At 48.6% G+C, this 107,690-nt stretch overlaps 7 protein-coding genes and 2 long non-coding RNA genes across 23 annotated transcripts; 2 read left to right on the top strand and 7 right to left on the bottom strand.

Annotated features, from left to right (window-relative positions):
• Positions 1 to 19,881: 19,881 nt before the first annotated feature.
• LOC100721228 (free fatty acid receptor 3-like) lies at positions 19,882 to 21,197 on the bottom strand. Its single transcript, XM_013149062.3, has one exon. It carries the CDS (start codon positions 21,160 to 21,162, stop codon positions 20,236 to 20,238), a length of 927 nt encoding a protein of 308 aa, XP_013004516.1. The 5' UTR covers positions 21,163 to 21,197; the 3' UTR covers positions 19,882 to 20,235.
• A 3,492-nt stretch (positions 21,198 to 24,689) lies between these two features.
• Positions 24,690 to 29,179, bottom strand: Ffar1 (free fatty acid receptor 1). Its single transcript, XM_063253366.1, has 2 exons — positions 26,246 to 29,179; positions 24,690 to 25,881 (listed from the first exon to the last, which is right to left on the bottom strand). Exon 2 carries the CDS (start codon positions 25,624 to 25,626, stop codon positions 24,724 to 24,726), a length of 903 nt encoding a protein of 300 aa, XP_063109436.1. The 5' UTR covers positions 25,627 to 25,881; positions 26,246 to 29,179; the 3' UTR covers positions 24,690 to 24,723.
• A 187-nt stretch (positions 29,180 to 29,366) lies between these two features.
• Positions 29,367 to 42,329, bottom strand: Cd22 (CD22 molecule). Of its 8 annotated transcripts, XM_063253360.1 has the most exons (16): positions 42,229 to 42,245; positions 41,667 to 41,771; positions 40,142 to 40,264; positions 39,544 to 39,612; positions 38,918 to 39,316; positions 37,578 to 37,886; positions 36,131 to 36,394; positions 35,737 to 36,000; positions 33,933 to 34,187; positions 33,468 to 33,731; positions 33,122 to 33,385; positions 31,806 to 31,902; positions 31,618 to 31,693; positions 31,362 to 31,480; positions 30,919 to 31,003; positions 29,367 to 30,113 (listed from the first exon to the last, which is right to left on the bottom strand). In XM_063253360.1, exons 4-16 carry the CDS (start codon positions 39,584 to 39,586, stop codon positions 29,982 to 29,984), a joined length of 2,571 nt encoding a protein of 856 aa, XP_063109430.1. In that variant the 5' UTR covers positions 39,587 to 39,612; positions 40,142 to 40,264; positions 41,667 to 41,771; positions 42,229 to 42,245; the 3' UTR covers positions 29,367 to 29,981. The 8 variants fall into 8 exon arrangements, 7 of the variants coding, with proteins under 7 accessions (XP_063109430.1, XP_063109432.1, XP_063109429.1 ...); XM_063253362.1 differs by lacking the exon at positions 41,667 to 41,771 and having other exon boundaries at positions 39,540 to 39,612; positions 42,229 to 42,329; XM_063253359.1 differs by lacking the exon at positions 41,667 to 41,771 and having other exon boundaries at positions 42,229 to 42,329.
• Positions 42,330 to 52,329: 10,000 nt separating this feature from the next.
• Mag (myelin associated glycoprotein) lies at positions 52,330 to 66,724 on the bottom strand. 2 transcript variants are annotated; one of them, XM_063253358.1, is made up of 12 exons: positions 66,628 to 66,724; positions 64,663 to 64,722; positions 64,170 to 64,242; positions 63,664 to 64,032; positions 62,152 to 62,448; positions 61,744 to 62,001; positions 59,655 to 59,915; positions 54,670 to 54,957; positions 54,249 to 54,345; positions 53,776 to 53,875; positions 53,493 to 53,536; positions 52,330 to 52,841 (listed from the first exon to the last, which is right to left on the bottom strand). In XM_063253358.1, the coding sequence occupies exons 3-11, from the start codon at positions 64,213 to 64,215 to the stop codon at positions 53,504 to 53,506; spliced, it is 1,749 nt and encodes a 582-aa protein (XP_063109428.1). In that variant the 5' UTR covers positions 64,216 to 64,242; positions 64,663 to 64,722; positions 66,628 to 66,724; the 3' UTR covers positions 52,330 to 52,841; positions 53,493 to 53,503. The 2 variants fall into 2 exon arrangements, with proteins under 2 accessions (XP_063109428.1, XP_063109427.1); XM_063253357.1 differs by lacking the exon at positions 53,493 to 53,536.
• LOC134476929 (uncharacterized) lies at positions 54,954 to 59,416 on the top strand. Its single transcript, XR_010048766.1, has 3 exons — positions 54,954 to 56,055; positions 57,306 to 57,440; positions 57,973 to 59,416. It is a non-coding gene; the product is annotated as an uncharacterized LOC134476929 (long non-coding RNA).
• A 6,845-nt stretch (positions 66,725 to 73,569) lies between the features above and the next one.
• Hamp (hepcidin antimicrobial peptide) lies at positions 73,570 to 75,057 on the bottom strand. The gene is made up of 3 exons (XM_003466576.5): positions 74,754 to 75,057; positions 73,848 to 73,907; positions 73,570 to 73,770 (listed from the first exon to the last, which is right to left on the bottom strand). Exons 1-3 carry the CDS (start codon positions 74,841 to 74,843, stop codon positions 73,666 to 73,668), a joined length of 255 nt encoding a protein of 84 aa, XP_003466624.2. The 5' UTR covers positions 74,844 to 75,057; the 3' UTR covers positions 73,570 to 73,665.
• Positions 75,058 to 76,787: 1,730 nt separating this feature from the next.
• On the bottom strand, positions 76,788 to 86,466 carry Usf2 (upstream transcription factor 2, c-fos interacting). 2 transcript variants are annotated; one of them, XM_063253372.1, is made up of 10 exons: positions 85,797 to 86,463; positions 85,477 to 85,523; positions 85,258 to 85,376; positions 84,920 to 85,120; positions 84,200 to 84,350; positions 83,987 to 84,074; positions 83,655 to 83,713; positions 77,849 to 77,943; positions 77,562 to 77,690; positions 76,788 to 77,485 (listed from the first exon to the last, which is right to left on the bottom strand). In XM_063253372.1, the coding sequence occupies exons 1-10, from the start codon at positions 85,856 to 85,858 to the stop codon at positions 77,396 to 77,398; spliced, it is 1,041 nt and encodes a 346-aa protein (XP_063109442.1). In that variant the 5' UTR covers positions 85,859 to 86,463; the 3' UTR covers positions 76,788 to 77,395. The 2 variants fall into 2 exon arrangements, with proteins under 2 accessions (XP_063109442.1, XP_063109443.1); XM_063253373.1 differs by lacking the exon at positions 84,920 to 85,120 and having other exon boundaries at positions 85,797 to 86,466.
• A 520-nt stretch (positions 86,467 to 86,986) lies between these two features.
• Lsr (lipolysis stimulated lipoprotein receptor) lies at positions 86,987 to 101,067 on the bottom strand. Of its 6 annotated transcripts, none has more exons than XM_023563695.2 (10): positions 100,802 to 101,067; positions 99,286 to 99,630; positions 94,061 to 94,180; positions 91,374 to 91,430; positions 90,695 to 90,841; positions 88,534 to 88,710; positions 88,371 to 88,430; positions 88,142 to 88,273; positions 87,396 to 87,991; positions 86,987 to 87,310 (listed from the first exon to the last, which is right to left on the bottom strand). In XM_023563695.2, the coding sequence occupies exons 1-10, from the start codon at positions 100,893 to 100,895 to the stop codon at positions 87,275 to 87,277; spliced, it is 1,764 nt and encodes a 587-aa protein (XP_023419463.1). In that variant the 5' UTR covers positions 100,896 to 101,067; the 3' UTR covers positions 86,987 to 87,274. The 6 variants fall into 6 exon arrangements, with proteins under 6 accessions (XP_023419463.1, XP_063109438.1, XP_063109437.1 ...); XM_063253368.1 differs by having other exon boundaries at positions 88,142 to 88,270; XM_063253367.1 differs by having other exon boundaries at positions 88,371 to 88,427.
• On the top strand, positions 101,046 to 102,617 carry LOC134476930 (uncharacterized). The gene is made up of 2 exons (XR_010048768.1): positions 101,046 to 101,179; positions 101,289 to 102,617. It is a non-coding gene; the product is annotated as an uncharacterized LOC134476930 (long non-coding RNA).
• The last annotated feature ends 5,073 nt before the right edge of the window (positions 102,618 to 107,690 follow it).

Here is a 107,690-nt window from a genome sequence, read left to right as displayed (position 1 = left end):
AGCACCTGCCTTGCAAGCAGGCAGTCGTGAGTTCGATCCCTGGTACCAATAAAAAAGAAAAAGACAAAAAAAAAAAATGAAAAAATTTTTTTGAAAAGAAGGAAATGGCTGACCACCAACTGGGAAACTTCTCTGCCCTCAAGCAAAGGGGAACAAAGATCTCATTCCCCTTCCTCCATATATCATTTACTTTGTGATAAAAGTCTGTCAAAATTTTAACCCAGTCACACAGCTTTGCAAACTCCAACTGCACTGTGTTGCTGGTGCCAGCTTAAATAAAGCACTCCTTTTTCTTTTCAAAGACTTATTGCCCCTTTTTTTGGATGGCATCTCAGGGTCTTATTTTTGGGGTACAACATTTATGGGCTCATCTGGGCTTACTCGGGGCCTCCTCCCCAAATTATTTTTCACTGATCAATCAGTTTAAACACCTGTAAGTGTTTGGGTCTTTTTGCCCATTTGTAATTTGGGGCTTTTTGTCCATTTGTAATTTGGGAGTTTTTGCCCATTTGTCTTTATGTTCAGTGTTTTTGTACTTTGGAGCTGTCTGCCTGTTTGACTCTGTTACTAATTTTGGGGGTTTTTTGCCCATTTGAACTTGTTGAATTTGTTACTAACTTAGGGGCTCATTGCCCATTTCTGTTGCAGGATCCATGCGGCTTATTGCACTCAAGGGTCATAATGAAAACTACTTCCCTTTAGCTCACCAGACTGTGGACAGAAAAACCTTTGTTTGTGTCTTTAACATTGGTCTTCTCTTTCGTGGTGCCTTATTTAATGTTTTAGTTCTCAACTGATTACTTGCAACCTCAGCATGCCTTTAAAAATTATTTTTCTTTCTGATTAAAATGTGTATATATATATATATATATATATATATATATGGTTTTTAAAAACCATATTTACTTTACCAAGTGAAACCAGGTCATACTTTAATTGAACCAGTTAAGAAAGTTACAGTTTTTGAAGTGTAGCATTTTAAGGTGATGAAAAGACGTGAGATGATTCAATAGATAGTCAATAGACTACTGAAAGAAAGTCACTTCCAGGATTTTGTTGAAGGTTTTAATGTTGTCTGAAAAGTGAGAGAGAAGGTAATTGAGTGGTAATAAGTTAAAAAAAGAAAAAGAGGGACAAAGAAAGTAGTTCTGTCTTCAAGTAAAATGTCTGGCTGTGCCAGAATGTGAAAGAGAAAAAGCTCAATTTGAGGGTGTGTAGTAAGTAGTAGAAATCTTGAGGAGATATAAACTTTGTTTGCTTTGGTTTATAGTACCTATAAATAACAGGCTTTTTATTAAAAAGAAAGAGAGAGAGAGAGAGAGATAGAGAGAGAGAGAGAGAGAGAAATAAATGTGTTCAGAATTTGACAGAATTGGACCAGTAAACCTTTACTGCAAAATTTTCTGGATATGTATCAGTTGACGCCTTATGATATCAAATATTTGGCACAAATGTGCCTGTCTCCCGCTCAATTCCTGCATTTTGATGTAAAGCTAAAAACTCTTGTCTTGGAGTAGGCTCATAAAAATAGAACGGGTTCCAGTCCATGTCCAGCAATAAATGAGGAAATGCTCTCTGGGACAGGAATTTGGGGTCCCCCACCTGAAGGAATGCTCTTGTGCTGGCAAAAGCTGATCTAAATTTAAAAGGAATAACTATTGTGCTTACTGTGATTGATGGTGGTTGTAGAGATAGTTCTTGCGTGGGCTGTGGACATCTGGGTTTTTGAACAGGGAGACTATATGGTGCAATTGATTTTGTTACAGATGACCAACAAAAGGGTTTCTTTTTACCTTATGTGGTACCTATTCCAGTTAACCTGTGGGGAAAACATTTGTTACAAAACTGGAAATTAGTGCTGGCTAGTGACTATGATGATTAAAATGGGATATAAAAAAGGCAAAAGACTAGGAAAAAAAAAAACCTTTGCCACAACTCTATCGGCTCCCTGCTCCAGTGCCCTTGGCTTTGGAACTGGAGCTCTCCTCTTGTCCTATCCCTCTGCACCATTGTTTACCTTTGTTGTGTTCTCCACCTCTGACCTCTACAATTGGAAACAGCAGAACCCATACTTTTTCTAAGGATCCCCAAGGCCTCATTTCTCTTCTGGAATCTATCTTTTTCACTCACCATCTCACTTGGGACGACTGTCAGTAGCTGCTGCAGGTACTGTTTACTGCGGAGGAGCGACCACTTTTGCACCCTGGGATGAAAAAGCAGTGTGTGATCCAGATGGAAACCTATCCTCTGATCCTGAATGCTAGAACTGTTTTCCCTTTGTCTCGTCCCAACTGGACAACCAGAGGTAAGAAGGCTCTCGATCAGTATCACCAGTTGTTCTCAGAAGCCATTAAGGGTGCCACCAGAAAAACCCACCAATTTGCCCAAGGTAGCAGAGGTGAGACAATTGGCTAATAAGTCTCCCCTAAGGGAGACTTATTAGCCTCCCTTGGGGAGACTTATTCTGGAAAGACTGCAAAAGGCCTATCTCATTTATACACCCATAGATCTGATAGCACCTGAAAATGCAAAGACCATTAATATTGTCTTTGTACCCCAGTCGGCCCCTGATATTAAATGAAAATTGCAAAAGTTTGAAGGATTTGAGGAAATGCCCCTCAGTCAGTTATTAGAGATTGCTTAAAAGATATTTGCCAACCAGGAGGACCCTAAAGATCAGAAGCCAACAAAGTCACCCAGCCCGATGTGAAGTCTCATCCACCTCTAGATAAAAATCAATGTGCTTATTGCTAACAGAAGGGGCGTTGATGAAAGGACTGTCCCAAGATCTTCCGTGGGCTTTAGGGGAGCTGGGCTATAAGGTCTCTGCAAAAAAGGCCTGACTATGCCAAAAATAGGTGACCTACTTAGGTTACCAAATCCATGAAGGAAAATGGACTCTTTCCTCCCACCGGGTGCAAGGCATCCAACAGATTCTAGACCCTGTGACTAAAAAGCAAGTGCAAGAATTTTTAGAAGCCATAGGATATTGTCAGCTTTGGATTATTAATTTTGCTGAGATAGCTCAGCCTTTTTTATAACTCTTTAAGGGGAGCCACTCAGGACCCTCTAGAGTGGACAGATTCTCAAGACCAGGCTTTTAAACAGCTGAAACTGTCCGAGGCTCCTGCCCTTGTGTTGCCAGACCTGCAAAAACCCTTTACCTTCTACCTTGATGAGAGACAAGGGATAACAAAAGGAGTACTGACCCAGAGTTTGGGACCATGGCAGAGGCCTGTTGCCTATCTTTCTAAGAGGATTGATAACATGGCAGCCAGATGGCCACCTTGTCTGCGGGTGATTTCCTCAGTGGCCCTCCTGCTGAAGGAGGCTCAGGAATTGACTTCTGGATGCAAACTCTTAATTATCTCCTCCCATTCACACTGGAGACTTTCACCAAGGCTCCGCCGGACTGATGGCTGCCTAACTCCTGAGTCATGCACTATCAAGCATTACTTCTGGATCTGACTACCATCAGTTTCAAGGGGACAGCAGCGTTAAACCCTGCTGCTCTGCTGCCTGATGATAACCCCTCCTTGCCCCTCCACAACTGTATTGAGGTTACTGATCATCTCATGGGGCTTCAAGCAGGCTTGATGGATGAGTCACTATCTGGAGTTCCTTCATATTTCTCTGATGGAAGTAGTTACATCTATCAAGGTAAGTGGGTGGTGGGAACTGCTATTACCACAAACTCTCAGATTCTATGGGAACAAACCCTGGAGCTGTGAACATTGGCCCAATGGGCTGAGCTCATTGTCCTCACTGAGGTCCTCAAGTTTTCAGAAGGAAAAGAGATAAATATCTATACTGATAGCAGATGTGCATTTGCTACTGCCCACATTCAAGTGCCATTTACCAAGAATGGGGATTACTGACTTTAGGGGGCCAAAAGATCAAAAATGCTCCCCAAATTTTAGATTTGTTGCTGCCATTGGCATGCCAGGGAAGTTGTTATCATCCACTGTAAAACCCATCAAGTGGGAGATGATCCTGTTATACGCAGAAACAATCTGGTAGACGCCACCACCTGAAAGGTGGCCATAAAATCAATGGGGATTGAGACAGCCCCAACATTACTGCTGATCCCACCCACTCTGTCAGAGCCCATTTACATTCAAAAAGACATGCATCTGGCAGCTCAACTTTGAGCAAAGCCTAATATCCCTGGGGACTAATATTAAAGCTTACCAAGTCTATGAGCCTCAGATGCCCTCAGTGCCAATTGGTGAACCCAAAGTGACAGCAACAAACAGATACCACTTGCTACTGTGGGACCATGCCTAGAGAACTTTGGGAAATAGATTTCACAGAAATGGGGAAGCCTGGACCTCAAGGAAATAAGTACTTATTAGTAATGGTTGATACTTTCACTAGATGGGTCAAAGCCTTTCCTACTAAATCTGAGTCAGCTCTGATAGTAGTCAAAAAGCTTTTATATGAGGTTGTCCCATGATTTGGCCTCCCTTTATCCATGGGATGCAACAATGGCCCAACTTTTATAGCCCAGAGAACTCAAAAACTAACCCAAGCTTTGCAGATCGATTGGAAACTCCAAAGTTGAGGACAAATAGAAACGATGAACCAGACCTTTAAAATGGTAATAACTAAGATGGCCTTGGAAACTGGTGAGAACTGGGTGAGGATTAACAAAGGTCCTGTGGCTGCCATTATTAAAGCTGTTAACCAAAGGGAGAAAGAAAACCAACATTCAAATAGCTCTGTGCTGCCTACCTGGCTTGTTCTTGTTCTTGCAATCACTTTTTAAGATTTTCCATGTTCTGTCTAATGACCCCGGAATAGTTGGCGTATAGGCAGCAGTTTTTTCCTAAAGTCAAACAAAAACCTCCTTCTTTTAGGAACAGGAGATTTAATTCCTGCCAGTTTTGTAAAACCATCTCAGCTAGGGAACTCAAAGAATCTTCCAGCTTGGAGACAGAGTCACTGAGAGTCGCTAGATCTTGGTCTATAAGTGCACTTAGGTGCCTGTAATTTTGGTCTCTAATTACTAGGCTGGACACTCCTAAACCCACTGATTCTGACACCCCAACATTTACAAAAGTATTTTGTGTCTAAGGACTGTGAACATCTCTAGATATGATAATCTTTAGACACTCCAATGTGGGCAAGGTCAGTAACTGGTTGTTGCATCTGGGGGCAGAGTTACCAGTCAATGGATTATAATCTTTTTTTATTCTCTAGGTCTTTGCAAAGCCCAGTTTGTCTCCCTTCAATCTGCCAGATGTATTACATGGCATACTGTCCTATTTCCATCCCCTTTTGTCTAATTTTTACTGGGATCTTATTTAAGAGAGCAAATAAATCTAGTTTAATTATCTCATGGATGGTGGCATTGGTTGCCAACATCTCACCAGGATTGTAATCAGTTATCTTTCAACTTCCAAATTGAGGGTTATGAGATATGCCTCTGGGGTCTCCATTAAGGAGAACACACAGGAACAAGACTATTAAATACATTTGGCAATCTTAAGCTTTAGAGAATCCTTGGAAGGGACAACAGTCCACTCATCTGTAGTTTGTCGTCGGAGGCCAGGACCGGCTTGAAGTGAGAATGATGGATCCAGACAGGTTTCCCAGAGACTTTGATGGCAGTTGGAGTCCTGAGGACCATAGTGTAGGGGCTTTCCCACCGTGGCTCGAATGATTCATGGTGACATCTTCTGATGAGAACTAATGTTCCCAGTTCCACTGCAGGGTGTTCATCCTCAGAATGGGCTGCAGGTGGAGGATGTTGTCAAAATAACCAGTGGGTGGAAGTGAGAACTGGCTGAAGGGCGTGGAGGGACTTAAGATCTTGGTTAGCTAGACCAGCCAGTTATTTTTTTTTCAAAAATCTTAGGGATGAGGGGAGGGGGTCTCTCATACAAAGCCTTGAAAGGGGAAATATCAGCCAATGATTTGGATCACTAACAAAAATCAGTAGAGAATGTTACATTAAAAAGCACCACCATACTGTTCTGTATGCGCCATCACCCTGGTAACCTGTTTGCTGTGTCAACCTTTGTTCCTCTTGTGAAGGACAATTGTTCCTGGAATCAGTTGACCTTGAGTTACCTATGTTCCTCTTGACCTTTGTCCCCCTTTTGTGGAAAGATAGTTGATCCTGAAATTAGTAGACAAAGGGCTGTAAATTGTTGAAAAGAAGGAAATGGCTGACCACCAACTGGGAAACTTCTCTGCCCTCAAGCAAAGGGGAAGAAAAATCTTCCTCATTCCTCTTCCCCCACTTATTATTTACTTTGTGATAGAAGTCTGTCAAAATTTTAACCCAGTTACACAGCTTTGCAAACTCCAACTGCACTGTGTTGCTGGTGCCAGTTTAAATAAAGCACTACTTTTTCTTTTCAAAGACTTAATTGCCCCATTTTTTGGATGACATCTCAAGGTCTTATTTTTGGGGTACAACAAAGACAAGAGCCTAGATCCACACGGGCCTCATGTTTAACTAAACAGCTGAGGGTAGAGAAAACTAAGATGGTTGTTATGCAGAATGGCATGAAGACAATTTTACATATGTTGTGGGAGTCTTTAGGAAAAACTGTCCAGAGTCCTACAGCAAAATAATAATAATAATGGTAATTAATAGAATGTAAAGGATCAGGAACCAAATAGGGTAACAAAACATGACCTAGCCTAAAAATTGTGACTGTGGGCCTGCGTGAAATGGAGATAGGAGACAGGAGATGAGATGACCTCTCAGGATGTGTAGAGTGAAAGAATTCAGGGTTAGGAAGGCAGCACTTAGCTTGAGTGATGTGGAACCAGAATGGCAGTCCAGCCACCTTGACCACCGTTGAAGTTCCAAGGAAGCCCAGGTAGGGGCTACTCCACTTTGGTTATATCCTGTTGAGGGATCTGAGAAATAAAGGGTGGACCATTATCTGACTGGATACTCTGAGAAGACCAAACCTTGGATGATTTTTTTTGTAACAAAACTTTAGTAACTACATCAGCAGTCTCCCTGGTTGTGGGAAAGGCTTTTATCCATCCTAAAAAAGTACAAACAAAGGTGAGAAGATATTTGAGTGATTTATGGTGGGACATGTGTATAAAATCTACCTGTCAGTCCTGACCAGGAGTGTGTCTGCAAAATTGATGAGTAGGAAAGGAAAGGAGTTTTATGTGTCTCTGAGGAGAGGCTCTAATGCGATATGTCAGGTGTAAGTTGTTGAGATCTGAGGGTGTCTGGATCAGTATACATAAACACAAAGGAATCCTGACAATTAGGGTGTAGGGGGATGGTAAAAAAAAAGGCATCTTTAAGGTTAGGACTATGAAGTGAGTGGTGGAGGGAGGAATATGAGAGAACATACTGTAAGTGTTTGGCACCACTGGATGAATTGGGATAACAGTGTCATTGATTACCCTAAGGTCATATATGTAACCCAAACTTGAATGAGGGTAATGGGTGATGACTGATCTGACTTATTCAGGCTGAAGGGGGTTGAAATTGCTGAACGGCAGTCAGGGATACTCCACAGAGCTTTTAACTACTGGCCCTCAGTAGATAGTAGGCATTTTCCTCTCGGGTAGGTGTACAACTTTAAGTCTACAGGAAACAAAGGCAAAAAATCAACTTAGTATGCAGGGGCCAAATAATAAAATCAATAGTATACTTATGAGTATAATTTTAGTAATGGTTTCCCATAGGAGGATAAAGGTAAGGTCCAGGAAATTTTAGAAACTGACATGTCATGCATTTGTCATACATACATTTAGGTTTTACAATTGTATAAGTATGCTGTATAAGTATCCTGTGCTATTAGAATGTCTAATGTCATCTGATTTTGGAGGATGGCCTGTTTTACTAATTTTACCTTTTTTTAATTTAGGGAAGAGATCAGCTGTAGTGTCATTTAAGGCCAGGTGAGTATAGTTAATTACGGCCTCAATACACATCATATAACCTTTTTCTGGAAAAAGATCTGGTGGATCTCAGTAAAAGGAATCTAAAAGGAATTTATAATTATCTCTTACATTTAGTTGTTGAACATCCACAAGAAAATTTTGATAATAGTATAGTGTAAGCAGAGGCAGTAAGCTTAACATAGAACATTAAATGGTACTGCTATTTTTTATTAACCATGGATGTTTTAATATTTGAGCAGTGAAGAAATTTGTGACATTGTATGGACTGATCAATATTTAAGCATCCTAAGTAGAACATATACTTTACATAAATCTTTGTTTAATAATTATCATTTGACTGGTGACCTCATGTTGGTTTGACTTGGATCTCTTGGCTGGAGCACAAGAAAAAGGCAGATGTTTGGATCCGAAAGAAAATATTTATCATCATAAAAAATCCCAATTTTATATTTGAAGGCATGAATATCAGCAACCATGAATTGTCTTAGTCATAGGAACTTTAGTTGAGGTGTCTCCAATAAGGCTTTGGAGATGACTGGGGCTTCCGATTAATGAATAAGAGCTGGCTAAAGTTACCAGATGGCCACTTTCTTATTTATCAGTTGAAGTCTTGTTTAATCTCTCCTCAACCCAAGAGATTTTGTTTGACCAGTTTTAGCATCATTTTGATCAGCTGGCAACCTAGATGGAAGCATGTTTTTTAAATCTGTAACCCAAATAAACCTTGATTAAATGATGTGAAAATTCAAAACAAAAAGGAAAAAAGATAGCTAAACTCAAAGAAGAGCTGTTTACAAAGCAGACAAATAGACCAGCATGGACAAACAATCTGTACAGTATAAACAGATGGACAGACAACAGGTACATGGACTGAAAAACATCTTACAAAATCAGAGTGCACTCAAATATATTTGGCCAATTTGAGCTATAATAAATAGACTACTGTGAATCTTTTTGTTGATTAATTAATAGAGATCTCTTGAAATAAGAATAGCAGAAAAGGAACCTAATTTGTGGTTACTCTGTGATAGGCAGGTGAGGGGAAAAAAGAACATGAATATAAACTAGTCCCTCAGGACCAGCCTGTTGCTGAAGCAGAAATAGGAACTGAGGCTGAGAAGGCTGTGGAGTGGGAGGTGTAGATGGTCACTGAGTAGCCAACTGGGCCGCACGCATCTGTGAGTAATTACCAGGTGATTGACCACGATGCAGCAGGGAAGTACAAGATGGCAACTCGATTACGATGAGACCCACAACTAGATGGCTGCTGCTGATCACATGATGAAGGGCCACAAGGTGGTGGTCATTTACCCTGTGACCTGTCTCAAGATGGCAGTGCACTGTCACATGGTGGAGGGCCACAAGATGGTTACCATTCTCTATGTAAGCTGCAGGACCATGTGGTATGAAATCACAAGATGGCAGCTGAATACCATGTGGCCTGCTAGGTGGCTGAAATGCAGAAGACTGAGTATGGTGAATGATAAGATTATAGCACGTCCAAAAGATGAGAAGTATAAAACAAAAGAGGCCTTTATTCTGAGAACACAGAAAAAGAAAACAGCCCCTCCCCCCCGACCACTGGAGTCTGGCTTTCTCTCTGGCAGACACGTAGTGTGGGGGCATATGTGTAGCTTAGGTTGGGGGTGGTGCCTGAGGGGCATTAGGGATGCACAGGTAGCCCATTGGTATTCTTTTGGCACCATAGGTAAATTCCTAGGGGTGGGAGAGATGGAGCTATTTGGTTCTGCCTGAGGCTTTACCAGCTACAGTGTCCTGTCTGGGTCAAAACTCTTTCATATCCCATCTTATGATTATTATTATTAGCAAAAGGGTGAAGATTTCTTTCTTTACTGCTTCCTGCTGGAAGGGGGCACTGTATTGGGGTCTAGAGGAGTCAACGGGATGACAGTTGATGCCCAGGTAGAAGCTGGTGCCAGGTATTTTAGCCAGGACAACTTCACTGGTGGATGCATGTATGTTAGACTGGAAAAACAAAGACACAAGATATTATGAGGATGCATGGAACTATCACATTTAAGGACCCAGGTGAGGTAGAAGGAAAGGTGCCTTTGATTTAGATATGTCATTTTATCAGGACCATGTTGAGGTAAAAACATTTCTATGGTAAGGCAGAATTCTGAAAAATAAACTTGGGGTTAGGAGGAGTGAAGTAATGAGAGGTGATTACTTCCCCATCTGAATGGGTAAAAGTTAAGAGGGTAGGTGAGTAAAACTTGTCTCTGGTCCAGGAGTTGAACTAGAAAAAATAGGGGGAGCAGGGAAGGTAGTGGCTGTACCAGTATAGGGAAGGTAAGGGCCGAGGCTTTTAGGGATGTCACGTTTAACCAAACAGCTGAGGGTAGAAAGAGCTAAGACAGTTGTCACATAATACATTATGAAGATGATCTTATGCATGATGTGGGAGTCTTTAGGAAAGACTGTCAACAGTCCTGCTGTAAAAATGATCATTAATAGAACATAAGAAATTAGGAACCAAAGTGGATAATAAAACATGACTTAGCCTGTGAACTGTGGCTGTGAGGCCTTCGTAAAATGGAGACAGGTGGGCAACAGAAGATGAGTTGACCCCTCAGAATGATCAGATTTAGGGCTGGGAGGGCACCACTTAGCCTGAGTGATGTGAAACCAGGATGGGAGTCCAGCAACTTTGACCGCTGTAGGGGTTGTCAAGTAGACCAGATAGGGGCCACTCTACCTTGGTTGTAGTCCTGTAGATTTAGAACATTTGAGATAAATTAGACCTCCTGGGGATATGGAAGGATCTGGTTTGGCCTCTCCAGAGGGTTGTGGAAGGCAGAGATCAGCATGTTGTCACAACAGGTGTCTGAGGAAGGAGAGGACTGGGACATAGTCAGCAAGGGGATGGAGATTTGGGGGAGTAGGAAGATTGTGGAGTAAGAATGGCCTGCCGTACATAAGTTCAAAAGGACTTAAGAAGGTAGGAGCCTGGGGAAGTGCCCTGAGTTTGGCTAAGGCTAAGGGCAGAAGTTGAGGCCAAGGTTGGTGTAGTTCTAAAGTGAGTTTTTTTTTTTTTTTTTGTCTTTTTCGTTTTTATCAGTACCAGGGATCGAACTCATGACTGCCTGCTTGCAAGGCAGGTGCTTATGCCACTGAGCTAAATCTTCAGCCCCTAAAGTGAGTTTTGTAAGGTGTGTCTTTATGAGGCCATTTGCCTTTTCTACATTTTCTGAGGATTGCGAATGGTATGGGATGTGTAGGTGCCAGGTGATGTGTAAGCTTGAGGATACCTGTTGAGTGATCTGAGAAATAAAGGCAGGACCAGTATCTGACTGAATACTCTGAGGTGGACCAAACCTTGGAATGATTTCTTGTAATATGACTTTGGTAACTACATCATCAGTTTCCCTGCTTGTGGGAAAGGCTTCCATCCATCCTGAAAAGGCACAAACAAAGGTGAAAAGATATTTATAGTTTTGTGGCAGGCATGTGTGTAAAATCTATCTGCCACAGTCCTGATGAGGGGTGTATCCTTGAAACTGATGGGTAGGAAAGGAAGGAGGGGCCATACATCCCTGAGGAGAGGTCCTAGCACAGAGATAACAGGTGTGAGTAATCTTAAGAATGATAGCTTTTAGAGAAGGGTATGTGACTACTGGGGCTAAGAGTTTGTATAGGGCCTGTGATCCTATATGAAAACAGTTGTGTAAGTCAGTGATGATGTCTAAGGCCTGTTGATGTGGGAGAACAAGTTTAGATCCCTGAAAAATCCATCCCTAAGTGTTTTTTGTGTAACCTGGTTAACTGCTCTGGTGAATAATTAGGCTGGCATAGACTGTTTGGGACAGATGGGAGAAGATGAGAAGGGCAGGGCCCTTGTGCGGCTAACTTGGCTTGTGAATCTGCAAAGGCATTGCCTTGAGCAATAGGATCTGTAGAGTTTTGGTGTCCTCTACAATGAATAACTGCTGCCTGCTTTGGAAGTTGGGCTGCCTCTAGAAGTTTAAGGATAAGGGGAGCATTAATGATGGGGGTTCCCCGAGTGGTAAGAAAACCCTGTTCTTGCCAGATAGAGGCATGAGAGTGTAAAATGCTAAATGTATACTTTGAGTCTGTGTATATATTTATGATTTTGCTTTTGCTAGTGTAAGAGCCCTTGTAAGGGCAATAAGTTCTGCCCTCTGCAACGAGGTGCCAGGTGGCAGTGGATTTGCCTCTATAACTTTTGACTGGTTAACTGTTGCGTATCCTGCCTTCTTTTGGTTGTCTGTGTTTGTTGAACTGCCATCTATGAACCATGTGTCAAAAGCCAAGGAGAAAGGTGTGCTACTGATGTGAGGGAAAGGTGTGGGAGTCATCTGCAAAAACTCTATACAGTCATGGTGATGATGGCCCTCTGAGGTGGGAAGTAAAGTTGCCACATTAAGAGGACCACTAGTTGCAATAGAGATGTAAGGGTCTTGAGAGAGAGCTAAGTGTACCTGTTGAAGATGAGAAGGGGTCATTAGGGCAGGGAGCACCTTATGTGAGATAAGGTCACGTAGGTGATGAGGTGAGTGTACTGTAATAGATTGTCCTAATGTAAACTTTTTAGCTTCTTGTGTCAGGAGGGCTGCAGCTGCAAGGGCTTGGAAACAAGGAGCCCATCCTTTTACCTCTAACTGTTTTGACAAGTAAGCTACTGCTTGAAAAGAAGATCCCTTTTAGTGTCCTAGTACACCTATAGCATTGTGGCCCTGAGAAGTAGTATATAGGGTGAAAGGTTGGGTGGGATCAGGAAGGGTAAGAGCTGGAGCTTTTAGGAGAGCCTCTTTTAATTTATGAAAGGAGGCATGTATGGGCATAGTAGGGTCCAGGGTTCTGATAAGAGACCCTTAGCAGCCTTGTAGAGGGGTTGAGCTTGGGCTGCAAAGTTAGGAATCCAGAGATGAAAGAAATTAGCTAAACCTAGGAAAGATGTAACCTGTTGTTTAGTTGTGGGTACCTGGAGATCTCGAAGAATCGCTTTACAATCTGTGGTGATGTAACAAGTGGTGGGGGTGAGAGCGAGACCTAGGTATTTGACTTTTGGAGAGGCTGTCTGGGCTTTAGCAGGAGAGACATGTATCCACAACTAGCAAGGAAATGAAGAAGAATGGCTGAATGGTGTATGGCTAACATGTGGGATGGAGAACATAACAGAAGGTCATCTATGTATTGAAGAAGGACACTAGGCTTGAGATCAAGTTCTGTGAGGTCAATAGCAAGAGCTTGACTAAAGAAGTAGGGACTATCTCTGAACCCTTGGGGGAGCACTGTCCAAGTAAGTTATTGAGACCTGAGAGTGTCTGGGTCAGTCCATGTAAACGCAAAGAGGTTCTGGCAATCAGGGTGTAGGGGGATAGTAAAGAAGGCATCTTTAAGATCTATAACTGTAAAGTGAGTAGTGGAGGGAGGGATATGAGAGAGCATGTTAGATTTGGCACCACTGGGTGAGTTGGGGTAACAGCACTGTTGATTACCCTAAGGTCCTGTACCAGGCTTGAGTACTGGGAGAATGGGAGTATTGTAGGGTGAATGGGTAGGTTTAAGAAAACTGTTGTCCAAGAGACACTTACTTATGGGGTTAAGTCCCTGTAAATGTTGAGGAGTATGAGGTATTGGGGAATGTAGGGAAAAACTGAAGGATCCCTGAGACAGGTTAAAACAGGCGTGGCATGAGTAGCAAGAGTGGGATTGGAGGTGTCCCAAACTAAGGGGTTGACCAGAGAAGGAGGAAGGGGAGGGAATGGCTTTGTGATGCATTGTGAGGCTGTTTGGAGGATTAGGGCTGTGGGGAGGGAGAAAGTAAAGGAGAAGTTAAGCTTTTGAAGGAGGTCTCTACCTAAAAGGGGTGTGGGACATGTTGGGATTACTCAGAAGCTAGGGGTAAAGAAAAGAGTCTGAAATCTACATGGGACAGGCCCAGTTTGCAAAGGCTGGGTAGGCTGGCCGTCAACGCCCACAACAGAAATTTAGGACTTACTACAAGGTCCTGAAAACTCAGGAAGTACACTCTAAGTCGTCCCCGTGTCCACAAGTACAGATAGTGTGTTACCTGAGACCTCCAGTGAGACTCGGGGCTCTGACAAGGTTACCGGAGTGGGGGCTGTGAGCCCCAAGCCCCGTCAATCTTCCACAGCAAGTCTGAGCAGATCAGTCAGCAATGAATCTGGCATTGACGGAGTCTTCTGTGAGGGCAAGGAGTTAGAGGATGACTTACCTGCTTGCTGGCAGCTAGGACAGTCACTCTTCCAGTGGCCCTTAACGTTGCACTAGGGACACAGCACTAAAGGAATGCCAGGATTGGGGCAGTCTTTTGCCCAGTATCCTTGTTTGCTGCATTTAAAGCATGGTCCAGGTGGGGCTCGGGCAGCCACACCTTGTTTCGGATTTCTTGTCTTGGGAGCCCCAAGTGCCACTGCTAAGAGATCAGACTGATATTTAGCAAACTTTATTTTTTGAGCTTGTTTTTCCTCTTTTTGAATTTTACCTCTGTTGTTGAAGACATGGAAAGCTAATTTAAGAAGTTCTCCCTGTGGAGTTTGAGGGCCATGTTCAACCTTTTGTAATTTTGCACGAATATCAGGAGCAGACTGGGAAATAAAATAAGAGTTAACAACAATTATCCCTTTCATGAGAGTCTGGGTTTACATTAGTAAACTTAATTAAGGTTTCCCGAAGCTGATTTAGGAACACAGTTGGGTTTTCATTAGCCTTCTGGACCTGTTCTAAAAGTTTGTTATAGTCAGTATGTTTGTGAGCAATCTGATTAAGGCCCACAATGAGACATTTAATCACCTTATGTAATTTTGTTGAACCTTCTCCATTTTGATAGTTCCACTTAGGATCCTGTTCTGGCACTGTGGTAGGCCCAGGGTCATTATCAGTGGTGTTTGCCTTATGTCTGCGATCAGCTTCTTCTCGAGCTGCCTGCCACAGCTGAGTTCACTATTGTGAGCTGAGGGTGGTATTTAGAATCTCATAAACATCCTTAAAATGTCAATCATAACAATTAGTTATAAATTCAAATTCCCTGATATAATTCTATGGGTCAACAGAGAAGCTACCTAATTTATGGGTAATCTGGGATAGATCAGAAAGGGAGAACAGCACATGTATATTAACAAGTCCCTCGGGGCCAGCTTGCTCCCAAAGTGGTAGCAGAGATTGAGGAGAAGATTGTGGAGTAGATAGCCATTGTGCAGCCAACCATCTGGTAGGCGCATGTGAGCAATTATCTATAGATTGGCTATAAAGTGGCTGCTGGTTAACATGGGATGAGGAATCACAGGCTGTTGGCATCTCACTGTGTGCCTTGCAGTGATTTAGTTGCTGTTCGCAGCACAGTAAATTGTCATGTGGTCTGTAACAGGGTGGCTGTTGCTGATCACAAGAGGAGCCACAAGGGCACGGCCATTGACCGTGAGATCCATCCCAAGATGGCGCTGCCCTTTCACAGACGTGGCAAAGGGCCGCAACATGATGACCATCCCCTGTGCGAGCGGCCTGCCGGAAGGATATAGCAAGCGAGAGACATAGTATGGTGGGTGGGCAGTGAGAATGCCAAAGGGAACAAAGAATTCTCAGGAGAGTGAGAGGTCGGAGACTGAAGAAGTGCTTACAGAGGGATTAGAGCCACTGGGAGAATTAGGGGTCCTGGGAGAGGGAGGGGAAGATGATCGCACAGCGGGAGATAACTGTGAGGATTGATTTTGGAGATAGGGAGGAGGGGACGGACTGGGGGTACTTCCTCCAGTGGATCATGAAGGGCAAGAGGGGAGAGTTTGTGGTGCAGCAGAGTTATCTAAAAATATCTGAGCAGGCATACATGGTTTTATTAGAGAGGGGTGCATTCTCAGAGTGAGGAAAGCCTGTATATATGGAATTTCTGTTAACTTGTCACCAGTTTGACAAAAATCATATAAATTTTTGAGAATGCAGGGGTCAAATGTCCCCTCTTTGGGCCATGGGATGCCATTAAGTGGGTAGGTCAGCCAAGCCTCCTGGAAGTAAAATATTAATTGTTTAGTTTTTATGGTTCTTTTAACTTTAAGAGTACTCAGATTGGAAATCAAGCATTGCAAAGGGTCTTTTGGGAAGTACAGAAAATGTTTCCCATGGCTAAATCTCAGGCGAGAAATGGGCCGTGGTCCAAAGGTTGGGCCGTCACCTGTCCTTTGGGACAAATGGCGGTTAGGGTTCCAAATCTCGTATTTCTCAGTCATCACTGAGAGATCAACGAGTGGATTTCTTGTGGGTTTTAGTAACAGCTAGGCCATGAGAGCTTAAAGCTCTGAAGGACATGAGAGCCTTTCAGTGTGAACCCAGGGTGGTCCAGAAACACTCTGCCTTGGGCTGTCTAAGGACATGAGAGGGTCACACGAACACACAGAAAGGGGGAGAAAACCTGCCTGGGGCCTAGCCCAGCGCCAAAGAATTCTTCGGAGTCTGCTCACCTGTGATAAATTGGGCCAGTGTTGTTTGAGAGCAGTTGGTGACAAATTAAGCTGTTCCCGTGAGTCAAAAAGTGGAGAAATAATCCAGGATGTAATCTGGTTCGTGAATCGGCCTGGGACTCAAACTGGGGGGGCCCCAGGAGTCAATCGCCTGCCGATAGAGTCATGACACCAAATGGTAAGATTATAGTGCGTCCAAAAGTTCAGAAGTATAAAACAAAAGAGGCCTTTATTCTGAGAACACAGAGAAAACAAAAAACACCCCTGCCCCGACCACTGGAGTCTGGCTTTCTCTCTGGCAGACACGTGGCATGGGGGCATATATGTAGCTTAGGTTGGGGGTGGTACCTGAGGGGCATTAGGGATGCACAGGTAACCAATTAGTATTCTTTTGGCACCATAGGTAAATTCCTAGGGGTGGGGGAGATGGAGCTCCTTGGTTCTGCCTGAGGCTTTACCGGCTACAGTGTCCCGCCTGAGCCAAAACTCTTTCAGTGAGCCTGCGGGGAAAATGAAGATGCAGGAGGAGGGGACACAGAGTATTCTGACAAAATAGATGGCTCAGGTGGGAAGGATTAGAAATCTGAGACTGGGAAGAGAAACTAAGGGAAGGATTGGAGGCCACTGGGGGTGAGGAAGGGAAAGAGGATGACACAGAGGGCACAGAAACCTCTGGCTGAGAAAGCTGCAGGGTTTGGTCTGGGAGATATGGGGGAGGATCTGTAAAGGCAGGAGACGCATCACCTAAGGGGTTGGAGGGGAGGAAAGGAGAGTTCCTGGTGGAGCAGAGTGAGCTGGAAGTATTTGGGCCTAAAAATGAGAGGTTTCTGCCAACTTGTTGCCATTGTGACATAAGTATAAATAAAAGATCAGCTTTTTAGTTTTTATAGCCTTCTTGAAGCCAAGAGCACCAATGTTATGAACCAGGCACTTCAAAGGTATGTTTTTCAGGGAGCAGGAAATGATCCCCATGACCGAATTATAAGTGAGCTGAGAGAACAACTTTGCCTCTGGACATAAGAGCTTTAGCTCCGCCCCCCCCCCCCCCCCCCGAATGTGGAAGCTGTGCTGGATCACATCTATCAAAAGAAGCCATTACCTGTTTGGAAGTGTGACATGGAAGGTCCCAATGCATTCTCATTGGCCATCACTGAGAGTATGGGGTGGGGTCCCAGAGAACAAGAGAGTAAAGGTTTTGCCTCAGGCTCAAGGAACGTGAAAACAGCTATTTCTGTCTAGTGACTGCAAAGCATAGGTTTTCTGACACAAGCCTGCAAATTTTAGTAACAGAAACAGAAAACCTTGGATAACAGTTCACCTGTGATGAATGAGGAGGGTCAGTGTTGCCTGTGGATTAGTGGCAGCAAATAAACAGGGCCTGGAGGAAGGAAAGGTGGCTCATAGGCAGGGGAACTCAAAAAGGGAGTGACTTCCAGGAGCCAACACGCTCTGCCATCTGAGTCACGGCACCAAAATGTTAGCATTTCCTAGTGCAGTAAAGAAGCAGAATATAAGAAAAAGTAAAAATGGCCTTTTTATTTAAAATATGTGGGGAGGAGCCCACAACCAGCAAGGTTTTGGCCTTTTTTTTCTGACCAGATATGAGGGTGTGGGGTATATGTGACCTTTGAAGGGATGTGGTGCTTGAGGCAGGCATTGATGATGCGCAAGGAGCTAATTAAAAATTTTTTTGTACACACTGGGAAAGAAAAATAAGTTGTAATTGGGGGGGAAAAGGAAAAAGTAGCCATCAGGATAAACACCCCCAATTTTGCTTTACAACATGTTGAGCTACTGCCATGATGTCCTGTAATTTACTCTAGGGCAAAACTCTTTCAGTTAGCTTTGGGATCCATTCTGCAAACTCAGGGTCCCACAGCACCTGTCTCCTTTCAGAACTGTGTAAACCCATGTTCTCATCAACTTTGGAGCAGACGAGCAGTGAGAAAAATAGTTCATACCTCCATCTCTACACACAGATAGCATCTCTTTCCACCTGAAACTTGGTCCCCTACCCACAACCAGTCCTCCGTCTACACTTACTAAGTGCTCAATAAACACTTTTGACAGTAAAGCTGTCCAACAGCAAAGAGCAACACGCACTACTCTGGTTGCCTTGCTGGGAAGAAGTGACCCTGACCAGCTGTCTCCTCAGGGGAAAATGAAAACTTAATGACATTTCCGTGAAAATAATCCATAAGAACATCCATCTGTTTTGTAGTAATCTGAAGTCAACCATGCTAATGACCTTAATTGATCTGTTTTTTTTAGGAGAGTTTCTTTCCTGGGAAGAGGATGTACCAACACAGGTAGTCAATCTGCTTTGCCTCTGGTTGCTTCTCTTCCTGGCCTGTTTACATTTTGACTAAAACTGGTCACTGCTAAGGATGTGTAGCTGAAGTGGGGCCCAGGAGCAGTTTAGAGGCTTCTACATTTTGGAGTTAATATAAGTCTAACTGTAGTGCTTCTTCAAGCACCCACTGGTTCTGGGATCTGAGGTAGGAGATTTTCATCTCTAGATTATCCCTCACCCAGATATGCCCAATTGTGGTCTGAGTTGGCCATGCATATATAATGTTAGGATAAAATATATATGAAAAGTTTTTTAGTTATGTACGTTAAGAAGACTATGTACTCTCTTCCTCCCTTTTTTGCACGCTGTGTGTGTGCATGCATGTGTGTGTCTGTGCTTTGTATGTGTGTACATTGTGCATGTGCATGTGTGTGTACATGTGAGCATGTGGGTGTGAATGAGGATGTGATTGTGTGCATGTGTGCATGTGTGCATGTGCATGTACATGACTCTGTGTGCACATGTATGTGCTCGTATGCATGTATGTATGCATGTGAATATATATGTGTCCATGCATGCAAGTGTATGTGTGTTACTGGGGATTGAACCTTGGGCCTTTGCACTGAGCTACATCCCCAGCCTTTTTTTTTAAACTTGAGACAGGGTCTTGCTTACATTATTAACTCTTCTTGCCTAGGCCTCTCAGAGTACAGGAATTGCAAGTATGAGCCACCATGCCTGGCTTATATTTTTTTATGTTGCCCAAAGAAATTCCTCTCATTCAATGTAGCCCAGGCAAATGCAGCCTACTCGTGAGCTGTGGGTTAGACACAACCAAGTGGTGAAAGTGACAGTACATACCGTGTGGCTGTAAAGGCTGGAAGAAGGTAACATGTCTGCCTACTGCTCCTAAAGCAAGTTTGCTATTGTTTGCATTCCTCTACCCAGAGCCTCTGGCCAGCATCTAGGCATCTTGCTATTTAGCTCTTCTTCTTCAGAGTCCAGCTTTATGCTTCGATCTACCATATCCATCATAAGGAAAAACAGAGAACAACAAAGACCATTTTCTTTTATGTGCCACCAAATTTATTTGGGTCATTTTGGTTCTGTCATGGCTCTTAAGCATCCTTAAAGATCTGAATTGATTGAATAACAGAAACTTTCTGGAAAAACCTACTTAAGGGAAAACAGATTTTCCTCATCCCTGAGCCTCGTATCCTCCTACCTGGCCTTTCCTGTCCTAAGCCATGGGCAGCTGCTGTCCTGGGCATTTTCCTCCAGGGCAGCCTCTCAAGGGTGGGAGCAAAGGAAGGGGGAACCTCAAGAGTTCAGCACACCCCTAGGAAGTCCGGATGGCTGCTCTGTCCCAGAGCCAACCAGAATCCAGCCTGCTGCTGCAAGGTCCTGCCTGGCTTGACTTAGACTCTAAGCTGGGGACACACACTGGCTCTGCCTTTCTACTCCAGAGGAGCTCAATTTCAGCACACACCATAAGGCTACCTATTTTGAAGCCCTCCTTGAGTCCACCCTGATTTCTAGGTCACACAGTCCTGCGCCAACCACTCTCCTCCATCCTTGGGCTTCACTTTCAAGTTAACTTCCTGACTGCCAGGGCCAGAGCCTGCAGTAGCTGGTCAGCCTCCCAAGAAGCTCATGGAAGTCCACATGGAACCTAGATGATGAGAAGTAGTAGACGAAGGGGTCAACACAGGAGTTCAGAGTGCTGAGGAGCAGTACTAAACTTCTCCATCTCGGGCTCTTGCCCTGAATGTAGCCCACCACATGTGACACATAAAAGGGCCCAAAGCAGAAAAGGAAGTTGAGCAGAGTGGCCACCACCAGGCCAACAACCCTTCTGCGCCGGCGCCTGCTGGAGCTCCGGCCAAGAATCCACACCAGGCGGCTGTAGCAGTAGCTGGTGATGAGCAGAGGCACCACAAAAAGGACCACACTCATCTCCAAACGGACTGGCAGGAGAATGGCCAGCTGGTCCTGCCTGAATTCCAGGTAACAGGTCCCATTAGAGCCCTGGCTTTCGCTGGAGTTCCCCCAGAATTCAATGACATAGATTACACTGCAGTGAGAACTTGCCAGGAACCAGCAGATGCCACTGACTAGCCCAGCTTGAGCCAGTCTCGGCCGGGTCTTGTACCACAGAGGGTAGGCCACGCTCAGGAGACGCTCAACACTCACAGCTGCCAGGAAGAGGGAGGTGACGTTGATACTGGTGAAAAAGAGAAAGCCGGAGATGGGGCAGAGGATGAAGGACAGGGGCCAGGTCATCCCACTGGCCGCTTCCACCATGCGGAAGGGCAGGAAGAGCAGCAGCAGCAGGTCCGAGAGGGTCAGGTTGAGCAGCAACACATCCACAGCCACTGGGCGGCGCCGGAGTTTACTCACGAAGATCACCAGGGCCATCAGGTTGAGGGGCAGCCCCACCAGGAAAGTGAATAGGTACACGGAGAAGTAGAGCCAGTGGTTGCCCGGGAAGAATGACGGATCCAGGTTTGTCTCCACCATCTTGGCCACTGATACAAGACAGAGATGGAGGTGGCAGTCTGGCTGGGGGATCTGCCTGTCCCTCTCTACAGCATCTCACCCATCAGCCAGTAATCTTGTCACCAAGACCACACTGCATGTCCCCTATGTTTCCCCAGCAGGGTCAGCCTGCCTGTCTTCCTGGTCCTACTGTGTCTCCTGTCATTCCCCAAACACAGAAAGCACCAAAGCACTCGTCCACCCAGCCCCTCAGCCTCATGCTCACCTGCTTATTGGAGAACCCAAGCGCTTTGCCATGCAGCAACTTGCCGGCTCTGCAGACCAAGTGGGTGAGCTATTTATTTGCAGAAATGATAAAGACCTGGCAGTGCCCATGATGTCACTCACTGTAGAACAGCAGCACAAAAGATGCCTTGAGCTCTGTTACCAGGGCTGCGTCAGTATGCAAAAAGAAGAGCAAATTCCACAACCTTGAGCCTCACTCCTCCTCTCCCCTGGCCACTCAGCTGGGATGCCCCAAACAGGCCCAAGCCAAATGCTGTGACTTCTCCTCCCCTCTCCTCCACTTGAATTCTGTCTGCTTCTCTAGAATGGCACTTTTCCAGTTTGCTTCTTAAGGCCAGGAGGCATGATGTGATGACACCGGGCTGGGCTCTAGAGCTGATTCTCTTTCCTGCTACCTTAGTGATTCAGGGTAAGTGACTTCAGTTCTGTGTCCCCCTTTCCCATCTATAACAGGGAGATAATTGTGGTGACACTCTCATAGACTAAGATATTAATGCATGTCAAATGCTTAGAACAGGTCCATAGATCCTGGCACTGTCCCTGCTGTAGTCCCTGGTGCAGTGCTGGGTTGTCCCTGGGGTGAAGATGATGGTGGTGATGGCTGTGGTGACAACACTAGCAGCTACTCCAGTGACATTATGACCCTATTCTTAGGGCACACCAGTTTTGTGTCTCAAAGAACTTTTATGTCACAAAGGGGCAGTGACTTGCTCCAACTGAAATACTTTGTTTAATATCACCAACAAGTCCAAGCTTTGTTTAATATCACCAACAAGTCCAAGCTCTGGGTGGCTTTAATTGGAATGTCTTTGTTCACTCAAATACTTGCCAGTTACACTGCAATAGCATTTGCCACACATTAGAATGATTATCAGCAAAATTCAGACAGTACTGAGACAGTGAGAGGCTCCTGAGGCTCCTCTTCTGCCCCATGCTGGCCAGAGTGGATGTGGTCTCCTGGAATGTTGTCCCGCCCCTTTCTCCTTGCTACCTTTGCTTCCCCCTAAGGATGCACTTCCACAACTTACCTTGGTGTCCTCCTAGATCACTTTGCCACCACTCACCTGGCTGATGCAACAGGAGATGCAGCTTGGCTGTGGCTGAGGTGCCTCCCCGGCCAAGCACAGCTCCATATGCTGCTGCCTTCTCTTAAGAAGCAATGGGAAACCACTCCGAGGTAGAAAACATCAGGAAGGGATCCACATCTATTATTAACATCTTCAACTTCCCCAAACCCCAGTAAGCTGTGGCTAGCCCAGCTAGCTCTCCTGAAGATTCCCTAGATTTGGCCTTGTTATTTTTTGCTATAGGTGTGACAGCTGTCAGTCAATCAACCTTATCTCCTGTGTCCCATGTACAGTCTCCATGATAGTCGTGACTTTCCTGAATGCACCATACCTGCTGCTCTGGGAGACGTCTGGTTGATTCTTCCAGGCTTGAATTTGAATCAAATAGTAGAATTGAATTTGGGCCAATCAGTCAGTTCCAGCCAGAAAACTAGAGTGTAGACCAATTTGCAGGCTCAGATTTAGAGCAATCCAGTGGTAGAATTTAGACCAATCTGCTAGCTTGGGCTGTATATATAATATATTCAGTCACAGAATAACATATATAAAATATAAAGACAGGATCCCTCCAGTGCTCGGTAACAATACCAAGTGTTGGCAAGGACGGGGGAAACCTAAACTCCCATTCATTGCTGTGAGAATACACAACAGTACAACCTCTTTGGAAACAATTTGGCAGGCTCTTAAAAGTTAAACATCAATTTACCATGAGAGCCAACAACTTCATTACACATATTCACTTATAAGAAATGAAAACATATGTACATGCAAAGACTTTCTCATTAATGTGCATAACAGTATTCATCATAGTAGCTGAAAAGAACCATTTGCCAATGAATGAATAAACAAATGTGCACATCGTACAATGATATCCTATTGGACAATGAATACAACACACTACCGATGCATACTACAGCATGGATTAACATTATGCTAAGTGAAACAAGCCGGACATAGACCATATCTTATATGATTCATTTAGACAAGATGTTCAGAACAGGCAAATATAGAGATAGAAGTAGGTTAGTTGTTAGCCTAGGGACTGGGGGTAGAAATGGAGATGAACTGTAAATGAATATGAGGTATCTTAGTGGGGTAGTGAAAGTTCCAAGAGCTAGATGATGGCCATGGGCGCGCCTAACAGTAAGTTTACTACATTCCATTGACTCATAGACATTGGCGCGGTGAATTTTATTTTACATACATTATACCTCAATTGAAGATAGCTGGGAAGAAAACAACGCAGACTCGTTTCCCTGTCTTTATGGTTATACTGGAGATAGAGTGGAGTGACAGGGAGTAAAATAAAGCCATCAAAGCAAAGAAGAGAATCAGAAGACAATGCAGGGAGGAGAACCAAAGGTCTGCAGCTTGGCCTCCTAAGGCAAGAGGGGCGGGAGAGGGTAGGGGAACCACACAGGCCTCCCTTCTTGAAGAGAAGCAAGGCAGGCCAGTGGCTGGGTGAGCAAATGCAGGGTGGAATTTAGTCAGCATTTCCCTGATTGCCTGGTGTCTGCTCATCTGAAAAGCATCAGCCTGCTAAACGGAATAGTCCTGTGAGCCAAAGCACTGTCCTGTATGTTCAGATACTAAAGAGGCTCAGGCTGGAGGATTGCTTGACTCTAGGAGTTAGAAAATATCCTGGGTAACATGGTGAGACGTTGTCTCTTAAAAAGCAAGCGAAATGATGGGAAAGAATTATGTGAAGATGAAACGAGACAACAGTCATTGTAAAGCATTCAGCATGGTACCTGTCACTTGTTAGGGACAGTTTGCAACTGTCCCCAACAGCAGTTTGTAGCCCTCCCCAGGCCAGGTTTGTTTGCAGTTCAAATGCTGCCCCCTTGTGAGTTCACATGGTATGGCTGTATTATCATCTTGCCTCCTGCCTCCAGCAATTAAAATGCACTTTACAGTAAGTATATCATCAGGGTGGCCACCTTCAGATTAGAGGCAAACTTCTCTCCTCCATTCTGTGAGCAGGAGGCCGGTCTGTAGTCAGTCAACAGACAGGCAGTCAGGACTTGGGGTGCGAAACAGGCTGGAGACATAGCTGGCTTGAGCCCAGGTCCGGGCGGGCCTTCACTCTCTGTGTACCAAGATGCTGTCTCTCCAGGCTCAGCTCTTTCCATGGTGAGACAGCTCCAGGCAATGCTGCCATGCTGTTCTGGAAGAGGCCTGGAGAAGCCACCGGACTCTGCTCCGTGTCCCTTTCACCCCGCAGGGGCTGCTACTTCTGGGATGGTCCTCCTGGCTTTCGTGCAGCACATGTCATCCCCCGGCTAGGACCTCTCCCTAAGTAGCCTGTCACCAGTGGATTGAATACTACACTCCAGGCCCCTGTGATGAGCCCCAACTTGCGCCAGGGACCTCCCATGTTGGGGTGCAGGAAGCCAGCCACATTGGAGGCACTGTAGGGGCCCAGGCACAAAAGCAGCGTAAGCAGGGCCCCACCAGCTACCCAGGCTGCCCGTACCTTCCGCCTGTGGCTCAGGCCTGAGTGGACCAGTGCCCGGAGGCAGCCCACGTAGCAGAAGGCCGTGATGATCAAGGGCACAAAGAATAGCAGCAGAGAGAAGCTGAGGCGGGCGGGGCCAGCAGAACCAGGATCCCAGGCCTCCAGGCACACAGGGGAGCCATTAACAGCTTGGTTGATGCCCAGGGAAGTGGTGCTATTGTGCAGCCAACCTCCTGGAGCCTCTAATATGAGAACCAACCCCAGGTGACAGAGCACCAGGACCCAGATGGCCACACACACCCCCCAGGAATAGCGCAGCCTCCGGAGGGCTTGATAGCCCAGGGGAAAGGCAGCCCCCATGTAGCGCCCAGCGCTCAAGGCAGCCAGGAAGACACCGCCCGCATATATCGGGGTGAAGTGGGCCAGGGCAAAGATTGGGCAGAGTGCAGCTGGGAAGGGCCAGACCCCCCAGGCCAGGGCCTCCACTGCCTTCAGGGGCAGTGAGATGGCCAGCAGGAGGTCAGAGCAGCCCAAGTGGAGGGTGTAGACCAAATTGGGGGTGAGGCGGAGTCGGGCTTGCGCCACCACACCTCGGAGGACCAGCACATTGAGCGGGAAGCCCAGCGCAAAGGCGGCCACATAGAAGGCGAAGAAGAGCTGCGGGGGCAAATCCATAGGGCTGGAGACAGGGGCTATCAGTGCTGCTGTGCTCCCTGTCCTCAGATCGCCAGCCAGGGCAGGAGGAGCTCCTGGAATTCCCACTCTGGCTTCACCACAGCCTGGAGAAGCAGAGTCCAGGGTAGGTGCTGGATCAGAAATGAGGGTGTCAAGCCTTTGGTCCACACTGCCTGTACACCATGGGACCTCTCATGAGGAAAGAGTGCAGGTGTGCTGTCCCAGGAGAGGGCCCGCCCCTGGATTCCTGAGACCCTGGGGAGAGAGCAGAGGGAGAGTTCAGCACAGGGTTGGAGAGCATACGTGGGCATGGGAATTAGAGCCCTGATCCACTCCCTGCCCCTTCCCCTGGCAAGAGGAACTGCTCCCCACAGTGTAGGGCATAAGTGGGGACCCCTCTCTTGGAAGAAGAGAAGTCAGTGTTTGGATACAAAGAACACCAGGCCGAGGGGTAGACAAATGGAGTCCCAGAGGAGAGCCCAGCCACAAGCCAGGTCGCATCAGTGTCCTGGGTCACAACCTGAAATCTCAGGAGTTAACCTGGGTGGGAAGACCTGGGAGTCTGTGGAATAGTTGTTGGTGAAGAGTGAAGAGAGGAACGACAGAAAGCGCCACTTACCTCTTGATGCTGCCAGATGTTTCTGAGGCTCCAGATTCCCCTCTCCAGGCTCCCCAGAGGATGCCCAGAATGGGCAGTGAGCTGGAAGGGAGTGAAGGGCGGGGTGGCAGGGCCATTAGCTGAGGCACTAGCAGCTTGTGTGAGCAGCTAATGGGGCATCCCAGGCTAGGACTGAGGCTGAGCTGCAGGATGTGGGACTTCCAAGAAGATGCTGGGACACAGAAGGGGGTGTGCGTAGGAACGGGGTTCTGTCAGGTCAGATGAGGTCTATTTAGTCAGTGCCTTGAAGGTCAGGGTTTATGAGGCACAGTCAGACCTCAGCCCTGTGCCCTACCCACTTACCCACTGCCTGCTCAGTCCTGCCCCAGGGACCAAGTCTTCCCTGCTGCTGGATGAAGGCACAGGCAGACCCCAGTCCTTTTTCGCACCCTGAGTGACAACCTTCTCTCGTGACTCCAGCCCTCCCATCCATCATCATGGAGTAATGCAAAAGTGAGTGAGTGATGGAATCGTGCCCATGGACAGCTTGCACAGGCTGCAGGCACGCTTTCACCGAGACAGGGCTCTTCTCGTCCCCGTTTCCTTACCCTGCTGGTTCTGTGACAGTGTTTTATGACCTGTGCAGTGTTGGCCGAAGACAGGGGAAGGAACCAGTCAGATCCTTGTGGTTGGCTCTGGAGCAGCCAGTCTGTGGTCTCTGCTGTGGTCTCTCTGAGGGGCAGCACTGTCTGAGCTAACTGCTCCCTGGGTATGGGGTGAGGACACTGGGATGGGCTCCGTGGAGACGGGAGGGAGGGGGTCTCTGGTAGGTTGCTTTGTTCCTCTCAGTGCTGGGAATCCAGCTGGGCACTCAGCCCTCCTTGGTGTGTGTGATGGTGGGGGGGTCCTTTTGTCTTTCTAGGAAAACTTCCTAAGCAAAATTTAAAATGGTCCTGAACTCCCGCCCCCTACCTCTCTCCATCTTCCTCCCTTCTCTCAGATGTACATGAAAGCTCTCTGAGTCTGTCTCCGACTGTGCCCATGTGTCTCTGTGTATCTCTTTGCCCCCCAAAGTGACTTCATAGTTCTTTGCTTTTAGAATTCTTAGGGGCTTGTGTTGGTCTCCAGAGTGCTCTGCCTCTTCCAGATTTCAAGGCAGTGTAATCAGCTGCTCTCACCAGGCTGCGGGCTGTGGTTCTCCTATATCAACATCTCCCTCCAAAGACAGTATCCAACTTCCTCCTCTGATGATGGAGTCCAGATTGGTGTTTGTTTATTTGTTTGGGAATTTTTTTCAGGGGGAGGTAGTTCCAACTCCATGGTAGACACCTCACCCTGAACATAGAACGGCTTAATACCTGCTGAGTATTTTGTGTTTGGGAACACTGAAAAACTAACAGAACGGAGAAAAACATCAGAGTACCATGTCACCTCCCATGACAAGTGCTGGAAAAAGGGCAGAGCTCTTGGGAAGCAATGGGTCTTCCAGGTCTCTGCTTTGGCTCCACTCAGCCAGCTGTTCAGTCCCTTTCAAGTGTCACCAGCTCACAAGGGTTTCATGGTTCCTCTAGCTAATCTCTCGCCTGCCTGCCCTCTATTCATCCTTGTGTTTAGTGAAGATTTTGGTCTGATTTGCCCACTCATGGTGCACAGTAGATGCTGTGGGACCTGGAGGATTGTGAGACCTCCAGGGCTGAGGGGCTGGGTGGAGGCTGCTGTGTTCTGCAGTCCCGGGCCTCCCAGCTTCCTGGCCACCTGCTCTCCACGCCTCAGCAGTGTCTGTTGACAGCCACATCTCATGGTCAATGGCTCATAAAGTCAGTTTATGTCAGCCGCTGGACTCAGGAACAGGATGGCAAGGCACCCGATGGTTGCCAGGAGCACGAGCCAGGGCTTATCAAGATCAGGGCTTCCTTCACCTCCTTCCAGGGCCTCCTGTCCTACAAACCTTTGGACTACACTAGACACCTCCAAGAATGGCACTGGGTCCTAGCCCTTTTGTCCCTTAACGATAGACTCTGAACTGGATTAATTAGTGTTCAGTAAATGTCTGTCCTTACAAAATGAATGGATCACTGAATAGCACAGGGCTTCATCTTTAGGTCCAGAAACCCAAAACTTCCTTCTCTCATTCAAACACTTTTCAAAGTCCCACCTTCCTTCAGTGATCCTAATGGCTCACAGGAACTCAAACTAGAAACAAAGTGGATTGATGGTACAAACAGTGGATCCTTCTGCCATGATTCTAAGAACTGCCATTCTAGGATTGAGCAGAGATGGGAAGGGAGAACAGGAAAGGAAAGTGACACTTTGGGGGAACTTATATGTGGTGCACGTACCGTCCATTCATCACCTTGATGCTTCGTAAAGCATACATCTCTGCCTCTGAGGAAAAGGGGCCGTGGCCCTTTGGCTGGGCAGGTGAAAGAATGGATGGAGTGAGTTTAACCTGAGCAGGGGAGGGGACTAGAACACCTGCCTGGAACTTCTGAGCCAGTGAAACCAACAGAGACCTGGGAAGAGAGTGAGGGTGAAAGACAGGTCAACTGTGAGGTACCTCTGGGCCCGTGGCCTTTGAATATTTTGCAGCTGTGAATGTGAAAGAACTTGGTAGATCCCCTTTTGAGAATAAGTATGAATACTAACTTCGTTTTTTTTTTTTATATGCTTCAAGAAATATAAGCAAAACATGGGAATTTTATTTTTTAGGGACTTCAGGTTTCTGTACTTGAACTTGTGAACTGTGACTTTAACATGTAGAAGATCAGACCAAAATTCCTATACTGTCTCAAAATTAAAAACAAGCTGGGGTTTTAGCTCTGTTTGAAGGACCTGGGTTCAATCCCCATTAGCCTAACAATTAAAAAGAAATTGTCATGGCATCTCCACTTTATAGAGGCAGAAACTAAGGCTCTGGCATGTCAGCAAAATCTGAAAGGATCCCACAGCTGAAGATGAAGAAAAAGAACCAAGGCACCAACTTGTGCCACAGGTGCAAAACCAGGCAGCAAGCCAACAGACCCTTCAACCTGCTGACTTTGTCACAAAATAACCATGACTCCCTTTCCTTCTCTCCAGGCCCCACAGGGTCATCCTCATCTCCTTGCCCCCACTCTGACTCCACAAATGGGGAAGAATTAGCTCATTCTTAGAAGTGGCATCTGTGCCATTTTTATTTTGCAGCTCTTTGTCCATGGTGCATGTCCTGGTCAGTTCGTCTGCTCAGCCCCTGGGACCTGAGGGCAGGGCCACTGCAGTGTCATCCTCTCCGTGGAAGCCTTGCTTGCTGGGGACAGTGCCTATTTCTACTTCATTTCTGTCCATCCTTGGTATTCCCCAAGGGGCAGAAATTGAGCTTAAAAGTCAGTGAGTTGGGGTGGAGGGGTCAAAAGAAAAGGGAAGAAGAAAACATAGTGACATGTGGGGCCCAGAAGGAACACAGCAAGCTGGCGCAGGGATTGGGAGGGGTAGGTGGTGGCAGAGGCTGGGGCTGGGGCTGGGGCTGGGGCTGGGGGCTGTGCAGCAGAAGGTGAATTTCTAGATGAGAAAGAGAGGAAGAAAGACAGGCACAGGCTTTTTGGTGGAGAGGGGTTACCAGTACTAAGAAGGAAGTCTGGCTCTGGGACTTCCCTGGCTCAAGGTTCTCCCCAGTGACTGGGGCAAGGGTGGCACTGTGACTCAGCAGCAGCAGCTGGAGACCCTCTGGGACTCTGTGGTGCCTTTGGCCCAGGCATTTTCACCACTGTCAGTTCCGGCATCATTGTTTGAGGGTCACGTAGTCCACGTCTTCATGCACACGGGACCGCTCTCCAACCCCAAACTGCACCAGCTCTGAGTAATGGATCCCCTCGTCTTCTGACAGATCTGGTACCACATTCTCGTAGTCACCCTGAGAAAGCCACACTGTGGTGAGCCTGACCTCACCCACACGTCTCCTGCCCTTACCTTTCTAGCCCTGCTCTCCTTCACACCACCTGAGGGGCCAAAGCCCAAGCCCAGCCATGCTGTCCAGAAACTCAGCCCCTCTCACTCAGAGGCATCTGCTCTGGCATGCCCTTTGATCACAGCTCTGCCTGAGCAAATGTGTCCCCTAACTGTCATGAGTTGGAAAGTTAGTCCCCAAATTGGAAGTGGAAACTTTGGGAGGTGACTGGGTTAATGGGTTAACTGATTAATGGGCTAATGGATAGAAGAGAGTACACAGCTATAATCCCAGAACTCTGAGAGGCTGAGGCAGGAGGATCACAAGTTTGAGTTTTGCATGGGCAGTTTAGCAATTTAGCAAGAACTTATATGTAAAAAATAAAATTTTTTAAGGACTTCAGAAGTAACTCAGTGCAAAGACCCTGGGTTCAATCCCTGATACTATAAATAAATAAATAGATCTCCCCTACACGACTGTTTCATGCCTTGTGCCACCTCAAGACTCTGTAGAGAATCCCCACCAGGAAGAAGTTCAGCACCAGATGCAGCCCCTTAATCTTGGACTGTGAGACCCATGAGCCTCTTCACTTTATAAATGACTCAGGCTCAGGTATTTAGTTACAGCAACAGAAGACAGGCTAAAACAGCAACCCTCTCCAAATGACACCCAGCCTGAATCATCATGGACATCTTCTCAAGTCCTTCTACACAGGGCTCCCAACTGAGACCAGTTCCAGGTCTCCCAGCCTCCTGCAGCCCTGTCCTCTTACCACATGACGTTTCTGCACCACTGAGTATGTGACTGTGTCATTGTTATTCGCGAGAGGTCCTTGCATTTCAGAGGTCCCTGCGTCTCTGAGTGAGAGAGCAAATAAATGGCCATAAGTGGAACCCTTCCCCAGGACTTCCTTCTGCTGACTCCCTTAGGGTCTTGCTGGACTGGATGTCTGGGGTACCCAGTGCTCGCAGCAAGAGCTGATGAAGAGGCAGGCACCTGTGTGTATCAGTGTCTTGGTGTGTGAAACCAAAGCTAACTCCAGACACACATGCCCCTTACTGTAGGAAACAGGTACCCTTCTGGTGACTGTCCCCCTTGCCCAGGGTTATCACGGGAAGGAGTGTGCACGCATGCATGGCTGTGTCTGGCAGGTAGGAAAGGAATTTTCCCCTCTCACTTCCCTCCCAGGGCGCCACCCTCCCCGCTCCTCAGTACCCAGTTCTCGGTGCATCCATCTCGGGAAAGCGCAAGGCAGCATAGCTAATGCTATCTTCTATCACTGGATTATAGCATCCCAAGGAGTGGGGGCCTTCCGAGAGAGGTGCCCTTCTAACCTGGGAGAGAGACAGGGTTGGGCTCTGACTCTCCCTCCCCCACCTCCTCCCCTGACTTCTGACTCCCCAGATCTCCCCAGAGGACTTTTTATCACTCTTCTTCACTTGGATCCTCAAGGACTCCCCTGCATTTCTACCTTTTTATTCTGCACAAAGAAGCTTTGACTACTGGAATTTTCCTGAGCCCCCTGCCGGCTCCTGGCCCTCTTCCTGCTAAGAAACAAAGGCTCTGTGAGAGTCAAGGGCAAAGGAAGGGGGTGGTGCAGATTCTGCAGGTGGGAGCTGAGGGATGCACCCAGGGAGAGCAATGGAGGGGGGTGCTCACTGTTGTTGAAACTTCATTCCCCAAATGGCCAGGATGACGATGCCCAGGCAGGACCCGATCCCTATGGCCGCTCGTCTGCCAAGGCTCTCTGGGCTGTCTGGTGGAGAAAGGAGAGAACGTGTCCACTTGGCTCAGTGGCATTAGCCTGCCACACATGCTCCAGGTCTGCAGGCCTGGTCTCACATGTGGTCTCCTGCAAGCATGAGACAGGGATGCATTGAAAGAGTGAGAAGCGGCTCCAGTCCTTGGGACCTTCTGGTAGGAGCACAGGACTTCATCTTTCTTTGAAGCAGGAGCCCAAACAAAGCTGTTACTCCAGCCTTATAAATGGTACAGAACTCAGGGAAGTTTGACCAACCTATTAGAATTTAAAATGTTCCAGGCCTTGAACCCAGAAAATCCAGGTGGGGATGTATCCTGCACTTGTCCTTTCAGAGGTGTCCAAAGCAACAAACAGCACACTTTGAGGAGGCACAGGAGAGATGGGATGGGCAGTGCTCATTCAAGGCACACAGAGCAGTCGTGAGAAGGAGGCAGAGCTCTAATATCTGAGAATGGAGACCCAGGCACAGTGTTTTGTGTAGTGCCCAGTGCATTTCCCAGTACCAAGCTCAGGTTCCTTTCTTCTAGGCTCCTTTCCTCTGGCTTTGCAGGAAATGAATCTCTATCCTGGTAGCCATGGTTGCTGCCATTTATGTGAGAAAGTACCAGCATCTTTAGCCACAGATATGCACAGACACAGAACAGTCTCCAAGACTTCTTATTACATGTGAAAAAGAGAAGTCCAGGGCAGTGTGTGAACTTATGAGCTCTACTACCACTTGTAAAATTAGGAAGTAGGCATAAGCGTAGAACTGTGTATGTACATTGAGTGTGCGGGAAACCTGTCCCTGTGCAGAGAGCCCTAAGCTGCTCGCAAGGAGAGCACTAACATTCTCAGGGGCAAAGGTGAGAATGTCTCTCTATGTACCTTTTCAGGCTTAAAATTTGTTTTTACCATGTACTTGTAATATCTTGCTTTTGAAACTCTAAAAATAAAAAAGGATCTTTTTTTTAAAAGAGGAGCCTTTTAAAAATAAAAATAAAAAAGAGAGCACTTGGATGTCTGGACAGTGGGCGCAGCCTGAGTGGGAATCCTACATACAGGAAGGAGACATTCAAGCAAGGATACCAACAGAGAGGCAGGAAAGGGAGCGCCCTCCAGAGCTGCGGGCAAGACAGGGATGTGGGGGCCGTGGTCCAGCAGGCCCATCTTTGGGCATCACTGAAGGAACAGCCAGGACAAGAATGCATCTGAGAAGAAGACAGGGACTTACAGTAGACGGTGAGGGTGCTGGGGGGCGACTCGCCCGTTCCCAGCCTGTTGGAGACCTGGCACCTGTAGGAGCCCGAGTGTTCGATCTGCAGAGGCTCCAGCCTCAGTGTCCGGCCATTGTACTGGAGGTCTTGGTTATTCCAGTCAAACCAGGTGTAGTGTACCACAGGAGGGTTGGCATCACTCTCACAAGTCAAGGCTGCCTTCCTCCCCTCCATCACTCTGTCCCCTGGGGTGAAAGACACGCGCAGCCTCCGGGGTGCATCTGTAAGGGAAAATCAAGTCAAGGCCTGTGCAGCCGGGCACCCACTCCTCTCCACTCCCAGCCTCTGGTTCCTGCCACTCACACAGCACTTGGAGTCTCCGGATCTCTGACATGGTCTCTCCGATGGAGTTATTGATTGAACAGCTATAATTCCCGGCATCTTCTGGGGATATGGAGTTGAAAACCAATTCTCTTCCTTCTTGCAGAAGACTTCCATTTTTCTTCCAGAAGAACTGGACTTCTTTGGGGCGGCTCTGTGAGAAGTCACATTGGAGGACGACCCGGTTCCCAGCGCGAATCTCTGAACTGGGTGTGGTCTGCAGGACCTTCACATCTCTGGGGGCATCTGCAGGGCAGGGTCAAGGCTGATGTCTCCTGTCTCTTCCCTTCTTGCTGACCCCAGCATTTCCTGTTCCCATGTCCCTGAGTCTGGCTCTTATCCTCCAATTTTCTGTTGAAGATGGTAGGCCAGGCTCCTGCCTCTTTGTCTTTTCAATCCCCATATTCCCTTGGGGTCATACCCCAGATTCCCTGCCCTGTCACTCACACTGAACATCCAGATTGACGGAGGACGACTCTGAACACCACTCGTTACAGGCTTTGCAGGTGATAGGTGGAGTGTCCCAGGAAACCTTGTAAAACCACACTTGGGTGAAAATCTGATTCCAGGAGCTTCCAAGGCTCCAATAAAACCTGGTAACATTCGGGTTACTGGAGTGGTATTCACAGAACAGCTTCACATTGTCTCCTTCTCGGATGGGTGTGGAGTTTTGAATCACCACAGTCACCTTCTTGGGGGGATCTGGGAGTAGACCAAAAAAGCAAGTAAACACCACCAGCTGCCATAATACCTTTTCTTCCTGCTTTCTCTTCCCCCTCCTCCCTGTCTCCCTGCAGTTCCTAATTCGCCCAAGGAGGACTCATGTTTGTCTCTTGCATCTGTGACGACAGAATGCTGCCTTGGCCATCTGCCTGGCTATGGTCTGAGAGAAGGTGATACACTGGTTAAGAGCACAGCTATTGCCAGGCATGTTAGCACATGCATGTAATCCTAGCACTCAGGAGGCTGAGGCAAGAGGATTGCTGTGAGTTTGAGGCCAGCCTGGGCTACAAAGTGAGTTCAAGGCCAGTTTGAACTGCATAGTGAAACCCTGTCTTAAAGAAAGAAAGAAAGAAAGAAAGAAAGAAAGAAAGAAAGAAAGAAAGAAAGAAAAGAAAGAAAGACAGCCATCACCCAGTGCAGTGGTTCAGCTACTTGAGAGGCTGAGGCAGTAGGATTGCAAGTTCAAGGCTAACCACGGTAACGTACCAAGATCCTGTCTCAAAATAAAAAATAAAAAGGGCTGGAGATGCAGGTCAGTGGTAGATTACTTGTTTAGCATTCCTGAGGCTCTGGGTTCAATCCCCAATACTGGAGGATAAAAAAAAAAGCACAATTCTGGAGACAGACCTTACTTCTTAGAGCTGTGAGACTGTGGCCTTTGGGCCTTTACTTGTCTGTCAGGTGGGTTCCTGAGAAGGCTGAACCTCCTGGAATTCTCTAGAGGATGAGCTAAAATAGTGCCCTTCGAGCAGAGTGCGGTGCACAGAAAGCACTGAGGAAACACTGCTGCTGCTGCTGCTGTCATAAATGCTACTGTGTAGACGTAAAAGGCTTGGGCATCCCTGGCCACACGTGACATTTCAAGGTCCAAATATCAAACCTATAGATTCTCTTTGTTCTGGGCTCACATTGACAACCAAATTCAGATCAAGGGTATGACTCACACTTGTAACCCTAGCACTATGGGAAGCTGAGGCAGAGGATTGCAAGTTTGAGTCCAATCTGGGCAACTTAGTCACTTGATAAGCCCTTGTCTCAAAATAAATTTTAAAAGGCACCAGGAATAGCCCTGGATTCAATCCCCAGCACAAAAAAAAAAACAAAAACAAAAAAAAGATTCATAGTGTGAAAGAGATCTGACAATGAAGATATAATTTGAGCCAATTAAGAGGTAAATTGACAGTGAGGAGACACTTGACCCAGTTGTCCTTGAAGCCTCTTCAGAACCACTGCCTGGTGACCCTATTTCCATATTCCTCAGGGAGACTTGGCATCTACATTCATTCATTTATTCATTCTTTCATTCAACAAACATCTACTGACTGTCTTCTAGGGCCCAGGCCCTGGTCTAGTTACTAGGAATGCAACTATGAACACTAAAGCCCCAAGAAGTTTACATGCCGGGAGGCCCTGGCTTCTGCTTGCTTTTTATTCCAAGAACCCAAGAATCCCCTGAACTCTGTCTGCCCTCCTTCTTCCCCCATTTCCCTGTTCTCTCCCAGGAGCCAGAGTCCGTGCAACTGCTCACACTGGACATCCAGCTCAGCACCCTGGCCACTCTGTCCATGGCCATAAATGTTTTCTGCCAAGCAGGAATAACGGCCAGCATGCTCAAGGGAAACGCTGGAGATCTGAAATTTCTCCTCTGTCTCTTCCAGGATTTTGTCCCCATTGTGATGCCAAGTGTAATTTTTTGCAGGAGGATTGGCCAATGATACACAAATCAGCTCTACTGATTTTCCCTCCTTAGCAGGTGATGGGTGGATCTGAACCGTGGAAGGTTCTGGTGCATCTGGAAGAAGGGGCAGAGGCAAATGGGGAAGTGAGGACAGCAGTCCAACCTGGTTAGCAGCCATGACAGCCCTTGCTGTCACCTCTTGAGGCCCCCGCTGACCTCCCCTGCCAGGTCCAAGGAGGCTCACACAGCACTTGGAGATTCACTTCTGCCGACTTGCCCAGGCCCACGGCGTTGGAGGCCTGACAGAAGTAAATCCCTTGTTTCTCCTTGGTCACTTTGGGCAGAGTTAGCGTGGGCTGCTTCTCTTTCATAGGGATCCCATTCTTGAGCCAGGATATAGATCGGTGCTCTGGGTTGCTGCTGGTGACCTGGCACGTCATGTTCACAAAGTCCCCCTTCATTACAATGGCTTCTCTGGGATTGACCTCAATCTTCAACTTCGGACGGTCTGGAGGAACAGAGGGGCAGTCGGGGAGGAGACGGGGATTCTCACAGGGTGGGAGGTATTGAGAAGTACCAGTGCTCTGTCTCTCTATTGCCTTCTCCATGTCCCCTACCAGCAGCAGCAGGATTCCTAACACTGTCATCAGAGTGTGTCAGTCGCTGCTTGAAGTCACCCACTAGATTCCATCCAGGACTACAACCCAAAGCCCTTCCTGCAGCTCAGGAGACCTAGTGTCCTACCCACTCTATCTCCTCTCCTGCCCTGTGGCCCTCAAAGGCAGTGAACTTCAACCTTTCTGACCTTTGGGCTGTATGGCTGACAACCAAGCCCCCTCCTCAAGCTTTAGTACTTGTACTTTTTTTCAGTATCAGAATTGAAACCCAGTTTTTACCCTGAACTATATCCCCAGCCCTTTAAATTTTTTTTTTTTTAATTTTGAGACAAGATTTTGCTAAATCGCTAAGTTACCTAGTCTGGCTTGAATTTGCAATCCTCCTGCCTCAGCCTCCAAGACTGCTGGGATTACAGATGTGTACTTTATCTTTTCTCTCCCTGAAATGTTCTCCTGACCTAGTCTTTCCCATCATTCAGCCAGCGTAAGCATTTGCTTTCTTCAGAAAATTTCCATCCACCATCCCCATCCTCACCCTCATCCTCATGGTATTTTTTTCTCAATACCCATGCCACTGGCTATGATTATGCTATTTTTCCGTGAATCTTCCTGAAATTTTCCTGCCTCCCTGCAATACTAGCTCCATGGGGAACAAGCTGTACCCTTCTTCCAGCTGGCAGTCACAGTAAGGTCTGGTGCCTGGTAGATCTGCAGTAAATATTTACTGAATGAGAATGAATGAATGAATGAATGAATGGGATACAAAATAATGATGGGAAAAATCTCTCCTCAAGGAGGATCAAAGAAACCTGACTGGATGATCCCCAAAGCTTGCGGTGGCTGGGGAACAGATTGCTTCACTCTGCTGGGCCAATGCAGAGACAAAATGAATCTGTAACCTCAATGCCAGGGTTGGCAGGGGGACAGTGGGAAAGCCTGGGTGATTCCTGTTGGTGACCAACTGCAGGATGACTGTGTACCCCTCTCCTCTTACCCTTAGTGGGGCCCAATGGCTGGCTGGAGAGAAGGTGATAAGGACAGCAGCCTTCCCAGGGGAGCATCAGGGAGACTCACGTTTCACATCCAGTTGCACCGTTTTCTCAGAGAGCACTTTGGACGAATGCAGGACCCGGCAGCTCAGGGTCTTCCCATGGTGAGTCCACAGTGGCTTGAACTTAAGCATGCTCTTGGTGAAGATGTTGTCAGTCGAAAGGGAGGTGAAGTTTTCAATGGTAGGAGAGGCTAAGTCGAGCTCCTCCAAAGACCAATGCAATTGGATGTCATACTCAAAACAGGAAAAATGCAGCAAGCAGGTGGCAGTAACCAACTCAGACTCCTTTATTTCTGAAGGTAGGAGCTGGAGCTCAGGTGGAAAAGGGGTTTCTGGAAAAAAGCAGGGATGGGGGGCTGGGGATTTAGCTCAGCGGCATACGCGCCGGCCTTGCAAGCAGGCAGTCCTGAGTTCGATCCCAGGTACTGATAAAAACGAAAGAGACAAAAAAAAAAAAAAAAGGAGGGATGATGCTGGGGGCTAGGGAAGTTAGGGACCCATGGACACACTAGCTATTTATCCCTGGCTTTGGGCACCTGCTTCAAACAATGCCTGCAGGAATCCCTTGCCAGTCCATCTGTTTCCTTATCAGTCAAAAATATGCTCTGAGAGGCTCTGAGGATACTAAATGTCCCTGTAGAATTGTACTTTATTTTCACTTCTTGATTACTTTCTAAATGGTTTCAGGATCTTTCCTCCCATATGCCTGAATTTGGTCCATTTAGTTCAACATGCGTATCTTAGCTTTAATGACATGCTTGTGTTTGCATAATTACCTCAGTTTTGGAGACCCCAAACATGGCTTCCTTTTAGCAGGGTGGTCTCCCCTGGAGCTTTTCTCTCTGGGCTGGATCACTCTCCAGAAAGTGGGGGCTGAGGCAGAGTCTCCTACCCGACCACAGAACTGCTTAGCACCCTCCTCTGTAGAAACAGGCCATGAAGTGCACTGACTATGTTCAGTAGGGCAGAAGCCCCTGGCCCTAGCTGAAGGTTCATCTCCATGCTCTGGAGTCATTAGCCTCAAAGGGCTGATTAGAATCAATCAACAACACTGACACTTCAGGAGATTTCACTTAAACATCCGGGTCCCTATCCTCTCTTGAAAAATCAAAATATCCAGCAAACTGGAACCCAGACTCCAGAATGGACAGGAGATGAGGGGTAAAGGGCTACCTGAGGTGGGCCAAGGGCTCAGGCTACAGTTGACCATAGCCCCATACTGTGCTCCCCATGGCACTCACTGGTGTTCCTGCCTGACCTCTGTCACAACGCAGTTTGTGACTCTTGTCCTGCAGTTAGGTGTTTCCTTACCTCCCTGCTTGACCCTCTGCTGAGTCAGACCATCCCTTTGCCAAGGACTTACTGGAGACATTGAGGTATAGGTCCTCCATCCATTTGTCTGCTTTCTCTTGGTCTCCTTTCTCTTTTTTTCCTCCCCATGTCACCCTCATTCCGAGCTTGCCACTGTCTTCAATATTCACTGGGTTGATGCTCAGGGTACAATTTTCTTCTGCCTTTTTCACTCTGTTCTGATAAGAAAAGCTCTCACTGTTGTCTGTCTTCTTATATAAAACAGTCCCTTTGAATTCTTTAATGTCTTTGTCATATTCAGGATTGTGGTACAGCGTGAAATTATCCAGGAGCATTTGTTCCTCTTGATTTTTGTATGTACAGGGAATCCAGACGCAGGCTCCCTCCCAGGCGTAGATAGTTTGGGGGTGTTTAAATGTCCAGCCTGATGAGCCACAGAAAACTGGGTACTCTGAAATCCATGACAGTGATCAGAAAGTGTCATTGAGGGGGGTATGGAGAGCTTTCAAAAGAATCAGAGATCCTCTCTGAAGACCCATGAACAGATGAGATACACAGGAGGAACAAGACACAAGACACAGCACGAATCTCTCTCCGTGTGCACACTGCCTGCCCCCACGCACAAGACCTGCCCTCCTTGTCCAGTGCCCAGTGATACCCCCGAACCCAGGTACCTGCCTTGCCACAGGAGCAGCAGGAGCCCGAAGCCAAGCAGATGCATGTTGTCCTTTCTGGCGGGAGTCTCAGCTGGAAAGAGTTTGTTTTTCAGTCATCTGGTTACTTACTTCTTGGCTACTCACTGAGCTCTGGCCTCTTTCTCCTGACTCTGGAGTTTCATGGTGGGGATGTGGAATTTGGGGTCCCTTTCCCTGGTCGGTGGACTTGTTCTTCAGCGAATCAGCTTCCCTCCTCTTTTCTTCCTTCCTCCCTCCCTCTCTTCCTCCCATTCATTCACCCAAACATCTGTACTTGTCTGAACTTCCTGTCCAGCTCTCAGACTCAGAGTAGCATCAGATCACTGCAGCCCAAACTGAATGCACTGAGCAACAGGGATCTTTCCTAGAGGCCACTGGTGAAGGGTTTTACAAAGAGCAGAGTCAGGGTCACATCTTGATTTTAAAAACGAGATAAAAAGTCATTCTAAAATCAGTCATGGTATACGAAACCAGAAGAGTATTTAATGGAAACTGGAAACTGGAGAATGTGGCCCAAGGGATCTACACATATGCCTCAGGGACTGGGTAGAAACATCAATCAACCAGGACCAAAGTCCTACCTTGTCTCAAGGTGGTGGCTGTCTCAGTTTAGACAGCTATTGCTGAGTAGGAACGGGGGTTCTGCAGTCTGATCTTTCACTGCTCTCAGTGAAAAAAGAAGCCAGATTTTCATGTGAAATGTCCTGTTTTAAAAACAACACAAATGCCTGTAATCCCAGCACACGGGAGGCTGAGGCAGGAGGATTATTACAAGTTCGAGACCAGCCTGGTTTACAAAGCGAGTTCAAGGCCAACCTGAATTGCAGAGAGAGACCCTGTATCAAAGCCAAAAAAAAAAATGAAGAACACAACGCATCAGGTGTGATAGCGGGTGCACGCCTATAATTTTACCACTCTCAGAGGCTGAAGCAGAAAGACTGTATTTGAACCCAAGCTGGACAACTTAGCAATTTAGCTAGCCCCTCTCTCAAAATGAAAAAGTTAAAAATGACTGGGAATGTAAGTCAGTGTGAATGTGTTAGGTTTAGTCCCCAGGATCGCGTTAGGGGGTGGACAGTGTTCTGGTCAAACAGAACTTATCTGTGGGCTGAAGGCAGCCATGGAATCACCAATTTGTGAAAGATTCTGTCTGTCTCTGTCTCTGTCTGTCTGTCTGTCTGCCTCTGTGTGTGTGTGTGTCTCTGTGTGTCTCTCTCTGACTCTGTCTCTGTCTCTGTCTCTCTGACTCTCTCTCTCTCTGTGTCCATGTCTGTGTGTGCGTCTCTCTCTGTCCCTCTCTGTCGCTCTTTCTCTGCCTCTGATTGTCTCTCTCTCTCTCTTTCTCTCTCTCTCTCTGTGTCTCTCTCTGTCTGTCTCTCTCTCTCTGTCTCTGTGTCTCTGTCTCTCCAACAAACTCACCCTCCACCATCTTAATAGAGTTTGAATAGAGTCACACTTATATTTACATAGAGCTAAATTTAAGTCCCTATTTATGTGATTGTCACCTCTTTGCTGGCCCCCAGAGAGCCAGGGCAGGAAGTACTCACAGAGTGTGTCTCCGGTGTCAGCACAGACCCGTGTTCCTTCCACCCACCTCACTGACATTTCCCACACCAGCATTGCATCAGTGACCCCCTATGGCTGCAGGTTGCACACTGGGGGTGTTGGGTATCGGGTACCAGCTGTGGGGAAATCTAAGCTGCTTGCTGAAAGCAAGAGGGGGCTCTGTCCTCAGCATTAAGGACAGACCTGGCCTGGACATGAATAGATGAAGCCAGGTGAGATCCTCCCAGGCAGAACTGTCCTCAGATTGGCAGGTACTAAGAATGTTTCGCACAAAAAGAAACTCATCAAAGTCATAGTCACTTGGGGGAAGCTGGGCTAAAAATTTAAGCTAGGTTCTTTACAACAGGACTTTTCAAACTTTTAAAAAGCTCTATATCAGTGAGGGCGATCTATGGCACGCGTGTCACAGCATACATATTTGTATCACTGAAAGCCCTAAAAGGTTTGCCACAACCGCTTTGTATGCATCATAAATCTCAAACATGAGATTTGGAGTGTAGTACACTACCCACCCTTCTTTGGCCATGAGATTGGTATTACCTTATCCACCAAAAGCTCTGCAGGATTGGAGGATTAGATCTTTCCATGAGCTGGAGAGGGCCAATTCTAGAGCAGGACTGTGTGCCCACCCAGCATGGGCAGTCTCTGAAGCATAAGCAAAAGGGGACCATGTGCTCACATCGGCAACACACGTATTCAGAGAGGAGGACCGTGCCTGGGAAGGGGAAGGCTGAGGAGGCAGATGGGGTGGGAAGCCATAATCATTAGGCACAAAGCTCAAGGCAACGGCACACTGTCCAGATCTCTGCCCTGCCCAATGCAGGCCTTTCCAGGCCTTTGAGCCAGCTTCCCGGACCTCATTATCTCCTGCTAGGCACCCAGTGGCTCACCCCATTCTCAGAAGACTCTCCAAGCCTTGCCCAATGACAGGAGTCTGGCTACAGCCTGCTATAATGCAGCGAGAGGCGAGAGTGGTCCCTCTGTCCTCCCACCTCTGGGCACTGTGTCCGGCACCAAGCAGGTCACTCTGTGCTTTGTGTTGAATACAAGAGACACAGAGAGAGAGAGAGAGAGAGAGAGAGAGAGAGAGAAGAGCTTTTACCTGTTTTCTGGTGTCTTCCCTCTGCGGGGACCCTGGTGGCATCTAAGAGTGAAAGGAGAAGTACAGTGATGCCTTCTGTGACTGATTTTCACCCTTCTTGGCCACACCCCCTGCCTCTCTGTGGCTCTGAGAGTGACCACAGCGTTGTGATCTGGCCAGCCAGGGAAAGAGGCCTTCGCGGGGACAAGAGCTCAGAGTCAAGCTGGACGGAGCACTTGGACACGCGTGGTCAGGTCTTTAGTATCAGATCAGTTTCCAAACTGGCTTTTCCACAACACCCTCAACGACTGGTAGCATAACTAGGTGGAAAATTGGCAAGGATCTAAATGAGCTCAACCACTAATCTGTGTGATGTCATCAGCCAACGAGTTTAATCAAAATACAGAGAACCATCCCTTCAACAACATCATAATACATATTCTCTTCAAGAATATGGAGTACATAACAAGATGCATTGTATCTAGGACCATAAAAGCAATAAAAGAAATCTCAGAAATGTGAAATAATTTAAAGTATACACTATGTTCTGTAGCCACAACAGAATCAAATTGGATATCAATAATACAGAAATAAAAGCAAAAATTCCAAACACTTGGAAACTAAACAAACTATTCCCAAGTAATCCATGGACCAAAGGAGAATTCTCAAAGGAAATAAAAAAATATATTGAGCTGGAAGAAAAAAACAATGTATTAATTTTGAGGAGGACACAATTTAGGCACAAGAGGGAATTTTAAGTACTAAATACTTACTCCAGAAAAGAAAAAAAAGGCAAAGCTGGACAAATTATACTTCCTGACTTCAAAATATACAACAAAGATAAAATAATTAAAGCTGAGCTTTTTACATAAAATCATATGGTATTGGCAAGAAAACTGACACATAGACCAAGGAACAAAATTAAGAGTCCATAAGTAACTGCATATATCTACAGCTAACTAATTTTTGTCAAAGGTGCTAAGACTATTGGCTGTCCTTTAAATAAGTGGTGCTGGGGATATTAGGTTAAAAAATAGCTAAAAATGAATTACATGTAACAACTGAAACAAACCTCTGGGAGAAATGTGTCAAGACATTGGAAAGGACAAGGAATTTTTTGAACAAGATGACAAAAGCACAGGGAACAAAGCAAAGGATAGACATGTGAGATTTCACCAGACTAAGAAAGTTTCTGCCCAGCAAAAGAAATCATTATCAGAGTGAAGGGACAATTTGCAGAATGAAAGAAAATATTTACAAGCTATACATTTGAAGGGGTCAGTAATCAAAATATATAAGGTACTCAGCTCAATAGCAAAAGCAGGGCTGGGGATTTAGCTCAGAGGCATAAGCACCTGCCTTGCAAGCGCGTGATCATGAGTTCGATCCCTGGTACCAGTAAAAAAAAAAAAAAAATAGCAAAAGCAAAACAAAAAAACAAATAACTTGACTTAAAAATGGATAACAGAACTAAATAGATGCTTCTTAAAAAGAAGACATTCAAATGTCCAAGACGTGTATGGAAAAATGCTCAGTATCACTAATCATCAGAAAAAATGCAAATCCAAACCATAATGAGCCAGCATCTCACCTCACTCCAGTAAAAATGGATGTTACAAAAAAAGACAAAAGCTCACTGCTACTGGCAATGTGATGTAGGCACAAGAGAACATTCACACACAGCTGGCGGGAATGAAACTTAGCACAGGTTGGCGGCTCCTCCAAAAATCTTCAGAACCCAGTGCTTGGTAAAGCATTCTTGAACAGGACACCAAAAGCATGACCCTTAATAATTAATACATTTGACTTCATCAGAATTAAAATTTTGGGCTTTGTGAAAGAACCCATTAAGAAAATAGAGACTTGGAGAAGAATTTTACAAACTATATATCTGACAAAAGAGTCATTGTAGAATGAATATGTGAATATTTTTATGGGATAAAAATCCCACAATCTAATTAGAAGCTGGAAAAAAGACATAAAGAGACATTTTACTGAAGAGGATATAGAGACTGAAAATAATCACATGAAAATGTTCAGCTTCACTAGCCTTTTTAGGTAAATGCATACCAAGACCATGATGAGATACCACCATGACATACATATTAAAGCCTTATACTTTAAAACAAAGAAGTATAGCAACTCCTGTAGAGCATGTGCAGAAACTGAATCTTTTATGTATTGCTAATGGGAATGTAAAATTGCCCATCAGGCTCTTCAAAAGATTAAGCATAGAATTACTGCATGACTTACTCATGTATATATGAAATGAACCATGTCCACCCAGGAACTTGAACACAAATGTTCATAGCACCATTATTTAGGACAGCCCAAAAGAAGCCCAACCCAGATACCCCTCAAGCAATGAATGAATGTGTAAGTAAAATATGGTATATCCATACAATGGAATACCTGGCAATAAAAAATTAATAAAGTGCTTATAATAGTTGTCACAACATGGATGGACCTAAGAATATTAAGTGAAAGAAATTAATTACAAAATATCATATATTTATGATTCCATTATATCAAATGTCCAGAAAAGAAAAGTTGGTACAGGCAGGAAGTAGATTTGGGGTTTGCCAAGGGCTGCATGTTGGAGTGTTGAGAGGAAGTGAACAATGATTTCTAATGGGTGTGAATTATCAGAGGAGGGTAAATGCCCTAAAATCATAGTGATGATTTTGTAACTCAGTTAATATATTTAAAACCATTGAATTCTATACTTTAGATAGGTATGTTGTGCATTTATGCTAATTATATCCTAGCAAAAGTGTTAACATATAATAAAAACCAATTTGATTTAAAAGGGGCAAAAGGTAGCTCAGCGGTGAGCATTTGTCCAACATGCCTGAGGTTCTGGATCCAGTGCCCAATACTGAAAACAAAATGGACAAAGCCCATGGAGACACATTTCACTAAATAGGATATATTGATGGCAGTAAACACATGGAAAGATTTCAACCTCACTGGCCATTAGTAAAAAGCAAATTAAAACCAGTGTTTGCCTATTTCAAGTAGGAAAAAGAAGTAGCAATACCAAATGTTACTGAGGATGCTGTGAACCTGGGTTTTTCATGCGTTGCTCGTGGGAATGTACAATGGTACAAAACACTCTAGAAAACAACTTGCCAGTTTCTCTAAAAACTGAACTAAATGTACTTACCATATAACGTATCAGTTAAACTCCTAGGCATTTTATCCCCCAGCAAATAAAAAATGTGTCCACTCAAAAGCTTATATGAATAATTCACCATAGCAACAGACAGCCCTGCAGACATGTCCTTCAGTAAGTGAGCGGTTAAATAAACTGAGGTGTACATACACTGTGAAATATAGTCATCCTCCCATGTCTGTGGGTGATTTCACCTACATCCTGACAGATGCCAAGATCTGTGGAAGCTCAATTTCCTTATATAAAAGACATGATGTTTGTGTATAACCTAAGCACATCTTCCTGTACAGTTCATTTATTTTTCTGTCGTGCCGGATATCAAGCCCAGCGCCTTGCACATCGTAGGTAAGTGCTAAGCTTCATCCCAAGACTATCTTATCAACTTTAAATCATCTCTAGAATATTTCTAATACTTAACAAAATATAAATGCCAGGTGAATAGTTGTTACACTACTGCTTTTAGAAAATAATGACAAGAAAAAACTCTACTTTTTGGTACAAGTGCAATTTTATTTTTCAATGTTTTTGATCCACGGGTGATTGAATCTAGGAATGTGGAGTTTGCAGACATGAGGGTGATTAGAAGGAAGGAAGTGTGAATGTATGCAACAAAAACAATGTGGAGGGTTCTGGAGGTCATTATGCTGTGTGAAAAAAAAGCCAGCCTCAAAGGGTCACATGCTGTGTGACATTCTTTAGATGACAAAATTATAACGATAAAGAACTGATTGCTGGTTGCCAGGGCTTAAAGATTGCAGGACATGGTAGCACATCTGTGTAGGAGGTCACACAAGGGAGATCTTTGTGGTGATGAGCTGGTCCTATATCTTGGATGCAGTGGTAGCTACATATGTGACAAAACAATGTGGAACTGTGCACATGGCAGCTTTGATTTCAACTTCCTGGTCTTGTAGCATAATTATGTAAGAAGGAGCTGTGGAAAGAAGCTGCGTGAAAGTCACAGTAGATCTTTCTGTTCTATCTTTGTAACTTCCTGTGTCTATAATGATTTCCTTTTTAGTGTGTGTGTGTGTGTGTGTGTGTGTGTGTGTGTGTGTGTGTGCGTGTGTGTGTCCTTGAGACAGGGTCTTGCTTTGCAGTTCATACTGCAAAGCTCACTTTGTAGCCCAGACTGGTCTCAAACTCACAGTGATCTTCCTGCCTCAGCCCCCCAAGTGCTAGAATTACAGGCATGTGCTATAATCCTTCCAAAATTGAAGGGTCAATTTAAAAAGAGCCAGAAATCTCAGTATGGGACTTCAAGCTTGGAGATCAAGTCACAAATGTCTCATGCAAGGGACCCTTCAGGACTGCAATCTCTGATCCTCCCCTGGCAAGATGGCTGAGGCCTCTGCCGGCCCCCATGTCAGCCACTACTGAGAGTCCTATAACTGCAGGAAACTGGTTGATGGGCTGATGGCACGTATCTGGTTTCTGGAGGCAAAGGATGGCACTCCTGAGAAAGGCAGCATTGATGCCGTACTCTTCCTTCCATCTGTCCTTACAATGAAAGGAAGGGTCTCCATTTTGGGAGACTTGACTGTCTCCTGATCACTGGAAAAGCAGTGAAGTCAGACAAATAAGCGGGCACCTGGAGCTCTGGGCTGCCACTCCCAGCTTAGTTACATGGAGCACCATCCCCTGCCTGGCTCCATAAGATGGTAATGATCGTGGTGCCTTCCTCTAGGGTCAGTGAGATCACGCGTGCGACCCACTCCGCAGCATGGGATGCCTGGATTCAAATCCCCATTCTCCTTTTGTAACTTGTGACATCCACTCGGTTTCCCCTTTAAAAATGATCCTGACACTGGCATTAGTTTCTCTATGGGGGTGATGCAACATCACCCTTGGCATCATCATAAGTGTGTAAAGCACTTTTCACAGTCATGGAACATCTAGATGACACCTTGGTAAAAGGCAGCTGTCATTACAGACCTTGTCACTTGCTCTGCAGACCTACCTCTGCTGTGACGTTGATTCCCACACTTTTGGCTGCTTGGCCCCAGCCTGCAGCCTGCGTTTGACAGAAAACCTGAGACCCAACTAAAGTTGACATGAGGGATGGACAAAGAGGTCTGTTATGACCACTTGGCCTCCTGCCTCCTGCCTGTGGCTGCTCCTCTCGCTGCCTCTCAGGCCACAAGACCCACTCACCTCTATTCCAGGCCAGCCAGAGCTCATCTCACACATCTGCCCCTATCTTTTGACTTCCGTGCTGTGAGTCACTATTTCAGAATTGTGTCATGGGTATTTCTCTTGTTCGGCTTGGTATTTCTCAAGGGAAGGACACCGTTCCTGTCCCGGGGACCCCTTTTGGAACCTCAGTTTGCCAGAGCGTTGCCCATTGAACCTGCTCCTTCTGCTTTCTCCACCATTTAAGCAAGCAGCAGGAGCCATCTTTCCTCCTCTTTCTCTTCTCTGGGCATTAGTTCCTCTTGCATGGGTCCTACCAGGTCCCCTGCCTCTCCATCTCCATCTACTTCCTCTGTAGAGGCCATAGAGGCCTCCCTGTCCTTGCAGCTCCCTTTTGTTCACTGCCCACCTGGCTATCTCTGGGTCTACAAAGCCTTGAACCCCTCCAGGGCCCCTCTGAGTACCACTCTCCAGGGCCTCCCAGTTAACTCCGAGTCAATGCCCAAGTCCTGCCTGTGGCCTTCCAGGAGCTTCCAGGAGCTTCCAGGAGCTACTCTGACTCTGTCTCTCTGCTCAAAAATCACTGGTTTCCTTCAGGTTTGTTTGTGTGTTTATTTGTCTTCAGTACTAGGGAACAAACCCAGGGCCTTTGCACTGAACTATAGTCCAGTTTTTGTTTTTTGTTTTTTTTAGATAGGCTCTTGCTAAATTGCCCAAGCTGGGCTCAAACTTGCCTCCTAGAGTGCTGGGATTAGAGGTACGTGCCACCATACCAGGCTCACTGGTTTCCTTCTTGTTCCACACATGCAGCAAGGATGTTCTCACCACGGGCCTTTGCCTTGACTTTGGTTTCCTTTGGTCCCACCTTTCCCAGGATCCCGTGGAACTCCCGCCCTGCTTCTGGCCTCCACCTAACTGCCCACTCTTCTAACAGCGCGACCTGACCCAGCACATTCGGACTCCCCTCCACTTGGGCCTCTCGCATTTACTCATGCGTTCGCTCCTCATCTCTGCCTCACAGTGGCAGCTCCCGGAAGCCAATGAGGGGTTCTCCGTGGGCCACCCACAGGCCTGGCACACAGAGGTGCTCACATTCCGGCCCGGATTCTGGTGGGTCCCTGAAAGCACAAAGTGTCTTTGAGCCTAAGCGTTGCTTCCGGGGGAGTCGGTCTTTCCTGACGGATGCAACTCCGTCTCACTGCTTCACTGGCTTCCAATCTTTCGAGTTTTGGCTGACATTTTAGGTCTTTGATGCTTAAAATTTTTTTAAGTAACATATTTCTTTTTTCTCTGTTTTTATGTATTAATATTCTTATTAGTACATGTTTGCAGAACACACTGTTTATATTTATGGGGAGTTGGTACATGTACCTGACATATCCTAATTTTTTTGTCCCATACCCCTCCGAGCCTCCCTGTCCCTTTCCACTCTTGGTCCCCTTCCCATTTGCATAAGCTCTATTTCCATATTTTTCTCTAATTCTTTTTTGAATTCCCTTTCCTTTTCCTCCCCCATCTCTTGTTTACTTTCCCATTTGAAAAAGATCTCCCTACTTTCTATTAGCTATCTTTTATTTTGCTTGGTATTCTTATTTGAGGTTTCTCTTATAAGAGGACCCATGTGACATTTAAGCTCGTGTGTTTGATATATTTCACTTAATGTTACGGTCTCAAGGTGCATCCATTTACCCAGGAATGCCTCTAGTTTATCATTCTTTATGGCAGAGTGGTGCCCATGCTTATAGCAGCACAATTTATAATGGCTAAATCTTAGAAATGGCCCATTTGCCCATCAGCAGATGAATAGATAAAATAAAAGTGGTATTTATACACAGTGGAGTCCTATTCTGCCTACTCCTTAAAACACTTGATTGATTTTTAACTTTATTTTTCACGTAACTGCCTCCATTTATTTAAAAGCAAAACAAACCAACAAGAACAACAAAATCCATCACAAGTTTGGTGTGCTGGGCCCCTTTAATTCTGCCACATTGTAAATGAAGCATAGATAGGATGATAAGTGTCACTGGGTGCCAGCCCCACCCACTGCTGCCTTGGACCGGACAGCCGGAAGTTATATCCCCAGCTCATCCCTGGTTATTGACACTACCCTGCGAGGGGCGAAGTCCTCTGCACACATTACTGTCAGGCCAGACCTGCTGGAGCCAGGGTCTGTTGTCAGAGATGTCAGGGCTGGTGGAGCAAGTACACAGCTCTTGACCCTCAGCAGGAAACTCCCATCTCATGCCCATCCCAAGCCGTGGCCTTGCTTTAAATAAACAAGTTCCCACTGATGCCTTCACACCAGTGTGACTTCCTTCCATACAGAGCCTCTCCTGAGGCCCTGAGTCACTTCCATTCTGTTTGTGGAGACACTCACTGCTCTCCTTGGGAGCACTTGTCACAAGTCACCATTTGGTACTACAGTATGTGGGAGAGACTATATTTGATCTCTTTCCCTGCAAGACTGAAGAAAAGGCCAGCACCTGAGCTCAGTCTTGAGTTCTTTGTCTTCAACATCCAGGCTCCCAAATTCCTAACTCCCTTCAGCAGTTGCCTGAAGCCTCACAGCTTTATTCTAACTGCTCCCAAGCACCCCAGGGCCCTGTTCTCACCAAATGACAGGGAGGCACAGTGGGGAGAGATGACCTCCAAGTCAGGGGTTGGAGCTCAGGACTCAGGAAGGGCCCTGCTGGCACCAGTGAGGGACCTCGAGAGAACGATTTGACCTTGCTGCATCTTAGCCACTCAGGGTTCTCAAACATCAGAGAGCCAACAACCCTCCAGGACTTCTCAAAATGTAGACAGTCAGGGTCTTTGCAGAAGTGTTTGGTTCCCACATTTCTAGGGTAGAGCCTGGAATTTGCCTTTCTAACAAGTTTCCAGGAGATTCTGATGTTGTTAGTTAGTGATTGCACTTTGGGAATCATTATCATAGCTGTTAGGGAGAGTAAATGGAGATTAATTAAGGTAAATTATGTAGAATTGTATAACACATAGTCAGCACTCAACGAACGTAGGTCATACTACCATTTGTAGCAGAGAATCTAGTCCTTTAAATTCATTACAGATGTGCTAGAAAAAGTGCATCTTTAAGCCCAGAACTGAGTCCAAGGCCTGGCCACATCAATTCCTTGCTCTGATTCCTGAAACAGTTAGGGGACACCATGGTGGGATATTGATTGGACCAAAGGTTGAACTGACAAAATAAGCCTCCAGGTACTGTAAACTATTACCCTTTATAGTATGCATATTTCAACAGCGACCCTAATAAAACCACCAAAGCAGAATATTTGCATGAAATGAGAAAAAAACTAAATAAGTCTTTTAGCTTCACTTGCTCTTAGTCAATTTAAGATCTCTAATTTTAGAGGTTGCACAGCTGGGTGATATGTTACCAGCTTCACTGGCTTTGCCATGGGCGTATGCTATCGGTGCCTCCGTTACTACTACCCTGACAGCTGCTTTTGCTTCACTCGGGCCTACAGAAGTCTGACAGATGACTAAAATGGGACAAGGGGCTCAGCATCTCTGGTTTCACAGTGTGTCTGTCCCCTTTGCTATTTTAACATTGGTGTCAGATTCTACTCAGCTCTGCACAGCGACACGTTGATCATTTAAGGAGTGCTTCATCCAAGACTGTGATGCAGGGCCAGCTTGGCCTCCTGCCCATGGGAGCTGCTCTGTGTTTCTTCCAGCCCAGCCTCATGCTTTCTCAGCAGCACAAGCCCTGAAAGTCTTTCAGCCCTATCGTAAGGCCAGGACCCATGTACGGGATGTGCAGGCAGCTGGAAGAGGACCTCGGCAGTTCCTGAGCAAAGCAGACTGTGTGTGAGCCCACCAAGTACAAGGCCAGGAGGTCCTGCACAGGATGATGGTGCCAGATACAAAAAATTCAACAGCCTGTAGCTAAATGACCACCCAGTGTTCCAAAAGCATCACAAAATGAAATTTGTTGGAGCTACAATGGGAGTTACTGGACTTGAGCCCACCCCAGCAAATCAATAAAAACCTACTGCTCTCTGTTTTGTGGGCAGCAGCTTGGCCACTCTCTCAAGCAAATGCTCAAAGCTCCAGTTTGGCTGAACACTGTCCCCACAAAGTTTTGAGCTTATGTGTGTGCTTAGCATATTTGACCCACTCTTAACTTCTACTATCTCTGGGACTAAAGATTCCACTGCTTGGTATCAGGACCCTGGCAAAATCACCTAGCTTCTCTGAGCCCCAGTATTCTCATCGTCACAGATTTGTCCTGGAGTCCCTTCTTGGGACAGCTTGAGCTTCCTGAAGGGGCTCAGTATACGCTGGTCCCTAACATTTGTTTGGAAGGCTGGAGAGGAAGAGTGCAGCATGAATATGAGGGACAGCAGCCTACCCAAGAGAAGCTAGTGGACACCTGGACCTGTTGGTCCCACTTGTCCTGCACAGGGCAGAAGGTCATGTCAGGTTGCAGACCCAGGCAGGTGTGGACAACGGAGAGTGGTGAGAGCTACAGTGGGGAGTGTGTGTGCCCTTAAGGAAGGGGCAGCCTGCTTCCCTTCAGGGAGACTCCTGCAAGTGTGAGCCTGGTGTTGTCAGATGACCTGCAACTGATGCAAGAAGGAGGATGGTGTGAAATTACCTAGAACCCAGACCAGGCCAAGGCTGCACCAGACAAAGAAAGGACAAGTTTGACTCAGGCTCACGTTTAGAGTCCCTGGGCCTTCACCCTGACACAGGGCCAAGCAGAAAGGGAGGTAAATCCCTGGGATCATTGTGACAAAAGTAGGATGGTGGGCTCCCCAAAGACACATCAGAACCATCAGGATCTAGACTGGTATTTAGCATCAGGACATTTATTTCTGTCCCTTCTGTACATGTTCTGGGGCCAGTGTGGGGGCAGGAGATGGGGGGGGTAGCAATAAATAACACAGACAGACAGAGCTCCCTCCAGACAGATGAGGTTAAAGGATGGTGGAGGGGAGCCCAAATGTGAGGGTGGGGATGCTAGTGGGAAGAAGGCAACCAGAGAGGAGGGGAGGCAGGGCCCCAGGACCCCACTGTCCCCTGCCCCTCCCCTTCTGCTTCATGCCCCACCACTCTGAGGAGGAAGGGAGCCCACAGCCAGTGAGGGCCAGTGAGGGTCCTGAGGGGGGAGGCCACGTGGGCTGCCCCCGCTCCCTCACTTGACACGGATTTCAGCATACTCAGCCAGCTCCTCTGTCAGGGTGTAGCTGTCCTTGGTGGGTCGTTTTCCCATGTCTGAGTGGGAATAGCTCAGGTCCAGTTCCTGGGGTTCCCCACGAAGGCCCAGCAGCCTCCGCTCAGATCCCACACGCCTCTCACTCTATGAGGGGAGACAACTCATTAGCAGGATCCTCTCCCCAAATTTCCCCATGCGAAGATTAGAATGCTTCCAGTCCCCCATCACCCCAGAGCTAGCCCCAAAGTACCAGGCAAGCCTTTTCTTGAGGAGCTCCATCCCAGACGCCCCCAAGGTCATCACCACGTTCCACCCTGGGGGCTTTGTCAATGCTGATGCCCCAACACCACAACCTCCTCATTGCGGTGCCTGAAATCTCCCTACAAAGTCCCTTCCTCCAGGGTGCTTTCTTCAACATAGGAATGTTAAGGGGAAACAGGACACCTCAGAACAACTGCCCGTATTCAGTCTCCGTGGTCAGATCTTTTCAAAAGCTTTCAAATGGCTGCTTCACGAAGTCCTTCCCCTCCTCAATCCTGGAAACCCTGTAGGTGCGGCTTCAGCTTCCCCATCGTGCTACCCCCCCACCTCACAGGTGTGGACACATGTACACAGGACAACAGTCACAGACAGAAGCAGCAGCAATGGGACAGAATAGACAAAGCTGGGGCTTCCGGGCAGGACCAGACTTAACCAGAGATCATCTTGGGTGCTTGACGAGGACACACACATGGACACCAACCCCGAGGCCCAGCACAGGCCTGGAGGCAGGAACACTGAGGCCCCAGAACCTACCTCTGGGGCTCTCAGTGAGATTCCAGGGCAGAGACCTCTCTGGACTATTGGAGAAGGAAATGCAGTCACAGACACAGGCAGGAAGGGTGAAGGCCTCACCCCCAAGCTCCCCATAACCTCAGTCTGGCACCTCCCCACCAATCTCCAGGGACAAGCCAGCCCCCCACAGCTCCTTCCTGACCTCCCCCTGTGCCCCTTGGCCTCACAGTCCCTGCCCGGGACCTCAGCATCCCTGGCACCTGGGATCCTGACTAGCCTGGAGCCATGGGGCCCTAGTCCTCACCTCATACTTCTCTGGTGCCCCAGAGATGCGGAAGTCGCTGCTGTACAGGATGTGAGGGTTGTCCCCTGCCGAGAAGCTGGGGCTCTGTGTCACATTCTTTCTGCAGGGTAGGACACATCAGTCCAGTGGAACTCTCAGGTCTCTCTCTCCTTACCCTTTCTGCATGTTCCATCTACCTTGGACTTTGGCCCCAGAAACCCCAGAATGGCTTCCACCCCACTCTCTAACACAGAGCAAATGCACTCTTCAGAATGACTAGCCTCACTGTGTCCTTGGGTGTCCACCCCTCTCTGCTTCCAGGGTTCCTGACCTGGCTGACAGCAGCAGCCCAAACCCACTCTCCTGCTAGAAGGAACATTCTCAGGGCAGAATGCTCCTCCCTACACTGCTCTCCCTTGCCTGTCTCCCACCTCCACTTTCCCCCACACCTCTTGAGCCTCCCCATCCTTAGATCAGCCCTGACAGGCACTTACTTTCTCCGTGTCTGGGTGATGTAGCAGACAATGGCAATTAGGATGGCAAAGGCAACCACTGCTCCCACGGGCCCAATCTTGGCCCACATCAGTCGGTCTGAGGACAGAGAGGACCCAGATACTTCAGGGATGCTGCGCAGTGAGTAAGACACCTGGGTCCTCAGGAGTGATGGGGTGAGAGTCTAATATTTGTACCACTGTGACATCCTTGCCCTGACTGACCAGCATGAAAGCTCCTGGTTGCACGCTGGTATGGTCCCTTTAGCTGCTGGAAGGCCCAGGGTGGGCAAATTCAGGACAGCCCCCTTTGCCAACTACAGAGGATCTGTTGCTAGTTGATCAGTCTGCACAGCTGATCCAGCTTAGATCCAAGCAGACCTCCTACTTCCCTCAACCCCCACCCCAAGGCCACAGCACTCACGAGATCCCTGGAAGGGCAGCTCCAGGCTCTTGGTGCCATAGAGGTTCCTGGAGGTGCAGATGACACGGGGTGGGGCCTGGGCCTGTCCCCTCAGCGTGAGGATGCTGGTGAACAGGAGGCCACTTCGCTCTGAGTATACAAATTCTCGCTCTGTCTCATTCACTGTCACATTGCGCGATGGCAGCTCGAAGGCTACAGATGGCTCAGGGTTGGATTTCACCACACACAGACACTGCACCGTGTCACGAGCTGCAGCACAATGCGACTCCAGGAGGATCATGGGTGCAACTGCAAGGTCAAGGCCAAGACAGTGTAGGCTGAAGCCAGCTGGAGGCCAGGCTGCCAGGGACTCCTTGGCAGGGCACAGAGTCAGGATAGTCAAGATGGGGGTGGTGACTCTATGTAGGATTCCCAGTTCCCCTGACTTTTTGTCTGTCCTGATGCAGAAACGCAGAGAGCCTTGACCACTCTGTGACCTGGCCAGCTACATGTTTTCCTCGCAGCACTGAACCCCAGCCAGGGCCTTGAACATTCCCAGGAACTGATAAAGATATTTAGGCTACTCCCCAAAATACTGAGAAAACCACCAGCCCTGGCCCTGAGCTACACTGAGGGCACCACAGCTTCCTCCACACCATCTGTCTGTGGGTTCCCCTAATAAATGCTTTTTTTAAAATTTTGAGTATTGAACTCAGGGCTTTTACCGTGAACTACCTCCCCAGCCCTTTTTATATTTGCTATTCTAAAACAGCGTCTCACTGACTTTCTAAATTGCCCAGCCTGGGCCTCAACTTGCGACCCTTTGGCCTCAGCCTCCCTGAGTTATGGGATTACAGGTGTGCCACCACACTCAACCCTAATAAATGCTTTAGACTGGGTCGCTCTGGTCTCCAGAGGTCCTTTCTTTAGAATCCTATCTGGTCTCAGCTTGGGAAGGTTTCAGTTTCTCCCTTGTGCAAAACCCTCTTGCTGCTGCTTTTGGGGACAACTCCAGCCTCAAAATGAGCAGGAAAAGAACACTATGTCACAGAGGCGAGTTTCATTTTCCCTCTGAATCATCTCTAACTTTGTTTCCCTTGTTAAACATAAATCAGAGCACTCCCTGCTCAAAGTCCTCTGCCAGCTGCTCCTTAGCTCACTTGGAATAAAATCTAAGATCTACAACATTCTCTCCTCACCTTCCTTCCTCCCTTTCCAGCTGTACATGTGTCATGAGCCACAGGACAATGCCACTCTAGGAGAATCATGGGTGTAACTGCGAGGTCAAGGCCAAGACAGTGTAGGCTGTTTCTCAGGTTCACAGAGTTCCTGCTGTTTCTCAGGTTCATGGAGCTCCTTTCCACCCGGAGGCTAAGAACCCCTCCTTGCTCCGGCAACACTCCCCAGGTACCTGCCCAACTCCCATTTCCTCTCTCTCCCTTCCTCCACAGGAAGGATCTCTACGCAGGTGACATTTCCGAGCTCCTTGGAAACGGCTCAATGGCTCAGTCACTCACTGCCTGCTCTTTCACTCCCTGCCTGGCCCACTCTCTGCCTCATTTGGGTTTTCTCCCTACCCAGTACTCACCCCTCCCAGATTATATGCTTAAGTGGTTGGTGCCTTATTTCCACCAGAGTAGTCTTGTTCCATCTCTACTCCGTTCCCCACACTTAGAAGGGAAGCCCTATTAGATTCTCATGGCTGCAGGGTCTCACCACAGACCCAGCCTGCTGTCTCCTTCCAGTACCTGCTCTCCCCTTCATCCACTGAAGATGCCCCCTACATGCCTCTTCCCTAAAGCCCCTTGAATCCTGGCCCTCCCTGCCTTATGGGACTCCCCACTACCATCAGAACAAACACCACCTCCCACCTATGGGCAGACTGATAAGCTTTGCTTTGCTACTATTTAATTGCAAAAACAATATTGGGATATTTCTTCTTTAATTTTCCAAAAGATGACATTATATTAAAATATCAAATATTGCTTTTTAAATTATGTTCATTATTCCAGCACCCTTTTTTGCCTGCCTTTGACTGAGCATTGGATTTCCAATAGTTCTAACCTGAATCTACCTACAAAGTCCCTTGGCCCAGTCACTGCACCTATTTTTAATTTCTAGCAAAATGAATGTTCATGAACAGTGATGGGCCAGGAAGTTCTACAAGCAGATACATTCTTGCCATTGATGATTCTAGTTGGAGCCTCAGTGCATACATTTCTAAGTCTATAAAATAAAAACCTAATCCTAAATACTATTTAGACAAATGTGCATTATGCTTACTGTACTGTCAATTAATCAACACAACTCAGAACAAACAATTGCAACAAATCCAAACTAACAGATGTTAAACTTGGTCAAAAACCCTTCCACTCAAGATAGCTTAGTTGGCACTCTGGGGACAAGTGTCCACCCTGAATGATGGGGGGGGTGATGTCAACACCCTGCCATGTCTGTGCCTGGTATCTATGCAGCTTAATGGGCAACCTGGAGAGCTCTGAGGCTGATATGATGTTCAGTGAATCCCTAGAGGCACAAAGGATTCAAAGATTTGAGTGCCAGCGCTGCCATCTACTGGCTGGGTGAGGCAGCCTCTCGGTTTCCCTGTGCTTGAGAGCTGGCACTATTTGTACAGTCTGTGGTCTTTTACTCGGAAGGCGCAACAGGAAGACAGGCACAGAAGCATGTTGCGAGTACTTAGCATCCACCCGATGCTTATGGTTAGGGAGACAGAAACATCCTCGAAGAAGCAACACGTGAAGAAAGCCTTGGTCCTCACAGCCATCCTGCTGGTAAGATATTATTGTCTCCCTTCTGGAGAAGGAAACTGAGGCTTAGCCAAAGATAGGTTACTTGCTTCGGATTTTGCAGCAAGATGGGGGTGGAGCTGGGATTCTGACCCAGTCCAGCTCAGTTCTGTGGGGTAAAACTTCAGTTCTCTATGAAATGGGGTATCCCTCTCCCCTGTCATATGGTTGTTAGAACAAAATAAGTCCAGGCACCATGCTTCACTAGTTCCCCGCACATCACAAGCACCAGAAAGGGTGAGTGCCTCCTAATGCCTGACATCCCTCGGGGCCCTGTCAGCAGCAGGACAGGGGCCCTTCTCCAGGAAAGCCCTGGTGGTTGGGAACATTAACTACCCAGACAGAGGGGCCTGAGGGATGCACTCCCCGAGGGCGGGCTGTGAGGGGTGTGAAGCAGCCAAAGCTTCAAGAGCTGGGGCCCACAGGAGTCTGGAGATCCCTTCCTGTGACATTTGACTGGCATTCCTAGCTTCATGGCCTTGGGAAATTCTGACCTTTCTTTCTCTCCTTGGTCAAGGGAGCTGTTGATGACACAGTGGCCACAAGCACTTGGCAAGATAAAACCTGCAAATGATCGGATGTGATGGCCTGCCTAGGGCAAACCCAGAAGGAGTGCTACAGACCTGCTCTTTGACACATGAGCATGTGGGACTGTCTTGGAAACAGAGGTGGCGGTGGCATATGTACATTTGAGGGTTCCCCTCAAACTCTCAAGAGGTCCTCTGACTCTTAAACCTAAGCCAGATGAATAACACACTGGTAACACCAGCCTCCTAGGAGGCTGGGGCAGATGGATCACAAGTTCGAGCCCTGTCATAGCAATCTAGCAACTTAACAAAACTCTGTCTCAAAACTTAAAAGTTAAAATTTTAAAATTTAAAAGGACCTTAAAATGTAGCTCAGTGTAAAGACTGCAAACAAAACAATAAGCAAAGCTTGGGCTGTAACAGGTGGTAGGGTACAGCAGAGTGGGAGGCGTGTGGCCCAGGATGGCAGGTATGAAGAAAGCAGAGTACTGTACGCCGTGACCACTGGAAGCTGTGAAGGGCAGAGGATGGTGACCGCGTCATAGGTTGGCAGCAAAGTGCGTGGCCTATGTCTTGGCGTGCAAGATGGCGCTGTGTTGGCTGTGTCCTGATTACCGCCGCGTACAGCGTACTGAGCATGGACTATGTACTGCATGCTTACGCATCGATCTCACTGAACTTTTTGGTACAGCCCAGAGTGGGCTCTTGTAGGCAGAGTAACTGAAGCCCAAGAGGTCACTTGAGACTAATGCCAGAGCTGGGCAAAGGTAAGGGGGAAACAGGGGAAATGAAGGCATGGAGAGGCTATTTCAGAGGGAGCATCTTGGAAATGTGACTTGGCAGCTACAACCTGGAGTGCGGGTGGGATGGGGTGGAACGTGCTGCCCATTCAGAGGTCAGGAGAGGCGCCAGTCTGCAGAGAACGATGCATGGCAGGGCCAGGACAGAAGCTCCTTACCACCATCCGTCACATCTCTCTAGCTGCCCTGTATCTGTTACCGAGCGTGGTGCCATCTCCATCCCATCCTCACCTCCCATAGAAATGCACAGCCTTCTGTGCACAATGAATGACTACTCAGTCAGTGTTTTCTGATGGCATCGCACAAGATGAGGTCACCTCTGGGCAGCACAGAAGCGTGGAATCAGATGGTCTGCATCTGAATCTCAGAATCTGCCACTTCTTAGCTGTGTGATCTTAGGTGAATGGCAAAACCTCTCTGGACCTCAATTTCCACCTCTGAAGACTAGGGACCAGCAATAGGATCTCCCTCATGCAAATATCATGAAGATGAAATGAGGGTTAGATTTCAGAATTACCACTCTGGCCGGGGATTTAGCTCAGCAGCATACCCACCTGCCTGGCAAGCACAAGGTCATGAGTTCCATCCTCGGTACCAAAAAAAAAAAAAAAAAAAAAAAAAAACCACCCAAAAACTCATGAAACAGAATTACTGCTCTGGTTAGTGGAAGGGGCAGGATTCTACTGGATTCCAAAATCTCCTTGGCCAAAAGCTGACCCCACAATGTGGAAACAGTCTTCTCAGAGGGGATCTGTATTTTCTTTGTGCATTCCCTACCAATCCATCCTTATCGGCTGGTAAAGATGAGCAAAGCTGTAACCGAGGTGTCCCATATCGGCCCCTGTCACCAGTGAGGAGGGAACGATACTCACATTCCACTGACACGTTGAAGGCAGTGGCCCTCTGACCATACTGGTTCTCAGCCACACACCAGTACTCCCCGTCATCCTCGGGCGTGACTGCCAGCAGCTCCAGCTGCAGCTCGCTCTCGTAGATGACCGTGGCCAGGATCTGCTTCTCCTTGAAGATGGTGAGAATAGGGTCCGGTTTGCTCTGTGTGGAGCACAGGATGGACACTGTCTCCCCCTCCACGGCTACCATTGTTCCATTCACTGTCGGCTTCCAGGGGGCATCTGAGGGACAGCACAAGTGGCTGTTGGTCAGAAATCAGTTGGTGCTGCTGCCTCTGCAGGCCAACCCCCACCCCCAAAGGTGATCCCTGACACTCCAGACCTTGCACACACATTCAGGTTGGCTACCATGACCCCAGTCCTGGATGCCTTGTTTATATGAACACTGATTCTATAGCCAGAATTTTCAGATCTGGAGCTACGTACTTCTTCCCAGCTGTGTGGGACCCATGGCTTAGCCAGAGGGACTCTGTTTTCTCATCTGGAAAATGGGCTTAATGATAATTCTAAACTCATTCAGCATTCCCGCAAAATCTGCTCAACAACAGGCACTGTTCTAGCTTAGATAAAGGCCAAGTGAAAATATAATATACAAATAAATAAAATATATTTTCAAAGTGGAGCTAACCACTGTAGAGAAAAATGAAGGATTTGAAGGGGAAATCAGGAGACATATAGTTTTTTGTTTTGTTATCAGGATTGAACTCACAATTTTGTGCTTTCCAGGCAGGACTTGAGCCACTGAGTTAAATTCCTGGCTGGTCCATACAGTTTAAAACAAAATGGTAAGGGCAGGCTTCCAGGAGACTAGAAGGAGATGGGCTGAAAATATCTGGGGGAGGAGCACACATATAAAGCCCTCAAGAAGTGCTGTGGAAACGTTGGCTATGGCCCTCCTTACTATTGGGGCACTTTGCCTCAGTAAGTAATTACGAATGAATGAATGAATGAATGGCTACCTGGCTCCTGGGTAAGAGTCCAGTGCTGTCAGCACCCCATTCTGTGCCCCATAATGTCCATGTGCACAGAGCTGGGTGAGCCCTGGGGTCCCCTTAACTTTCCTGTCAGAATGACAGCCGAGTAGAGTGGACCAGCCTATAATCCCAGCAGCCTGAGAAGCTGAATCAGGAGGACCAGAAAATTTGAGTCCAACCTAGGCAACTTAGTAACTTCGTAACAGACCTTGTCTCAAAATAAAAAATTTAAATGGCACTGAGTCAGACATGATGGCGCACACCTGTGATCCCAGCACTCAGGAGCCTGAGGCAGGAGGTTCACTGTGAGTTTGACCGCCTCACCTACAGAGTGAGTTCAAGGCCAGCCTGAACTGCATAGTGAGACCTTGTCTCAAAGAAAGAGTGGGGAGACTGAGCATATAGTTCAGAGTGAAGACCCTAGGTTCAGTCCCCCAAACTGGGAAGAAAAACAGATCTTTATTTCTTTCTGGTATTAGGGATCAAATGTAGAAGCGTTCTACTACTAAGCTGCGTTTCCCACCCTTTTTAAAAATTTATTTATTTATTTACTATTTTGAGACAAGATCTTGCTACATTTCCTAGGCTGCCCTCAAACTTGCAATCCTGTTGCTGCGGCCTCTTAAATACATGAGTTACAGGAATGTCCCACCTTGCCTAGCACAACTGGGCTCAATTTAAAAATGCAGATTCCTGGGCTGAGATAACTCAGTGGTAAAGTGTGAGCTTCCCATCCCTAGCACCAAGGAAAAAAAGAAAACAGCAGAAGAAGGAGGGAAGGGAGAAGGAAGGAAGGAAGGAGAGGAAGGAGGAAGAGAGAGAGCCAAATTTCCGGGGCCAGAGCCAAATCTACTCAGATCAGCCAGGGACAGAACCTGAGTTTAACAGGCTTTCCTAAGTGGCAAGGACCAATTGTGTGTCTTTCAGTCGTGTCCCCTGGTTCAGAACATCGCATCAGACACCTGTGGCAGGAGTGAAGAGCCACCCTCCTCCCCCTCGCCCCCGCGGTGTTTGTGGCAGATGCCCTTTCCCGGTCCCTGCTGCTGAGATGCGTGGCACACAAGGCAGGGACTCACACATGACGCTGAGCTCCACGGTGCGGTTCTCCTGGCCGTAGGAGTTCTCTGCCAGGCAGGCGTAGACGCCATCCTCCGCAGGGGTCACCTCTTCCAGCTCCAGGTACAGACTCTCCGACACCGCCTCGCGGAGCACCATGCCGTCCCGCATCCAGGTCAGCAGCGGCAGCGGGTTGCTGTCAGCTCCACAGAGCAGGCTGACGTGGGAGCCCTCGATGGCCTCCACCGAAGTGTTCACCTCCACAATCAACGGTGGATCTGAAGCCAGCGACCTGGGTCAGTGGGCGGGCGATGGGGCAAACTGGCCCCTCCCCACTCTCCCACCCCAGCCCTTCTCCGACCCCACCCCCCTCATCTAGGCCCCCTCCCGCCCCACCCCCACCCCGCCCCGCCCGCACCCTGGCTCACACTTGACGTCCAGGCTGGCATAGCCCTCGAACTGCAGGGTAGTGTTGGGGAAGGTGGCCTGGCAGCCCAGCCGGTGGCCGTTGGCCTCCCTAGTGGGCACGAAGTGCAGCAGCGACACCTGCACCCAGGTGCCCTCGTCCTCACGAAGCCGACCTAGCACAGTGGGCTCCCCCAGCCCCTCATAGCCCATCCAGGTCAGCTCAGGCCGCAGCTCCGGGCAGTTGTCTGGCACCATGCAGCTGACCTCCACTTCCTTTCCTGCCACTACCTCCGGGGGTACCACGATGTTGGGGGTGTCTATGTGAGGGGCAAAGAAGAGCTGAGGAAGTAGCACTGGGCAGCCAGCACCCCACCTTGTCCAACTCCACCCCTGGTATCTTGTCCCGTTCCATGACTATTCTTCACCCGGAGGCCTTCTTCCATCTGATCAGCTGCAGTAATAATGTGAGCAATAACCCAGTCACCTGAGCAAGCATGTGGGCTCAACCTGCCTGTGCTTCCAATGGTCCTAAAGAGCAGTTGTGAAAATTATGTTTGTTTTGCAAATGAGGAAACTGAGGCTGTGGAGTTTGGAACTTGTCACTCTGGCTCCAGCCTCTGCACTGTGGACACTATGTTATGTTCATTAAGATAGCTCTTTCCAGTGCTTGCTTTGATTTACCCGTGTGGGGGTGGAGTGTACTTTATGTATATGTGCACCACTTGTGTATGTAGTCTGTGTATGTAATATGTGTATTGTGTGTGTGTTGTGCTTGTGTGGCTTCTTTCTACACCTGGACTATAATCCTGTTCCTGTTTGGGGAGCGTGAATCTGAGGGCTTCAATCTGCAGGGCCATTCAGAAATTATGCAGTAGGAAACCTGCAGGGAGGCAGTCAGCTCTATTTTGATTGACAAAATTACAGTGCACGGGCCTTGTACACGCTAGGCAGGTGCTCTACCACTGAGCCACAGCCCAGCCCAGAATTTTTTTTATCTAATTCAGAAGCTGATATTTAAAAATTAGAGGATTACAGTGAAAAAAAAAAACTCACTTTGGAGCTCCTTCCAAATTCTAAATGCCTGACACCAACAGTCCAGTGTCCTGCCAGCCACGCAGGGTTCTGTGTACCAGGCACTGCCCAGAGCAACCACTCACTCACTGGCTGTACGTGCTGTTCTTATCTTCATTTTACAGAGGACAAAATCAAGGTCCATGGAAGTCAAATAACTTGCCCAAAGTCAAGTAGGTAATGCAGGGATCCAGAGGCCTTGCTCCTGATCCCCGGGCTCTAGATGTTTCCAGAAGAATAAAAGCAATCATTTTCCTCCAAGGGCAGCCAGATTATTCAGGGCCCTTCTCTGCTCAATTCTCTTATGTACATGGTCCATGGAAGCACTGGAGTTTGCATCTCTAGCCACATCAATCTCCTGTGCTGCTATCCAGAACTCCTGGGACAGACTGCCAATCCCTGGCCCACCCCAGTGTAGCCACCATCCCCTCCCCTATTGGTGTGACCACTGGAGGACTCACTAATGATGTCCAGGACGCTGTGCTCCGAGAAGGTGTACTGGTTGTAGCCTCCTAGGTCCCCACGGAAGTAATACTTGCCACCCAGCTCCGGGCTGAGGGTACTAAGCAGGAGGGTGCAGTTGCGCAAGCCTAGGTCTCCCAGCAGGCGGCTGCGGCCCTGGAAACTCTCATGGACAACTTGAGTGCGGGACTTGAAGACAACCGGGGGGTAGTTCTTGGGGTAGGGGCTGTTGAAGTACCACACTCCGTGCACCACAGCTGGCCGGAGCTCATCAGGGAAGTCGAATCGGCACGGGATGGAGACACATGTGCCCTCAAAAGCCGAAATGGATGAGGGCATCCAGGCACCCCAGTGACCTCCTCTGGAGGCTGTGGGCAACCAGGACCACCAGGTTGAGAAGTATCCCCTGCCCAATTATTCCCTCCAACTCCCATCACCTGCCATTGGCCTGCAGATCCTGGGACCAAGGCTTTGGAGCCCCAGCACCCCTTGCCACGGCTCTTACCTGAAATCATAATCCAGAAGAGAGGCAGTGCCGTGAGGAATATCATTTTGTATAGCAAGTAAGCAAGCCGGAGCTGGACAGGAAGAGGAGCAGGTTAGAGGCCAGAGGAATGAAAGGCGGAGCTTCCTGAAAGGCTTAGGAAGACCCTTGCAGAATTTAGCTGCTGCTGTCATTTACGATCACAAACATGTTTGTGACACTAGCCGTACGCTGGGTTCAGCACCTCACTTTGCTACATTAACTCCTCTGATTCCTTTGAGGTAGGTGCAATCATTATCTTCATATTGTAGCTGAGGTCCAGAGAGACCAAGTAACTTGCTCAAGGACACATAGATGATCTGTAGTCTTAGCCACCAAGCTGATAATAATCATCAGCAACATTATGCTCCTGGGGATCTCCAGGAACCAAGGACAGAGCCAAGGGTGTCCGGCAGCAGGAAATGGGAAGCAAAGGAAACTAGGAAGAAAAGGAGGTTGGTACCCTGTCCCTTACCTTGGTCTTCCTGAGTTGGGAATATCTCCCAGGACCACTTGGGGCTGTGAGTCAGCCAACCTGGAGAAAGTCAGACAGGTGCCAGGGCATGGGGCCTGAGTCCTAAGTGTCCCTCTCTTTGGACAGCTACTGTGGGTTGTGGTTTGTGCTAAGGCTGCCCATGTGGTCTCTGTTGCCCATGATGACTGGGAGCCTCCCACACTGCGACAAAGCTTCTCTATGGCACCACCCCCAGCTGAGATGTGGGGGAGCTACCAGGAGGAGATGGGGAGCAGCGCATCAGGTGGAAGGGCGGGAGGCATGGTAAGTGGGGTGAAGGAGCAGATGTCCCACGGCTGGGGGTGGCAGGCAGGGACCCAATCTCATCAATGACTGGGTTTCACACATCAGCATTCCCAACATGCCGCGTGAATTCCTGCCGCCCTCTCCTACCCTGCAGCCGGCCCTTGGTGTCCCAGCCCTCACCAGAGGCCAGTGCCCAGCACAAAAGAACCCTGTTCCCTCAAGGCGAGGGTGCCTCATCCTGGGGGCTCCTGAGGTAGGTGGGTTGTGAGAGGAGTCGGGCTTCTGACCAGGCTCTGAGTGGGGCCAGGGAAATCTCAGGGTTATGAGTTCCTGGTCCCTAGCTGCTCCATGAGTCGTCTCAGGGTTGGAGCCAAGACTTGCAAGTGGCCGAGTTTCCCAGCCTTTGCTGTCCTCTTCCCAGGGGTGCAGATTCATACACAGACACATGCAAACACTGGTATGAAATGCGACAGCTAGGAGTAGCTCACACAATAGAGATACTGAGGACCCTACAAGCACCAAGCCTCTGTCCCTACAGAGCTGTGCTGCTACTTGGTCAGTCTCCCTCCTGTGTGCCACAAACTGGGAAGACCTGAATGGCATGGCATTCAGATGCGTACATGCTCACGAGACATAGGGACCTGCACATATACTCTGCAGTATAACTATGGACCCAGGAGACTCGTGGCAGATGTGGTCCTGCAACAGCAAAGCACAGGAGACAGATGTAGGTGAGGACCAGCCACACAGCCTGACCACACATGGAAAATAACCATGCAGACCATGCACTTGTTTGTTTGTTTGTTTGTTTGTTTGCTTTGTTTGTTTGTTTAAGACAGGGTCTCACTATTCAGTTTGTACTGGGCTTAAACCCACTACAGAATCCAGGCTGACCTCAAATTTGCAGCGATCCTCCTTCCTCAGCCTTCTGAGTGCTCGGATTACAAGCATATGCCACCACACACTGAACGGACCACATAGTTTTAATGGGCTTGGACAGAGGCTTAGGGTGGGGACCCAAACAATCTTGGCTGCGACTGTGGTCTTCAGCTCTCCAAAAGGCCACAACGCGTAAACATATAGATAGTCTGCCGCAGTGTTGAATTTGCAAGCAAGATGAATAGAAAAGCACATCTACAAAGTTCCTTTACCAGAGTATGATGAGAAAAGTGGAAGAACACTGATAAAGAGTAGTTTGCAAGGGAGGTGTACACACACACACACACACACACACCAGCTGTGGACGCAGGTACCAGAATTTGCCTGTTCACAAACCACTGCCCTTATCACCTCCCAGATGCAGAGGTCTGATCACCTGAGCATCCTGTTCTTTGCCAACTCTAGACCACTGCTTCTTCATCTGTCTCAAACTTAGGGGCTCCAGGGCAGCTGCTGCCACAGAGCCTCAACCACGAGGTGCTCCAGGGAGGGCCCTTTGCTCTCATTTGCTATAGTTTCTTCCCATAGCCTCATTCCTGTCCCCACCATGGTTCCTGCCCATTTTAGAGCAGTTCCAAGCAATTCTGGGCCCCCTCCTAAATTGGTGCTATTTGCAGAGACCCTTCTCAGCCCAGAGCCCCTCAACTTTGCACATGCTCTGAGCACCACTCAGCCTGTCCACTTGTCCCCCCAGGATGCTCTGCCCTCCCGGTGCTCAGTCCTCTCCACCCCCGTACTCACTCTGATGCTCTGGCTTCTGCCCTCTGCACCAGCAGCCCCGCTTGCAGTCCCTTGGCCTCCCAGGGTCTAGGCCCCCACTTGCCAGCCCCTCCCCTCCTTCTGGGTGCCAGGGGCCGCCTGCCTCCAGGGCCCAGCTCCTCCCTGCCCCTGGGGGAGGGGGGCACAAAGGGGCCCTTGTCACCACGGGGCTTGGACTGGGCGGCCTGATGCCTAGGTTCTATTAGCTCCTTCCTGAAGGGGATGGGGGCTACTTCACTCCTCCCCCTTCCTCCATCATTGTGTACCCCAATTCCGGGTCCCTGGAAGGGGGTTGGCTAGTCTGTCTGGAAGTCCTGAGCTGACCAACAGAAGATTTTGTCCTCAAGGAATTGGTGGCAACATTACATGTGACCATGATCCTGAGAGACAAGCAGAAGCTGGTTTGGGCAAGAGGAGGAGCCAGGTCCTTCCCGCCTTGGCCTCAGTGTCACCTCCATCCTCCATGCCGAGAGTCACCCCCACCCCCTCCCACTCCAACTCTCCTGCTCTCTTCTCCTCCTGGCTCTTCTTGCAATCCAGAATAACCTGGTGTGCTGTCTGCCTTCCCCCTTAGCACACAACCTCCATGGGCGCCAGGCTTTATCTGTGTTACCCTGTGTGTGTCCCTGCTTGTTAATAAATGTGGAGCGGGTGGCCAAATGTATTCCTTAAATACCCACCAATGGAACCTATTGCTCCTCCTTACTGGGAAGCTGTCCCCCACTCACCCCATGCTCCACTCTGCACCTGGCCACAGCCTCCTTGCACTTCTGCTTGAGTGTCTCATCATCAGCAGGCCTTCCTTACCTGCCTCTTGATTTGAATGATGTCCTTTCCTTCATTGGGGTTCAGCCTGTCTTCTGTTTCCCACCTCATCCAGAGTCCTTAGAAGGTAGGGCTTTTGTCAGCAAACATGTCTGCACCTGCACCCTTGGGTCTCTAGAGCAGTGCCTGCCCCACATGAGCCGTCTGCATATCTGAACAGGTTGGGGACTCTCTGGGTGTGAATATTGTGCCCTTTGCCTTGGCGTGACCTTTTCAAGATATGGGGGGTGCTGGAGGTGGTGTGACTAAGAGCACAGGGCTCAGACATGAGAAGTTCCACAGGCCAGAGCGAAGGGGAGGAGGGGAAGGAGGGTCATTTCTGCCAGGGAGGGAGTGAGGGGTTGGGGAAACCCCTCAGGCCAGGGAAAGAAAGGCTGAAGGGGGAGGGGGAGTCCTGCCCCCCCACCTTGGGCTTCATGATGTCAGACTCAGCCTGTGCCTTTCCCAGTCTGGGACAATGGCCCATTGAAAGTGGGGTACGGCTTGAACGCCTGGATCTTGGAAAAGAGAAAGTCCTGGTGCCTGGGCTTTGAGGGAGGACACGGACACACGGGATGGTCTCCATCAAGGACCTGTATCCAAACAAACCTGACTGGAGTGGTGTGCGCTGGCATGTCTTCTCTGGGTGTGACTTTAGGCCATTCCTGGGGGACAGATTCATAGGCCTGTGTCCCACACAGCAAGCCCAGGCACTAGGCTGCAGGACTGAGCTAGCTTGGGGTAAAAGCAAATGAGTGAGGCTCTGGGGCTGCAAAAGGAGACAGCAGGTGTCCTGTCCAAAGGAGACCATCCAGGTGCCAGTGATGCCCGGTCAGGCAAGGTTCAGGACAAGGCAGGTGTATTAGGTGCTAGTGCTGTTGTAACAAAGTACCACAAACTGTGTGGCTTAAAAATCAGAATGCAGCCAGGTGTGGCAGCACACACTTATAAATCCAGCACTTGGGAGACTGAGGCAAGAGGCTAGTCGTAGTTGAAGGCCAGCCTGATCTACAAAGTGAGACCCTGTCTCAAAAAACAATATGAAAAGAAACAAAAAACAAAACCAAAATGTATTGTCTCATAGCTTTGGAGGCTTGAATTCCAGATTCAAGGTGTTGGCAGTATTGTCTCCTTTTAAAGAGTAGGAGGGGATCTGTGCCAGGTTTGTAGATGTTCCCATGACATGTTCCCATGTTCCCATGTTCCCTTCATGTTCCCATGACATTCTGTCTTTGCACGTCTTCCAGATTTCCCCCTTCCTGAAGGACACCAGTCATACTGGAATAAGACCCAACATAATGGTTCTATTTTAGCTTGATTACCTAGGCAAAGACTCCATCTTCAAACAGGGTCACATTCTAAGGTAATGGGGGTTAGGACTTCAACACGGGACTACTCAGCCCATAACAACAAGAATTTGTGTGTGTGTGTGTGTGTGTGTGTGTGTGTGTGTGTGTGTGTGTGTGAAATGTTCTGATTTTTTGGTTTTATGTACTGGCAGATAGAATGAAGCTCCATTCTCAGTACTCAGAGACTCTTGAGTAGTGGCTGGGGCTTGGTTCAAGCTGATGCTGGACATGGGGATCTTGTGTCCCAGAAGTGGCAAAGATGAGACTGTGCTAAATATTACAACATACACACTCCTGACCAGGCAAAGCTTATTGAGAGGGAGCGGGGAGAAAAGGGCTTCAACTGCACTGGGCTTTGGCTGAAGGGAGCCAGCAGGCGGTCCACATAGTGACCAAGCTGCTGTTCCCTGAACAATGGCTGCCCCTTCTCTAAGGGCGCACACACTCCCCACTGTAGCCCTCACCACTCTCTGTTGTCCACACCTGCCTGGGTCTGCAACCTGACATGACCTTCTGCCCTGTGCAGGACAAGTGGGACCAACAGGTCCAGGTGTCCACTAGCTTCTCTTGGGTAGGCTGCTGTCCCTCATATTCATGCTGCACTCTTCCTCTCCAGCCTTCCAAACAAATGTTAGGGACCAACGTATACTGAGCCCCTTCAGGAAGCTCAAGCTGTCCCAAGAAGGGACTCCATGACAAATCTGTGTCGATGAGAATACTGGGGCTCAGAGAAGCTGGGTGATTTTGCCAGGGTCCTGATACCAAGCAGTGGAATCTTTAGTCCCAGAGATAGTAGAAGTTAAGAGTGGGTCAAATATGCTAAGCACACACATAAGCTCAAAACTTTGTGGGGACAGTGTTCAGCCAAACTGGAGCTTTGAGCATTTGCTTGAGAGAGTGGCCAAGCTGCTGCCCACAAAACAGAGAGCAGTAGGTTTTTATTGATTTGCTGGGGTGGGCTCAAGTCCAGTAACTCCCATTGTAGCTCCAACAAATTTCATTTTGTGATGCTTTTGGAACACTGGGTGGTCATTTAGCTACAGGCTGTTGAATTTTTTGTGTCTGGCACCATCACCCTGTGCAGGACCTCCTGGCCTTGTACTTGGTGGGCTCACACACAGTCTGCTTTGCTCAGGAACTGCCGAGGTCCTCTTCCAGCTGCCTGCACATCCCGTACATGGGTCCTGGCCTTACTATAGGGCTGAAAGACTTTCAGGGCTTGTGCTGCTGAGAAAGCATGAGGCTGGGCTGGAAGAAACACAGAGCAGCTCCCATGGGCAGGAGGCCAAGCTGGCCCTGCATCACAGTCTTGGATGAAGCACTCCTTAAATGATCAACGTGTCGCTGTGCAGAGCTGAGTAGAATCTGACACCGATGTTAAAATAGCAAAGGGGACAGACACACTGTGAAGCCAGAGATGCAGAGCCCCTTGTCCCATTTTAGTCACCCATCAGACTTCTGTAGGCCCGAGTGAAGCAAAAGCAGCTGTCAGGTCCCTGGGTAGTAGTAACCCAGGCACCGAAAGCATAACGCCCGAAGCTAGTAACATATCACCCAGCTGTGCAACCTCTAAAATTAGAGATCTTAAATTGACTAAGAGCAAGTGAAGCTAGAGATATTATTTTAGATTTTCTTGGTAAACATTTCTCATCTCATACCAACATCCTGTGCTTATGGTTTTTATAAAGGTCTCATGATGCTACACCCAGCGGCTTACTTCACTGCCTCAGCTCTTTGTCCTACTGTTACCCCACTGTGGTGGTCCTCACTGCCTCATAACCAGAGGCACTTACTCAGGCAGGCCTGGCAGGTCCCCAAAGATCCTGAAAGTGTGGCCTTCATCAGCAGCTGCAGCACTTGGGAGGGTGTTAGATGCAAGCTCTAGGCCCCAGTCCACACTGGTGAATGAGGTTCTCCAGCTTGCAAGGCCCCGAAGTCTGCACCCCCCTGGGCCCTCCAGGAGTCTGTCTGATGCACACTCAAGCTTGATTGCCTCTGCCTCACAACTTTCACTTCTTCACTCTCTGTCCAGGAAACCCATCCGTTGGCCTGCAGTCATCTGGATCCTTGTGCCTACACCTGTCAGTAGCAATTCCAGAGTCAGAGAAAGGACCTTTCACTGAGTTGAGCAATCCAGGAACCTGAGAAATATGGTGGCCAAAAATTCCCAAGTTCCCAAGGACAGACACTTAACTGGCTTATGTGGGGTCTTGGGCTACTCAAGAAGAGGAATGGTATTTGCCACTCCCACTCTTGTTTTGGGGTAATATATATCAGACCTTGATACTGTATATTCTGTGAAATCTTTATATATTGAAAATTTTAACCTTCTGGACTTTGGAGTAGAGGAGTAAGAGGGCAGAATTCATCATGATTTTCCACATGTTTTCTGGAAAACGTAGGGAAAGAGATCGATATTATAGCATTAAGGGTGAGCAGAACTGCTCTGGAGGGGCCTCCTCTCCAGTGTACCAAGTGTGCTTTGCATTCTGGGTCAGCTGGAGGGATGCAGTGGTCAGTGCCTTCCCTTTTAGTGCCCTGTTGGCCTGTGTTTGTTGGGGTGAGTGAACTAAACCTACTGTGAGAAGTCAGTGAAGCTGAAATTATAAGGCTACAAAAAATAGGTGTGATGACCTTCGGCTTTGGGGTACCCTCCATCCCTTTACCTGCTTCCAGACCACCAGCCTTCCTAAGTGGAAGGCAGAAGCTGGTGGTGTACGAAGTTGATCAGGCTCCCAGTTGGCTTTAGTTTGGCTTGCAGAAAATTAATTAAAAAAAAAAAAAGCTCTTACCTGAGTTTAGTGGTCCCAGCGGTCTGAGAGGGTAAGCCCAGTCTGGCAACTTGGCAAGATCCTGTTTCAAAATGAAAACTAGAACTGGAGCTTACTATAATGGCTGGGTTCAATTCCCAGGATGGCAAAAACAAACAAAACGTAAGTTCTTTTAGCCAACTGCCAATACAGTGTTTTAAAAATCAGCACATTTCAAGCAGGGCATGGTGGTGCATATCTGTAAATCCCCAGCTCTTGGGAGGCTGAGGCAAGAGGATCACCATGAGTTTGAAGCCATCCTAGGCTACATGGTGAGTTCAAGGCCAACCTGAATTATATAGTAAGACCCTTTCTCAAAACAAACAAACAAACCAGGACATTTCTTATAAAATAAGGCTTCTGTTTTCTTTGACGAAGTCAGAAGTTCTTCCTCCAGGGAATGGCCGCCATCTCTTGGAACTCCCTTTTCCTGGGATGTGAAGCTCCTCCCTCAGTATCATACATAATATGTTTTTGTTGTTAATATTTAATATCGAGACCAGATTGCCAATGCTGCATATCATCCCACAGGGACAGCTGTAATTTTATGAGCTAGGAAGGTAGTGTAAGACTTGTACCATATCCATCTCTGTCTCAAAGTAGGGCAATCAGAATGAGAATGATACAGCTTTCAAGGAGAATGGGAGAGAAATTAATTCCCATGGAGGCAGAGGGTACTCCCATGTTTCCTATGCAAACTGTGTTCCTATTGAGAGAATGCAACTCCCCCACCCGCCCTGTCCCAGGACTGGAGATTGAATCCAGGCCTTCACATTGAGCTACATCACTAGGCTGTTTTTCACTTTTTCATTTTGAGTCAGAGTGTCACTAAGTCAGGGTGTTGCCCCAGCCAGGCTTGCACATGTGAGGCTCCTGCCTCAGCTTCAGAGTGCTGGGATTAAAGGTGTGCACCATCACACTTGGCTGAGACTACAAGAGTCTCCTATGAGACAAACTAACACTCTTCACTCACTCTTTCTAATTCCTGATGGACAGTGATTGTCAAACTTTCAGGTCTCAGGACCTCTTTACTCTCTGAAAGATTATTAAGGATCTCAAAGAGGTTTTGTTTAAGATGTTGTAAGTTATATCTACAGTTACTTAATGTGTTAAAACTTGAAAAGCTAGAGCTGGGATGTAGCTCAGTGGCAGAGTGCTTAGTCTAGCACGAGCAAGGCTGTAGGTGTCCCACCTAATACCACAGAAAGAAGAGGGAAGGTAAAGCACAGGATACACAAGCACACAATCCATCAGCCACGGGAGCAATGATGTCATCATGTCTTGGGAAACTCCACTGTGGCTCATTCAAGTGCAAATGGCAAATAGAGTAGTTAGTAGTTTCCACCACCTGTGGAGCTCTGGAAGAAACCCTAGGATTTTGTTCAGAATCTTTGGCTCTGGTGTTTGTGACCCCTCTGTCAAGAAAACTCCAAAGAGCCTGATGTGGTAACTCACACTTGTAATCTCAGCACTTGGGAGGCTGAGGCAAGAGGATCACTGCAAGTTCAAGACCAGCCTGAGCTAGTTCAGGGCCAGCCTGAAACATACAGTAAAACTCTGTATCAAAAAAGACCAAGGAGGAGGAGAGGGAGAGGAGGAGGAGGAGGACTCCAAGGAAGCAGGGGGTGTAGCTCAATGATAGAGCACTTGGCTAGCATGCATGAAGCCCTGGATTCAATCCCCATTACTGCCAGCAAGCAAACAAAAAACAAACTTGCCATTAAGAAGACTCCAAGAAGAGTTAACTTTAACTTTCATTTTCTGCTGCTACAATATAGATTCCAGATCTTTTGAAGCAGGGGATAAAACAGACAACAAATTTGTTTCACTAGGCTTTTTGGTAAGGTGCAGTACACACCAATCCAGTGCATCTCAATGAGTTCTGGACCTTGCAAGGCAAGGGCAAGAATAATTCTCTGGCTTAGGTCCTTGGCAGGGAGAAAGAACAACAGACACTGCAATTTGAAAAATAAAAGAACCAGCCGTTTTATTCCAAGACCATTGTTGTGGGGGGGTAGGAATAAATAAGGGAGGGTGAGGGGTTGGGGCAGGAGGCTCTACGTCTTGCAGCATATCCCACACTTTTCTTTCTTACAGCAGCTGCAGCAGAAAACGCAGATGGGAAAGTGGGCGTCCCGCCTCCTCAGCCTCTGCAGTGAGGGCTGTGAAAAGGAAGGGAGGGTGAGGACTGGCAGGGCCAGGCTGTGAGGACCAGGGCAGGAGTCTCAATCCTTCTTACCGTGAAGCTGGCCTTGGCTTCAGCTGTGTTGTGGGGCTGGGACTCTACAAGCTGCCCTGTCTGGAAAAGAAGGGGCACTGAGGATGGCAGAGCTCTCAGGCTGCCCATGCCAACCTGTTCCTCTCCCAGTGGTTGAGAAGTCATGACCCGGCTGGACTCCTAGGGGAGGGACTTCCTTTTCTTGCTCTTCTCCTGCTCCATTGGGGATTCTCCTTCTGGAAAACCCTGAAGATCTGCCACTTTTTCTCCCCATCGCCACATCGTGTAACAGAACGACTTTTAATGTTACCCATCAGATCATGGCTTTCCCCACTTTAAAGCCAACAGGATGTGCCTGGCACTTAGAGGATAAATTGCGTCTGCACAGTCGCACCCTGCACACCTCCCATCTCATCTCCCGGCACCACCCTTGCTCAGCCAGCTCTCTGGTCTCTCAGCACTTGCGCTTGCCCCATCTCACTGCCTGTTTGCTAACCCACCTATTACTCTCTAAGGCACAGGCACGGTATCAATTTCTCACCAAACACTCTTGACTGCCAGCACCTTGTCCCCACTCTGGTCCCTCTACACCATCTGTTATGCTATTCATGAGTAGCATTTACTAAACACAGTTCATTTGTTTGATTCATTCATGAATTGATTCCCTGACCAAGATGTAAACTCTGTAAGAGCAAAAATCTCTCTCTTCTACCATGTGCTCCATCCCTACTGTCTGCAGGAATACTTGACTCAGAGTAGCACTCACTGGTACAATTAGGTCAGAGGTATCCCTGTATCCCTGCCACTCTTTCCCATCCGTATTCTCCAAGCAGGTACAGGTCCCCCAGGGCAGGCCTGAGCTCAGCAATGCATCCCCACCCCACCCTGGCCCGATCTGGCTCTCCAACCCATGCCCCCAGGACTCACCTGTGGCTGGACAATAGAGCCACTGGTCAGGCTAGTGAGGAGGAGGACCAGGAGGCAGGCAGCCCGGATCTGAGTGTACAGTGCCATCATGCTGTCTGTCTGGCCAACCTGTTGGGTCGAAGACTTGCTCTGGTGTCTAGGGCTCAGTTACCGTCTCTTTTATGAGGCCTGTTGGAGGAGGTGGTGGTCTGAGCCCCCACCCCTTTGCCCTAACTCATTTCCAAGAAGGTGGTGGCGCCGTGAAGGCGGGAGAGATAAGCCGGAACACTGACAGACACAGGGGACAGAGTTGTGTCATCCTTGGCCAGCAGAGGTGTGTCTAGGGGGTGGAGCAGCCAGGCCACAGATGCATTCCTCTGGCCAACTACCTGGGAACACTTTCACTCATTGTGATGTCACCTTGTTGACCCCAGAAAGAAAAAAATTCCAGTTTTACGCCAGAAGTTGGAGAGCAGCAGTGCAATACCTCTCACTCCCACCTTTCCTACATGCCCTCATTTACGCCAGCATAGCTGATAGGCCCAGCATAGCTGCCAGAAGGGGTATCTCATTATTCTGGGGTCTCTGCACCCACACAGCTTCTGGGAAGGACACTGGATAGCCGGGTGCTAGATACAGCTCACGTTCGCTGAACCCCCACCATGCAGTTTTCTGAATGGCAGACTTTGAGGCATGGCTCTAAATGACTGGAAAATGACCATAGAAGGTGGCACTGATACCGGCATCTGATGCGTGCACCTTATATGACAGCATATGTTTCCTTTTGCATCAGCCATTGCCGCCTGGCCTCCATGGAGCTCCTGGGCTCTGCTCAGTATTTTGGGATCTCAGCTGTCTTCTCCCCACTAACCCCAGATGTGACTTCCCTGATGCCAAGTCTTGTGGTCATCATCACCACGCTCTCTGCCTCGCCAAAACAGAGGGGCACAGCAGACTGTGTCTGACCCTCTCATCCAAGGTCCCATTCAGTGTCATCAATTGGGACCAGTAGAGGGGAGTATTTACATTGCAGAAACTGGCCAACACCAAGGGTTTTAGTGCCGATTCTCTGCTGGCTGGGGGATGAACCCAGGCTGACTGCAGTACCTTTATTCCTATCTACCGGGCCCATCTTGCAGTACCTGTCCTAAGACATCTACAAAGCCTCATTCGAGATGAGCCGTCTCGCCTGACTCAGCCAGGGCTATCCAGCATTACCCCTGCTGCCAGAGCCCAAAGAATTAACACTAGCAACAAATGTTTCTTCCTGGTCCCTCACTGGAAACCATGAAAACAGACTGGCCCTAGCAAGGAGGGCTGCCTCAGTCACTCCACTTGGCAGCTAATCATGCCACACTCAAGAGATAGCTTCAAAAGGGAAGCCCCAGGCAAAGCAGACAGAGACCAGTTACAGCACTTGGGTGGTGGCAGGGTGGAGAGCTCGGCAAGGGGAACAGCTGGCAGACCCAGATCTTCAGGGGGCTGAATGAAAAGGTGCTGCACATCGATCCCCGAAGGAAGCAGCAGCATCCTCCAGCTTCAGCAAGCATCGCTGCATTGGCTCAGACCAGGTTTCATCATCAGTCAGGGGCAGGGGTCACAGCACAGGCGCCAGAGCCCCGGTGCATGGCGACAGGCAGACGGGCCAAGCCTGGCTTCCTGGCCATCTGCCCTCCCTGGGGGTGGGGGGCTCAAGGCCAGGCCCCATCATTGGCTGGTGGAGAGGGGAGGGCTTCAGCCCACAAGGCAGGGCCAGGAGTCAGGTTTATTTTCAGGAACTGGTGACAGGGAGACCCCAACCTCTCATCCAACAGCAAGGGACATGTCCTTGACCCTTGGTCCTCCACTCCAACCTGCATCTTCACCCTTGGGGCCTTCAAGAGGCTATTCAATCCTTAATTCCTCCATCCATCTGGCCAATGGACAGGGCACCAAGCGTGTGGAATGGCAGAGACAGGTACACTGCCACCAACACAGCAGCTTAAGTCCTGGCCTTTGGGAGCTCTGTACCCACCCTGGTCCCTCCCCTGCCCTGAAGACAGACAGACAATAACAGACAAGGCGGGGGCCACATGGGGCCAGTTTATTGCAGTTAAATACCTCTCTCTATTTTTTTGACCATTTTTCCATAAAGAAAATTAACACACACACACACACACACACACACGCACACACACGCACACACACACAAGCACGCACACACACACACGCACACACACACACGCACGCACACCACCCCCACGAAGGGGAGCAGGGATCCAGAAACAAGAGGTGGGGTGGGACATGGCCTTTCTGCCTAGGTCCAGGCCCCAGGGTAGCCCCCCAAAAGCTCCCTCCTTCCCATAAGCACCCTGTCTCAGTACCTCTAGAGACCAAGGAGGCAGCAGGAAACGGCAAGGCCTCTGTCCTCCTCCCTCTCGCCCCCTTGTAAGGCCACCAGGAGTGCTGGGGCTTAGGGAGGGCCAGAAAAGGGAGGCAGACAGACAGGTGAGGTTGGGGGTCATTTCCAAGTCTAGGAGGGCAGTGGGTAATGTATCCACAGAAATGCATTATTTCATTCATTTTTTGTTAAAAATCTACTATAAAAAAACGCAGCTGGGGGAGGGGCATGTGTCCCTCTCTGTGCTAAGGGCTGGGGGTGGGGCGTCATGGTGGAGCAGGCATCACTGCCGGGCACTCTCGCCCACCATCTCCAGGTTGTGCTGCTGCAGCTGGGCTCGAAGCAGGGCGTTCTCATTCTTCAGCTCCTCGATCTGGAGGTGTGACAGGGCACAAGTGAGTCAGGGGCTGGCTCCTGGGGCCTGGAGTTCCCAGGGCACCCATACGCACCTGTTGCCTCAGGAGCTCGTTGTCTACCTGCAGCCGCTCGGCCTCCTTGAAGGTCTCCTGCATGCGCTGGTTGGTCTGGCGAAGCTCCCGGATATAGTCACAGGCCTTTGACAGGATGCCCCCTTTACTCTGGGTGGGGGTGGCGAGAGTATCAGACTGGGCACTCCCCTCTGGCCCATCCCAGGACAGCACCAGTGCTGTGGGTCAGCCAGGCTGGGGGATGGGGAACAGGGGCACTGTAGCAATGAGAAGGCCAAGTGGCCTACCAGAAGGCAGGGGACACTTACCGCTCCTGTCTTGCTATTGTCTGCATTACAATCTGGAATGATTTTTGAAAGCTGGACGATCCAGTTGTTGATCTTGTCCCTCCGTCTTCGCTCCACTGCAGGAGAATAGCAGTAATAACAGCTACCCAACAGCACTTACCCCTGCCTGATAGGTTGCCACAAAGGATAGACACTGTCTGCCCTGAGCACGGTCTGTGCCAGGGAAGTGCAAGACGGAACCCTGGCAGCACTGCTTCACAGGAAGACCACACACCCTCAGCCAGAAGTCAAAAGCTGTGCACTATGGATCTGGACTACTAGGCATGGTGGCACATTCCTAACCCAGCACTCTGAGAGGTTGAGGCAGAAAGCCTGAATGTTCAAGCCTGGGCAACTTATCAACTTAATAAGACTCTGTTTCTGGAAAATACACAAAAAGGCCAGGATGTAGCTCAGTAATGGATTTAATCCCCAATACTGCAAAGTAAAGCAGAGGGGGGAAAAAAAAGGCCTAGGGACTTTGATTACTTTCTTTGGCCCACCCAGCATATTTATGAAAATCTGAGTTATTTAAAAATTATGAAATTTCATGTCATAATGATCATTTCTGGCTTCTTTTGGAAAACCACAGCTCAGACAGTTAGCTCATATTCTTAAGAGGTTAAAAAGGGGTCAGTGGGCTGGGACTACAGCTCAGCGGCATAGCACTGGCATGGTAAGCACGAGGTCCTGAGTTCAGTTTCCAGTACAAAAAAAAAAAGAGGTCAGAGTCCCTTTAGATAGGATCCAGTAACACTTTGTTTCTACAGCCCTGGTATGGATTCTCTGTATCTTTCCAGAAATTCTGGCTCCCCTGATCTTATTTTTCCCAGCTGTAAATGAAATCGGATCATGCCTTGCCCTGGTTAAAGTCCTTCTGCAGGTTCCTGGCAGCAAGTCCCAGCTCCCAAGACTGGCACTGCAGTTCTCAGAGGGCTGGTTCCACAGCTTTGGCTCCTAGAAACAGCAAAGCCCTACCTTGAAAGTCAAGGATGACAAAATAATATAGAAGTTCACTCGAGAGGTCCAGATTTGGGATTTCTTAAAACTCTACAATCTCCCTCATAGTCACATGCACCTATGTCACATCCTTAGGATCCCTGAAGGAGGGGAGTAGCATACATCTGAGCCAGAGACCCCAGTCTCATAGCCTAAAGGTGTAGCTGCCCAATCTTTCAGAAACTTCTGAGTTCAGGACTACACTGTGGGGGACAGAAGGCCTGCGCATCCCTGACTTCTTCCACACACTTCTGCCTTCTTCCCGGGAAGGTTCAAGAGGTATGCAATATTTGGGAAAGAGATGGGGCCTACAGCTAGGTGGGATCTGGAAAATAGGGCAAGCGAGCACTTCATGAGGGGTGGGCAGGGAACCTGGGGGAAGGGTGAGGAGGGTGTAATTCTCCTGAGCTCAGCAACAAACCAGCCCTGCCCTGCCCTGAAGAAGCACTCCTGGCCCATAAGCAGGCAGCCTACCTCCTCCTTTGGTCCTGCCTCTCCACTACTGTGGACTAGCTCCTACCACCTCCAAGTGCACCCCATTTAGACTGAGTGACCCACCCATGAGGCTTCTCCATCTTGTGCTCTGACCACTGGTCCTGTTCCCAGGCCCTCCTTTCACTCTCCTTTTTCTCAGCACTGTACATCATGTTGCACCATGCCAGGGGAAACTGTGGGGACTGTTACACATGTTGGCTGGGCTCAGGAGAGAGCGAGGAGCCCTGTTATAGTCTCAGTGAACAGAAACCTGCCACCAGGGGAAAACCAAGGCCAAGAGCATCAACAAAGCAGAGTCCCCAGCCCAGGTCTGGTGCACTACCCCCATGTCCCTCTATGGTGCACCCCGTCCATCCACAAGGCCTCAACAACACCCCCCTTTTCCCTGTAGTCTAGTGCTTGTGGAGCTAGGCACTGAGCTATAGCTGCAGCTCACAAGTCCTGTTAATTTCAAGCCATTTGCACTTCTGAAAAACCTAACTGCCTGCCCTGCCATGGGTAAGGTGGCACCAACCACACTCTGTCATGCTGGTGGTTTCATAGTGCCACTGTGAAGAGCCTACAAACAAGTATCACCAATCCCACTGTGTACAAAGTACCTGAGAAAGGCAGAAGGGTGGGATGCAATGTTTCCTGCACACCATGGGGGTGTGATGAATCCTCACTGAAAGACTGAGCAATGGACTTATAAACCAAAAAGAGGCATATCAGGCAGCTAAGCAAGATCCCAGAAGCGGTGACATGAAAACAGGCTGGGGGCTTTGGAGCATGAGAGGAATTGCAGGAATAGACCTCAGTGCCTTGTCTGTTCTGCCTGTGGAGTGAGACCTCATTTCCTCCTGCAGGGTCTTGCTCCTTGCATTTAAGGCTGCACTAAGCAGGCTATGCCAGGTCAGGCCCGTGTCCCGCAAGACCATTGTGGCACATTTGAAATGGAGGAGAACCAACTCCATTTCCACTCCACGAATGCACTTCAGTTACACTGTACAATACTAAACGTGCAACTCAGCAGCAGTCTGCCAGGACTAAAGGCAGATATGGGCAAATCTGCAAATAAGTTGGAGACATCAACCCTCCTGACAGGACAAATAGACAAGAACTCAGGACAGAAAACATAGATATACTCAACAATACAGCCTCTGTGACCCCAAAGAAGACCCTACTCTACAGGAGCAGACACACGTCCCTATCATGCATGTCACTCCACCAAGTCGGGCCATATTCCACATCTGAAATAGGCCTCCATACATCTCAGACAACTGAAACCATGTACTGTATGGTCCCTGACCACAAAAGAGCTAAATTAAAGATCAACTATCAAAGAGATATCAGGAAATCCCATAAATATTTGGGAATTAAGTAACACACTTCTAAATAGTCCCGTGGTCAAAGAAGAATTCACAACACAAGAAAGACTAAGATGAAAACACAATAGATATAAATGGGTTGCAGCAGTAGAGGAAAATTAAAGAGCGAGAGCAAAGACTAAAACTCAGCAAATTAAAACACAAGGAAGTAGGAGGAATGAATTAGTAACATTAATAGTGAAAACCAATGACACAGAAAAACCAATTCAGTCTGGCCTTTAAAAGTCAGACTTCACATAAAGATGTGAATTTCTGACAACACTGGTCCTAAATTCTGCCACAATGGCAATGGACTGACCTTCGAAACCCAGTTCAGAAGCGAATGTCTGCCCCCTTCTGTCACACCAAATAACACTTCACTTCTTCAGTCCCCCTCCCTCAGGGCATCCTTAGGGAGGGGCTCCTGAAGAATCCAGAAGCAAAAAGAAAAAGAGAGGAAGCAAAGGAGACGCTGGCGTGAAGCCCACTTCAGCACAGAATCTTGAAGTATGCAGACACAGGATAAGAAGTGGGAAGATTCGAAAGCCACGCTAGCCTTCATTCCTGTCACAGTAACTATGATAGGGCTGCCTTTTGCTGCTCTGGAGAGGGAAAGGAGGCAAGTTCTGTGGTGCAAAGTAGAGTTTGGGGCATCTCAAGGATGACCAGAGGCAGAGATTCTAAAATGCACTTCCCATAGGGGCCTGGAATCTGGGAGGGGAGGATGGTACAGAAACAGCTTTTGTGTATCGCCGGATTCTGGATGGCAGGTAACGCCCTGTGAGAGAAGCAGTCCTCACCTTGCAGTGAGAGACAGACTCCTGAAGAAAAAAAAAAGAATAGATGCCTATGACCAGGGATGGAGTTTTGGGAATATCAACCAACCAGTTTCTAAGGGCCACTCCTGGGCCCCATGGGCTATACTCCTGGGACAGATGGAAAAAGAGGCCAGACCTTGAGAATCCCAGTAGTCAAAGTCATCTCTAGCCTGCCTAATGTGAAAGACTCCTGAAAATCTTGGAGGCACAGATTCCAGGGCCTCCCCTCTGACATAGTTACTGTGAACCTCTGGGGTGAGTACTGGAGACTGATTGTTAACCAGCATCCCAGGAAAAATTGTGTATCAGGGGGGCTTGCTCTGAGGTACAAGTCTGGAAGGAGCAGCAAAGATAGTAAGAAAAGCAGAGAGGGAAGAGCAGAAGGAAACATTCTCAAAAGGAAAAAAACAGGCAGAGTCAGGTGCTTGGACGGAAATCCAGTGGATTTAGCAATGATGGCATCATCGGTGATCTTCAATAGAGCCAATCAGGCAGGGCCAGACAGCCAAAGGGATAGAGAGGATGGGCAGACAGCAAGTGGGATACTCTGCAGCTTGGAAGAAGGGGTCACCAAGAGGCTGAGAACTATGCAGGACGACCTGGAGCTGGACAGATCCAGGCAGAGGTAGAGTGCAATGGGCGGGAAGCTGGCTGCCGGGCACACAGGGGCCACACACTATTGTACCTCAACTTGCAGCATGCTCACCAGAAGCCTTGGGGTAGTCAGTGTCATTTTAAAGGGACAGAGGCAAAGATTAAAACCAACCCCAGGCTTCGTGACCAGGAAGTGGTGGACCTGGGGCTGCCTTAGTAGCCAAGCTCCAATTCACCCTTCCCCTTCAAAGCAATCTGACCTCAGCATGAGGCCCCAGTCAGCTGTTGCGCATACTTTCTATATCCTGCTCTCTGAGGCTAAACACCTGTGCTTACCTCCTGCTTTCCTAGCCTCTAGTTTCCCCTCCCACCCTGGCAGGACTTCTCACATGACGCTGTGTGATCTGGTACCCCACCTCAGTTCTGCTACCTTTCTCTCCTGAGTTCTATTCTTCAAACACATGTAAGGCCTGCATGTTTGCATACATTCTTGCTGCCTGGGACTCTTCCCAGGTCCCAGAGTGGTTTGCTCCCGAAGGTATTCTCAGGCCCTTGCTCAAATGTTACCCCTCCAGAGGCCTTCAGAGCACACAGAATCCTATTCACTTCCTCCCCCAGCTTATCTTTCTTCAGGAGCCCTATCGTGCCACCTAATGTTATGTGGTAGCCATTTACAGGTTCTTTCCCCCACACAGTGACACTGACAGCTAAGACCACATCTATCCCATCATCCAAGCACCCAGGGGCCCAGGAATATGCGTAGTGGCCAGAGGTCCGAAGCCAGCAAGCTCCTTAGCACAGAACCACACAGGCCTACAGCCCCTAACCCACAACAAACTGTAGGATGCAGGGCCTCGGCCTGGCACTCGAGGCCTTTCCTGACTCTCCTGGGTCCCCTTTCAAGGCAGCCACAGGAACTTTTGCCACACGAAGCCAGCACCCATAAAGCAGCCTGACTCTCCATTCCATGCCCACTCTGATGGACGGGCACAGGCTTGCAAGGCTGGTCTTGCCCAACCCCCTCAACCATAGGCACCCTGTCTCTCTAGCCTGTGACACTTGAGGTCAGGCTCCAGACCTGGCACAGGGCCCATGCTGCCTAGCCTGAGACCCAGGGTCAGTAAATATTTATCAAATGTTAGGTATTTGGGTGTCACTGCTCCCTTGCTGTCTGCAGGATGCTATGTCCACCACGTGAGGTAACCGGAGGTGGACGCAAGAACACTGAAGGACAAATGGTCTCAGGGTGTAATTGCTGTTTCTGGGAAGGGCAAGCTGCTTGGACCTTGGTTGGTCAGTGGCACAACTTCCTGTGGCTTCCTCCCTCAGGACCTGAAATGCTGACAGACAGTGGGAAGCTCCTGGCACCTCTCCTCTATTTCAAGATTTCTGACATTTGATAGACACATGTCAAGCATTTAGGATCCATCTAGTAATGGGCCAGCACTGCTTCCCTCTCCATGACTTCAAATATCAGGACTGGCTGGGGCTGAGAGGCTGCAGCCTGGACTGGCCCTGCCTACCCCTTGCCTTTACCTTCATTGTGCTGAGCTCTCCGTCTCTCATCTCGAGGTGTTCTGGTTCCATCAATTTTTCTAGAAGGGGAAAAAAAAAGTGCGCATGTGTTATCTCAGACGCCTGTGCTCAAGCACTTAGTAAACAGTTAAGACTCAATAATTATCTTTGCAAGGCAAATTCATGCACAAAAGGAAAGAAGCAGTACTTTGTAAGCAAAACAGACTAAGAAACACCCTGTGCCTGCTGTGTGCCAACCTGCCCAGTTCCTAGGCCAGAAACCCTCCCTTCCTTCAGCCCCAACAGCAGACCTCCCAGCATCCCTTGCTCCTCAGACCAACACTTGCACTTACGGAGAGTAGGGGTGTGTCCGGGGTGCAATAGTCCGTTGCGTTCCTGTCTGAAGCACATCCTGAGGCGTCATCATGACATAGAATTGGCCTGTAGTGACAGCATTGGTTAATGGCAAGGCAACAAATGGAAGAGTTAGAAATGGTTGGAGGCTTCCCTGCCTGCCAGGCCCATTAACCTCCCCTGCTTCCCACCCCAGCCCTTCCTCTTCTTACCTCCAGCCTGCAAGCTCTGGTCTGTGGTCTGTACAGACACTGCCGTTGTATCTCCGACACTGGATGCCGGGAAGTAGGCAAACCGTGCCTCACCACTAACAGCTTCAGCGGCCGGGCTGCCACCATTGCTGAAGGGATTTTGGATTACAGCCTGGAGAACAGGAGGAGAGGCTGCCCTCAGCCATCTCCCCATCCACCCTCCTTGTTGCTGTGTTTGGTGGGTAGTGCATGCTCTACAGAAAGGGAGAATTCCTGTCCTGTGTCTCAGACAGGCCTGAAGCTGCACAGGTACTCAGCCATCATTTGCTGGCCCTAAGAAACTCTTAAGAGAGTCTCACTCTAAGAGACTTTCCCATGAGAGACACATCTCCCTGCTACTTTTGTTTTTTAAAATTTTTTAAAGTTTTTGAAACAGGGTCCTACTACGTACTCCAAACTGGTTCCTAGCCACACACTGTCCTCAGCTTCAAAGTGCTTTAACTATAGGCCTGGGACACCACACCTGTCATCACCATCCCAGTTTACATAACAACAAAAAAAAATCAAAACAACAATGTACAGCACAAAACTTCACTGTACACAACAGGAATCTCACCCCACAGGCCTCATACATAACCTAAAGGTGGCATCAGTCTCTCATCTGCCCCACCCCCTGGGATTCCCCAAGAGCAGTGCCCGTGCTCCCTCCTCCCCATCCCCCTCCAGATGCTGGGCACCTACCAGCGGGAAGGGTGCGGCGGGACCTGGGGGCACAGAGGCAGCAGCGGGGCCAGGGCGCTGGCCTGCCCCATCCACACCCACCTGGGTCACAGCCTGCTGCCCCCCCGCGAAGGCAGCTGTGGACACCACGCTGACGGCACCAGCTGTGTCGCCCTGGCCATCCAGCTGACCATCAGTCACCTGGACTACACGGTATGTCACCTGCAGAGGGCGGCAGAGCAACGAGACCGGCGCTGGTGCTGAGGCTGGGGCAGGGGCCAGGTCTAAGCCTTTCCCAGCCTATCCGCCGGCCCTGGCTCAGCCCTCAGCCGACCGGAGGAGTTGGGCCCGCACCTCACCTGTCCTCCATTATTCTCTGTGCGGAACTGGTACTGGATGTTGTGGTCACCGAACGCCGCCTGCTGGACGCTGGCGATGGCCACCGCCGTCTGCTCCTCCGCCCCAGGACCGTCCCCACCTGCAGGGAGGAGGGTCGGGAGGGTCAGCGTTGCGCGGGGTCTGCGCGCCCAGCCCCTCCGCGGGCGCGAACCCAGTCCCGGTGCACCGCAAACACTCACCTTCCTGCAGCTCGACGCCCTCCTCCGCCTCGGGTCCCTTGTCGTGGCTGTGTGGGCACAGGAGAAAGAGAGGTCGGACCCGGGCCGCGGCCGCCTGCGCCCCCGCCCCGGCGCACGTCCCTCATCCAGACCGCGCAGCCTGGTCCGGGGCGGACGCCCGCGGGCGGAGGGGGGGACAGGGGCGTCAGACACCGGGCGCCCCCTCCCTCGCGGCCTCCATTTTGAGCCGGGCCCGGCGGCCCTCGGGATCATGGCGGCCCGACCGACAGGCCGAAGGACCCGGACCCGGGCGCGCGAGGACACCGGCCGGGCGCTCTTACCTGGCGGCGGCTGCAGCGGTGGCCGAGGCAGCGGGATCCAGACCCGGGTCCAGCATGTCCATGGGGGGGGCGGGGGCGGGGGGGGCGCGAGGCCCGGGGGGAGGGGAGGGGAGGGAGGGGAAGGGAGGGGGAGGGAGGGGAGGGGGCGGGCGGCCGGGGGGGCCCCCGAGCCCGGCGCTCACGCCGCGCGGCAGGAGGGGACGGAGGAGACACGGGAGCCGCTCGCGCTGATCACGGGGACAAACAGTGGGGTCATGTGAGGAGGAGATGCCGCCGCCGCCGCCGTCGCTCCTGCGCCTGCCGCCTCCTGCTTCAGCCGCAGCCGCAGCCGCCTCCGCCTCCACCCGCCTGCCGGATCCGGGCGCTCAAGGCTCCGGGACGCCGCGCGGTCGCCCCCAACCCGCCGCACGCGGCCCTCGGGCCTCCTTCCCTGAGCGGCCGCCGCCGCCGCGACTTTTTATTTTTTTCACACGGCCCGCCCTGGATGGCCGCTGCCTGTCCCCTGGGTCGCTGGCTCGCTAGCTCGCCGCCCGGCCTGGCTGAGTCCAGCGGCGGATCGCTGCTGCCGCTGCAGCCGCTTTCTATTTTTCCCCCCTTTTTTTTCCTCCTTTACTTGAGCTGCGCGCGCGCGCGGCGGCGGCGGCGGCGGCGGCAGCGGCGGCGGCAGCGCGAGCCCAGGGCCGACGCGCGCGGCGGCGGAGGGGGGGGGCAGCCCCCGGGAAGTGCGCGCGCCGTCGGTCTAGGGTGGCGGGTGCGCGCAGGCCTGAGTCTCTGCGCCGCCGCAACTTCCCTGCGGCACCGCCTGGAACGCGGGGCCAGGGTGGAACGCTGGGGGACCGACAAGCGGCGGGGGTCGGAAGACAGGAAAGTAGGTCGGGGCCGCGGGGGAGGGGAGGTAGAATGGAAGAGACGCGCGCTCCCGGCCGCGTGCACGAAAGGTTAGGTGTGGGGCGCATGCGCGGGGCGGGGCGGGGGGCCGGGGCGCGCACGCAGACCCGGGTGGAGGCTGCGCGAGGGCACGTACTCCAGGCCTGCGGAGAGGGAGAAGGCCGGCTGCCGGCCGACCGGTCTCTTCCTCCTAACCCGGGACTCGGTCCGGGTAGGAAATGGAATGTGGCATTTTCTAGACATGCCGAAACTGCCGGGACCCCCACTTCCCGCAGCAACAAACACTTCTCTCAAAACAGACCTTGTGATTATCAATTTTATTGGACTTAAGAGGGGAAGATCTTCAATATTCTCTCGAATTAAAAAAATAAAGTACTAGCGCAGCTGAGTGCACACGCTTGTAATCCCAACACGTTGGGAGGTTGAGGCAGGAGGATTGGAAGTTCCAGAACACCTTGAGATCTTGTCTCAAAATTCAAAAAAAGTTAAAAAGAAAAAAACAAGGTTGGGGACATAGCTCAGTACGAAGACTGTGGGTTTAATCCCCAGTACCAAAAACAAGGTATAAAAGCTACATACAAAATGTGAGATCAGACGACTAAACTTTCTCGACTGAGAGCCAAGTTCTGCAAGAGAAAGAAAAAACGATGTGAACTGGGTGGACGCGGAGAGGCTCTGCAAAGGCTGAGTGGGATAGGGCAGTTTGCTCACCTTCTTCAGCTTCCGCTCCCGTGAGGCCTGAGACTCAGTCTCTGAGTAAGGGGGCGGCGCTGGAGGGTAGTAGGCCTCCTCTTCTCCTTCGTCTCTGTATGGTCTCCTCCTCTCCCCTGGCCCTTTTCTCCTCAAGGCCTCTTCTAGTAGCCGCCCATCATATTGGGGATCCCTGGCTTGGGAGCCATCATCCCGAGGGTCCCGGGACCGATAGCGGGATCTAGGGTCAGCAGGAGGGCGGTCCCTACACCTGACGTCATCATAGTGAGGATCTCGAGAGTGTGTAAAGTCCCTCGAGTCATCCAGGTTGTAGAGATCATCACGGCTGCAGCTTCGAGGGGGTGCCCGTCCTCTCCTTCCACTACTTGCAGGAGACCTCCTTCCCGATTCGGCAGAGCCAGGCCCATTGAGGTCATCCAGAGCATCTACAGAGCGGGCTCGGGGCCGGCCACTCCCTGCCCGATCCTGCTCCCATCTCCTGGGACTCCGGGGAGAGTGGTGATCCCACTCCTCATCCCGGATTGGGCTGAGGGTGGGGCACCTGGAAGGTCTGGATCGCCAGTCATCCTCATGGAGGGAGGTGACTTCACTCATGGCTGTAAGGAAGGGGGATGTCACTGATGCTGGGAAGAGCCCAGGGATAGGGAAGAGGGATTGTCTCTAAGACCTATAGCAAGCACGCTGAGGACAGGTCTCCAGGAAACATGTTAACCCCTGCCCCACTGGGCCCTAGTTCTCCTGCTCACCCCGTTCCACACGGCCATTGGGTGGGCCAGGACGAGAGGGGTCAAAGTTGGCCAGCTCCTTCTCCATGTAGTAAAGAACTCGCATGGAATCATCCTGCTGATTGGCCTGGATCCTGTAGCCACTACGGACTTCTAAGGACAGGGGTGCAAGTGACCAGGTTTGCAGGAAAGATGCTGACCCACCCACCCTGCCTCCCTAATGCACAACCTTAGAATGTTGGACTCTTACCAGAAGTCGAATTGCTGTCTGTGTCTCGAAGCAGGGGTACCTGGGAGCTGTGGCCAGCTACTAGGGGAGACTTGCTGTCAGTGGCTGCCAGCCACCGTCTGCCTTCCACTCTTCTTCCAACCCAGCCTGCTCCTTGCCCACTCGGGCTCTCCCCAACCCTCACCTGAGCTGTTTCTGTCGAAGTCTCCAGGGTATCCTCCAGGGTAGCCATTGTAGACAGGGCCCATGGGAATCATGGCTGGTGGTGGGGGTGGGGTCTTGGCAGGGGAGAGGTGGGCATAGGTGCTGGGGCCATAGATGCTTGGCACCCCTGAGGTGGCTGCCTTGCCAGCAGCATACACTAGGAAGACATAGTGGGCATGAGAAGGGATCCAGGCACCAGGCTGTCCTACACCATGAAACTCCCTGGAGGGATCTAGGCCTGTACTTCCTCACTCTCTTATTTCTGCCAGACCCCCAGGCCCAAGGGACATCAGCTTCCTGCTCTGCTGTCATGTGTGTTGGATGCCAGATACAACTAAAGGGTGCGCTGGGGTCTCTGGAGTTAACTTCTCCCACGCAGTAAAATATCTCCTCTCGGGTTTCTTAACTCCTGACCACATCTATTCCCACCCTGCCTGCTTGGCTCTAGGCTTGACAGCTTAAGGGCAAATCCTTGTTGCTTTCTTTCCATGCAAAGGCAGATCAGATCCAGAGCTGCTCCTTCACTTCCTCTTTGGGACTCCACAGGCTCCGAATCCCCCATCTCCCCAAGTCATTTAGCTCACAAGCAGAAGTCTAAGGATTCAGCCCTGCCTAGGATAAACCCTTCATTATATCAGGTGACTTGCCTACACTGTAATTAGCAGTGGGAGCTCTTGCTTCCTCATTGGGGGCCGGGGGAACTGGGGCTATAGCAGAAGGGGGTGCTTTTGGCAGGTGACAGGGACTTGGCATGGAGAAGTATGGCCTTGGGAGACATAAGGCCTGAAAACAGACTTGTGCTGTGTTGCCCACATTCTTTCTTAAAACAAGAAGGGACAGGATGGCCAGCGTCATCTCACAGAGTGCAGGGGGGCCTGCTCAGGGGAGCACAGTAGGGAACCCATCAGCTGGCATGGGTGGTGGCACTGCAGCCCGGTCCTGCGCACTTTCACAGGCTCCCCTTGATCCTCATACCGCCCCATGAGACCTCTGAGAGAAGGGAACACGGCAGGTGTGGCAGTCCCTGATCTGCACCCGGGCCTGCGGTCATCACTGATGTGGACAGTGTTGATGGACAGCAGCTAGCAGGCAGGGTACACAGGCCCCACCCTGCACAAAATGCTGCGCACACGAGGTCATCCCTAAATTCCCAGACTCACCCTGAATAGTACGTAGGGCTCCTCTGTCAGGAGCCTTACTTCGTGGGGAGACAAACTCTGAGAGGGCAAAGCACTCACTGGGCCTGCGCCTGTCAGCTGTCTGGGCATCCAGCCAGCTGGGAACCTCCACCTGCCCCTGCTTGTAACTGCCTGTCATTCCTCTGACTGTGTGCACTTGGGGCTATGTGCCAAGAGGCTGGTCTACCCAGGCACCCTCCTGAAGGACACTGAGGAACTAGCAACAGCTGTCGTTCCCTGTAGAGTAGCCTAGGACAGCCATGAAAGGGGATCTTTCTTCCTATGGTGAGGAGTTTCTTTCTTTTCTTTTTTCCCCCACCATATGGTTCTGAAGATTGAATCTAGAGAGTACTAAGCTCTAGCCCTAGCTCTTTTTATTTATTTATTTTTTTGGACAGTCTCACTAAATTGCCCAGCCTGGCCTGGAATTTTTGACCCTCCTGCCTCAGCCTTCTAAGTACCTGGGATTACAAGCATGGGCCACAATGTCCAGCTAAACTTTCTTTTTTCCCCATCTATAGCCCCTTCCTCTTTGGACCCAATTCGATTCCTGATCTCCCACAAGTTCCTGCATTAATGTGCTATACACCTTCCTAAACACAGGGTCCACAGAAAATGTGCAGCATTTCTGTATTTTGAAAATTTCCTAAAATTACATAGTCCCATAAACCTTATTTGATTACTTACCATTTTTCACTTGAGATTTTGTTTTTATGGGGTGTTTCAATTTCCTGTGAATAATGTCTTGTACTAATGGGACATTTTCCTTTTACCATATGTATAAGTTACACTGACATGAGAAACCCCAAATAAAAATTAAAAGTTGAAGTAAGCAAATGTTAAGCTGAAATAGCAGTAGTCCTTGGTCCCCTTTCTCATTGCTAACTTCTACACCAGTAGCATTGTCCCCGAGGATAGGAAGATGTGTACTACCCCATGCAGGACTGACATTGGGGTACTTACGAGCCTCCGGGCAGCAGCACTTCTGTGGGCAGCAGGGGCACCTGACATAACAGCAGCAGGTGTGTGGGCAGCACTGACACCAGCAGATGCCCAGGAGAAGGAAGACGAGGAAGGCAGCTAGGCACACCACGACCACAAAGAGCCAGTCTGCAGAGACAAGGGCAAGTCCTGAGCTGAGAGGGGAGGACAGGCTCCGCAGAACAGTGTGCAATTGACACCTGGGCAAAGGGGCCTGTTGGCAAAGCTCATCGGGGAATCTGCAGCCTTTGCTAGATTCTCCGTGCAGCAGCAGAGGGCTGCCCAACTCCCTACAAACCAGTCCCAAGTGAGGAACTCCCCCAGGTTCAAACAGACAAGGCAGAAAGTAAGAGGCAGCCTAGCCAAAGCAAGACAGATTACAGCCTCCAGAAGAAGGGAGAGAGCCACAAGCCCAGACCCCAACCCTGAAGAACACAGCAGATGCCAGTCACTTGTGCCCCTGCCTACACCCCAAGCCCATCCTCAGCCAGCCCATTCCACCTGAAAGCTTACAGCCAGGCCACTACCTGTCCCAGAATCAGGTGGGTTAATGGGGTCCACAGTGAGCAGTGGTTAGGGGGTGGGAAGAGTAACAGAAAAAGAAGTGGTAGGTTGGGGCTCCCAGGAGAAGTCCCCCACAAAGGACTCCACCCTCCCGTACCTTCCATGGGCCCCGCCTGAAAACCAGGTAAGAGCTCAGTCACCCCTGAGGTCCTGCCTGGAGGGACAAAAGAGAAACAGGAAATTATGGTGGCCAGAGCCAGTCCAGGCCATCCCTACCCCTCAAAATGCTCGGCTCCAGCTGGCCAGACAAGCCCTGTGGTACACAGGGAGGGGCTGGTGACCCAGGATGAGCCTGTCCCGAATCCCTGTGAGCCTTTCTTCATATCATCCACCCACATTCTCTGACCCCGCAGGGACCCTGTGCACAGCTCCTGGGCTCCTGAGGGCTTCACCTCAGTCTTGGCCCTGTTTCCTCATCACCTACATGGGCTCTGTCTTCCCAGAATTCCTACCCAAGTGACAGCAGTGTAGGCACCGTGCTACTGTGGCCCATCAGAATGTCTTATGATCTCTTTGAAGAAAAATATGATACTGTCTGTAATAATGGCTTCTTTTTACAATGCAGTCATGAAAGATGTATACCTATCTTTAAATGGAAGAAAGGGCCCATGAAGGCAGCAGTACCTGTGGCCCATACAAGACAAACTTGGTCCAGGGTCAGTAATTCAAGAGGGTCCAATGTCTGTTCGTGTACTCTGTCAGATATGCACTTTTCCCAACCCAGTTTTTGATGCCACAGGAGGCGCTTGGTGTCCCACAAGCACTGTATGACACAAGCTACAAACACACACACAGCCACCCCACAGCAGCAGCCCTCTCCAAAGCCCACACATGGGATCATGTGCCCCAGGGAGTGGGGACAGAGGCATGCCAATCAGCCCTCCTCAAAGTGCAGCCCTGTATATAAAAACGTAACTCTTCAGAATGGCACTGTTGCTCGCTTGGATTTGCAATGTCTCCCAATGTCTCCCACATGTGCCCACGGATTGACTGCCAGCTGACAGACTTCCGGGAGGGGACTGGATCATTTGGGCTTTCATCTGTCAATTGGTCTGATGGTTATCACTGGGAGGTGCAGGAAGGGGAGGTGTGCCTGAGTTGAAGGGAGTGAATCATGGGGGCGTGACCTCAGAGACTTTCCCTGGTCCCAGACCCTTCCTCGGGCTTTTTCTCTCTCTCTCTGCTCCCAGGCTGCTAAGTGGAGAGCAACCTTCCTCTGCCAGGCCCTTCCACCACAATGCTTCTGCCTCACCTCAGGCCTAAAGCAATGCAGCAAGCTATCATGGTCCAAAACCTCACAAGTTGTGAGCTAAAATAAATCTTTCTTCCTTAAGTTGACATATGTCAGGTATTTTTTTATAGTGACAGAAAGCTGACTAATACTCTAAGGTAGTATTTGCCTTTTTTCCTCTCCTTGTCTCATGGTATACAATGGGGTTTTCCAGAGGCTTGGTGACATAATGTCATCACTGCCCTGATGGCTAATGGATTGTACACTTGTGTATCATTTGCTTTAATAAGTTCTCAGTTTCCCTGAGTCATGAGTCTGAGGCCAACCTAGGCCACATAAGGAGTTCAAGGCCAGCTTAGACTACATGACAAGACCTGTCTCAAAAAATAAAATTCCAAGTTTCAATTTCCAATATGTTAAACAACTTCAGGTAAAATCCACAAAAACTTTTATGAAACCAAAACGATCCTCAATAATGTTAGAATGTAAACAGGTCCTGGGGTGAAATTCTGAAATCCACTGGTGCCAGCTGTGGGTTTTAGCTGCACTTAGGCCCACATCCTGTGGCACACACCCATGAGGACACCGCATGGACCCCTGCACCCCTTGCACAGCCCAGGCCACCCCAGGATATGCGGGCTGACACCGAGCACCCCATGACAGTGTCTCCTCCACACAAGGCACAAAGGCCCCCAAGCCATACCAAGGCTGCTGGTGACACCCACCCTGGCCCTGGAACTGCTTCATTTTAGATGCTCTTGAACACTAGGCTTTCTGAAAATCACACAGTGCCACCCCAGCAGGGCAGGAGGCAAAGTTTCTGGGGTACAATATGGCCCCAAGATATGGCAGAAGATGAGTCCAGCCTCCTCTCAGTTACACAGTTGGCCCTGGTATCTCAGCAGACTGAAAATGCCAAGGAAGGTGTGTGTGTGTGTGTGTGTGTGTGTGTGTGTGCCCATGCGTGAGCGTGCATGTATTCAACACCGACAGACTTTCTTCCTTGCCATCCTTTCCTAAGTGATGCCATGTAATGATCACTTACACAGCATTCCCACTATTAACAGCTATACTAGGTTACTGCTTAACACAGAGACATTTCAAGTATACAAGAGGACACAGCTAGGTGATGTGAGTACCATCACTTCACAGAAGGAACTTGAGCATCACTGCATTTGGTGTCCTGGAACTGACTCCACGGATATTAAGGGACAATTGTATAGACAGTCAACCTTCCCCACCCACTTCCTCACTGCTGGTCAACTCTGATCATCTCTTAGTGTTTGTTATAAAAGACACTGGAAGAGACAGAGTTCCTAAGATTCTCTCCACTCCTAGTTTGGCTCAGGCTGACCTGAAACAAACACTAAAGGGAGCAGGGACCCTGCCTGGGGTGCAGGGCAGAGAAGCCCAAGTGACTGGCTATGCCACAGGGGAGAGCAAAACAGGCAACAGAGCCCACACAAGTGGGCTGGAGGAGGGAGGGCAGATACAGAAGCGGACAGAAGGGCTGTCCCCCACTTCCCCAGTGCCCAGGGCCCAGCCCCACTTACCGAGGACAATGAGCTCTGCGTAGGCCTCATTGTTCCCCTGAAGGTCCTGGGCTGAGACCACAGAGCAGTAGTATACACCACTGTCTCCCCAAGCCGTCTGCTCAAAAGTCAGGTCAGCATCTGGTCAGAAAGAAAGGTCTAAGGGTTAGGGCACCTGGCCTTGGCAGGGCCTGAGCACCACCCCCACCCCATACCCACGGGCCAGCGGAAGAGGAGTTGCAAATGAATCAATCAAAAAACCATTCTCATTTCTAGCACACTCTTTCCTTCTTTCTTTCTTCCTTTCGTATTGGCTTTTAAGCCCAGAGCCTTTGCATTGAACTATATCCTCAGCCTTTTTTTATTGTTTTATTTTGAGTCAGGGTCTCTGTAAATTGCTAAGTTTCTAGGCTGGGCTTGAACACATAATCTTCCAGCCTCAGCCTCTCAGAGTGCTGGCATTGCAAGTGTGTGCTACCATGCCCGGGCAGGATATGTTACTTTGCTCACTGTGAACACTGAACATGGGTTATTTCACAAAGTCCAGGAAACACAACTTCTTGTTTAGTTGGAGATGACCTAATCCACGCAAAGTCATACAGCTCACTGATGGCAGAGCTAGGACAGACTGATTCCAGTCTGTACTTTTCAACTCAGAACACCCTTCTATGGCCTCTCAAAGCCAAGGCGGAACCTCCCCCAACATAGCCATGGAGCCTGGTACAGATTGGAGGATGGGCCAGAGGAAGAAGGCACTGCTAACTAGGCCAGATTACAGACAGGAGGAGATGCCAGGCACTGAGGGAGAGGGTGTGATGTGTGGGAGAGAGACCGACTCTCCAACTTGCCACCCCGCCGCCCTTCTGTCCTTACATTCCAGGTCAGATCCTGGGGCTTGGAGACGCTGTGGTCTGCAGGCACCCTAGGCAAGAAGCCTGTTAATTATGCCACTAATTAAAGTCTTTTTAGCACATCCTGTTTCCTAACTACTCCTCAGGCCCTCATGAGTTAAACTCTTTCCATCATTCTCCAGTTGGGACAGGATGGCACCTGCTTGGCAATGCTACCACAGGCCCACAAGGGTCAGGAAAAAGCTAGAGATGAGCAACCCGGCCAGAGCCACACAGGTGCTCCGCCCCACTCCAATCACCTTTCCTGGCCCACAGGGCCCTTGGGGACTCTGACCACAGGCCTTGGTCTCAGCCCCACCATCTCTTGTGCTTGATACACACCTGCTGGGCTTGGGCCTGCCTCAGCTTCCCCTCCAGTGGCTCTATTTCCCCCGCCATGTCTTCTGGCTGGTTCCTTGTTGGTATGCAAGCCTCAGCCGGGAGGAGCATTCCCTGGCCATCCTACCTTGCACAGCTCCCTGTGCAAGTACCTATCTCTGGCCTGATGACAGCGGAGGATTCATGCACCAGAAATGAGTCTGTCTAGGTCAGTGGTGTTAACCTATGGCATCCAGACTATCACTGAAAGCTTTGAAAGGTTCGCCATCACTGGTCTAGGTCTTCATGGCCTCAAATGGGGATCAGAAACAAGCCCTTCTCTCCTCATGCTGATCTTCCTTAGTTCCTTAGCTCCAGCATTCTAGACACATGTTACAGACAGACACTTCATTCATTTGGCCAATATTCAACAAATACCAAATGTGTCCTATGCTGCAGGCAGCATTTGGGGCAGGTGGTGGATGGGAAAACATAGTTCTGTTTGGTCTGTGTACTTTTGGGTTCCCCCAAACCATATCAGGGGATCCCTGAAGTCAAGAGTTACTTTCATAGTAATAATGAGCCATCACAGGTCCTTTTCCTTAACCTTTCCTGAGTATACTGTGGCCTTTTCCACAAGGTACATGACATGTGAGCATAGCAGATCAAAGAAGCTTTGAGAATCCAGCTTTTCCTACTCAGCCAAATGTTAAGAGATTTACAAAAATAGGAAACAATGCCACTCTCTCATTAAAACTTTTTTTGGAGGGTTGGGAAATATGGTTATATTTTCATTAAAAATTATTTACTTATTTATTTTTGGTTTCTTGAAACAAGGTTTCACTATACAGTTCAGGCTGGCCTTGAACTCACTATGTAGCCCACACTATCCTCAAACTCATGGCGACTCTCCTGCCTGTTCTCAAGCGCTGGGATTACAGATATGTGCCATCACACCTGGCAGAAAAAGTATGGTACTTTTGTAAATCATTTATGACTGTCTTTGAAATGTTTTAAAAATGTAATCTGCTAGCTATGAAAACACAAGCTTATTGAAGTACTGTATAATTGTGAGTGCAAAGAGGCACCGAGGCCAAGACTTTTGACACCCACTGCCATGGCGAACTCACCCTGGTAAAGCTCATAGTCTAAGCACGGAAGAGACAAATAAAAATTAACCATACTGCATATAGGACAGTGATAAGCAGTGTGGGGCAAATGAACTGGAAAGGGAGTAGGTACCAGGTAGGGAGGGAGAACTGTGCAGCTGTAAATAAAGAGGCCAGGAGGCCCCCAGAGGTGACCTTCAGATCATACATGGTGGAATGGCAGCTATGCCCCCCACTCCAGAGCCTGGTACTTAGCCACCATTTATTGAGCTATTGCTATGTGCTAGGTAGGCCCCTCTGCGTGAATCCATCCTTTTACTGAATGTTCAAAAACTGTGAATCAGATTCTCCTGAACACACGTTTTCCCCCGATACCCTTTTGGCTGTCATTTCCATCTGTATCTTTGAGAAACATCAGCGGGTAGCTGCTGGGTGCTGTGGTCTGGAGCACCCAGTTACTGCTCACACTGAGCTGTCCTACAGGAGGGTTTGGGCCCATGGGGTCAGGCGAAACAGGTCAACAGGAGCTGCTCAGTCAGGAAGGAAGTGGCCAAGAAACTATGGACCTGGCCTGGCTGGAGAGCTCACCCTGACCTGTTTCTGTCCCCCAACGGCCTAAGACAGAGGTCCAGTGAGATTCTTATCATGTTGCCCCAACACTGGAACACAAGAGCTGGTCCCTGCCCATGGCTTAAGAGTTAGACAGGAACCCCCGCTGTGGCAAACAATTATAGAGGCTAGAAGTTGAAACTTGGGCTCTCCAGGGCCGGATACGGGCCTTGGTGTGTTTTGTTTGGACTGCATGTTTTCAAAATTCACAAGAAACACGGCTTTCCGGATTCTTCTGATCAATCCTAAGGCCTCAACCTACTTCCTTCCTACAGGGTGGACCCTGTTCCTGGCCACACTGGCTGGGCATGGTTTCAATTATTTCAGGTGCAGGGAAAAGATGCCAGGCTCCAGAGGGAACACAGGGAACACAGCAGGCCCCCTCCTTGACTCTGGCCTCTGCTTCTTTATCTACACGTAGCAAGGACGGTCTCATGATTTCCAAGGTACCAAGGCCTCTCTGTTCCAGTACTGCTGAGAGTAGTCAGTACATGGCCCCAAACAGCCTGAGGTGGAGATAATGGAGCCTTAGATGCAGGTGGCCCACACTGCCAAAGGAGGTTAGAATGGGAGGGGACACAATCCACCCAGGGAAAGGGACACCTCCAGTATACCCAAGATTATCCTCCTTTCCTTATAAGCCTAGGGCAGCTGGTAACACTAGGAACACCCCAGAGAGGTCTACTTTGCCCTGCCCCTAAAGTGCAAGTGGAGAAAACTTTTAGTGGTAACCGCAGGCTACTAGGGTTCTGAAAGGACACAGTCCTTTCAATACAAAGTTACCTACCATGGCCTGTATCAAATGTGGCTCAAGTCAAGGCCATTTGAAAGACTCAGCTCTCCAAGTTCTTTGGACATGAAGGTCCCTCTTGGATAAAGCATAAGGGTGGCTCTGGGGCTTTGTGTCCAAGACAGAAGCCCAGATTCCAAGGGCACACTCCCTGTGTGGTTGTCCTGACAAGCCCAGATAGTCAGGCCCAATCCAGGCTGGCACAGCATAAACCCCTAAGAAGCCTCAGGAATAGCAGGAAGCTTCAGGCTGAGCTGGTCCCTCCCCTACCGCAGGGTCGACAGGCTCTGTGCCTGTAGCCTTGCCTTTTATCTAGGGTCTGACAGTCAGAAATGTGCACCACAGCCAGGTCACTTGGGGTTTCCCTCCCTATTCTTCCCTTATGCCCAGGATCAATATCCTATCTTTCTGTAAGGCAGTGGAAGGGCACACCCACTATGTGGGTGAGCCCTCTTCCCTCCACCCACTGCTACTGTTCCCTCCCCTCTGTCTTCTGGATTCTCCAGGGCCCAGTCCCAGCCCACTTCCTATCACAATGACAGTAATCATAAGGTGGCCATGTTGAAGTCACTGCACATAACACTCACCCGACACTTAGCACTGTCTGAAATTCTCTGACTCTTTCTGAACCATCCTAACTTTGAATGCCATCTCCTGGGGCAGGGACTTCAGCTGTTCTGATCACCACTCTGTCCCCAGCACCTACAAGGACATCTAGCACCACTGAGTGTAGCAGCACATACTTGTAATCCCAGCATTTCGGGTGAGACAAGAGGATTCAAATTCCAAGGACAGCCTGGGAAATTCAGCAGACCCTGTCTCAAAACTTAAAAAAAAGCTTAGGGTGTATCTCAGTGCAAAGACCCTGGGTTCAATCTCCAGTACTTTTCCTTTAATTCACTGATACCACCTCCCCTTTGTTCCCTGGGTGAACACAGAGGCTTGGGGACTAAGCCCAAAGCGACTGAATTGGAACCCAACTCAAACCAGTTGTGACCCTAGGCAAGTAACTTTAGCTTACTAGGCCTCTGTGAAATAACAGTAATGGAAACAACTCATTCCAATTACTGTGTGGTCTATGTGAGTTCATCTATGTGAACCTGGAGTAGGTTCTGGCACTTAGGAGGCCTTTTGTTAATAGTCCTTTCTCATTGCAGGAACTACTAGTATTATTATAAAATAAACTCCTGACTCTCTCTTCATCACCATTTCCTTTAACTGCAAGCACTTGAAAGTCTACATTGTGTTTGTCTCTCTTACTGTGACGTGAGCTCCAGGAGAGAAGTGATTTGCCAGTTTGGTTTACGGCTGTGTTCTCAGGGCCTAGAATAGCACCTGGTATACAGCAGGTACACAATAAATCTCTGAGATTAAGGAAAGTGTGGATGGGTGGAAAAAAGGGTTCCTCCCTGCATCAGTCCTTTCTGATTGTGGTCATGAACTCCTGGGGAGACTACACTGGAAACCAGGGAGCCAGCCCACACCCCAGGAGCCCCAGCCTCCTCTCCCACTCCACCTCACCCCACATACTTCCCGTAATGGTGATCCTCCGGCCCTGGTAGTAGTCTCCCAGGGTCACAGCGTTGCCCTGCTTGGTGGCTACAACCCTGACGGTACGCACGCTGTCCTGGCACTCCACATATGGGTTGTAGCCAGGGTTGCCAGCTGCCAGTTGGGCATTGATCTGGTTGTCCACGTTGGTTGGGGAGAATGCATCAGCGATTCGATTCCGGCAGAAGGACTTGTACTTCCAGATCACGATGGGTGCTGTGAAGCTCGAGGTCATCTGGTAGGAGCAGGGCAGGGTGACAGGCTGGAACAGGATCACTACATGGTAAGGGTTGGATACTGTCACCTGGATGGCACCGGCAGGCACTGAGGGCAAGATGGAATGAGCAAGAACTGCTGTGAGCTCAAGGAATTACTTCAATAAGAATGAGCAACATCACTTGTCACCAAGTTGACACTTAGAAGCATATGGTTTTACAGAGTGCCTGGTACCCATTGTTCCTTAATCCCCAGGGTGGGTGAGGCTCCCACAGTCATGCCCATTTTATAGGGCCATAGGGCTGAAAAGTGGCAGATACAAGGTTGTAGGGCCAGATTTCTGGAACATGCTGTCCATCTCTCTCAGATCTGGCCCCTGAACCCCCAAGTTTCTCTTTCTTTCAGCATTCTCACAGAAATGGACATGGCTCTCATATAGGCGAGCCCCAAAGCTCACACTGTCCCCAGGGTTCAAGGAAGCCCTTATTTCAAAATGAGGTGCCAAGGGCTCCAAGTCACCCAGGTTTTCATGAATCTTACAGTTATTCGAATGAACCGCTTCCTCACTGAGTGGCTGACACCCCCCCCCACTCCCCCTAGCAACATCTCTCCATCAGCCTCTCTCCTTCACCCTACCCAAAGCCACACCAAATGCGTCCCCAAAAGTGCTTGGTGATAAAGGACTCAGTTCCCGCCAGAAAGAACATGCGACCCAGATGGGCGCCTGCCAGCGGAAGACTGTTTCAGGTCCACAAGTCTATCTCATGGCCTCTTCCGCACAGAAACTGGGAGTCTGCGGGGAGGTGGGTGGGGCCGTGGGTGGAGAGTCCCTAGTCTCACAGCCACTCAAACCCTGGGAACATTTTCCTCTTTTTCAAAAAAAAAAAAAAAAAATCTGATCCAGACTCCAGATACTCTCTCCCTGTTACCCCAATACTTAAGACATTCGGGGTGCGCCGAAGACCCCGCCCATACCGAACTTTTCTGCGATCACCCTGTCCTTCATCCCCACCCCACAGAGTCCCCGTTTGTCTCTTCAGCTCCAGGAGTGATGATTCCAGAGTTTCACTTCCTGCTATCTCCCAACAAGGCAGAGGGAACCTCAGAATGGCGAACAAGGGAATCCCCGACCTGGGCACACAGGCAGGTGCCCATTCTCTGCGCCCTCCCCCTAGAGACCCCGGGTTCTCCCACCTCCCGGGCGTCCGAGACCTGTGTCCATCTCGCCTCTGCAGCGTCCCTGGCGCAGCACCCGCGCCCTGCATCCCGCACTCCGTACCTGAGCACCAAGTACTGAGAAAGAGCCAGACGACGACGACCACGGCCGAGTGAGAGCCGGGCCCACAGGAACGCGACGACTCCGCCGGCGCCATTCCGGCCGTCTAGGCGCGCAGGGCCGGCGCGTCCCCACCCGAGTACCTAGAGAGTAGGGGGCGCGGCGAGCTCCAAGGCCGGCGGGGGTGCGTGCTCCTCCCCTTCCCGCTTCCGTTCCTTGTTCTTATTCCATGCCCAATCTGCCGCGCTCCAGGAGTTTTAACCAACAGAAACACAGTGGACGGAGCGCACGCTTTCAGCTCTCGAGGGGACACTTGCTGGTCACACGGTGGTCCTCTGGGCCACTCCACCCCTGCGCGCCTCGGGCAATGGATCGGCCCAGGTACACAGGGGTGGGAGCCAAGGGCTGGGTTTGGGGGTGGGCGGTGGGGAGGGGCTCCTCAGCCTCCCTCCCCGGAAGTGGGCTGACCCAGGTGCGCTCCTGCCCCCAGGGCCTGAACCAAGTGACCCGCGCTCCAGGAGGGCAGCGACAGACCGCAGGCCCCATCCACGCGCTCCGGCCTCGGCCCAACCAAGCGGACCGAGAATTTCCGGCACAGAGACACTCTCCGCGTGATTCACCTGTTGAAAGTGGGCGGGTCCGCCGCGCACCTGTTCTCTCCTCGCCCACACCCCCGTCCCCAGCGGGCGATGGACCCGCCTAGGTGCGCCCCATGGGGAGGGACGAGTCGGAGCGAGGTCCGGGCACCTGCTTTTCCGTTTGCCCTGGGACTCCTCAGGCCTGGTTGCCCTAAGGTGCTGTGGACTTCCTGTGCCTAAGGAGTAAAGAGAAGTCCCTGAAAGGAAAGCTCTGCACCCCCTAGGGACGCCCGAGGGGACTTAGACTCTCCAGAGTTGGAATTTATTGCGAAAGTTTTCGCCACCTCCCCCTACTCCGAACTCTTGGTTCGGCCCCAGAGTATCCCTCGCCCCAGGCCAGGCCTCCGGAAACTCTGGCTCTTAAAGGGGCCGAGCGGGGGCGCCAAACCAGGGTTCAGTTTCCGCCCAGAGATCCCGGGAACTAGCCACCTGAGCGGAGAGCTGGGCGCGGCCCCGCGGTGTGGCAAGCAGCCTGCGCTGCGTTCGCGCGCCTCTGCTGCCTCCCGGTGGCGCTGAAGGAAAGTGCAACCTGGGAAATACTGCTTTCCAACCGAAAAGTTGCAGAGTGGCCGCTGGCTGGTGGGTCGGGTAGCTAGAAGTGTTTTATTTCATCATGTACTGTACTTAGGTCACGTTCCTCCGCGCAAAACCGTGCCATGGCTCCTCATTCCCAGCAGAAACCAAAATACAGTGGCCCGATCGCCCCTGTGCCCCCTCTGGTTCAACTTCATCCTCAGTGACTTCCTCAGTGATTATTTTTCAGTCTGCCTCTCAGACCGCCTCACGGACATCGCCCATGCCACTACTCTTCCAGGACACCCTTCCATAGCTGTCAGCATGGTCCTTCGTCTCCTTTAGGGCTTCACTTAGATGTCACCTTTGCAATGACCTCTTTCCTAGCCACTTGTAAAATTTCAACCTCCACATACCTTCACAACTTTAAATTATTTTGATAAATTATACATACCACAACATTTATTTTAACCATTTCTAAGTGTGAACTTTGGTGATCTTACATTCATCATATTGGATGCGCTCAAACCTTTTCATTGTCCTCAATATAAATTCTCACCCAATTAAACATTTCTCATTCCTTCTTGCCCTGCCCCTAACTACTAACATTTATTCTACGTTGTGGCTATCGAATTCATATAAATGGAATTATATAACATTTGCACTTCTGTGTCTGTTTTAAGTGTCCATCTGTTTTGCAGCATATCTCAAAATCAAAATTTCATTCCTTTTTATAGCCTAGTAGCTTTCCATTGTAGACCACATTTTATTCAGCCATTCATCTGCTGATGGACATTTGGGATTCCTTTTTTTCCCATTGTAAATAATGCAGCTGTGAACATCAATATAGAGATACCTGGTTTCAGTTTTTGTAGCGATACATCTAGGAGAAGAATTGCCAGGTAATGGGATAGTTCTATTTTTAACCTTTTGAAGAACCACTCCGCTGTTTTTCCACAGCGATTGTACCTTTGTGCATTCTTACCAGCAATGAAAGAGGGCTGCAGTTTCTCTGCAACTCCACCAACACTTCTTGTTATCCATTTTCTTGCTTTTAGCCATCTTAGTTAGTGTGACATGGCATTTCATTATGGTTTTCATCTGCATTTCCCTGATGGCTAATGATATTGAGTATCTAGTCTTCTTTGGAGAAATGTCCCTTCAAACCCTGGGGCTCCCCCTACTTGGTTTTTGTTGCTGTTTTGTTTTGTTTTGTCTTGTTTTTGTACCAAGAATCAAACTCAGGACCTTGCACTTACCAGGAAGGTGCTTGTGCTGCTGAGCTATATCACTGCACCCCTCCTCCTTAAGAGACAGGATCTCAGTGTAGTTTTAGACTAATCTTGAATTCACTATGTAGCCAAGGCTAGCCTTGAACTCTCAGTGATTCACCTGCCTCAACCTCTTGAGTTCTGGGATTACAAGCATGCTTTCTCCATGCCTGCCTCCTTTGCTATTTTTAATTGGCTTTATTGTCAAGTTGTAGAAGTTCTATATATATTCTATTAATCCCATGCTACATATATGATTTTCCATTAATTCCCCTCTTCTTTTTTTTTGTCTCGATAGTGTCCATTGATGCACAAAGGTCTTGATTTGTTGCTCAGTTTATCTACTTTTTTCTTTGGTTGCTTTGTGCCTTTCACACCATATAATGCAGTCGTTGCCAAATCCACTGTCACAAAGATTTCCCAAACATTTTCTTCTAATAGTTTTATAATTTTAGCTCTTAATTTTGACACATGCTAATTTTTTATATGTATAGGATAAAGTTCTAACTTTATTCTTTTACTTGGATATCCAGGTTTCTCATCACCATTTAAAAATTACTGTGTCTTCCATTAAATGGTTTTGGCTCCTTAGCAAAAAAAATATTGTCTATTTATGTGAAGGTTTATTTCTAGGTTCTCTCTTCTATTCTGTTGGTCTCTGTTTCTCCTTTTGCTGGTACCATACTATTTTAATTACTGTAATTTTGTAGTAAGTTCGAATTGGGAACTGTAAGTCCTTCAATTTTATCCTTTTTTAAAGGTTATTTCAGCTATTTGGGAGCTTTTCCAATTCCACTTGAATCTGAGGATCTGCTTCTACTTCTTTGAAAAAGGATGTTAGAATTTTGATAGGAAAAAAGAATTTTGATAGGCATTGTGTTGGAATCTGTAGGTCACTCAATGTTGTCTTCTTAGCTATAAGCGTAGGGTATCTTCCTATTTATTTAGACATTCTTAACTTCTTTTAGCATTTTTTTCTGTAGTTGCCAGTGTGTAACTCTTTCTCTTTCTTGGTTTGATTCAGCCCTCCGGTGTTCAATTCTTTTACTCACCATTGTCCATGGAATTGTTTTCTTAATTTCCTCGTCACATGCTTCAGTGCTGATGTATAGAAACACAACTATTGTGTTTGTTGCTGAATTTACTTATTAACTCTAGTAGCTGTTTTGTGGATTCTTTTGAGTTTTCTAGATACATGATTGTGTCATTTGTAAGCAGAGATACTGTTGCCTTTTCCTTTGCAGTTTGGATGACTTTGTTTCCTTTTCTTGTCTAATAGCTGTGAGTAGATCTTCTCAGAACACCTGTGGTGAAAGTGAGCATCCTTGTCTTGTTCCCAGAGTTAAAAAGAAAACTTTCTTTCAGTACTGAGTATGATGTTAGCTGTAGGCTGTTCATAGAGATCTTCACATGTTGAGGAATTTGTCCTCTTGTTAATTTTCTGAGACTTTTTTAATCATGAAAAGATCTTAGATTTTGTCAAATTCCCTTGTGCACCAATGGAGAGGATCCTATGTGATTTTTTTCCATTATCCTGTTAAAGAATGAAGGGAATGTCAGATTCTGAGTCGACTAGTGACCTACTTATGTTGAATTACTCTTACATTCCTGGCTGCATTTTACTTCATCACAATGGATACTCCTAATAAACTCAATTTGCTCATATTGTGTTGAGGCTTTTGTATCTAGTGTCAGGAAGGATACTAGTCTGTAAGTTTCTTTTCTATTGATATCCTCATCTAGGTTTGGTATTAGGATGATACTGGCTATCAAGTCTATTTCTCCTTTTTATTGTCAATTTTTGCTTTATATTCTGAAGTCCATTATTAGGTGTGTAAATGTTCATGAGCATTATATTTTCTTGCTGTATGGAATGTTTTGTTAATGTATAATGTCCTTTTTCTCTCTAGATTTAAAGACTGTTTTTGTCTGATACTTACATAGCCATTCCACCTCTCTTTTGATTATTATTGCACAGAATATCTTTTTCCATTCTTTTTACTTTAACTATTTCTGTGTCTTTAGATCTGAAGTGACTGTGTTTTTTGTTTTTCTTTTCCAGTATTGGGGATTGAACCCAGAGCTCAACAAATGCCAAACACCCGTTCTACTATTGAGCTATATCCCCAGTCACTTTTAGTTTTTTAAATTTTGAAACAAGGTCTTGTTAAATTGCCCAGTCTGGTTTTGAACTTGCAGTCCTCCTGCTCCACCCCACCCCCACGTAGCTGGGATTACAGGTGTTCACCACTATGCTCTGGATCATTTTAAAAATCCATTCTTTCAACCATTGTCTTTTGACCTAAGGAGTGACTTCTTCCAGTTTACTAATTGTTTTTTTATGTGTCATAATTATTTTCTTCTTTATTTTATTCATTACTGCCTTCTCTCATGTCCAGGGATTTTTTTTTTTTTTGGTAGTAAAACGTTTTAATTCTCTTCTTATTTTGTTGTTTATATTTTATAGTTTTTCCATTGTGTTTATCATATTGTATCCTAAAATTATAATGCTCCATTTTAAATTTATATCAGCTTTAACGGCGTATAAAAACTCTGCTCTTGTATGCCTCTGTCATCATTTTCTGCTGATGTCACAAATTATATCTTTACACATTTTTCCAATAACAAAGATTAATAATTGTATACATTTTCTTTTATATCATGTAGACAGAAAGTGAGATTACCAACCAAAATTACAATAAAATGAGCTTTTATAATTACTCATGTATATTTTTAGCGGAGATCTTTATTTCTTTATCTGGCTTCAATCTTTTCATTTCAATCTGAGAGACTCTCTTTAGCATTTTTCCTGCAGGACGTGTCTAGTGGTAATACATTCCTTTCACTTTTATCTGAGAATGTCTTAATTTCTCCCTGATTGTTGGAGGATAGTTTTTGACTGACAGGTTACTTTGTTTTGCTTTGCTTTTGGTACTTTGCATGTATCATCTAGAAGTTTGCCAATGTTATTAAGGGCTCTTTGAATATAACACATGATTTCTCTTTCTGCTTTCAAGATTTTTTTTGACACAGTCTTGCTATGTTGCCCAGCTCAGTCTGGCCTCAAATTCATTTTCTCTCTGTCTTGGCTTCTCAAGAAGCTGAGATTATAGACATCACTGAATCCAGCAAGACTTTATCTGTACCTTGATAGCTTGATGCTAATATATTTGAATGAGAATCTCCTTGGGTTTTCCTACTTAGCTAAATTCACTGAGCATTTTGAGTTTGCAGATTTAGGTCCGTTTTGGAAATTTTTCAGCCGTTGTTTTTTGGATATAGTTCTTTCCTCTTTCTCTCTCTTCCCTCTTTGGAGCTCCCACAATATGCATGTGGTCTCAGTGATCTCTTACATTCTTTTGTTTTCCTGTCTTATTTTTTTCTTTCTTTCCTTTAGATTTATCAATTGTCTTACTGTTGTAAGACAATTGTATCAATTGTCTTACTGTTTGTTGATCTTTGTTCTGGCTGATCACGACTTTTTTATATGCTTCTAGTGAATTTTTTTTATTTCTGCAATTGTATTTTTCAGCTCAGGGATTTTCTCTTTCATTGTTGTTTCTTGTAGTAGTCTCTTTCTTGGTATTCTCATTTTGCTCATACAACATGTCCCTGTCTTGTCTATTTCCTTTATTTATAACAGTTAAGTCTTTGTCTAGTGAGCCTCTGCTCCCCTTCATCAGGCATGCACTCCCCTCTCCATGGGTCAGACTTTCTTGTTTCTCTGTAAATTGTGGGTGGAGGGAGGGGGTTGAATGGTGAATATAAAAATTTGAGTCTTCTATTGGTGGTAACTCTGAAAATCAGATTTTCCCGAGGATTTACTAGGGTTTTGTTTGTTATTATTACAGGATGTCTCTATGCTAATCTTAGGCTTTTCTGATCTTGTACTCATCCTGAGTTTGTGCAGTGTCTTTCTAAATGCTTCTGTATCCCTTGGTTGCTTTTGAGTGTCCTAATCCAAAAGTGTCCAGCATCCATGAGTGGGTAAAAATACCCAAGAATGCATGCTCATCTATCCCTGTATGTCCTCAGGGAGTCCTAGTGGTTGGTGAGTACTGAAGCAGTGGCAGCCTTTCTGATGTCTGCACCTCTGTGATGGAAAATAGTCACCCACACTGAGGGCACAGAGCCCTGGTATCTGCGGGACAGGGCCCTTACTGCGCACCCCCTGGTAATAACACTGGCCCAGCACTTCATGCATAACAATGCATCAAACCCTTACAAGAGACCTATGTGATCAGTGCCACTAAAGTCTTCTGAAAATGAGGAAACTGAGGTTTAAAGACAGAAAGCCATTTGACCAGCCTTCCATGGCAGGAAAAGGTTTTATTGCATATTCCACAAATATGTGTGAGAGAGAAATCAGCTCCCGATGGCCAGGGGCTGACTGGACACTAATAATGGGTCCCAGCATTGCTAGAAGGTGCCTTGGAGCTCACATCTGGATCATGATGTTCTCTATTGAGC

The sequence above is a fragment of the Cavia porcellus genome, unplaced genomic scaffold (genome assembly GCF_034190915.1).
Source record: "Cavia porcellus strain 051 isolate PalLab524CR breed Dunkin Hartley unplaced genomic scaffold, mCavPor4.1 scaffold_7, whole genome shotgun sequence".
Taxonomy (NCBI): domain Eukaryota; kingdom Metazoa; phylum Chordata; class Mammalia; order Rodentia; family Caviidae; genus Cavia; species Cavia porcellus.
This window is presented reverse-complemented; position numbering and strand designations above follow the sequence as displayed.

What these genes read in the sequence shown, in the direction of transcription:
- Mag (XM_063253357.1), bottom strand. Translation starts at nt 64,215, where the DNA reads ATGATATTCCTCACGGCACTGCCTCTCTTCTGGATTATGATTTCAG. An exon ending in TGCCAGCCTGGACGTCAAGT is followed by an intron (nt 62,002 to 62,151) that starts GTGAGCCAGGGT and finishes CGCTGGCTTCAG; the next exon opens with ATCCACCGTTGATTGTGGAG. An exon ending in GGGCACCAGAGAAGTATGAG is followed by an intron (nt 52,842 to 53,775) that starts GTGAGGACTAGG and finishes CTCCCCTCATAG; the next exon opens with AGTGAGAGGCGTGTGGGATC.
- Ffar1 (XM_063253366.1), bottom strand. Translation starts at nt 25,626, where the DNA reads ATGGATTTGCCCCCGCAGCTCTTCTTCGCCTTCTATGTGGCCGCCTTT.
- Usf2 (XM_063253372.1), bottom strand. Translation starts at nt 85,858, where the DNA reads ATGGACATGCTGGACCCGGGTCTGGATCCCGCTGCCTCGGCCACCGCT. An exon ending in CAGAGAATAATGGAGGACAG is followed by an intron (nt 85,121 to 85,257) that starts GTGAGGTGCGGG and finishes CGCCCTCTGCAG; the next exon opens with GTGACATACCGTGTAGTCCA. An exon ending in CGGACACACCCCTACTCTCC is followed by an intron (nt 83,714 to 83,986) that starts GTAAGTGCAAGT and finishes TTCCCCTTCTAG; the next exon opens with AAAAATTGATGGAACCAGAA.
- Lsr (XM_023563695.2), bottom strand. Translation starts at nt 100,895, where the DNA reads ATGGCGCCGGCGGAGTCGTCGCGTTCCTGTGGGCCCGGCTCTCACTCG. An exon ending in GAGGATCACCATTACGGGAA is followed by an intron (nt 94,181 to 99,285) that starts GTATGTGGGGTG and finishes CTTTCTGACCAG; the next exon opens with ATGCTGACCTGACTTTTGAG. An exon ending in TCAGGCGGGGCCCATGGAAG is followed by an intron (nt 90,842 to 91,373) that starts GTACGGGAGGGT and finishes TTGTCTCTGCAG; the next exon opens with ACTGGCTCTTTGTGGTCGTG.
- Cd22 (XM_063253359.1), bottom strand. Translation starts at nt 39,586, where the DNA reads ATGCATCTGCTTGGCTTCGGGCTCCTGCTGCTCCTGTGGCAAG. An exon ending in TGCTGAGCTGGATGTCCAGT is followed by an intron (nt 34,188 to 35,736) that starts GTGAGCAGTTGC and finishes GTCTACTCCCAG; the next exon opens with ATCCCCCCAAGAAGGTGACT. An exon ending in TCTTTGTGCAGAATAAAAAG is followed by an intron (nt 31,481 to 31,617) that starts GTAGAAATGCAG and finishes TCTCTCTCCCAG; the next exon opens with GTTAGAAGGGCACCTCTCTC.
- LOC100721228 (XM_013149062.3), bottom strand. Translation starts at nt 21,162, where the DNA reads ATGGTGGAGACAAACCTGGATCCGTCATTCTTCCCGGGCAACCACTGG.
- Hamp (XM_003466576.5), bottom strand. Translation starts at nt 74,843, where the DNA reads ATGATGGCACTGTACACTCAGATCCGGGCTGCCTGCCTCCTGGTCCTC. An exon ending in GCTCTATTGTCCAGCCACAG is followed by an intron (nt 73,908 to 74,753) that starts GTGAGTCCTGGG and finishes CTTCTTTTCCAG; the next exon opens with ACAGGGCAGCTTGTAGAGTC. An exon ending in AAGCCAAGGCCAGCTTCACG is followed by an intron (nt 73,771 to 73,847) that starts GTAAGAAGGATT and finishes TCCTTTTCACAG; the next exon opens with CCCTCACTGCAGAGGCTGAG.